The sequence below is a fragment of the Eubalaena glacialis genome, chromosome 4 (genome assembly GCF_028564815.1).
Source record: "Eubalaena glacialis isolate mEubGla1 chromosome 4, mEubGla1.1.hap2.+ XY, whole genome shotgun sequence".
NCBI classification, from domain to species: Eukaryota; Metazoa; Chordata; class Mammalia; order Artiodactyla; family Balaenidae; genus Eubalaena; species Eubalaena glacialis.
The window spans coordinates 125,272,183-125,399,076 of record NC_083719.1 but is presented as its reverse complement, the minus strand read 5'-3'; the positions used below and the strand labels follow the sequence as shown (position 1 = coordinate 125,399,076).

The window sequence follows — 126,894 nt, the reverse complement described above, 5'->3', positions numbered from 1 at the left end:
AGTGTTCAGTAGGTGTTTTGTGAGAATTGGTCCATCTGTAGAAGTATTTTTTGATGTGTTTGTGGGAGGAGGTGAGTTCCACGTCCTTCTACTCTGACATCTTGATTGGAGCCCTGTATTATCACCATTTTAAGAGGTGAGAAATATGTAGCTCATTGAGCATTAGCAACTTGCCTCAAAATCATATTATTGGTATATTATGAGTTGCTCATAGGTCTAGTCAAAGTTACTGATTTAAACGGCAGTGCTTTACTGCCACCTTATGGGTAAATGGGGTTTGTTAAAAGTCCTTCAAGAGTTATTATGGTTAAAGTTGGGCATAGAGTGCCTGTAGCAGATGAAAAACGTATCTTAAGAGTCATACTAAGATGTTTGTATTATAACTCACAAGAAATAGTGCTTTTTAAAGCAGATCATATTTAAATCATTATAGAATGGAGGCAGATTTATGTCTGGGAGAAGGGAATGGAGGCTGAGGTAATAATAAGAATATAAAAATAACCCATGAAATGTGATGAAGACTTGGATTAAATACATGTTTATGGGTTTAATTTATACTTAAGATGAAATAAGGAATATATAGAAATTATATATTGAAATGGAGTTTGAGTGAGAAAGGACTCAGAGTAGAGACATTAACTTTCATTAACTCAAAACACATGGAGGAGCACATTTAGAAAGGAAAAAATAAAATTTATATTGGATAGATTGATTTTAAAAATTCTGAGCCAGTGAAATTAAGATGTTTACTATCTGATACTAAGAAGATGGGTACAGTCTCATGATGTGAAAATGTGAGTTGTAAGTATATATAGGCAATAGAGTAATTATAATTGTTGAGAGGGATTGTCAAGCAGAGGAGGTGGGGATGGGTAAAGAGAAGATGGCAATGACAAAAACCTGGGAGTGATCAACAATTAGGGATTTCAGACAGACAGAGGGATTTCAAAATTCAAAACACCTGCTGCTGGTGTGGGGGGAGAGAGAGAGAGAGAGGGAGGGAGGGAGGGAGGGAGAGAGAGAGAGAGGGAGGGAGGGAGGGAGAGAGAGGGAGAGAGAGAGAGAGAGAGAGAGAGAGCGAGAGCGAGTGAGCACAGGCAGTTGTCAAAGCTAGGAACGCTACAGGGGACGCTCCTTTCATGTTGACAATGGTAGGGTATTTGTGGAATTGATCATCTTTTAGGGGTTGCACTGAAAGGAAGGAAATCTTGCATTTAGGTAAATATGCTCACCTCCTTTCCTTTTTTGAAAATGTCTACTCTCAAATAACAGAAAAAAAATATTATTATGAAAGTTCTTACTCTTGTGTATAGGAAATTTAAGTAAACGTGTTATTATCCTCTGTGCGGGGGCGGGGGGGGGAAATTGTATTATTACAGAGCATGATCTTATCTTTTGGAGTCCTTAGAAAAAGTAAAATAATGACATTGTACTCTAGTCTAGACTTTAGAAGATATCAGAGGAAAACATAAATACAATGACATGATAAAGATAAAGCTGACTTCTACTTTCGGATAATATGGAGTAAGAGAGACGAGCTATGCTTCCTACCTGAAAAGACAAAAAATCAGACAAAACATATGAAACAATGACACTGTCTAGTCAGACAATGAAGAGTGCTGATTCCTGAGAGATGGGAAACAAATATGGTAAGCTCTATGGTTGGCCTTGGTTTCTGCATTGTGAGAAATTCTAGGAATAGGAAAGAGGAACCCCGATAGGGCAAGTGGATTCCCTGAATTGAGGAGACAGAGCTGAGAGGAGAGAGACCAAAGTGGCTATAGTTTGCAGGACCACGGGAGAACTGGAGAGAAAGCTCAGCAGATTACTGATTTGTGCTTATGTGTGAGGAAACTACCCAAGGCTAAGAAAGAACCACCAGAGAGGATTAGAGATAACAGAGCCCATGTCTCATACAGAGCTGGTAATGGTGCTTGTTCCTACTAGCCAGACCAGAAAACCTTATAATCCATGGTGCAATGAGTAGAGTACTCAAAAGGGTCTTGCCTCAGTCATGAGGAGTAATTAGCCCACTTAGTGAATACTGCACTGATCCCATCTAACTCTTACAAGCAAAATTCCAGGGGATCACAATATTTCCAAGTAACTGAGCTATGTGTCAGAACAAAGCTCAGGAATATTTCTAGAAATACAAAAATATTCAGAACCAAACAAGGTAAAATTCATAATGTCTAATATCCTAAAATATAATCTATAATGAGAAGAAAAGCAGCAAACCCAGAATGGACACAGATATTAGAATTAGCAGATAGAGCCATAAAAATAGTTATTGTAACTGTATTCCAGATGTTAAAAAAAGTTAGGAACATGTAAGATATAAATCAAACTTGTAGAGATGAATATTAAAATGTTTGAGATGAAAAAGCTACTGAATGGTGTTAATCGAAGATGGATTACTACTGAAGGAAAAACTTTGTGAACATGAAGTCAAAGCAATAGTGTTGGAAACCAATCCTCCCTGGAGTTCTTGGTGTTCCTGCATGGCCCAGGACTCAGAGCAGTGGAAATTGACACACTCTAAAGACAGAGACTGTCATTTTCCCCAGAGCTATTTGCTTTTCATATTCTAAAGATGATAGACCCAAGATGATTGTTTCCACTGATTTACCGTAAGCTCTGTATGGTAGAGACTGCGTATTCTGCCAATTCAGATGGCATCCTTCCCTTGGCACCTCTGTAACAGATACCCAAAGTGTCAGTGGGAGAAGTCCACTGGCTTCTTTCTAACAAGATGCTGAGATAATTTTAAGAGGACCCTGGAGCCATGTGTCCCCCCATGTAATCAGCATGGTAGTTAAGGTCAAAGAGCCAACAGAACGTATAAACAATCTGACAACAGTCTTATAGGATATTCAGAGTCAAAAGAGATATTCTTTCCCAGGCCAGTAGGGAGCAAGCTGCTGAGGAAAAGAGAACATGTTAGTTTTATGTTAGTCTTCTTTCCATATAAAGTATGTGTGTGTGTGTGTATGTGTGTGTGTGTGTGTATATATATATATATATATATATATATATATATATATATATATATATATAAGAGACAGAGAGAGAGAGAATATAACCCAAAGAAGAACATGTCCCTATATGTTTCAAAGGTTAAAATGTGTCAAGACTGTCAAGAGAACTTAAGAAAAAAACCAATGATCGATGGGACATTCATGAATACCATTAATGTAGACCTCTTCTACGGAGAAAAGGGGGCTGGTGAAAATGTAGGGCCCTGCTGAGCCAAGCCAGACATGCATAAATGCCTCTGCTTCAAGGCTGAGTCTGAAAGTGAGATTGTTTAATGTGGAAAGTAGGAAACAGGAATGGACAGGAAGAGCACAACACTCCGCGTTTCCTATTTTTTTTTTAATTTTTGAATTTTATTTATTTTTTTATACAGCAGGTTCTTATTAGTCATCAGTTTTATACACATCAGTGTATACGTGTCAATCCCAATCGCCCAATTCAGCACACCACCACCACCCCCACCCCCTGGCCGCTTCCTCCCCTTGGTGTCCATACGTTTGTTCTCTACATCTGTGTCTCAATTTCTGCCCTGCAAACCGGTTCATCTGTACCATTTTTCTATGTTCCACATATATGCGTTAATATATGATATTTGTTTTTCTCTTTCTGACTTATTTCACTCTGTATGACAGTCTCTAGATCCATCCACGTCTCCACAAATGACCCAATTTCGTTCCTTTTTATGGCTGAGTAATATTCCATTGTATATATGTACCACAACTTCTTTATCCATTCATCTGTCGATGGGCATTTAGGTTGCTTCCATGACCTGGCTATTGTAAATAGTGCTGCAATGAACATTCGGGTGCATGTGTCTTTTTGAATTATGGTTTTCTCTGGGTATATGCCAGTAGTGAGATTGCTGGATCACATGGTAATTCTATTTTTAGTTTTTTAAGGAACCTCCATACTGTTCTCCATAGTGGCTGTATCAATTTACATTCCCACCAACAGTGCAAGAGGGTTCCCTTTTCTCCACACCCTCTCCAGCATTTGTTGTTTGTAGATTTGCTGATGATGCCCATTCTAACTGGTGTGAGGTGATGCCTCATTGTAGTTTTGATTTGCATTTCTCTAATAATTAGTGATGTTGAGCATCTTTTCATGTGCTTCTTGGCCATCTGTATATCTTCTTTGGAGAAATGTCTATATAGGTCTTCTGCCCATTTTTGGATTGGGTTGTTTGTTTTTTTAATATTGAGCTGCGTGAGCTATTTATATATTTTGGAGATTAATCCTTTGTCCGTTGATTCGTTTGCAAATATTTTCTCCCATTCTGAGGGTTGTCTTTTCATCTTGTTTATGGTTTCCTTTGCTGTGCAAAAGCTTTGAAGTTTCATTAGGTCCCATTTGTTTATTTTTGTTTTTATTTCCATTATTCTAGGAGGTGGATCAAAAAAGATCTTGCTGTGATTTATGTCAAAGAGTGTTCTTCCTATGTTTTCCTCTGAGAGTTTTATAGTGTCCGGTCTTACATTTAGGTCTCGAATCCATTTTGAGTTTATTCTTGTGTATGGTGTTAGGGAGTATTCTAATTTCATTCATTCTAATTTCATTTTACATGTAGCTGTCCAGTTTTCCCAGCACCACTTTGTATATCTTTGCCTCCTTTGTCATAGATTACTTGACCATAGGTGCATGGGTTTATCTCTGGGCTTTCTATCTTGTTCCATTGATCTATGTTTCTGCTTTTGTGCCAGTACCATATTGTCTTGATTACTGCAGCTTTGTAGTATAGTCTGAAGTCAGGGAGCCTGATTCCTCCAGCTCTGTTTTTTTCCCTCAAGATTGCTTTGGCTATTTGGGGTCTTTTGTGTCTCCATACAAATTTTAAGATTTTTTGTTCTAGTTCTGTAAAAAATGCCATTGGTAATTTGATAGGGATTGCATTGAATCTGTAGATTGCTTTGGGTAGTATAGTCATTTTCACAATATTGATTCTTCCAATCCAAGAACATGGTATATCTCTCCATCTGTTGGTATCATCTTTAATTTCTTTCATCAGTGTCTTATAGTTTTCTGCACACAGGTCTTTTGTCTCCCTAGGTAGGTTTATTCCTAGGTATTTTATTCTTTTTGTTGCAGTGGTAAATGGGAGTGTTTCCTTAATTTCTCATTCAGATTTTTCATCATTAGTGTATAGGAATGCAAGAGATTTCTGTGCATTAATTTTGTATCCTGCAACTTAACCAAATTCATTGATTAGCTCTAGTAGTTTTCTGGTGGCACCTTTAGGATTCTCTATGTATAGTATCATGTCATCTGCAAACAGTGACATTTTTACTTCTTCTTTTCCAATTTGGATTTCTTTTTCTTCTCTGATTGCTGTGGCTAGGACTTCCAAAACTATGTTGAATAATAGTGGTGAGAGTGGACATCCTTGTCTTGTTCCTGATCTTAGAGGAAATGCTTTCAGTTTTTCACCATTGAGAATGATGTTTGCTGTGGGTTTGTCATATATGGCCTTTATTATGTTGAGGTAGTTTCCCTCTATGCCCACTTTCTGGAGAGTTTTTATCATAAATAGGTGTTGAATTTTGTCAAAAGCTTTTTCTGCATCTATTGAGATGATCATATGGTTTTTATTCTTCAGTGTGTTAATATGGTGTATCACATTGATTGATTTGCATATATTGAAGAATCCTTGCATCCCTGGGATAAATCCCACTTGATCATGGTGTATGATCCTTTTAATGTGCTGTTGGATTCTGTTTGCTAGTATTTTGTTGAGGATTTTTGCATCTATATTCATCAGTGATATTGGTCTGTAATTTTCTTTTTTTGTAGTATCTTTATCTGGTTTTGGTATCAGGGTGATGGTGGCCTCATAGAATTGGTTTGGGAGTGTTCCTTCCTCTGCAATTTTTTGGAAGAGTTTGAGAAGGAGGGGTGTTAGCTCTTCTCTAAATGTTTGATAGAATTCACCTGTGAAGCCATCTGGTCCTGGACTTTTGTTTGTTGGAAGATTTTTAATCACAGTTTCAATTTCATTATTTGTGATTAGTCTGTTCATATTTTCTGTTTCTTCCTGGTTCAGTGTTGGAAAATTATACCTTTCTAAGAATTTGTCCATTTCTTTCAGGTTGTCCATTTTATTGGCATAGAGTTGCTTGTAGTAGTCTCTTAGGATGCTTTGTATTTCTGCGGTGTCTGTTGTAACTTCTCCTTTTTCATTTCTAATTTTATTGATTTGAGTCCTCTCCCTCTTTTTCTTGATGAATCTGTCTAATGGCTTATCAATTTTGTTTATCTTCTCAAAGAACCAGCTTTTAGTTTTATTGATGTTTGCTATTGTTTTCTTTGTTTCTATTTCATTTATTTCTGCTCTGATCTTTATGATTTCTTTCCTTCTGCTAACTTTGGGTTTTGTTTGTTCTTCTTTCTCTAGTTGCTTTAGGTGTAAGGTTAGATTGTTTACTTGAGATTTTTCTTGTTTCTTTAGGTAGGCTTGTATAGCTATAAACTTCCCTCTTAGAACTGCTTTTGCTGCATCCCGTAGGTTTTGGGTCATCGTTTTTCATTGTCATTTGTCTCTAGGTATTTTTTGATTTCCTCTTTGATTTCTTCAGTGATCTCTTGGTTATTTAGTAACGTATCGTTTAGCCTCCATGTGTTTGTGTTTTTTACGTTTTTTCCCCTGTAATTCATTTCTAATCTCATAGCGTTGTGGTCAGAAAAGATGCTTGATATGATTTCAAGTTTCTTAAATTTACTGAGGCTTGATTTCTGACCCAAGATGTGATCTATCCTGGAGAATGTTCCATGCGCACTTGAGAAGAAAGTGTAATCTGATGTTTTTGGATGGAATGTCCTATAAATGTCAATTAAATCTATCTGGTCTATTGTGTCATTTAAAGCTTCTGTTTCCTTCTTTATTTTCGTTTTGGATGATCTGTCCATTGGTGTAAGTGAGGTGTTAAAGTCCCCCACTATTATTGTGTTACTGTCGATTTCTTCTTTTAGAGCTGTTAGCAGTTGCCTTATGTATTGAGGTGCTCCTATGTTGGGTGCATATATATTTATAATTGTTATATCTTCTTCTTGGATTGATCCCTTGATCATTATGTAGTGTCCCTCCTTGTCTCTTGTAACATTCTTTATTTTAAAGTCTATTTTATCTGATATGAGTATAGCTACTCCAGTTTTCTTTTGATTTCCATTTGCATGGAATATCTTTTTCCATCCCCTCACTTTCAGTCTGTATGTGTCCCTAGGTCTGAAGTGGGTCTCTTGTAGACAGCATATATATGGGTCTTGTTTTTGTATCCATTCAGCAAGCCTGTGTCTTTTCGTTGGAGCATTTAATCCATTCACGTTTAAGGTGATTATTGATATGTATGTTCCTATGCCCGTTTTCTTAATTGTTTTGGGTTTTTTTTTGTAGGTCCTTTTCTTCTCTTGTGTTTTCCACTTAGAGAAGTTCCTTTAGCATTTGTTGTAGAGCTGGTTTTGTGGTGCTGAATTCTCTTAGCTTTTGCTTGTCTGTAAAGCTTTTGATTTCTCCATCGAATCTGAATGAGATCCTTGCCGGGTAGAGTAATCTTGGTTGTAGGTTCTTCCCTTTCATCACTTTAAGTATATCATGCCACTCCCTTCTGGCTTGTAGAGTTTCTGCTGAGAAATCAGCTTTTGACCTTATGGGAGTTCCCTTGTATGTTATTTGTCGTTTTTCCCTTGCTGCTTTCAATAATTCTTCTTTGTCTGTAATTTTTGCCGATTTGATTACTATGTGTCTCGGCATGTTTCTCCTTGGGTTTATCCTGTATGGGACTCTCTGTGTTTCCTGGACTTGGGTGGCTATTTCCTTTCCCATGTTAGGGAAGTTTTCGACTATAATCTCTTCAAATATTTTCTTGGGTCCTTTCTCTCTCTCTTCTCCTTCTGGGACCCCTATAATGTGAATGTTGTTGCGTTTAATGTTGTCCCAGAGGTCTCTTAGGCTGTCTTCATTTCTTTTCATTTTTTTTTTCTTTATTCTTTTCCACAGCAGTGAATTCCACCATTCTGTCTTCCAGGTCACTTATCTGTTCTTCTGCCTCAGTTATTCTGCTATTGATTCCTTCTAGTGTAGTTTTCATTTCAGTTATTGTATTGTTCATCTCTGTTTGCTTGTTCTTTATTTCTTCTAGGTCTTTGTTAAACATTTCTTGCATCTTCTCAATCTTTGCCTCCATTCTTATTCCGAGGTCCTGGATCATCTTCACTATCATTATTCTGAATTCTTTTTCTGGAAGGTTGCCTATCTCCACTTCATTTAGTTGTTTTTCTGGTGTTTTATCTTGTTCCTTCATCTGGTATATAGCCCTCTGCCTTTTCATCTTGTCTATTTTTCTGTGAATGTGGTTTTTGTTCCACAGGCTGCAGGATTATAGTTTTTCTTGCTTCTGCTGTCTGCCCTCTGGTGGTTGAGGCTATCTAAGATGCTTGATGGGAGGCTCTGGTGGTAGGTAGAGCTGGCTGTTGCTGTGGTGGTCAGAGCTCAGTAAAACTTTAATCCACTTGACTGTTGATGGGTGGGGCTGGGTTCCCTCCCTGTTGGTTGTTTTGCCTGAGGCAACCCAACACTGGAGCCTACCTGGGCTGTTTGGTGGGGCTAATGACAGACTCTGGGAGGGCTCACGCCAAGGAGCACTTACCAGAACTTCTGCTGCCAGTGTCCTTGTCCCCACGGTGAAACAGAGCCACCCCCCGCCTCTGCAGGAGACCCTCCAACACTAGCAGGTAGGTCTGGTCCAGTCTCCGCCGGGGTCACTGCTCCTTTCCCTGGGTCCCGATGCACACACTATTTTGTGTGCACCCTCCAAGAGTGGGGTCTCTGTTTCCCCCGTCCTGTCGAAGTCCTGCAGTCAATTTCCACTAGGCTTCAAAGTCTGATTCTCTATGAATTCCTCCTCCCGTTGCCGGACCCCCAGGTTGGGAAGCCTGACATGGGGCTCAGAACCTTCACTCCAGTGGGTGGACTTCTGTGGTGTACGTGTTTGCCAGTCTGTGAGTCACCCACCCACCAGTTATGGGATTTGATTTTACTCTGATTGCGCCCCTCCTACCGTCTCATTGTGGCTTCTCCTTTGTCTTTGGATGTGGGGTATCTTTTTTTGGTGAGTTCCAGTGTCTTCCTGTCGATGATTGTCCAGCAGCTAGTTGTGATTCTGGTGTTCTCGCAACAGGGAGTGAGAGCCCGTCCTTCTACTCCGCCATCTTGTTTCCTCTCCTTTTGCCCATTTTTTGATTGAGTTTTTTTTGATATTGAGTTGTATGAGGTGTTTGTATGTTTTGGAAGTTAATCCCTTGTCGGTTGCATCATTTGCAAATATTTCCTCCCAGTCCGTAGGTTGTCTTTTTGTTTTGTCGATGATTTCCTTTGCTGTGCAAAAGCTTTTAAGTTTGATTAGGTCTCATTTGTTTTTTTTAAATTTTATTTCTTTTCCTTGGAAGCCTAATCTAAGAAAATATTTCTACGATTTATGTCAGAAAATGTTTTGCCTATGTTCTCCTCTAGGAGTTTTATGGTGTCATGTCTTTGTGAGTTTATTTTTGTGTGTGGTGTGAGGGAGTGTTCTAATTTCATTGATTTACATGTAGCTAAAGAGACAGATTCTTAACCATAACTGAGTTACAGCCTACAGGTCAAACTTGGCCCACCACTTATTTTTATAAATACAGTTTTATTGGAACATAGCTATGCATATGAATTTACACAATGTAAATTCATTATATTAACACAACAGCAGCATTGAGTGGTTGTGACAGAGGTTGTGTATCCCGCAAAGTCTATCTGGCTCTTTAGTGAAAAAGTTTTCTGACCTAAAGTCTATACAGGTGCTCTCTGTACTTGTTTCTGAAGCCTTGAGAGAGAGAGGGAGACTTCAGGTGAGTTCCTTACATGAAAAAATAAGGAGTTTGACAGTGGTACTTCTATGAAAACCCACATTCTGAAAATGGAATCTGAAGTATAGTTATAGAGAAATGCATAAGTCTGTGGTAGTGACCAGGAAGAGGTGATAGAAATAGTCTGGCCTTCTTTAGGTCCATCTCAGGATCATTTGTCACTTCCTGGTTTAGAATTTTAGGGCTGGTTTGTGAAACATCAGTAAGATGGGTCTGGTTTTCATTTACCTCCCATTCGGATGTCAAGATATAACTCAGGAAGCAACTCAAAAAACAGTTTACTTGATAGTTAATACAGCTATTTTGTTGTGACCATTTTGACACAGATGACATTTTATATTTGCCTCCAGATTGTGTCTCCAAAATAAACAACTTTCAGTTGTTTTTTTTTTTAATCCCAAGTAATGTGTTCAACACATTCACACTCTTAACCCCGATCCCTGAGCCTCAGTCCATTCCCTGCTTTATTTTCCTTGGTTCTCATTTCATCCCTGACCTCTGTACCCCCACTTCACCCTTGACTTTGACTGGGTCCCTGGACTTTTCTCCATTCCTGTGTCTCATCCCGTTCGAGACCACCCTATCCTTCACCTCACCATATCCCTGAGCCACACTTTCTCCCTGGTGCTCAGAATTATTATCAAGGGTTGCTTAAGTCTTGAGTGTGAGAGAACATAGTCTTTTGTGCATATTACCTGATAATCATAATCAAAATAATAATGATGAAGGCAGTACAGGGGGTTTGTTGTTGTTATCTCAATAAAATATTCAAAATGACATAAAGTGACTACCTCTCAAAAATCGTATGTCTTGGCCAGGAAAATGGTGTTTCTGGATTTTCCAGAAATAACCAGGAAGGAGATACAATCTCAGATGTTATAGTATCTGTAAACCCATTCTGTATGTCCTGGATTACCAAAGAAAACAGCAACATTGTTTTCTCACTTTTTTTTTTTTTTTCCTGAAATGGCTCTGTGTTTCCTGCTTGAAAAATGATTTACAAGTCTTCTTTCTTTTTTCTTAATGATAACATAAAAAGAAAAAAAAAACCACCATAGGGAATGATTTATCTTCACTCAGTTAAAGAGGACAAAGATCATAAAATCCTACTATAATGGGCCTAGTGGCAACTTATCTAAAAGAAAAAGGGCAGAGGAATAAATACAAAATTAACTTCCCAAATCCAAGTAGGCCTGCCATTCCCGGCACAGTTCTAGAGCTGAGAACAACTAGAAGCATGGTGGATTCCCCACAGCTTCCTCCATCTACAGTGTGTTCAGCATTAGCCTGGAATCTGCAAGTGAACAATGTAACTAGATACTGTCACAGGACACCGGTAGCAAGGTCCTGAGCATGAGAGTGTTTCAGCATTGAGGCAGGAGCTTACACGTGTTCCATCCCACCGCTATCTAGTGCTTATATTCTCTGGTGGATTTCTCATGTGTATTAGGTCTTTGTCTAGTTTAGTAGCCTCTAGCTATAATACATGTAGCTCTTGAGCACTTGACATGGGGCTGGTCCAAATTGCGATGTGCTGTAAGTATAAAATACATACCAATATCAAAGACTTAGTAAAAAAAAAAAAGAAAAAGTTTATATTATTATAATGTTATATATCTTTTATATTTTGAAATGATAATAGTTTTGATATATTGGGCTAAATAAAATATATTACTAAAATTAATTTTACCCATTTCTTTTGTAGCTACTAGAAAATTTGAAATTACATATGTAACTAGTATTATATTTCTATCAGACAGAGCTGCTCAGACTTGCACACCTTGGTAACTCTTGTTGCCTTTGTCTTCCCCCAGACTATGTATGGGTCCAAGGCCCTGATATAGGAAATTATGAATTATTGATTCATAGCTGGTTTGGCTTTATATAGCTGTTGGCTGCCTGGGAACCCCTACATCCCCACCTCTCTTCTAGACATTCCTTCCCAACCGTGACAGCAACTTGAATTTGAAGAAAGCATTCTCCGTCCACCGATAGGCTTAGAAAAACAAAAAGGTAGAGTTCATTCAGCTTCTGCAAAAACAAGTTCCTATTATCCAGGCAGTGACAAAGAAATCCCAGAAATGGCGTTCTGCGGGGTTTACTTTTATTGAACAAGCAGTTGGACAGACAGCATTGTGATCAGGAGGTTTCCACAGCACAGACTGGATGAAGATGTCTCTGTGCCCTCAGATCACAGAATCTAGGAGGAAAGAGATGGAAAAGACTGAAAGTCAGTGAGTCCATTCCCCCAACAGTTCTGTATTGTTTTCTATAGTAAATAAGATGAGCTCTGAAGAATTCTTTGTATATACAGATGGTGAAGGTAGGCGATTCAGAATTGGGATACACATTTTCCCTCATGGCTTTCACCAACTCTTTCATCATTTGACCTACAAGAGAAGATGGGTAGGTTAGATGTTAGAAACTCAAAGACATTGTAGAAATGCAGGCTATACATTTATGATGGTAATAACATAGTCAAAGAAATCCATAGATTCCTGCATTCTGCTAAGAATGCACAATTTCAAATCACTTTCACGTTTTATTCAGTTGATTCAGTGAGTATTTATTGAGTATCTAGTATATACTACCTGTTGAGGTAGATACAAAAATGAACTCTGCTCTTGATTACATGAGACCCTCATGGTAATGAAAAAAGGAAGGTGTCATTCACATCTTTTCACAAAGGAATAAATTAAGCTTCAGAGAAGTTCACTGACTTGCCAAGATGTCACATTTGGTCAGGACTTAAGTCTAATTCCTCTAACAATTAATGCTTTACTATTATAGTTTGTTTTAGGCCATGAGATTTTAATCAGCTGTCTTCCTGCCTGACTCATCCATGTAGTTGTATATTCTTGAAATCAACATTTAAAACATTAAATCAACGTTTAAATTTTTTAAAAAGGTAACTGCATCTTGTCTGCTGGTACTACCTGGAACACTAGCAGCATTCTTATTCCAAACTCAAACCTCCATTTTAGTTCTCACATTAACCCCATCAGGCTTCCTTTGATTTGAGTTGGCAAGCTGTGGTCTTGTTGAATCCTTGAAAATCTTTGTCATGGAATTGAGAATAGTCATTTATTCATCTCAGAAAATAGTACTGGTATTTTTCTTAACATAGGCATTTCCTTCCAGTGTAGCTAATCTTTATTTAATTGAGATAATGCCTTTTCTAGAGCCGTTGGTTTTCAGAATCTCCTGACAACTAAAGGATGGTGGCAGAGCACAAGAAATGAAGTCAGGGCTACAGTGGACCCCGAACAAATACTGATTAACTTTGGTAAATTGCAGGATTTCTCCCAGGCTGATTTTCTGTAAAGTGGGAAAGATAATGATCCCTGCCCTAAATACAGATTTACTGTGAGGATGCAGAAGGAAAGAGCAGATAAAACTCTAAAGAGTTACATAAATCTTAGTAGTTACTGTATAATGAAAAGTACCTCTTAGAATAGTAAGTAAAAGTAGGATTTTCAGTCTATTTTTCCAGGAAAGTTGTGACTGGAAGTTGTGCCAGGCCTTTTATTCATTCTTGGGATTCCAGACTCTCTTAGGGAATCTTCTACAGAGGAACAAGGTTTAGGCAATAGTTTCCAGCCTCCAGGATTTACACCCATAATGGTTATCAGAGCAGTGCTGGGCCATGACCCACCCATATCACCTTGGGGTATCCAATATCACATAATTGAATCATACAGCAGGAACTGAACTCATGCCCAGGACACCTCTTGCTCTAATGATTTGTTCCATCAGATAAAACCATAAATAATTCCTGTCATTAATAATGCCTGTTATATAACTCTAGCGGGAAAAAAAACACCCCAAAATGAAAGGAAGGAACTTGCAAAACCTTTTGTTCTTAGCTCTGGCAAGATGCTTCATTATTTGAATAAATACCTCTTATTAGTATTATTCTATGGCAAATTCCTCATAAAGTAGTTTTCATCATGTTGTCTACATGAGATTACAGCAAGGCATGGTCTAAGGTGTGGTCTATAAGACTTGCATAAAGATTATTTTTACCTCCCTGTTTGAGATGTATGTGACCAGGTGTGTTTGTAAGATGGGGAGACAGTATATTCTGGCAATAAAATGAGAAGCAAACCACTAACAGTTTATATCTAATAAGATAAGAAGATAGCCAACACAACATAGGGACTAGAGCAAAAGTTTAAAACCTCTCTTTATATATGTGTAATGCCCAGAGTAGATAAATGACTTTTTTAACCCACATGAGAAAACAGTGAAGGTCTCCTGACTTCATTCCAGTACCCTGCCTCCTACCCTGTGTTCCAGCTGCCAGTGTGAAACCAGAAACACCTAGCTTATAGCTCTTGTTTTTCCACTTTCCCATATCAAGGCTTGCTGAGTTCTTTTGAATATGGTCTCATCTAGTATTGCTTAAGATCCTCAAGTCTGGCGGAATTGTTTTTAATTCCATTATTGCCAAAGCTTTCTGTGGCAGTGCAATAGAGTAAAAACAGTTGTGAATAATAACTAGCTATTAAATCTAAACTTATTAAAATATTGTTTGGGGCTACCCTGGTGGCGCAGTGGTTGAGAATCTGCCTGCTAATGCAGGGGGCACGGGTTCGAGCCCTGGTCTGGGAAGATCCCACATGCCGCGGAGCAACTGGGCCCGTGAGCCACAACTACTGAGCCTGCGCGTCTGGAGCCTGTGCCCCGCAACGGGAGGGGCCGCGATAGTGAAAGGCTGGCGCACCGCGATGAAGAGCGGCCCCCGCTTGCCGCAACTAGAGAAAGCCCTCGCACGAAAACTAAGACCCAACACAGCCATAAATAAATAAATAAAGTAGCTAAAAAAAAAATTGTTTGTTTTATTAAAGATAAGTATATTTTAATACCAAATATAAATTTATTAAAATATAATTTATTAAAATTTTTTAAAAGAAATAAGCATTGTGCTAGGGTCTGTTTCTCTACATTCATACTTTAGACTCCTAGGCCTGATAATAATAATAAATGCCATTGCTTTTTAAACACTGGGCCAAATGCTTAGAAGTATTTATTAAATATTTTCAATAACTCAGTGAGAGCTTTGGTTTACATATTTATGTGATTTGCCAAAGGTCTTGCATATGAAAAACATCAAAAACTCTGAACCCATATTTATCTGGTAACAAAAAATTTTCTCTTATTTGAAAATTCCTAGTTTTTTCCCCAGGTCACATATCATCTTGCCTGAGGAAGAGATTCCTCAAATGCCATCACCAGGGGGAATGTTAAACTCAATACAGTAGTCCTCCTTACCCTCGGGATATATGTTCCAAGATCCCCAGTGGATGCCTGAAACCACAGATAGCACCAAACCCCATATATACTATGTTATTTTTCCTATACATACATACCTCTGATAAAGTTTAATTTATAAATTAGGCACAGTAAGAGATTAATAATAAAATAGAACAATTATAAAGTTATGTGAATGTGGTCCTTCCTTCTCTCTCTCTCTCTCTCTCAAAATATCTTATTGCACTGTACTCACCCCTTCTTCTTGTGGTGATATGAGATAATACAATGCCTGTGTGATGAGATTGAGGTGAATGATATAGGTATTGTGACATAGCATTAGGCTACCATTGACCTTCTGAATAGGTCAGAAGGAGGATCATCTGCTTCAGGTAATCCATCAAACTATGATGATGTGGATGGCTGGATGACAGGAGCAGATAATGTCAATGGTTGGGAATCTTTGATAGCTTAAGGGTTTTTTTGCCAAAAACTTTTGGAAGGACATTGTAATCGGAAGTTGTCGCTCTTTTTTTCTAACTCATCAAAGTGTTGCTGCAAAGGTTGTAATCCTTTGGTGATCATATGGGTGACTTTAATGCTGTGTTCCATCCAAGGATTGTATTCCATAATTTTTTCCTTTAATATCTGTGCAATTTGAACCACTTTGGCAAATTTTGGTAATGTTCACAGTGCTGGTTCTGCTTCAATTTCTTCATCTTCCTCTCCCTCTGTAGATGACTCAATAAGTTCTTCCAATTCCTCGGTCTTTAACACTTCTCAGTGGCCTTCAATATGTTCTTCCACTTCATCAAGCATGTCAGAATATCCTTCTCCATCAACTTGTCTTGCCCTGTGAATGATTTTCCTAACTTCTCCATTGATCCCCAGGAAGGCTTTAAAATCATTCATGACTTCATAAGTTTTTCCAGCAGGCATTTACAGTTTCTAGTTCTAATTTATCCATTGCAGCTTTGAGGAATGTTATTGTGTCAGCAATAGTGAATGATTTCCAGCAGTGCATTTTGTCCAGATTAGGGTCTGCATCAATTGCTGATCAAATGTAATCAAATACCAGGCAGGTGTATGTGACCTTGACAAATTGAATGATGCCCTGGTCAAGGGGCTGAAGTCATGAGGTTATATATGGAAGCAAAAATACAACCTTGAAATTTTCATTTTCACAGCAAATAGATTCAGGATGGCCAGGTGCATTGTCTATTATTAGTAGGACTTTAAATTCCAAGCCTTCCTCTTCCAAGTATTTTTTCACTTCTGGGATGAAGCATTGGTGGTATCATTCCATAAACAAGATGGCTATCACCCATGCTTTCTGATTATGGTATCAAAACATAGGCAGATAATTTTTGTTTTTGAGAGCAAGTGGGTTCTTCACTCTGTACACTATGCCTGGCTTAATCATATGCCCTGTGGTATGTACCAGAGTTAATCTGTCTTTCCATGTTTTATGCCTTGGTGCCTCCTTTGCACTTTTACGAATGCAGGTTCTATTGGGTATCTTCTTTCAGAGGACCCTCATTGTAATTGAAGACTTGTTTTGTATGACATCCTTTCTCTTTTATCAACCTTTTCAACTCTCAGAAATGTGGCAGCAGCTTCTTCACTGGCAGACGCAGCCACTCCAGTAATTTTTATATTTTTCAGTCCAAATCTATTCCTCAATCTGTGTAACCATACTTCACTTGCAGTAAATGGCTTGGTGTCACTAATTTCAGGGGATCCCTTGCTGAAGTCTTGGTAGAGGCTTGATGCTTTCTGGCCCAGCACCTTGCCGCCAGTCAGAACACATTTTCCATTCATGTCTTCCACCCACCAATCTAATGCCTTTTCCATCTTAACTAAGCACTTATCACACAACGTGGCTGTAACTTTTGCAGTTTGAGGTGGAGCAGCAAAACTAACATAAATTTCTTTTTCCTTCTTCACAATTTTGTGGATAGAAGATTCATTCTTACCAAAGATCTGAGCGCCTCAGCACACAATGGTTTTTTTTCCCCTTATTAAGGTGAGAACTTTCACTTTGCACATAGAAGAAGAACTTTTTGGCTTTTCTTTGGCATATACGAATTGTCAGTGTCACTACTCTTGCACTCTGGGGGCATTATTCATTCAAATAAGGGTTATTTGAACAAAAGACTGTGATGTCACGACAGTTGATCTGATAACCTAGATGGCTAGTAAGTGACTAATAAGAGGTGGGATATGCTGGAAAAAGGGAAGATTTACCTCCTGGGTGAGATGGAGCAGGACGGTGCAGGATTTCATCATGCTACTCAGAACAGCACACAATTTAAAACTTGTGAATTGTTTATTTTTGGAATTTTCCAATTAGTATTTTTGGACCTTGGGTAACTAGAACCATGGAAAGCAAAACCTCAGATAAGGTGAAATTACTGTAATGTGTGTCATAACATCCTTGTAGGGATTTAAATGAAAAAGGCAACTTTTCATGTTGGGAAACAGTTTAATGCAAAGTACTGATACGAGGATATAAGGTTTAAGTCCACTTCTGTCAGTATCTGACCACGCTTGGTCTCTGTCTCATCTTTGTAATGCAGATCACAGAAAATAAAACCAACTCTGCAGAAGTGTTACATTATGTACATTGCTCATAAACAGTCTGTCAATGATCCCAGTAAACTGTAAACATTTAAAAATATTAACTACTATATTTTTATTCCCACATATTTCAGTAATTACTTAATTATCTTCACAATGAAGATGTGACCAATTCTGGGGTTATCTGACCTAGTATCATTTCCCTGGCCAGAGAAATGTCGATCACTCAGTTCAAGAGAACAGAAGCAGAACCACCTGGTTCTAACACTGTAATCATGAAGGCTGGTGTACTTACAGATGCTGGCACTCTGAGAGGTGTTGTTTCTGGGTTGCTCTTCTCCTCACACCTTCCTTCACTGCGTATGCGTGTATTAGTTTGGCGTATTCTAAAACAGAAGAGGAAGTTTCAAAGATGGGAAAACTCAAAGTTATAATGAAAAAAAAAAAGACAAAACACAACCAGGGATCAATATGAGTGACATTTGGGCGTCAAACCAGAACTGAAATTAGGGGTAGGGGCCGGGATCTGCATTCAACTATTTTCCAGTAGGCATCATTCAGGTTTATTCTCTCTCTTCTGATTTAGCCCCAGATTTGTGCTCCAGGCCTGGATCTATTTCATCACATTTCATTCTCCTGTACACTATACAGTCATGGAATTGTTGAATGTCGGAAATAAACTTGGAGATCATCTAGAGCAAAAGCCATTATTTTATAGATGGGAAAACTGGATCCCAGAGAGAAGTTTGACTTTATTGGATACCTATAATGTGACTTGGGGATTATAAAATAGAATATATTTTGTAGGGACTTCCCTGGTGGTGCAGCGGTTAAGAATCCGCCTGCCAGTGCAGGGGACACGGGTTCGAGCCCTGGTCCGGGAAGATCCCACATGCCGCGGAGCAACTAAGCCCGTGCGCCACAACTACTGAGCCTGCGCTCTACAGCCCGCGAGCCACAACTACTGAAGCCCGCATGCCACAACTACTGAAGGCCGCGTGCTCTAGAGCCCATGCTCTGCAACAAGAGAAGCCACCGCAAGGAGAAGCCCGTGCACTGCAATGAAGAGTAGCCCCCGCTCGCCGCAACTAGAGAAAGCCTGCATGCAGCAGCAAAGACCCAATGCAGCCAAAAATAAAATAAATAAAATATTAAATTAAAAAAAAAAGAATATATTTTGTAAAATGTATTTTATATAAATATATATAAATTCTATATGTATGTTATAAAATATAACAATATATGATCATAGAGTGTGAATTTTATATCAATAGTTGGAAAGAATCTTAAAAGATGAATTTTAATGCCTTTCTCATAAGAAATATTATATAGCAAACATCTACTTGTTTGCTTTGGTGATAGGAAACTCACCGTCTATCAGGACAGTTCATTTTGTCTTTGAACATTGTGCAAGTTGAAATTGCTTCCCTATAACTTCCTCTAAGACCATGGAAACCAATAATGTTCCATCTTGCCTGGGATAGCCTGAACCTTCTCTTCCTAATGTATACTCCCAGTTCTTTAGCTAAACAATCCATCTTGAGGTATCCTTTATCAATATTTTTATTATGGGCATTTCTGTCATTTCTGAAGCTCCCTTGAGTAAACTTACTGGGGGTTTATACAGTTAATGGAATGCTTGTAGAGCACTGGATGGATAATTTAGGGCCTGACATTTACAAAAAAGAGAAGTTGAAGGATTTCTGGGGTGAAAATAAGACATATATAGCAACAGATTCATGAATGGTTGTACTCATTCCTTAAACATTTAAGACATTTAAGAATTAAGATTCCTTAATTATTAAAACTCTGTAAGATCCATGGATAGACCTCAAGAGATTTATGTGCCCACAGATATTATGCATACAAATTTTTAATGTTTCATCATTTTCTTTTCCTCTGTGGAAAGAGGTGACTTTCTCTATATTATCAAAGGAATCTTTGATCCCCAAATGTTTAAGGAACTCTGAGAGGTGTTGTACACACTAAGGAGGTAGATTTAACCTCCTGGATTTGGCCTTGGATATAACAGTAGTGTAGTGGAGAGAAAAGAAAACTGTGTTTAGACCCAAATCAACAAGATTAAAATCCAGTCTGATCTACTTCCTAGCTTTGTCATTTTAAACAAATTACCTGGACTCTCTGAGCCTCAGATTAACCTTCTGTGCAATGAAGATGATACCACTCTGTAGTGAGCAGTGAGGATTCAGTGAAACTGTGAATATGAAAGTGACTTACTTACAGATATAACACATAAAGCACTCATATTCAGATTTTAGTCTATGTATATGAACTGCAGAATGGCTCTTGCTTTTGTGAGTTGATTTAAAAGGAAATAAATGTAAATTCAGATATTTTCCTGGGATTGAAAAGCAGGATATCAGTCCCATCCTCACATTCTGGGCCTTGCTTATAGTGTTCTAAGAAGGAGAGAATGAACATATATGGACTGCAATGTAAGTCTGAGGTGGGGTGGGGTAGAAAAGTCAAGATTTGCCACCACGCCCTTATTTAAAGCTGGTCAAATGAAGGCTGGGAACAGGTGAAGAATGTGAATGGAGGTGAGAGTAAACAGCATTCGAGCAGAAAAGCAACAAATCTACAACCAATAATTAAAGTATTAAAACAAATTCCTTGTATTTAACTAAAATAAAAATCGCAATTCTTCTCAATAATCCTGTGAAGTCAGCTGGCCCAGAGAACTATCTCAAGTTTTCCAGGGAAGAAAGTGAATCTCAGAATGATGAGATAATATGCCCGCAGATAGATTATAATAAATTGAGAATAGGTCTGCCGTTTGCTCCAGTGTGCTTTCTTCTGCATGATAGCACTTCCTGCTCCAAGAAGGCTTGGAGAGGATGGGAAATCTGCGACTATCAGGTAGTCATAAGGCCATTAGAGATTAGAGGCTGGGCTGACTCTGTATCGCAATGATTTTCAACTTTTTTCTCTTTACACGAAGGGTAGATGATGTTCACGCTCCCATGAGTGCACATGGGCTTAGATTTTCTCTAATTATTGTAACCCCACCACTTTTTCCTTTCTCTTCCACTCAGTAAACTATATGAACAGTTTTATTAAAGGGATAACCTTAAATCCTCTGTATTTTATGCATGAATAAGATCATTCACAACATTTGAATTTTAACTGCTGTGATTAGTAAATTGGTTGCAACACACCTCACATTCATATCAGTACACTGCTGTGGGTCAACACTGTCATCAAGAGCCTCTACACTGGAAGGTGGGCTCATTGGACTTGTATACTTACAGATTTTCATGACAGAGCCTGCAAGGATTGTTGTATGTCTGGCCATCATCACCACAGACAGGCTGTAAATTCTTTGGACAAAGGTAACCCATCCTGGGTAATACTCGGTACTGTCTGCACATCTCAGAGTTCTGAACAAGCAAAACATAAAGCACATTTGCTCAATGGCACTCAAGAGATATGAGCTTGGGGAAAACCTCTTGATTTCCTCAATCATGTATGAATAAATGGTTAGTAAAGGAACTGTAACATAGGTTATACAAACCCACATATTCGTTTCACACCATTGTTAGGTAGATTTAACCTCCTGGATTTGGCTTCTTTTTACTAGGGAAGATAAGTAGCTAAACCAAGATACAAGGAAAAACAAAGCAATAAGAAAGCAGAAATCCTACATGATACTGGGCACAGATAAACTGAGGTATGCCCATAGGAAAAAAACTACCATGCAAGAAATAATGTCCCTTTTTTTTTTCTTAAATGAAGACACTGGTTATATACAATCTAGAAAGGAGAGACTCAGAGGTAAATGCTAGGTAACCACATGGGTTTTTGAGTCCCAGCTCTGCCACTAACTAGAGGAGTGATTTATCTGACTTCTCTGAGCCTTAGTTTCTCATCTGAAAAACATGAAGAATAATAGCTCTTGCCTCATATTGTTGTTTTAGGGAATCAAATCAGATAATGCATTTATATGCATACATAATACAGTGTTTGGCACACACTAAGTGCTCAGTATATGTTAGTTGTCAGTATGTTTCCCAAGGTAAAAAATACATAGATTTTTCGTGTAGAAGAAGGAACATTATTTGTTCTTGGTAGTCTTTTGGAAGTGTGAGTTTAATAATGATGATGATGATAATAATAACAACAACTTTATTAATCTTAAAGTAGGACCAAAGGGAAAAAAACACAGAGAAATTTTAAAAATAGGATTATGAAAGACTTAAATTCAGTGGTGTCAATAATTACATTAATATTAATAGGACCAAGTACTTCAGTTAAAGAACAGAGATTATCAGACTGGAGAAACAAAATGACTCAACTTATAATATTTACAATAAGTATACTTTAACTGTATCTTTTTTTTATAATAACTTTTTTTTTAACATCTTTATTGGAGTATAATTGCTTTACAATGGTGTGTTAGTTTCTGCTGTATAACAAAGTGCATCAGCTATACATATACATACATCCCCATATCTCCTCCCTCTGCATCTCCCTCCCACCCTCCCTATCCCACCCCTCTAGGTGGACACAAAGCACGGAGCTGATCTCCCTGTGCTATGTGGCTGCTTCCCACTAGCTATCTATTTTACATTTGGTAGTGTGTATATGTCCATGTCACTCTCTCACTTCACCCCAGCTTACTCTTCCCCCTCCCCGTGTCCTCAAGTCCATTCTCTACATCTGCGTCTTTATTCCTGTTCTGCCCCTAGGTTCTTCAGAACCTTTTTTTTTTTTTAAGATTCCATATATATGTGTTAGCATACGATATTTGTTTTTCTCTTTCTGACTTACTTCACTCTGTAGACAGTCTCTAGGTCCATCCACCTCACTACAAATAACTCAATTTCTTTTTATGGCTGAGTAATATTCCATTGTATATATGTGCTACATCTTCTTTATCCATTCATCTGGCAATGGATACTTAGGTTGCTTCCATGTCCTGGCTGTTGTAAATAGAGCTGCAATGAACATTGTGGTACATGACTCTTTTTGAATTATGGTTTTCTCGGGGTGTATGCCCAGTAGTGGGATTGCTGGGTCATATGGTAGTCCTATTTTTAGTTTTTTAAGGAACCTCCATACTGTTCTCCATAGTGGCTGTATCAATTTACATTCCCACCAACAGTGCAAGAGGGTTCCCTTTTCTCCACACCCTCTCCCGCATTTATTATTTGTCAATTTTTTATGATGGCCATTCTGATCAGTGTGAGGTGATACCTCATTGTAGTTTTGATTTGCATTTCTCTAATGATTCTTTAACTATATCTTTATATTTCAACCAGTAGGTTACAAGTAAAAGGATGGAAAATATATACATGCAAACACTCGTCATATAAAAGGTGGTATATCTATATTAATATCCCACAAAGTAGAATTTAGGACAAGAAGTAATAGCAGAGATAAAGAAGAGAATTTCTAGTTATAAAATAATAAATTCAGTAATTAACAATCCCAAACATTTATGTACCTAAAGTATAGTTTCAAAATATCTGGGGCAAAAATTGACTGACTGAAGGGAGAAATAGGCAAATTTGCAAACATAAATGGAAATATTAACATACTTCTTTTTATAATTGATACCACAGACAAAAAATATCAACATATAATATTTGAAAAACAAAATTAACCAGCTTGACCTAAATGATATTTATAGACCTCTATATCCGACAGCTGCAGGCTATACATTCCTTTCAAGTGGACATGAAATTGTTGCCAAAATAGACCATATTCTGGGTCATTAAGCCAGTGTTGATAAATTTCAAAATTGAAGTCATAAAATGTAAGTTTTAGGATCGCAGTGGAATAATTATAGTAATAAATATGATAGCTATAAAATTCCTCAGTATTTAGAAATTAAGCAACACACTTCTAAAGAACTCATGACTCTAAAGTAATCATAATGGAATGTAGAAGTGTTTTGAACTGAATGATAATGAAAATACAAAATATCAAAACTCAGTAGCTAACGCAGTGATTTGAAGGAAAGTTTTAAGTAAATACATAAACAGAAAACCTTTTAAAATCAATAAACCTCCATTTCAAGAAACTAGCAAATAATAAGCAAATTAAGCTCAAAGGAAATAGAAGAAAACAAATAATAAAGAAAAGAAATTTATGAAATAGAAAACAGAACAAAGCCAAACATTGGTTGTGTGAAAAGATTAATAAATTGATAAACTATTTACAAAATTGACAAAAATGCAAGAAACACGCATTAGCAATATTAAAAAGTGGTACACTATATAAATATAGATATTAAAAGGATAATGTGGAAATGTTATTAATAACTGTATGCCAATAAATTTGACCACTTAGACGGAATTAACAAATTCCTTGAAAACCACTTTCTGAGAAGAAATAGAAAATTTAATAGTAGTCTGTCTGTTGATAATTATTTCAGAGGTATAAAGAAGTATTTTCTAATTCGTTTTGTTAAATAATTCAAACATCTAAAGGGACTGTTTTAGATTGTGGTGAGTTCCATATCAATAGAGATAATTCAGGGAGAGTTTAGACAAGCACCTTCTAAGAATCACTGGTAAAGGTAGGACTGAACCAGGTATATCCTTAGTACTTTTCAGGTATCTGCTGCCCCAAGGTTGAACTACTAAAATAAAGGATTATAAAGAAGCAACAAGGACAGAATTATGCTTCTCTTTTCTTACATAGCACATCAACTCTGAACAAATTCTCCACCTCCAAAATAGACCTAGGATTCATCCACCTCTCATGACCTCCACCACTACCACCTTGGTATAAACCAGCCTCTGTTGATTACTGCTGTGGCTAACTAGCTGTCTAGATTTTGCTCTTGTCCTCCTGCAGTGTATTTTCAATTCAGCAGGCAGAGTCATTCTTTTAAAACATAAATCACATCACGTCACTGCTCTTTTCAAAACCTTCATTCAGAATAATAGCTAACGCCTTTAAAATGGTCTACAAAATCCTACATAAGATGGCCTCCTGTTACTTTAATGACTTCCTCCTTTATAACTGTCTCTGTGGTCACTCTGTGTCAACTGTACTGGGCTCCTTGCTGTACTGTGATCCCTGCCTCAAGGCTTTGCTGTTCCTCTTCTTGGAATGTTCTCCCCTCACTTACATGTATGGAATTAATCCCTTTAGGAGGTGCAAATGTCACCTTCTCAGAGAGCTCTTTCTTGTACAAGCTACTTGAAATTGTATCCCAGCATTTACTATAGCATTTTTCTACTTTATTTCCCCCTTGCTATTACATTTTATTTATTCACATCATCTATGATCTGTGTTCTTCCAGTATAAACTCCATAAGTGTAGAGAGTTCTATCTGTTTTGTTTATGGCTATTGTTCTCATATGCACAGTCATGTTTGGAAAATAGTAGGTGCTTAATAATTATTTGTAGACTGCATAAATGATAGCTAAATAAATGACAATGAATAATGAATGTTGTTCTCTTCCCCAAGAGAAAGCTCAGCTCAAAACCAGGTTTTTCAGGAGGAAGCATGATCGGGTTTCTGGTCTGCTGGTGATATCTTATTTCTTGATCTGGTGTTAATATCACAGATGTGATCACTTAGTAATAGCTGTACACTTATGATATATACACTTTTTCTATATGACTATTATACTTCAGTAAAATGTTTGGTTTTTTTTAAAATAACACATTTTGGGAGGGATAAATTGGGAGATTGGGATTGACATATACACACTACTATATATAAAATAGATAACTAATAAGAACCTGCTGTATAGCACAGGGAACTCTACTCACTACTCTGTAATGGCCTATATGGGAAAAGAATCTAAAAACAAAGAGTGGATATATGTATATGTATAACTCATTCACTTTGCCGCCCACCTGAAACTAATACAACATTGTAAATCAACTATACTCCAATAAAAATCTGAAAAAAAAACAGATTTTATTATTCACAATAGCCAAGATACACACACACACACACACACACACCCCCACACACACACACACACACACAGACAATGGAATATTATTCAGTCACGAGAAAAGGAAATCCTTCCATTAGTGACAACTTGGATGAATCCTGAGGGCACTATGCTAAGTTAAATAAGTCAGACAAAGAAAGTCAAATACTGTATGACATCACTTATGTGTGGAATCTAAAAAAGCTGAACTCATAGAAACAGAGAATAGAAGGGTCGTTAACCAGGGGATGGTATTGGAGAAAATGGGAGACATTGGTCAAAGGGTACAAGCTTTTAGTTAAAAGATAAGTTCTGGGGCTCTAATATATGGTATGGTGATTATAGCTAATAATACTGTGTTATATACTCAAAGTTGGTGAGTAGATCTTAAATATTCTCACCACAAAAAAGGAATGGTAATTATGTGAGGTGATGGAGGTGTTAGCTAACACTATAATGGTAATCATTTTACAGTCTGTAAGTCTATCAAATCAATGTGTTGTACACAAATTTACATAATGTTATATGTCAACTATAGCTCAATAAAGCTGGGGGCAAAATAGCAGATTTTGTGAATAGCTCTTCTCCATGCTTAGGGATCCCTAGTATAGTGCCTAATTTACTAGAAATATGTAATTAGTATGTTTTTCCCTAGTGTAACTCATCTATTATTCTACTTGATTTGGGAAAATAATTAGATAAAATTCATGTTTGATACCTTTCTTTCTTCTTTTTTGGGTCATCAGATTAGGTGCTAAAGTCTCCCTTCTAGGACCCAATTCAAGATTGCACTTTGTGAATGAATATACTGCATGCTCTTCTTTACTTCTTTCTACTCCTGACCTTGGCAAAGCTCTAAAAAAGCAATCCTATTAGGCTCAATGTAAATATAATAAGTATAAAATTACATATTTATATTTACATAAGTATATAATAAGTATAAATAAGTTCAGCATAGCATTCCAGGCTATTGGGAAAAGGACTTGGTTTGGAGGGGGAGTGGGAGGAAGTTGGGTGAAGAGCCTTTCTGGTCTGCTGAAATTAGAGAATTGAGGCTCCTAACTGCTTATCTGACTGCATGTGCCAGAAGTCACATTCATTATACACCCACTTTTTAAAATTTCAAAAATGTATTAAATTCGCTTGGAGCAGGGCTAATAATCTCAAAGAGCACAGCATAATGCACCAGTGAGTAATCTCAGAACTCTTTACTAAGCATGAACTCTATTTAATCCTTGAAACTACTTGAGGCTGTACTGAATCAGTCCTTCCTAGACCTTTACATGGAATGAGGTTTATGGAGGGCAAATGTCAACAGGCCCCCCCAGAATAAGCAAATTAAGTTAATAAGTAACTTTTTAGAAATAGTAATTCTTACCAGAGAAGAAATGGAGGAATCTGGGCTGTCTTCCTCTTCAGAAGATCTAACGTGGGATGGCTTTTCTTGAATTCTTGTCCTTTCCAAAGCTGCTTTTTGACTAGAGAAGAAGACAAGTATTTTAAATTTACATCCACAAAGACTAGCTCCTATAACTTCCAGTGGGAAGTTAAACATTTCTAATAAAATATGATGGAACCACAGAACATTGAATGAGAGAGTGACCAGGATGACATGTTAAGAAAAGTATACAGCTGGGAGCTGGCTTAACACTCCCATCGCTTAATAGATGTGTGACCTTGGATAAGTTGTTTAAATTCCTTGAACTTAGATTTCCTAGAACATAAAAAGAGGATGGTATTGGTAATTCCTACCTCAAGGAACATACTATGAGGAGCTAAAAAAAATAAATATTATTATTATTGTGTTCATAGTGTTTTTTCACAACCATCATCATCACCATCATTATCATCATCTATCATGTCCATTGGTCCCCAAAGATGGTTGTTCATCAGAATAACCTAGAGACCCTTTCTAAAAAACAAATTCCTTAGCCTTGGAGAGTCTGAATTAATATATTTTGAGGTACAAAAATCTGTGTGTGTGTGTGTGTGTGTGTGTTTAAGACTTCTCTGTTGAGTCTGATCTAGTTGTAGAACAAATATTTGGAATAATTTCTTGTAACTAGGATCCTGAGCATTGAAAAACATTTTTTAAGCTACACAGCTAGTAAATATCATGGTTAGAACTTATGTTGGGATTTCCTGTCTTCAAATCCAGGTGGTCTTTCTCCTGTACCAGGTGTTCTCAACTTAAGAGCCTTGCATCTAAAGACTTGGTTTAAGGGCCACATGGATTCATGAGCACAAGTGTATTTAATCAACAGTCTCTAAAAATGCAGTTCCCCCACTAGCTGAAGGGGGTCACAGGATCCTCTTACTCACAAGATAATTCTGCACATGCCGCACTTGCTTTTATATAACTTTCCATAAGTACCACGCACAGGGTCATTCTCTCGAGTACGCATGAGCTCGTCATTCATCACATACTCCCGAAAGTTACTGCACTCATCCTAGAAAATGAGAAAGGGGAAGTGGGCATGGTTTTTTCCCTTCTTGGATTGGTGGTTTTCTCAAACTTGGTTTTAGGAAGTCCTCTCTTGGCTCTAGTCTCAGACTCACTACACTTATCCCGGCAATGGAGGCCAAGATACGCCCAGACTGTCTAAACTTTCCATCCTCCGAACCTCTCTGCACTGGTCCTGGAAATGTAAGGAAACACAAAACAACACTTGATAGACCCCCTCGTCTCCCTTGCCCTTTCCATCAATCCTTCCTTTCCCCCATTTTCCACATGAGATATACTCTTGACCAAAGGACAATCCCACAGGAATCTAACTCTACAAATGTGATTATCGCTGTTAAAGGATTGATTGAAGATGTCTTCTTTGTGATCTTGAAAAGCAAATAGAAAAGGCAGCATCATGAATACATGCTATTGATTCACTGTTGCTCAGAAAACCATCTGGAGAAAACAGGGAAAAGACAACAAGGAGAGACACTAAAGGGGAGACTTTGAGACTAGTTTATTTGACCTGAATTGTTAAAGTCAATGTCAACAAGCGACATGAAGCCTCATTTCACATTTAAAGTGTCAGACATAAGCACGCGGTTGAGGTGGTAAAGAATTTTACCCACTATCTTTCAATCCACATTTCTCCCAAACAGGAGAGACTAAAGCAATAATTGATACATACTGCAGGCGAATTCTCTATAAAATTGAGAAAAACATTAAACCTCAAAGCCAGAAGATAAATCTTATAACCCAAAGTGACAATATTGATAAAAATCAATTTTCTTTGAAGCAGAAGATTAGCAACTTTATTATCCAAAAAGTGGAGAAGAATCTGAGGATGAAGATGAAAATAGTTATTTTTGTGTTTTTTAAGAAATAACCTTTACATCATTTGAGGGCTTGACACTTGATTTTTCTTCTTTATTCTTTTCTCTTTCACTAGCTTCTTGCTCACTGCAGAATTAAAAAAAAGGATAGGGTAGTTTTTCCAGAGTTATTATTGAATTTTTTAACCAAGTATTTCTCCAATTCTAAACATTAGACTATCTAACACTGTTTTCTCATATCTAAAAAATATCTAAGATAGTTTTTTAACTAATGAGTTCTGATCGTTGGAATTTTCATAATACATTTGTGACAATGCTATCAACTTTTATAAATCCAGTTACTATACCATCATCCAGAATGATATAAATCTAAAAGGCCATTACTTTTCTTCCTTAATAGGATGTATTTATGACTCTCATAGAGTTGCTTCATTTCCCTTTTTTATTTTGTTATTGAATTATAATGAAACTCTCCTGTATTGATTGTTCTTTACATAGTTATCATGCTTTAAAGTTTATAAACATTTAAAAAATATTATCTCCTTGAATCACTACAAAAACTATATTGTGTAGTTATTCTTCTCTTTATGTACAGGAGGAACCGAGGCTCTGCAAAGTGAACTGGCCTGCCTGCCCATGGTACTTATCCGATATACTTCCTCTTTGAAGGTCAATGATGTTGGCATGATACAACAAGGTATTCTCCTATCCCAGATGCCCCAGGTATGATTATGCTCATAATAATCAAAATAAAAATTTCTTATGGAAGTGCTTTGGAAACTTACTGTCCTCTTCTAAAATGAGGAGCTATTATTATATTTTTAATGTGTGATGCTAAGCGCCTTAAGTTTTAAATTAAGAGGAACTATTTTCTGACCGTCACAACATATCAAACTGATCCATAAACCTCTTCACTTACAAGAGGCTCTGACACATAGCACACTTGTTGATGTGCATCTTGCCATATGGATCTTGAACAGGGTCGTTTTTTCTGTTGCAGATAAGCTTTCCGTCTCTCACCATGTTCCAGAATTCACGACACTGATCCTGCCAATGGGAACAACAAAAAAAAAGATGTTATTATGATAGTCGGATCTTTATAACTGAAAACATGATTGATTGGTTATATGTAAACTGGTAACACTTGAGGAGGGAAATAAAAATCTAGAGAAAATAAAATTTTAGAGATGGAAAGTGTTTTAAAGGCACTGTATTCAGTATCTGCGTAAGAAGTTTGAATCCTCTCCATAACAGCCCTCTCAAATAATTGACTGCCCCAGTGGAATTTCACTGCCACCTAAAGCAGCCCATGCCATTTTTATACAGTATGCATTAGGCTAAATCCTAAACCTGTCTCCCTGCACCTCTACTCATTACTCCACACATAAAAAGCCCCGGAATGCACTGAAAGATGCTCTTTTGGCAAGACATATAAACATGTAAAGTTTTAGCTTTGTTCCTCAAGAACAAAAAATTTTTTAAATTGTTTCATCAAATCTGTATTATATTCCAGGCACTTTGTTGTGTGCTCGAATGGATTTCCTTTGGTTGTCATTAAAAAACCTATAAGATAAACACTCATTATGCCCATTTTACAGATAAGAAAAATAAGGCTCAGAGAGATTAAGTAATTAAAATCAGTGTTGGAACTGTGGTCAGAAACCTGCTAACAACCAGGCTATACTTCTTGCCTTCTTTGCCTTTACAGGGCAGAGAATAAGACTCCTAATACATCTATAAGAACGTGGAGCTGCCTTTTTTACTCATTAACAAATAAGAACCTTAAAAAGAAGGCAATGGAATGGGCCCACAGGATTTGACCTCTGCTGAAATTTTTGGACATCCATAGAAGTTTGTCTTAAACTTTTTTTAAGTCCAAGGAGCCATAGTAGAGATATGGGAAGATTACCTTAAAAAATACTGCCAGTAACCTAGATTGAAGTTATTCTTCTTACTTTCAATTGTGGTACCCATGAACAACTCCAGACCTACTTTTATCTGTAGCATTTTAACAATTCTCTGGAATTGAATACCTCATCAACATGAAATGTCTCATAGCCATCATTTTTAAAAGTTAACTAGAATATATTTTCCTCCTTCAGGTACCCAAAATACCACATACATCTATGTTTATGATAGCACCCATCTGCCTGTGTTGCAGCCTTTGCTCTTTGGGTGCAAATCTCTGGCTCTTCTATTTGTTATCTGTGTGTAGTTAACTTCTCGGAGTTTTTCTCAACTGTAAAATTGGAACAGTACCATCTACTGCATAAATTTGGGGCAGGTTTAAATATGATGGTGCATGTGCTTTGCAAAGCTTATTTTACTTTGCATATGTAGATAAGACCATAGTTTTCTTTTTACCACATGCACAAAAAATATCTGGATATTTTCTATACATACATATATACAGAGTATTTCTTCTTTTGAAATTCCTAAAATAGATATTTTAAAACTTGAAAAAAAATGATCAATATTAGAAATAGAATAGATGTCCAGTAGAGATCATTTGAAGTTGTACAATAAAGTCTTTTCTCAAAGCCATTCATCTACCAAAATGCATAATTCCCAACATATTTTTCAAAAATGAACATTACTATTAATGTTTCATTTTGTGTAGTCAGTATAGAACTAATGAAAAGTTGCCTCATTAATGGGAAAACTTTACTGGGGAAATTTCACTATTTCACTTTTCTAATTGAAGTCCATAGATGGATTAGAAGAGATTGTGCTGTGTCATATTCTATGTGCTGCTGTTGTAAAGCACTGAACCTTATTTTTAAAACCCCAAATTGAATACAAGATGGCACTAGAATGCCAAGTCAAGAATTTATCATCTGGAGCTCCAAGCTTTTGATACTTTTTTTTCTTGTTTGTAATTTTGGCATCTATTTGCTTAATTGTTATAAAACTTCAGAAAAACAAATCCACTTGATAATAACAATAATTTGACAATTACCACTGTTCCTGCAAATGTGTGGTAATTGCATCAGAGTTGCTCTTAGGGCATTGAATTCCATGCTGTTTCTTTGAAGTTCTGGCCATGTCTTTCTTGTTTATCATTATATCCACAACGACTGGGACAGAGTAGGCATTCCATAAGTATTTGTTGAATGAATCAGTCTTGCAACCAATCATCCAAATTTAAGTATAAGCACATCTAACATATATTACCTCTTTTCCATTGTTCTTTTCGGCTGTGTTTCTCACGTAGACCTGCTCTTTCGTTTTTCTTTTGGCTGCTTCCCTTTCCCTTGAAGAAAAAAATGAGAAGAAACGTTTCAACTAAAGTGAACAAACACCTCAGGTGTGCTTTAAAAATAATTGTCATTTTCTCAAGCTGATGAGAAATGATTATTTCCTTTAAGACTCACAATTAAAGGCCCATTTTTGAAAAATAACTCACAGTTTTTCCTTACACATAGCACACTTGTTGCTATATGTCTTGCCATCCGGACCCTGGACAGGGTCACTTTCTCGGGTGCAAGTAAGTAGTCCATTTTTCATTTGACTTCTAAACTCATCACATACATCCTGAAAAGAAGGAAAGATTAAATTGGAAATGGCTATTTTCACATAGTATATGACTGAGCTTGAAAATTGGAAGATTTTGACTCAGGAGTTGGGCAGCCACTTAACCTTGCTGTGGGAGGCTCTATAACGGACCACAAAGGTGTCCAAGTTATAATTCCTGGAACCTGAAAATATGTAGCCTCACATGGCAAGCAGGAATTAAAGTTGAAGATGGAATTCAGGTTGCTAACCAGGTGACCTTAGAATGGAGAGATTATCCTGGATTATCTGGGTGGGCCCAGTGTAATCACAAAGATTCCTATGAGTGAAATAGGAAGGCAGGAAAATCAGTGTCAGAATGATGCAGCTTAAAAAAAAAATCAACTGGCTTCTGCTGATTTTAAAGATGGCCACAAGCCAAGGAATGCAGGCACTTCTAGAAATTTTTTAAAAAGGCAAAGAAATAGATCTTCCCCAGAACCTCCAAAAAGGAAAGCAGCCCTACTGACACCTTGGCTGTAACACAGTGAGACCCATTTAGGATTTCTGAACTCCAGAAATGTATGATGATGAATTTGGGTTGCTTTACCACTGTTGGTAGTAATTTGTTACAACAGCCGAACCTCATTTTCCCCATCTATAAAATGAGGTTGAAAAAAACTTAGTTGACCAGGCTATGGAGATACTTAAATAAACTACTATTTGTAAAACTGTTTTATAAAGTGTTAGACCGAAAGATTTCCATTTGCTGTTAAATTTCTACACTGAAAAAGTTATCAGGGATATTCCCATTAAAGATGACTTCTGATGTTCTAAGGGCAATATCTTGACTGGCAACATTGACAACCTCTTTCCACATTTTTGATGATAGTTAAGTAACGACTTACAGAAAGACCATTCTTGCCAAAACCTAGTTAATGATTCACCTTTCCTAATGCTGATGCATTCCCATTTGATCTGTAGCCAGAAGTCTTAATTTTTTCCTCTGCTTCTCTTTGCCTGGAGAAGAAAAGAGTCAGTAGTCATCTTGCAGACACATACTCAGATTTGGAAGGGGCCTTAGAGTTTATGTATACTAAACCACCTCCTTCACAGAGAACCTCTCTGCACCTCTCACAGATGGACGGTGACTTTGGTTATTAAGAAGCTCCCTCATTACAAGGTAGATATTCTAGGCAGATCAAGTCAAGTTAATCTCAGAGTCTCCTTTATTTGTATCCAAATTAATCTGCCTATAGCTTTCATCCTTTAGTCTTACTTCACATTCTCAGGAAAACACAGAGCAAGCCTGCTGAATCCATTACCTCTTCCTGATATTAATCCTTTAGATATCTAAAGGCAAGTTTCAGGTCTCCAAGTCCGGCTTCCTCAGTTCTTTCACCTTTTTATCATAAGTTGTGGTTTTAATTCCTTACCAATTCACCATTCTTACTCCTCCATTTGTAGGTCAATCTATTATAGTACCATTTCAATTCATTATAATATCATTGGAGCCCAAGATAGAAAGAAGACAAGTGATATAGGAAGTACCTTAGGATCATGGTTTTTTGGGGTTTTTTTTTAACCTTTCACCTCTCTGATGAAATATTTATGCCAGTGGTTCCTAAGTTTTCATGTACATTAAGAATCACCTATGAGATTTTAAAAATCAGATTCACTGTCAATCCCAACAATTTTACTGACAAGATCTACACTGGGATTCAGTAACCTGATTTTTAACAAGCAAGCCAGGTGATTCTGATGCAGTTGGCGCAAGATACAAATACTGCAGAAGTCTAGTACACGTATTTCTCCTTCAAAGTTTCATTTGGCTTTATGCTTAAAAGAAACGTGTATGAATGTATATAACATGAATATGTGTGTGTGTGTGTATTTTAGGGAGCTCCCTTTTCATATATAAGAAATAGGGAAGTGGTAGTAAATGTATCCTGAAGATTCAAACAAATATAAAGTCATGAAATTTTAATCAAATACTAGGAAAAAGAGACCACCTATAATGATTCAGTCTGGTGGAATTCAATTTACAATCACAGCTCTGCTCAAAAATCTCCAGTGGCTTCTGATCACACATAGAATAAAATCCAATGTCCTTCTCTTGGCCTAAAAAAGCCTTATATGATCTTTCCAAATTAATTTCTGCAATTTTCCACGCAGTAATCTTGAGACATAATGACCTCCTCTCTCTTTCCTGAGCTTGAGAATTTCATATATATCTTCAGAAACTTGCATTGGCTCCTGCTCTGCCTGAAACTTTCTTCCTTCAGATGGCCAGCTGGCTCATTTCACTCCCTTTTTCAGGTCTCCCTTACCTGTCAGGCTTTCCCCAAACACCATAAAGTAGCACCTCCAATCCCTCTCTGTTGCCTTACTCTGCTTTATTTATCTTATCAACACCTGGTCTTGTTATGTAGCTTTTTACTTCTTTGTTTATAATCTGTCTTTCCTATATTATAGTTCCATACGGCAGGAATTTTGTCTTGTTCACTTGAAGAGCACCTGTCCGTGAAGAGTGCCTATTATATAGTAGGCAGTCCAAAACCATTTATTGTCAGATGAATGGGTTCCAAAGATTGTAAAATTATTCGATTTATGTTGTTAAATACTTTGTTATGTTGTTAAATATTTTGTTACCTGGAGTACCAGGTAAGTATCTTATAACATAGATGACATGGATTGTATCAGCAAAGTTTTAATAATTGTTTGCATCTGAGAATCATCATTTGTTCCTTCACAAAATTACCCACTATTAATATGTGATGCAGAAAGAAACAGTCATATGTGAAGAGCTATCTCAATTACGTACATCATACCTACAAAGTATGAGGTGTGCAAAGGGGCAACATAGGGTAGCGTAAGAGATCATAATAGTCATTATTTTATTGCTATTAATGGTGACACCTGTTATTTGCTGAACACTAATGACAGTGCTAATAGTGACCATTCACATTTTTTGTGCACCTACTTTGTGCTAGGCACTGTGCTAAGAGTTTTACATAGTTTTTCTCATTTAACTTTCAAAAGAAACATCATGTGGCTACTATGATTATGGCTGCCCCACCCCCACTATAAATATGAGCAGATTAAAGCCTAGGGAAGTGAAATAACCTGTCCAAGAACATGGAGCTGAAATAACCATATGATGCTAATACCCTAGCACTGCCCCATTCTGCCACCCTGCTTCTATTAAAGAATTTTATAACATGGAATAAATACTAGGCTGGTATTCAGAAGAACTGGATTCTAGTTTCAGCTCTGAAGTCACTCCCCCATGAGACCTTGTACTTAAAAAAAAAAAAATTCAGTTTTTCTCATCTATAAAATGCAGCATTTGGAATAACTAGATTTTATCACATGGCCTATAGTACCACAATCACAAGATTGTGATTTTTTTTTCAAGGAGAAAAAAAATGTGTGTGGAGAAGCATTAAGTGCTTATTAAATGCATATCAATTAAATACCATAATTAATAGCACTGTGATATATGCATCAAATTTTAGAACTATAAGTACCCATCAAGGTTACCTAGAAAACTACCTCAATATACAGATGGGACCAATAGTGGTTATGTTACTTGCTGCAATAACACAAATCAAGAGTGGCTGAGTTGGATCATTAAGCACTCCAATCAGTACCATTCACCAAAAGAAAATAAATAGAAGGAACAAACCCTGGATTGTGCGATAAATGTGTCCCATACATATGACAAGAAGCAACCCTCTTAAACTATGTTGGTTAACTATTCCAAATGACCATTGCAAACCCTCCTTAGGATTTAGGCATGATGTGTTCTAAAGAGCAATTATCTACCATGATGACACTTACAGTTCACAGAATTATGATAGAAAATAGAGTAGGAATCAGCCACTGATTAGCTGCCCTTACTAGGGCTCATTGTTCCTTAGGGGATGCAAGAGAAAGAGATAATATTTGAGAATTAACAAAAAGGGTAGTTTTCACGAAAGGAGCTATAGGCAAATGAGAAATAACCATTAATTCAGGAGGAATATGTGGCTATCTTTTAGACATGCAGGTTGAGAAAATTACTTACAGTTTCTCTTTACACATGGTACACTTATTGTTGTATGGTTTGCCATTTTCATCGCGTACAGGATCACTCTCCCGAGTACAGCTGAGTGTTCCATCTTTCATTTGTTCCCAATACTCAGCACATTGGTCCTGAAAGGGAAGAAGAGAGCAGGCCTCTTGGATGACTTGGTCTGTTGTATTGTTATTAAGTTTGTTAAATAATTTGAGTAAGAAGTTCTTGTCTATGTCCTCTTATAAGGCATGTAATTTCTAGGATTACTGTCTACAGAAGAGGAGGGGCTGGAATCATCCATATTCTTAAGACATCAGTTGTCATGGGTAATGTTGCTTTTAAGGTTCTACAAAGGGAAATTATAAAGCTGGTTGGGATTTAATCGCACAAATCAAGGGTAAGCAAACTATAGCCTACAGGACTAATCTGTCCTGCTGTCTGTTCTTACATATGAAGTTTTATATATAAAACTTGGAACACACCCTCACTCATTCATTTAAATATTATTTATGGCTGCTTTCCCACAACAGTGGCTATTCAACAGAGTTGAATAGTTGCAACAGAGACCATGTGACCCGCAATGCCTAAAATATTTGCTATCTGGCCTTTTACAGAAAAAAAAAAATTTGCTGACCTCTGATGTAGATAGAAGGGAGAAAGAAGTGCTGGGAGAAAGCACAGAATCATGCAAAATGCCAAGGAAGACAGGCTTGAGCAAATTATGAAGATAGAAAAAGGGTCTTAACAAGTCTATCATTTGAGAGTGAGAACTCAGCTTCCTACAGGAGAAAATACGGAAAAACAGAAAAGCCAAAATTTATCAAAGGCAGATATTGGGCCTGTGTCAGATCTGGAGGCAAAGAGATGGTCTTGATATCCCCAGGTCATAAGAATAGAAATAAGGTGGCTGTGATCTCAGGCAGTTGTGTTCACATGCCTGAGGAGTGGGCTTACATGCAACATTGTCATGCTGACACTTAAAAAAGAAGTCTCAGGAAATGTGCTAAGCACTTGCCTAAATTATTTTATTGTATCCCTATAAGAGTACTGCTAAGTAAGAGAAACTAGAGTTGAGAGAGATGAAGTGATTTATTCAGTGCTTTGCAAGTCCAAGTGGCATGGGTAGGATGATACCTCAAACTACCTGACTCGAAAACCTGTGCTCCTTCACCATATTATCCTGCCTGGGAACAATAGAAAATATACCTCCAAAAAGTGGCTCCATTCAGGGAAAGAGAGAATAATGAAAGGAAATGAAGAGCACATGATGCTGATGTGGAACATCTCCACATTTATACCACTTACTCTCCTAGGATCATTTATCGGTCTGAAAGCTAGATGATATAAAGAGGAGTCAAGAGACTGGGATCTGGTATTCATGTTAATTATTTCCAAGTTTAAAGAAGTCAAAGTGAGCCCTAGAGAAACTAAAAATTGCTCAGATATTACTCTACAGTCTTAAGGGGAAAATCCCCTGTCCTTCCAAGGATGCTTTCCAACTCAGCACTACATACATTTGTAGCCTTTGACCATAGGGTCTGCCGGGGTCCCAGTGCCATTGAGTTGAGCCCGCTCTGGTTATGGAAATTAGAGGCTGCTCTCACCTGAGCTTTCCCTTTTGCGAAATGTTTGGAACCATGCCCTGCAGTGTTTCTCTGATGTTTCTTTTCTTTTCTCTTTCTTTCTTCATCTTCTTTCTGGCTGGAAATTGGAAAGTGGGAGGTAGGGAATAATAGATTACAGAGAGTGGAATGCATTTCTGTGAGTTTCTCATCATATGACCAAATTAGATTTGTATGGAATTCACCAGCATTTATTGAACACCTATTACACTGCAGGCCCTCTTCTTTGAAAATGTCAATAGAAAGAGGAATTATGTCGCATCCTTTTGCCTGGAAGAGCTCTCATTGCAGTAGAAGAAAACCAGCGTTTACATAACCTCAAGCAAGGCTAGGTGAGCAATTGATTAGCATTTTGTAAATGCTCATGTGCACTTCCAGCTGGATTTCTCTCAAATACCTCATGTTCAAAAGGTCCCAAAATAATTATCTTCTCTGCCAAATGTGTTCTTCCTCCTGGATTCTCTTTCACAAAGAACAAAACATTGGAGCCATCCCTAACTGCTCCCTCTCCTTCAGCTCACATAGCTGTTGCCACAGGACACTGGTTTCACTCTCAGTGTCTCCTATGTTGACCCACTCACCTTCTATTCTAGCTCCCTTGCTCTAGTTACCTCTCAGTGGATTACTGTAATCCCCTACTACCACCAGCGGTATTCTGAATTTTAGTCCCTTCCTCTTTTCTCCTTTTTACTGCTGACATATGAATCTTCCGAAAGGAACCGTATTTACGCCACTTACTCTCCTAGCTGGAAAATTTTAGCAGCTTGCCACTGTATGTAGAATTGACTTCAAAATCCATGATCTGGCATTCAAAGTTGGTGAAGTGGGTAAGCTCTAACTAAACTAAAATGACTTGCTCTCTTTATGTACATACTACAGTTTCTTTAATTTTAGATTTTACCTGTGCTGTTGCTTCTTCCTCTCATTCCTTCCCATACTGTTCACAGATGATCCAAATTACCAGATCTAGTTCTATTCTTCCATAAAACTTTCTATTAATGCTCCCTTTCCTAAACTACCAGAACACATTGTATATATCATTTTTCATTTAGCAAGTCCTCCTTTGTGTTATATTAATTTATGCCCACGTCTAAACCTTACTGAACTATATGATTTTTGGTAATACTGTTTCATTCAACTTTGTATAACCAACCGTTATACACATTATACATTGTAGATGTTCAGCAAATGACTGTTAATGACAAATATTTTAGGTGTACTTCCAAACTTTGTGTAAAGCTATTTTTAATTTCCTAAAAGTGAGATTTTTTTTTTCAAAAATGCAGGTAGAGGCGTTAGATTGATAGTAAAATCTGTGTATGTTCTTCCCGATGGGGACTACAAAATAATCCAGAAAAGGGATCCACCTGACAGCAAAGGACTTAGGATTTTATCAAGAAAGATGGTGTGATCATTGTGAGGTGCTACCCCAGAACTAATGGAGAATGTAGTGTAATAACTTAGTCATCTATTGCCTATTTCTAGAATTGTGAATCTTAGCCTCTGTAAAGATTCACCTCAAAATGCTTTACAGATCATCATTTGTCACTTTTACATGTAAGGAAAGGACAAACACAATCTATATTATCTTCCCAGCTCTTTGCCTCCCGGCTCTGCCACCCACAGCATGGGCTTCATCTGTGCACTCACAGGACTGCTTTGCACATGGAGCACTTGTTGCCATGGGTCCTGCCATCTGGGCCACGCACAGGATCATTTTCTCGAGTGCAGAAAAGACTTCCATTTTTCAGAAGGCTCCGAAATTCACTGCATGTATCCTAAAGGGAGGAGAAAAGGCAAGCGCTTGGGTATTTTCTTGGAAATTACTTTGTTGGGTCCCTACTAAGTGCTTCCTGGAAAAAAAAAAAGAAAATGACCTATGAATGTTTCTTTCTGGCAGTTGTTTTGTTCAATTCCTAGTAAGCACACAGGACTTAAAAAGAGGTTTCTGGGCTTCCCCGGGGGCTCAGTGGTTGAGAATCTGCCTGCCAATGCAGGGGACACGGGTTCAAGCCCTGGTCTGGGAAGATCCCACATGCCGCAGAGCAGCTGGGCCCGTGAGCCACAATTACTGAGCCTGCGCGTCTGGAGCCTGTGCTCCGCAACAAGAGAGGCCGCGATAGTGAGAGGCCCGTGCACCGCGATGAAGAGTGGCCCCCACTTGCCACAACTAGAGAAAGCCCTCGCACAGAAACAAAGACCCAACACAGCCATAAATAAATAAATAAATTAATTAATTAATTAATTAATTAAAAAAAAAAAAAAAAGAGGTTTCTGTTTCTTTTTCCTTGAGATGATACAGCCTCCAAATCCAGACTGAACCTGCAGTCACACACAAGCAAGAACCTCTTAATAAACTGGGTTCTCTGCAGACTGGTCACAGTCCTTAGTCAAGATTTTATTGTCCCTCTCTATTATATTATAACGCAATAAAAACACTGTACATGGCATAGAATTTTAAAGAATTAAGGTTTAGGTAGAACTTTGAAGTTCACCTGGTGCAACCATCTGTACTATGTCTCAATCCCCTTTATGTCATGCCTGCCAAGAAGTGGTCTAATTTGCACTGGAACACCTGCAGTGATGAGTTCGTTACCCTCCAGATAGTTCATTCCAAAATTTCTTAGCTCATTCCCACAGATTAGCCATAGTGCTACTTTGGGAGGATCTTGGAAAATATCTCTAATCAATCCTATAGGATCCTTATTCTTAGAGTTTTATTTTTCTAAGATGTCACTGCATAGGATGAATACGTTCTTTCAAACCAGTAAGCAAAGTCAACATATTTTACTTCCCTCAGAAAAACTGAGGATATTTTTCTTCCTGCACACAGAGAGTCCTTCAAATATTTGGAGAAAGCTTTCTTGTCCTTCTCCATAGCTCCCTATGTTCTTTTCCAAGAGCAAAGCATCCCCAGATACTTCAGTCATTCTGTTCCAATCTGTTTCAGTCATTTGCACCATTTTGCATTCTTAATTCTTCCCCTTTCCTAAAGAATTTAACATAATATTCCAGGTATGTCCAGACAAGCCCAATATGTTGACAGCTATATAATATCATTAGTTAGAATTCCAGTCTGTCACCAAGAGACCTTGGATGAAGGGGTGTTGCCTCTCTGTGCCTCAGTTACCTCTTCTATAAAATGGAAATAATGATAGTATCTATTCCACACAGTTAAAATAATAATGGCCAATATGTATTAAGTATTCAATATATGTGCTGAATTGTTATGAGAATAATGTGAAATAATATATATCTACTATATCTACAATGACTGACATCTAGGAAGTACTCAGTAAATTTTAGCTTCAGAGTTATGAGGAATTGAGATAGAATAAGCAAATCACTTAAGATCATATAATTAATTACTGGTGGCAAGTAAGATTGAATTTGTGTTTTTTTCTGTATCTTTTAGTTCAAGTCAAAACTCAGTGAGGACAAGAGTGAGTTTTTTCCTAGCTTTCCTTTAAGGTTCACGGCCTGATTCCCTAACTGGTCATATTTAGCAAAAGAAATATGATATGAGAGGATAGTTTATGGGTAGTAGCTAATGTAAAATCAGAAATTGTCTGATACTGAAGAATATTTTCTTATTGATGTTGAAAAGGGAAGCATATGAGCTACTCATTTATTTTTAAATTCAGGCTCACAATTGTGGGAAAAATAACTGTGAACAAACCAATCATACAGAATTCCAAGTGATACTTCATTAGAGATTATTTTTAATATCAATAGTTTTTGATGGGGGCAAGGAAATATCCACAAACCTGGAAAAATCTACCTGGAGTCAGTCATTTTGAAACCAAGAAAATATTATTGGGGAAAGTTGCTCTTCTATTTTTCTGTCAACTGCTGACACCAGAGATAATTAAAGTTAAAGCAAGGAACACACCTAGTATGACCAAATGTGCTCATCCAAAGCTACATAGTGTGTTAGGAATAATGCTAGATTTGGTGTCAGGAAGTCTAAGTTTGAATTCTGTTGTTCCTGTTTTGCAACTGTGAGAACTTTGAAAAAATATGAAGATTCTGATACCAATAGTCTCACTACCTTTGTAAGCAAGTTCTTCCTCCTTCTGGATTTTAAATCTTCGTTTAAAAATAGGGCATGGAGTAAATCAGAGGTTTGCAAACTTTGGCCCGTGAGCAAAATCTGGCCTACCACCTTTTTTGTGTAAGTAACGTTTCATTGGAACACAGCCGTGCCCATGTATCTGCATATCATCCATGGCTGTTTTAGAGCTACAATAGCAGAGTTGAGTAGTTGTGACAGAGACTGAATGGTCACAACCTAAAATATCTACTGTCTGGCGCTTTAAGAAAATTTTATCAACCCCTGGACTAACTAAACCTTGAGTTCTCTCACATAGGCCTTCAGTGAATCCATGAGTTATTTTTAAAGAGAAACTGAAAAACCGCATTGTGGTATGAAGCTTCCAAGATGACTACCTTTTCAGCTTCTCTCTTAGCTCTTCTGGATTCAGCTTCTTTTTCTTTTGCTTCTTGCTGGCTGTAAGAGAAAGGCAGGGGTAACAATCATTCCTAGTACCCAATACATATTATCCTAAAGGGGAATCTCTCTTGATAGATATATTCCATTACATCTACACCTATACCGACTTAGCTTGGGAGTAGAAAGGTAAATGTACACCTCTCCATATTGTTCTTCTTGTTTTTAGTGTTGCTTAAAGAATAAGACACATATGCCATGGCCAACCAGTAATAAATTTTCACTACTCTGTTTCTTTTGGAAAACAAAGATATCGGCCTTCTCCTCAGAAAGCAACTAGGATACTTAAAAAAAATGACTAAATATTAGCAAATTTTTAATTTGCTAGCACCCAGTGATTACATCTTTGGATTATTCATGACAGTATGTATGCAGAGAACAAAAATTCCAATCCCTATATGCCACTAACTCTGGAGGAGTTTCCTCTTAGCACATGGTCCTCCCTTAATGGCAATTCAGGTACCTTTCAGAACACTGAGAACACTACAAAGAAATGCACCAAGTATATGGCTTTGTAAGAGTAAATCCCCAAACTCAGTGCAAAGATAGCCATCTGCCTCCTAGAAAAAAACCTTCAATATCATCTCTCTCGCCCACCACAGGCCTGTCTTCTCCGACACTCAGCAGGAGCAGTGACTGCAGCTCTACTCACAAGAAGGCCTCACACATGGAGCAGGTGTTGCCATGGATTTTCCCATCTGGGCCCTGGATGGGGTCATTCTCTCTGGTGCAGGGAAGATGTCCGTTCCTCACATAGTTACGGTATTCACTGCACAGCTCCTGCCAAGTGAGGGAGGGTTTAAGAATCAGGTAACTAAGTATTGAAAGCTTCCTCCACATTACCCCTTTGAAAACTATGATATAATGTCCCAAACATAATGGATGCATCAAGAAGATGATGCAGAAGGTCAGTATTAGCCAAGACGCTTTTCAGAGGTCTAGGTCACACATTGTTTGGAATATAAGATTGCTGTCACTTATCTAATTATAAAACCTTCAATTTACTCGAATACTATTCTGGGCTAGGCACTGTGAGAGATACAAAAAAGAATGATTTATTGTCCCTTTTGTAAAGCAATTTGTGGTTGGCAGAATAATAGCTCCTGCCCCCAAATTTGTCCAAGTCCTGATACCCAGGACCTGTGAATATATTGCAGGGCAGAGGGGACTTTGCAGATGTGATTAAGTTAAGGACCTAGAGATAGGGATATTATCCTGGATTATCCTAGTGTGCCCAATGAAATCAAAAGGGTCAGTCCTTAAAACTGGAAGAGTAAGACGGGAGAGAGGGAGATAATGACTACAGAAGAACAATTAGAGATGCAATGTTGTTGGCCTTGAAGACGATGGAAACAGTCCAGGAGCCAAGGAACATGAACGGCCTCTAGAAGCTAGAAAAAGCAGAGACATTCATTGCAGAGTTCCTGGAAAATGAAGAAAATATGTTCTCAGAGTGGTTTCCTACCCTCCCTACACTTTTGTCTATTATGAAGAATAAGTAATGCAGAGTAGGAAGTAAAAAGAAAAGTGATTACATGTAGCAGTAAGTCAGTAAGCATTTAAAAGTCTTCTATCGGGGCTTCCCTGGTGGCGCAGTGGTTAAGAATCCACCTGCCAATGCAGGGGACACAGGTTCGAGCCCTGGACTGGGAAGATGCCACATACCACGGAGCAACTAAGCTCGTGCGCCACAACTACTGAGCCCACATGCCACGACTACTGAAGCCTGCACAACTAGAGCTCATGCTCCGCAACGAGAAGAGAAGCCACTGCAATGAGAAGCCCGCGCACCACAACGAAGAGTAGCCCCCCCACTCGCTGCAACTAGAGAAAGCCCGTGTGCAGCAACGAAGACCCAATGCAGCCCAAAATAAAAAAAAAAAAAAAAAAATTTTAAAAAATAAAAGGCTTCTATCATAGACTCAGAATTGTGATGTCACTATAGTGGATGTGTAAATATTTACCATCAACATTCTTTTGAGGGTGCTTAAATATTGGTGCAGAAGAAGGCTGATAAAATTGGTGGAGACCAATATAAAATATATATGTTTATGATGTGTTGCACATCACAGTCTATAAAGGCTAGGAAAGATCAAGGTGAGGAGATTCAACAGGCCTGGAAGGGGAAGCTTCCTGAAAAAACTGAGAGTATACATACAGGATAAACCCTAGGAAAAACACACCAAGGCACATATTAATCAAACTAACAAAAATTAAATTCAAAGAGAAAATATTAAAAACAGCAAGGGAAAAACAAAAAATAACATACAAAGGAATCCCCAGAAGGTTATCAGCTGATTTTGCAGCATAAACTCTGCAGGACAGAAGGGAGTGGCTGGATATACTTAAAGTGATGAAAGAGAAAAACCTACAACCAAGATTACTCTACCCAGCAAGGATCTCATTCAGATTTGATGGAGAAATCAAAAGCTTTTCAGACAAGCAAAAGCTAAGAGAATTCAGCACCACCAAACCAGCTTTACAACAAATGCTACAGAAACTTCTCTAGGTGGGAAACACAAGAGAAGAAAAAGACCCACAAAAACAAACCCAAAACAATTAAGAATATGGTAATAGGAACATACATATTGATAATAACCTTGAATGTAAATGGCTTAAATGCCCCAACCAAAAGACACAGACTAGCTGAATGGATACAAAAACAAGACCCATATATATGCTGTCTACAAGAGACCACTTCAGACCTAGGGACACATACAGACCGAAAGTGAAGGGATGGAAAAAGATATTCCATGCAAATGGAAATCAAAAGAAAGCTGGAGTAGCAATACTCATATCAGATAAAATAGACTTTAAAATGAAGACTGTTCCAAGAGATAAGGAGGGACACTACATAACGATCAAAGGATCAATCCAAGAAGAAGATATAACAATTACAAATGTTTATGCACCCAACATAGGAGCACCTCAATACATAAGGCAAATGCTAACAACCATGAAAAGAGAAATCGACAGTGACACAATAATAGTAGGGGACTATAACACCCCACTTACACCAATGGACAGATCATCCAAACAGAAAATAAATAAGGAAGCACAAACTTTAAATGACACAATAGACCAGATAGATTTAATTGATATTTATAGAACATTCCACCAAAAGTGGCAGAATACACTTTCTTTTCAAGTGCACACACAACATTCTCCAGGATAGATCACATCTTAGGTCACAAATCAAGCCTCAGAAAATTTAAGAAAATTGAAATCGTATCAAGCATCTTTTCTGACTACAATGTTATGAGATTGGAAATCAATTAAAGGAAAAAAACTGTAAAAACCACAAATACATGGAGGCTAAAAAGTGTGCTACTAAATAACCAAGAGATCACTGAAGAAATCAAAGAAGAAATTAAAAATACATAGAAACAAATGACAAGGAAAACACGACGACCCAAAACCTATGGGACGCAGCAAAATCAGTTCTAAGAGGGAAGTTTATAGCATTCAATCTCACCTCAAGAAACAAGAAAAATCTTAAGTAAACAATCTAAACCTACACTTAAAACAAATAGAGAAAGAAGAACAAAGAAAACCCAAAGTCAGTAGAAGAAAAGAAATCGTAAAGATCAGAGCAGAAATAAATGAAATAGAAATGAAGAAAACAATAGGAAAAATCAATAAAACTAAAAGCTGGTTCTTTGAGAAGATAAGAAAATTGATAAACCCTTAGCCAGACTCATCAAGAAAAAAAGGGAGAGGATGCAAATCAGTAAAATTAGAAATGAAAAAGGAGAAATCACAACTGACACTGCAGAAATACAAAGGATTATAAGAGACTACTACAAACAACTATATGCCAATAAAATGGACAACCACGAAAAAATGGGCAAATTCTTGGTAAGGTACAATTTTCCAAGACTGAACCAGGAAGAATTAGAAAATATAAACAGACCTATCAATATAAACAGTAATGAAATTGAAACTGTAATTAAAAATCTTCCAACAAACAAAAGTCCAGGACCAGAGGGCTTCACAGGTGTATTCTGTCCAACATTTAGAGAAGAGTTAACACCCATCCTTCTCAAACTCTTCCAAAAAATTGCAGTGGGAGAATCACTCCCAAATTCATTCTACAAAGCCACCATCACCCTGATACCAAAACCAGAAAAAGATATCACAAAAAAAGAAAACTATAGACCAATATCACTGATGAACATAGATGCAAAAATCCTCAACAAAATACTAGCAAACAGAATCCAACAGCACATTAAAAGTATCATACACCATGATCCAGTGGGATTTATCCCAGGGATGCAAGGATTCTTCAATATACGCAAATCAATCAGTGTGGTACAGCAACATTAACAAATTAAGGAATAAAACCATATGATCATCTCAATAGGTGCAGAAAAAGCTTTTGACAAAATTCAACACCCATTTATGATAAAAACTCTCCAGAAAACGGGCATAGAGGGAACCTATCTCAACATAATAAAGGCCATATATGACAAACCCACAGCAAGCATCATACTCAATGGTGAAAAACTGAAAACATTTCCACCAAGATCAGGAACAAGACAAGGATGTCCACTCTCACCACTCTTATTCAACATAGTTTTGGAAGTCCTAGTTATGGCAATCAGAGGGAAAAAAAGAACTAAAAGGAATACAAATAAAACTGATACAAGGAATACAAATAAAACTGTCACTGTTTGCAGATGACATGATACTATACATAGAGAATCCTAAAGATGCCACCAGAAAACTATTAGAACTAAGCAATGAATTTGGTAAGGTTGCAGGGTACAAAATTAATGCACAGAAATCTCTGGCATTTCTATACACCAACAATGAAAAATCAGAAAGAGAAATTAAGGAAACACTCCCATTTACCACTGCAACAAAAAGAATAAACTTATCTAGTAATAAACCTGCCTAAGGAGGCAAAAGACTTGTACTCAGAAAACTATAAAACACTAATGAAAAATATCAAAGATGACAAAAACAGATGGAGAAATATACCATGTTCTTGGATTGGAAGAATCAATATTGTGAAAATGACTATACTACCCCAAGCAATCTACAGATTCAGTGCAATCCCTATCAATCAAACTACCAGTGGCACTCTTCACAGAATTAGAACAAAAAATTTTACAATTTGTATGGAAACACAAAAGACCCCGAATAGCCAAAGCAATCTTGAGAAAGAAAAACGGAGTTGGAGGAATCAGGCTCCCTGCCTTCAAACTATACCACAAAGCTACAGTTATCAAGACAGTATGGTACTGGCACAAAAATAGAAATATAGATCAGTGGTACAGGATAGAATGCCCAGAGATAAACCCACGCACATATGGGCACCTAATTTACAACATAAGAGGCAAGAACATACAATGGAGGAAAGACAGCCTCTTCAATAAAGTGGTGCTGGGAAAACTGGACAGCTACATGGAAAAGAATGAAATTAGAACACTACCTAACACTACACAAAAATAAACTCCAAATGGATTAAAGACTTAAATGTAAGACCAGACACTATAAAACTATTAGAGGAAAACATATGAAAAACACTCTATAACATAAACCACAGCAAGATCTTTTTTGACCAACCTCCTAGAGTATTGGAAATAAAAACAAAAATAAATAAATGGGACTTAATTAAACTTAAAAGCATTTACACAGCAAAGGAAACCATAAACAAGACAAAAAGACAACCCTCAGAATGAGAGAAAGTATTTGCAAATGAAACAACAGACAAAGGGTTAATCTCCAAAATATACAAAGAGCTCATGGAGCTCAATATCAAAAAAACAAACAATCCAGTTAAAAAATGGGCGGAAGACATAGACATTTCACCAAGGAAGACATGCAGATGGCCAAGAGGCACATGAAAAGATGCTCAACATTAGTAATTATTAGAGAAATGCAAATCAAAACTACAATGAGGTATCACCTCATGCCAGTCAGAATGGCCATTATCAAAAAATCTAGAAACAATAAATGCTGGAAAGGGTGTGGTAAAAAGGGAACCCTCGTGCACTGTTGGTGGGAATGTAAATTAGTACAACCACTATGGAGAACAGTATGGAGGTATCTTAAAAAGCTAAAAATAGAACTATCATGTGACCCAGCAATCCCACTACTGGGCATATACCCCGAGAAAACCACAATTCAGAAAGAGACATTTACCACAATGTTCATTGCAGCACTATTTACAATAGCCAGGACATGGAAGCAACCTAAGTGTCCATCGACAGATGAATGGATAAAGAAGATGTGGCACATATATACAATGGAATATTACTCAGCCATAAAAATAAACGAAATTGAGTTATTTGTAGTGAGATGGATGGACCTAGAGTCTGTCATACAGAGTGAAGTAAGTCAGAAAGAGAAAAACAAATACTGATGCTAACGCATATATATATGGAATCTAAAAAAAAAAATGGTACTGATGAACTTCGTTGCAGGGCAGGAATAAAGACGTAGACATAGAGAATGGACTTGAGGACACAGGGTGGAAGGGGGAAGCTGGGGCGAAGTGAAAGTAGCATTGACATATATACACTACCAAATGTAAACTAGTTAGCTAGTGTGAAGCAGCGGCATAGCACAGGGAGATCAGCTCTGTGCTTTGTGATAACCTAGAGGGGTGGGATAGGGAGGATGGGAGGGAGGTTCAAGAGGGAGGGGATATGGGGACATATGTATGCATATGGCTGATTCACTTTGTTGTACAACAGAAACTAACACAGTATTGTGAAGCAATTATACTCCAATAAGGATCTATTAAAAAAAAAAAAAAGAAAGACATATCTGAAACAAAGATATGGGGGAGAGAACAAATATGAAAGTATGATGCCTGGAGAAACTGACATCTTTCTGGGAGTTACTTGATAAAGTCCAGGGATGGGGGATGCATATTTGAAACAGAAGAGTAACAATGGGCGTGGAGAGGAGGAGGAATGTGCTAAGACCATTTGAAAAATCTAATAGGATTTAGAGACTGATCAAACATTACGGATAAAACAAATTTTCAATTCTGAATTACTAATAAAAAGATGGTTCCAGGTAACAGAAAGTTACTGAGAAAATGAATCAGTTTAAAGACAACCTTTTAAACTGTGTCAACTTTTCCCCCCAAATTATTAGGCTTATACTTTTGAAGCTGTTGTTAGGAAATAGAATAAATAAAGGTAAACCTTGTGTAAGGCTATGTGAGAGTAATCCTACATCTATGTAAAGACAGAGTTTGCTCTGCTACTTATAAAATTGTAAAATTATAGAAATGTGAAGTAAATTAAAAATAATTAGAAAGTCAAAGGATTTAATTAATAGTCATAATTGAAAGTGAAAATACTAGTATTCCTCCATAGCTGGGTGCTGACAAAGATCAAATATGATAATATATGTGCACTTTGTTTTGTAAATTGAACTAATGTGAATGATAGGGATCTTGTACTCTCTCTTTAAAAGAGCTAAGAGGTAGGAATTATGTAACCTGAAATTAGTGAATTGTAAAAATTGATAGTAATAACCTGTGCCTGACAACAGAAATCTTAAGAAAAGCCAAATATGGGAAATATTCCTTACAAAGTAAGTTAAACTCCACTTTTTATGAAATAAACCTTAAATTTTGAATTATCATGAAATAAAATTGACACTCAGGAAACTTGTACTTAAGACTTTTTTTCCAGGTTAAACGTTATATTTATTTATTTTTTAAATTAATTTTTATTGGAGTATAGTTGATTTACAATGTTTGTTAGTTTCTGCTGTACAGCCAAGTGAATCAGTTATACATATACCTGTATCCACTCTTTTTTAGATTCTATTCCCATATAGGTCATTACAGAGTATTGAGTAGAGTTCCCTGTGCTATATAGTAGGTTCTTAGTAGTTATCTGTTTTACATATAGTACTATGTATATGTCAATTCCAGTCTCCCAATTTATCCACCCCCATTTCCCCTTTGGTAACCATAAGATTGTTTTCTACATCTGTGACTCTATTTCTGTTTCATTTCATCTGTTTCTGTTTCATAGGTTCATTTGTACCATTTTTTAAGATTCCACATGTAAGCGATATCATATATTTGTCTTTCTCTGTCCCATAAAAATTAAACAGGAAAACATTTATGCTAATGAGATATCTAGAATGTTATTGTAGAGAAAAAATGTCAGGGTATAATATAAGAATTTGTGAGAAAATTACCTTTGCAGTTTCTCTTTTAGCCTTTGCTCTTGCTCTTTCTTCTTGTTGACTGTAAGAAACAGGAAAAAAGAGAGACAGAAGAATCTTAATACAGTAGTGTGGATTCTTAACATTCACAAGTTGATCATTCATTGCTTTGATTATTCTCAAGCAACTACAAAGATCCACTCATAGTAGGTGTAATTTTATTGGGTAATAATTAGAATGATTTACCACACCTCAAGAGAATGGTGTTCCAGGGAAAACCCCTTAATTAATGAGTAAACCTATTTAGCTTCCCAGCAAATATCCTGGAATAGGACTTTCTTATTTGCTGATTCTTTTACATCTGCAAAAGGTGCAGAACTCTTTATGAAGTGGTGATATTTAGCTTCTGGGAGGCAGTATAGCATGGTGATTAAGAAGAAAGTTGAGAAGAAAGACTGCAGCCAAATAGAATAAGGAACACAAAAAGTGTCTTAACCTCTCTGTGTTTTCCTCATCTTTAAATGGGGAAATGGAGTGGAGGGATAGAAGAGGTAATAAGAATACTTCTCTCATAGGACTGTTGTGAGCATTAAATAAGTTGATACGTGTAAAGCAATTAGAATTAGTATCCGGTACATAATAAAGTGATTGATAAAAGTGATTGTTATCATCAGCACTGTAAGCATTATTGAAAGTGAACACTCCAAAAACAGGCATATTGGGCTTCCCTGGTGGCGCAGTGGTTAGGAATCCGCCTGCCAATGCAGGGGACACGGGTTCGAGCCCTGGTCCGGAAAGATCCCACATACCGCAGAGCAACTAAGCCCGTGTGCCACAACTACTGAGCCTGCGCTCTAGAGCCCACAAGCCACAACTACTGAGCCCACGTGCCACAACTACTGAAGCCCGTGTGCCTAGAGCCCGTGCTCCGCAACAAGAGGAACCACCGCAATGAGAAGCCCGTTCACCGCTAGGAAGAGTGGCCCCCTGCTCACCACAACTAGAGAAAGCCCGTGTGCAGCAGCAAAGACCCAACACCGCCAAAAATGAATAAATAAATTTTAAAAAAACAACAAAAAAACAGGCATATGATGAAAATGAAATGAGAGTAATAGCTCTTAACCATTTTGGATGAGTAACAGTGTTGCAAATTGAGTTTAATATACTCAGTCTGCAGCATAATTGGATCTATAATGCAGATAATTCAGTCATGTTGTAGAGACAAAAATAATTTGCTAAAATGTTTTCATACATTACAGTCAATGTAAAAACTGCTCATTGATCAAATTAAAACTTTTTAAAAAGTTGAAAACACTATTTGTATATGATATTAAAGTGCTTAAGAAATGACTATGGAGGGAAGTATGGTTCTTAAGAGAGGCAATAGCCTTTGCTAACATATCCGTAAAATATGAGGCAATAAAATTTTAATTGGATAAGGAATTTTTATATTGATGGAAGAAACTAACTAAAATAGCTCCAAAATTGTGGGGTTTCTTATACTTCTTTATATGGAAACTGATCCAAACTTTACTGTGAGTCTAAGTTGACTATAAAATTTAAGAAGCATTTTCTTTTCATAATGGAAACTTGTCAGAGGAAACAGCAGAGATGACCACTAGGTGGCAGACTTACTTCCTCATCTCTGAAAGATTAATGTAAAGAAAAACAGATTGAAATGAGCGTAACAGGCAGATGTTACTACCAGAAGTTGATAATGGTTTTGCTAAATAATTATACCCTGTCTACACCCTACAATGAGAAATCTTATCATTTTCTTCATTTTTCCTGGGCCGAAATTTCCATCATTCTCATCTTCTCTGGGCCTTAATTTTTTTTCATCTATAACTTGGGATAATACAGAACCCATTTCATACGGTTGTTGTGAAGATTAAATGAGATTGGGTAGCAAAACCCAAGTATATGCCGATTATATGCATTCAATAAATGTTGGTTATGATGATTATATGGTCATCGTCATGACTTCCATCTAACAGATTTTTTAATGCTTCCATGGCTCACTTACTTACACTATGGGACAAATCTGCTGGGTTGTATTGCTCTCCACTAGGGAAGACGGAATGACTGAATCCTTTCAGAGATTCTGGGCATATAGAAAATAGAGTATCCCTTGGGACAAAGACTTAAGGAATACAATAGACTCTGGTTTGAGAGGACGTACCATGTTGTCTATTCTAAAGTCATACTTTAGTCCCCTGTAAATGGGGTATTCAACTCCTATACAACAAAATCATCATTCCTGAAGCAGCCTAACTATTGCAGAGTTCATCTTCATGTTGTGCCCAAATATGTCTCCCTATATCTCTCATCAATTTTAATTCTGTTCCTTGAGGTCACACAGAATGAGTAGAAAGAAAAATCATGAACCAAAGCAAAACAAAAATTCCTAAAATTTGCCATGCACCATAATGATATCAATATATTACATGTAATCTCATGCATTTCCTCTTTCACCTGATAATCCTTCAGAAAACTAAAAGCAATTAGTATGGTTGTCATAGAGTATTCTCTTCTCTGAAAAAAGGATTCTGAGTTCTTTCTTAAATGTCCTGAAACTATTCTGCATTTTTTATATCACAGTAGTTATCATCTGAAAGCTCTCCACTTGGTTTTGGAGTTTTCTGTAGGTTTGTTTGTTTTTTAGTTCATTTAAATGTGACACACAAAAGAGTGCTACACTGAAGAGGAAAACGCATTATTCATAATTGTTGGAAAACTTCCCTTAGCAGTTCCCTGTCCCCACTGCCTCAGAAGCCCCGAGCTCTACTCACAAGAGAGCCTCACACATGAAGCAGATGTTGCCATGCATCTTCCCATCTGGGCCCTGGATGGGGTCATTCTCTCTAGTGCAAAAAAGCTGTCCATTCTTCCTGGATTTGCGGTATTCCTTGCACAACTCCTGTGAAATCAAGGAGGGAAGTTTGAGGTGTTGAACACGGGTTGGGTCAGATTGCAAAAACTGCTGAAGTTTAGACTTTTTTCTTAAATGGGGGTCAGCGCTTAGCAAATTTTAGAATAGTTCTTAACTTTGAAGACGTGAATATTTTTAAATGATAAAAGTTACAGACCCTCAACCTAGAAATAGTCACATATGCACATGTGTACATGCACACATATAAACAAATACACAAACCACAAACTGTATCAATGTTTCATACAGTTTAAGGGAATTTATGGGTTCCCTGAATGCCATCTATGGATCCCAGGTCCATATGCCTCTGACTTGTTGAAGAAGGTCCCCTCACCTCAAAGGAAGATGTATTCTCAGATTGCCTTTTATTTTTAGATTCACCTTCCTTCTTTTTCTTTTCTTTTTCTTCTGCTTGGCTGAAAGAGAGTGATTTAAAAAGAGATGAGTAAGAATCATAGAATCTCCAGATTGAAAGTGATCTAAAATACTCAAATATCATTCAGTTATTACAGTTATATATATTATGAACCATGTATGAACTGAGGTACTGTTGGCATATTGATATGTTTGCTAGTGATCTGTCATGTGTTTTCAGATGATTTCATATGCCACTCTGCAAGGGTATGATCCTTGTTTCATGTCATTTACACTTCCAAGGGAACTCAACCAGTGATTGATATGCAGGAATCATTCTTTGACAGTTATGACATTGTGCAAAAATGTGTCACAAAAAAATGCCATTGATAAGAAACAAACGCAATTTAAGAAACAAAATAGAATAAAGCTCCAAAAAAGAGAAATGAAGCAGAAAGGACAAAACCCTCCCTCATTTTCCCAGCAGCAGCTCTACTCACAAGAAAGCCTCACACATGGAGCAGGTGTTGCCATGTATTTTCCCATCTGGGCCCTGGATGGGGTCATTCTCTCTGGTGCAAAAGAGTTTTCCATTTCTCACAAACTTGCGGTATTCACTGCACAGCTTCTGCCAAGATAGAGAAGGTAATTTGGACACACGTTTTATTCCCATTCAAAGCAGAAGTTTGAAGTATCTACATTGGTAGAAACTAATCTTTGAGCCCAGGATTTTAGTTGTGTTTCTCTCAAATATAAAATTCAATTGAACAAAAAAACCCTCATGATTTGCTAAGAGATGGAAACAAATAAGACATAATAGGATGTATAATAAAAGAGGTAGATAAGTAAACTCCACTATAATCTAAATAGAATAAAATAAGTGCAAACATACAGGTACAAGAAAATCTGAGAACTCGGAGGTTGGGACCATGAAATCTGATTGTGGAAATCAGGGAAGATGTCAGGGAACTAGGATACTTTGAGTGAGACTTTGAAGAGTAAATAGGATTTTCCTGGTTAAGAAATGGATTGCACATTTTAGATTTTAGATTGCACATTTTAGATTGCTAAAATAAGCTGAGAAGCACATGTCAGAAACTACATGGCCTATAGCAGAACATGAATTTCTGAATGACGGTAAGGAGCCAAATAAGAGAGTTAAGGAGATTGAAATGCATCCTTTAGTTGATAATGAGTTATTTGTGCATTTTAAGAAGAGCAGTATTATGATCTAGTTAATATTTTGAAACTTTACTCCAGCTGTGTTAGGGAGGATGGTTGGATAAGAAAAAGAATAGAACTTAGAGGGAAGATTAGGAGACTTTCATCATCTAAAGAAGAAGTTAATGGTAACTTATATAAAGCCATGAAAATGAATATTGTAATATTTCAAAGGTAAAAACCATGTTTTCTGTGTGCGTACAATGTATTTTGAACCCAACTCAGATGTGATATTTCAAAAATTCACACATAGAAAATATACACTAAGTGTCTCAGGAAAGTGGTAAGCAAAAGCTAGCGTAGTCTGTAAGTGATGAAACTAGAACTAGAAATCATTTTTTTTCAGACTGCAAATAAGTTCTTTTTACTGTACAGAGTTAGTCTCTGAAGCAGCAAGAATTGATCAACTCCCATATCATTCATCTCAATGTCATCTCCAGATTGAAAGGTTAAGATTTTCTGGGGATTTTTGCAGGGCAATATTCCAGCCTTTAGGCTCTTTGAAGTGTGTTCAAATTACAGTCTACTCACTGCATATGAGCGTGCTTTTCTAGGTTCTCTTTTACTTCTTGCTTTTGCTTCAGCCTTTTTCTTTTCTTCAGCTTCTGCTTGGCTGAATGAGAAAAAACAAAACAAAACAAAACAAAACAAAACAAAAACAGGACAGATCCATAGGACCAAACACAGTCAATGGTTTCTCCACATTTCTGCATTGCTAATCTGTCCTCCCTCCTCAAGAAGGAGCGACTTTGCCCTTTTATCACTACATACTAATGAGAAGCAACAAAACAGCCTCCAGTATGATAAGATACCTTAACATCTTCATAGTTTCTGCATAACACTGAAATAAAGATAGCGTTACTTGTGGATTTGGGAGACTTGCTTTCTGTAAATTACCTTTTTTGGCTGTGGTCAGAAAAGGAACATCATCAGTGTTCATCAAGGAGATATCAAAACTAGTACCGTGGTGACATTACACCTGGAGCCTGAAAGTGGCCTTAATAAAGCACATTGACTAGTCCCCTGTTTCACAGAGACAAGGTGAGGCGGTGAGGGCTTTGCTTATAATCTCAGGATATGACCACAACTAACCCAAATGTCTCCTCTCAAGTCTATGTTCTATCTACCACGTCGTGTATGCCGTAGCTTTATTACTTCAGTTTACATGTATTGCTTACTCATGGCTGTGTTATCTGTAAAAAAATGTAGGATGGGTGGAAAAATATTAATAATTTCCATACATTGATAAACCAAATGAGCCTAAATTTGCTTTGTACAATGGAATTGCATGGTATGTACAGTTAACTGATGGCATTTCAACCATACATGGTTGTCAATCAAATTACAAAAGACCAAAGATTCTAAATGTAGTCAACTACTTAATCTGAACTCAATCAGATAAACTGAGTGCAGTCCCAAATTTTGAAACCAAACTCAGTTATAACTTACTGAGAAATGTCACATTATATAAAGTAACATTTACTGTAATTTAATAAGAGTTCATGGTTGTTTCATGGGCAACTTCAATAATCAATTTCTGCAGTAAGTGTTAACTTTGGGTCTTCGCCCCTCTGGAAGATGAGATGCCTATAAACTTGCACAACAGGTTCACAATATGAAGCTTCAGCAGTAGGGAGAATTTGATATTTGCATAACTCAGGATGTTCCAGTGCTAAGAGAATGAGTGTCGGGGGTAACAGACATCTTGGCATAAATGCTCTAGGTACTTATTCCCAGCTCTATTACTTACATTCTCTGTGTAACTTCTTCAACTCCCTTCCCAGTTCTGAGCCACAGTTTGCCCATCCATGAAACAAGCTAGTTCTATTAGATTACTGTAGGATCCCTTTTCTCTTCGACATTCTAAAACTCTGTACTCACTAGAAGTCTTGACACATGGAACACAAGTTGCCATGCATTTTCCCATCTGGGCCACGAATAGGGTCATTTTCTGTGGTACAGAAAGGTATTCCATTCTTTGCATGATCCTGATATTCACTGCAGAGTTTCTGAATAAAGAAAATGAGACAGTTTAGATATGGTTCTCTATAAACTTTAGATACTCTTTATCAAAGATATTGGAAAAGAGGAATTAAGGATAAAAAAGTAAAACATTTAGGATTTATAATTGTCCAAAAATTTTGTGATATTTCTCTTATAAGATTCATCCATTTAAGTGTTTAACAAATATATTAAGTTAAAAGGATTAAATATGAATGTGATTTAGCGCTTTTATGTCAAGTGAAGAGGATAAGGACTTGCAATATAAAAAGCTAAGGGATATGACACATGTCTAAATTAAGTGTGCACCAGCATATAGGAAAGAATGATCCAAGGAAGTTGAGAGAAGAGCTTATATTTGAGTTGTATCTTTAGAATGTATCTTTAGAATGTGAATGGAGAACAATGTGGCAAAAAAGTCCTCCAGGAGGAATTATGATATGCAAAGACATAGAGGTGTAAAAGAATATGTTATTTTGAGATAATCTATTACAGTCAGGAGTATAGTGGCTAAAGAATTAGCAGGACACAAAGAGGAAGGTTTGGGAACTGGTTAAAAGGAGACCTTGAAGATAAGTCAAAATCAGACTACTAAACTTTGAAAGGACTTTGGACTTTATTCTTAGGAAATGGAAAACAATATTTATAGCAGAGAAGGACCTAATCATATCTTTGTTTTAGAAAGATTATCCAGTCGGATGTGTGGAGGGTTTAAGTGACTAAAGACTGAAGCTAGGGAAACTATAGAAGAGAAGGAAGGAAGGGAGGGAGGGAGAGAGGGAAGGAGGGAGGAGGGGAGGAAGGAAGGAAGGAGGGAAGAAGAAAGGAAGGGAGGAAGGAAGGGAGAAAGGGGGGAGGGAGGGAAGGAGGGAGGGAGGAAGGAAGGGAGAAAAAGAAAAGGAAGAGAGAAAGGAAGGAAGAAATTGAAAGTGAAAGATAAGAGGATAGTTGAAGGACATTTAACAGCTAAAATTAAAAGGACTTTGTAACCTAGGATTGAAGGAAAGAAAGCAGTTAAAACTGAGGCCTTAGCAATTAAGATATCGTTACATGAAGGCAGAAGGTAGACTAAGGGAATGAGGTATCTTATGAAACTGAACTACACTTCGTAGAAGGTGGGATAACTCTAAGAAATAAGTTAAATAGGGTCTCTTTAATGGAGTGAAATGGTCCAAATACACTCTAGAATACCTTTAAACATTAGATTTTCATAATGCCATTGGTTCATGGAAATATTTCCTACTCTGTGAAAACAACATGGAAGAATAATTGAATCTTGAAGATTGAGGAAGATGTTGGCTAGAAGTATAGAGACCAGGCAGGATGCTAATGTATCAATGCAAAAGAAAGCTATTAGGTATCTGAGCTAAGACGGTAGCAGTGGAAAAAAGGCAGATGACTAGTTAAGAGGTGTTTTAAAAGTAGAATGTCGTATGATTTTAAAAGGATCATATTAAAATTCTACATTGCTATTGCTTTCAAAATGAAAACCCCCAAAACAACTGTCACACATTTGAAGAATGTATATCAACTTTGAATTCAGATAAAGCTTGATATATCACCTTCATTCAGGAGTGTGGAACTGTTTTTACTAATGTGCCTTAATTTCCTCCAAATAGAGCTAAAAATTGTAATGTCATAAGTATTCTAAATCTTATAAAATAGTAACTAAAAATTAGTTTCCAGAAACCCATTAGTAGTGGAGGAAAAATAAATAAATATTGAAAATGCATTCTAAAGTACACACACACACACCCTACAAAAGTCGTAACTGAATTGATCAAATTAATCCTCACCTCAGTTTCTCTTTTAACTTTTTCTTTAGCCTTTCTCAGGTGTTCATCTGCTTTATTTTCTTCTTCTGAAAAACGCTGTTTGCTGGAGAAAGAAACAAAAATAAGGAAGTGAATATAGATGTTTTGAATCTTCAAGCTACAAAATAGTCATTTAGATGCAAGTGGAAAGAAACAGCTAAGTGTTCCTGAGTTTTAGAACAAACATTTTCAAATCACACTAAAGCCCCTTATTAAATTGAAATCTTCACCATTTCCCCAAAGAACCCCTTTCATTTTGCCTTTAAGTTTGCCATTTCCTTCCACTGTAACAATCTTTTTTTTTTCTTTTTCTTTTTTGTCATCTTCCCTTCTTTTAAACCTCCCCAGCTTAAATTCTACCTTCTTTTTTTTTTTTAATTTTATTTATTTATTTATTTTTTGGCTGCGTTGGGTTTTCGTTGCTGTGTGCGGGCTTTCTCTAGTTGGGGTGAGCGGGGGCTACTCTTTGTTGCGGTGCGCGGGCTTCTCATTGTCGTGGCTTCTCTTGCTGCAGAGCACGGGCTCTAGGCGCATAGGCTTCAGTAGTTGTGGCACGTGGGCTCAGTAGTTGTGGCTTGCGGGCTCTAGAGCTCAGGCTCAGTAGTTGTGGTGCACGGGCTTAGTTGCTCCATGGCATGTGGGATCTTCCCGGGCCAGGGCTCCAACCTGTGTCCCTTGCTTTGGCAGGCAGATTCTTAACCGCTGCGCCACCAGGGAAGCCCAAATTCTACCTTCTTTAAGAAGACATCCCATACCTCAAAGTGGAAATGAGTTCTACATCTTTCAGTGTGTTTTCATACTTGGATATTCTTCTCTTATAGGATAGTTTTCATTCTGTCTTGCAGTGTGTGTGTGTGTGTGTGTGTGTGTGTGTGTGTGTGTACATCCAAGGATTATTTTTGCTATTAGCCTTAAGCTTCTTGAGAGCAGGGATCTTTGTCCATACATTCATTCATTCACTTATTTATTCAACATTTGGTTAGTAATTATTTTTTGGCAAGCATTGGACAGCACCCTGGGCATATAGTACAGTAGTTTACAGTATAAACACATACCCTATCTTCTTAGAACTTACAGACCAGTAGAGAAGAGTGACAGTCAACAAATAGTACTAGAAATAATTATACAAATACCAACTATGATGATTATTATAAAATAAAATTATTAAGTGTTATAAAGATTGAATTTAATTAGTGATTTTAGGAGATCTCATCCAAGGAAGGATAATCTTGAAATGCAAACCATGGAAGAGACATTAGCTGGCCAAAACAAGAACTGGCAGTTGGAAAGTGTAGGAAAGAGCTCATAGAGTTCAAGGATCTGAAAGAAAATGTGATGAGACCTTTCCTGAGCCATCTTTATAAATGCCATAATTTATATGTTGTGGGATTTGCTCTTCCCCCAGGGTCAGATGTCCAAGATGAAAAGATAGAGTTAATCCAGTTCACGTATGAACATGGATTTTTTTGTGGGCATCCCATCTATTCTGCCACAATGGGGTAATTACTGAAGGAAAAGAATCAAAGTCCTAGTGCCTGCTTTTAACCCTCATTCTGTACTATGACTAGCTCATAAAAAGGCTTACAAAGGTCATGGGAGAAAATGTTAACAAGTATTTTGTAATCCAATCATCCTACTGGAAATTAGAATCCATTTGTATTAAAAAAGAAATATATAGCATTAGAGCCTACTTATTAGGTGGTATTATGATCTGTAGAGGACATAAAACTGCTAAAAAATTCTCAACAACAAATCTTCCCATGAACATTGTTCTTATTCATCATTTTAGTCAATCTCCACTTCACCTTTTGAGTAACTCCAAAGAAACCACATCTATACTTACAAAATTTCAGCACACAGGGCACATTTGTTGCCATGCATCCTGCCATCAGGGCCACGGACTGGCTCTCTCTCCCGTGTACAAGAAAGTTTTCCATTCCTCACTTGGTTTTCATATTCCTTGCAGAAATTCTTTAAAAAGACAAGTAATTACATTTAGCACTTTTCTACTCTTTAATCTAGAAAATGTGCATCATGGATTTATAGTCAAAGAATGTCATATCTAGAAAGTGTTAGTGAACACACACAACGTATTAATGAGAAATAGTAATTACATTGTCAAATTACTCGGTACCTGTATATACTATGTCATGTATTTATTAAAAGGTAAAAGAGCCTAGGAAAGAATAAGGCTGAGCAAATATTTTCTAAAATCAGATAGTTTTTGTTAACTTTCAAATCTATGGGAAAAGATAATAAATAAAAGATCTGTCATGAGGTTCCAACAAAGACATAACAAAACACAGCAGCCAAGACAAAACAAAAGTGTTGCCAATGAGCAGAATATAGAATCTGTCTGTAAGATGAGATACTTAAGAGCTACTTAATATGGAACAAGTCAAGAACAATTTACTTAGTTTGCAAGGAAAAAGGAATAAGATGGTATCCAACAGCATTATGCTTACTCTATTTGTTTTCTCTGTGGATCTGTGGATCATTTTTATATACTCTGCCACCTTTATCAATGTTCATTTCTAACACTGCAGGTGGAAACCTCAGAAGGAGTGAACCTAATTTTCCTTCATTACCCGCTTAGAAATGCAGACCATCAAGACTAATCTTTATTTAGAAAACCTAAAAAGGTTGTGACTTCCTCCCAAAATTCAGAAGAGGTTTATACACACAAATTTCCTGATTGATGCTTGGATTCAGTATTTTCAAGTTTCTCTCTGTGTTTTGAAAATTCTATTTGATAAGGGCCATATATATGTGTGTGTGGGTATGTGTGTATACAAAATAGTTATATTTAATTATATATGATAAATATATATATAAACTTTAAAACACTATACTAAAACACTACTTGATAGCATATATTACTATAATATAATCTATAAAAATGCTTCTCTGTGGCCTTTTTCAACTGTATGACCCTCATCTTCCCATTTCAGCTAAAAAAACACGAGCATAAAGAGTATGGTTTATTCACTGCAGTATTATTTACAGTAGCCAAGACGTGGAACAACCTAAGTGTTCATCAGTAGATGAATGGATAAAGAAGATGTGATATATACATATATACAATGTATATGTATGTATGTATGGAATATTATTCAGTCGTGAATGAAATCTTTCCATTTGTGACAGTATGGATGGGTTGTAGAGGGTATTATGCTAAGTGAAATAAGTCAGACAGAGAATGGTAATTACTGTATGACTTTCCTTATATGTGGAATCTAAAAAAACAAAACAAAGGAACAAATAAAACAGACTTATAGATACAGAGAACAAACTGGTGGTTGCCAGTGGGGAGGGGAGTGGGGCGGGGTGGGGGAAATAGGTGAAGGGGATTAAGAGGTACAGACTTCCCATTATAAAATAAATAAGTCATGGAGATGTAATGTACAGCAAAGGGAATATAGTCAATAATATTATAAGAACTTTGTATGGTGACAAATGGTATCTAGACTTATCATGGTGACCGTTTTGAAATGTGTGTGTGTGTATATATATATATATATATATATATATATATATATATATCAAATCACTATGATGTACACCTGAAACTAATGTGATATTGCATATCAATTATACTTCAATTAAAAAATTTATTTAAAAAAAGAGTGTGGTTTGGAGTCAGAAGGGAAATTAAACTGTGGCTCTAACTCACTGGGAGACCATAGCAAAGTCACATCACCTTTGAGACTTCAGTCTCACTACCAACACAAAGGAGGTTTTCAGAATAGCTGCTCTATAGGACCTTTTCTAGATCTCGTATTCTCTGATTTAAAAAAATATATAACTTAAACTTCATTAGGACACTTTAAAAGATAATCTAATGAGAAGATATTTGTCTTTAGAGGAGTAATGGGTATGTTCCGAACTTCCTGGTTGTAACAATCTGGGAATACAGACGCAGAAGACAGTCACCTGATAATCACAGTGTGGTAATAAAATTAATGCTCAATGGTTCCCATAAAAGAAACAATGATAATTTCAGTTTATAAGTTGTGATTCATCCAAGGAGATTCTAAAGAAATGCTGTGTGATCAACCCACTGACAGGTTAATTATGGGGCAAATATTGAGCCATCACAATAATGCAGTCCTGTTCAACATAATCATGTCCAATGACCCCACCAAAACAATGACCCCAGCCACAGACAAAAAGAAGGAAAAGTAGCTGAGGCATGATGAAAGACAAGGGAAAAGAAACTCCCTGTTTATGAAGTAATAAAATGTTGAATATCACAAGATGACCCGAAGTGTTATACTGAAATTTAACAACCACCACAACAAAATTGCTTTTCAAATCTCAGTGAGTGTTGAACACATTATGGATAATTATGAATGCTCTGTGTTTCTTAATTTAAATTCTGAATGCCCTATTTAGGGTGGGACATTTGTTTCATTGAATGGCATTATGAAGTGGAAGTTCAGCTCTTAACTACCAAAAACTGCACCTGTGTCTCCCCTTAAGAAAACATATGCCCTACAATCCACAAAAATAGTATCTTTTTATTAGCACAAAAGGGTGCAGGACACAGAATCAGAATCCAACAGGAGGGTAAAATTGAGATCATTTACCCAGCCTCCTTATTTTACTAATAATGAAAATTGAGACCTGGACAGAAGAGATGAGTTGCTCAGTTTCACACACCCAGAGCAGGACTAAAACTCAGGTGTTCTGACTTTTCAACAAAAGACTACTCATTACCAAAGTAGCTGCTATCACTTTCATTGAAAGTAGGGTTTAATAACCTTGGTGATTTAAGAAATCCAGGCTGTGTTATCTACAATGCGTATTCAATTAACGAAAAGAGTAATTTTTTATACTAGACTGAAAAACTAAATCATCGAATAATTTGAAAAACCTTAATTTTAAGGTTATTTTAAAAACAACAATATCAATAATTGCTTGAGGTTTTTGTTTAATCAGAAGCATGACCTTTATAAATGCACGCCTCTCTGAACATAATAACCATAATGGAAAAAATGAATAACTAATTTGCATCAGTGGGAATATACATAAAATACACCAGTGGATATACTGTTTAAAAGATTCTGGAATTATTTTCAAGTTATTCCCGTCAAATTTATATTATGTTGCTTTTTTAACTAATTTATTCAAAGCAAAAGTAATTTACACTAAGTCAAAGAGAAATCTGGTGGAAACTAAGCAGAATTTAATTTGCATAAGCTTTGTCTTATATTCTCTTGTTTTTTTTAAGCAAGCAGAGTATTTTGAGCTTTAGGTGGGAAATGCTATTTTAACTTTGAATCTAGTGATTAATATACTTAGGAATATTATACTAGGAATATTGTACTAGGAATTCAACTTGGGGAACTTTAAAATTAAGGAGACAAGTTCAATGTAATAATGAAGAACAATGACATTATTGAATTACCTTAAAGGTTCAAGTAGAAATTGTTAATATTTATGTCCACAAGAACCAAATTGTGTTGATGAGAAATTTACCTTTTCAGCACTTCGTCGAATTCTGGTTTCACCTTCTCGCTTGGCATTTTCTTCAGCTTCTTTTAAGCTGTTAAGAAAAGAAAATAGTTGGTCGGTTTATGACTTTATCATATCTTCAGTGTCCAGTTCTGTGCTAAGCACCTCCATATCCTTTGCTCAACTTGCTCAACCCATCCACTTACATGAGACAAGCTTTGCCCTGTCTTGAATGTTTGAGCCAGAAAATTGCCAATGATAAGGATGGGTGTGAAACTGACTCACTGACAATCAATTAGAAGCCTTGTTCTGTAAAACTGGACAGGTGTGACTCCTTGATTGACAGAAGATTGTCAGGAAAACTTGCTTTAGCAGGCAGAACCAAGAGCTTTAAAACAATGCTGTGACAAGGATGAAACCAAACTAAGCATTTGAAGTACATGTTGTCATCCACACCCTTATGTATAGCTTTTTATACCTTGTAAAGCACTTGTTTGCCTTCATGTAAAAGCACCCTTGTCAATAAAAGCTACATTGAACTGAGCTTCTAAGTCCTTTCAGATCTATTATCTAACTGCAGTTCAACTTGGAGATAGACAAGACTATCTTAGTTCTACAGAGGAAGAAACCAACCAGGAGTCAGGGAGGTCAGATTCTCTTTTTTAGCTAGCACATGAAAAGAAACACAGAATCATAGAATTAGGGCAGGTTTGAGCACTAAAAGTGCATGCCTCCTAGATAAGAAAGTGGAAATGAGGATGATTTCCTGTCTGGAAACCAGTTATAATAACTATTTTTAAACCTGAGAGGACATGCCCTTGAATTCCACACAGCATACTATAATTTTCAAAGACAGATGTGAAGTCCTTTAATCTGTTAAATCTTTCTCTCTCCTGATTTTAAAAATCCAGTGATATAAATAGAGCACTTTAAGGCTTGCTGACAAACGGATTAGAGAATCTGTGCTTTAACAGCCAGAATATGAAAGACTCTTTGCATCTTACTCATATCTGTGTCTCAGTGCTCAGAGCAGTGTCAGGCACTGAGAGAAAGATTAGCCCACCAGTTCTTCCCTTTCATAAAGTCCCACCTTTTATACAACTAATAAATTCAGCCACATGACATTATTTTAAATTAGACTGTCATCTTCAGTAAGAGTATCTATACATGCCTGAATGAAGCAATGCATGTCAAATGACTGACCTAGGTTATTCCACAAGAGAATACCTTTTAAATTTTGAAATATTATGCCTTATAAAACACTGTGCATTTTCAAGTCATTATAATTAAATAAATTAAATAACTAGCATAACCGCTTTATCCACTCCTTTTAAGAAACTTTATCAGATAATATGAATTAAAAAGAGAAGAAGCCACTCTGGGAGCAAGGCCCATTTCACCTTATAAAGACAAAGGATAACATGCTTGAGGAAAAGGACTTTATCTCTCTGTGGAGTGGTTCTTAGGACAGCAACCAAGTGCATTCTCATCAGGTCCACCTGCTGGCCAGCTTGGGGGTGAGGATACTTACAATAGCTCAGCACACATCACACACTTATTGTTGTGTGTCCTTCCATCAGGACCAAGAACTGGTTCATTTTCCTTTGTGCATCCAAGTCTTCCATTCTTCGCATAAGGCCGAAAATCACTACATAGATCCTGAAGAACAGGGAAAGAAACTTGACATTTACCATCTGGATGGTAATGCTTACAACACTATTTTCAGAAATTTTATAGAGCCCAGTGCCCCTCTGCCTAGTGCACAGTAGCTACCTAGAGCAATGCCAGTCATGTAAAAGTAGGTCAGTAAGTATAATTCACATGGTTAACTATAGAACTCGTTTACTTGTTTATTCATTTATTAGTAAACGTGGATAACCTATGATGTGTTAGAACGAAGGTAGAACACAGTCCTTTCCCTCAACTTGCTCACAATCTACTGGGTGATACAAAGAGACATTTAAAATACAACGTGCTACAGAGAACTGTATCCAATATCCTATGACAAACCATAATGGAAAAGAATATTAAAAAAAAGAATGTATATCTATAACTGAATCACTTTGCTGTACCCCAGTAATTAGCACAACATTATAAATCAACTATACTTCAATAAAAGAGTTACAAAAGGTAAAACAATGTTACCTTCTCACTGTTTTTTTTAATTGTGGAAAATGTGGCTTTTTTATATAAATAGGTTATTTATGTTAACATGTAATGGGTTTATTGTAATTTAAAATGAAAAATAACATATTTTTAAAGTTCTCAGTTTTTACTCCTGATACAATAAATATCTATAGATATAACTCACATAAACAAAGCTCCTTGGGGTCCTCAATAATTTTTAAGGGTTTAAATGAGTCCTAAGACAAAAAACATTGAACACCACTATCCTAGAGTAATCCTACTTTCCAGCGATAAATGTATTTGTGATTTTTTAGGTATCTCCCTTTTTTCCCTAAGCATAGAAAAGCAAAAGCATATTTACACACATATACATATATTTATCTTTTTCTCACAAAAATAATGCTATACAGCTAAAAAAAAAAAAAAATGTGCTAATATCCTATGATAAACCATAATGGAAAAGAATATAAAAAAGAATGTGTGTGTGTATATATATATAACTGAATCACTTTGCTGTACAGCAGAAATTAACACAACATTGTAAATCAACTATACTTCAATTAAAAAAGACAAAAAGTATAGTTTAAATAAATCTAAAGAAAAAAATACAATGTGCTAAATGTCTTGATGGGGGTAACCTCACTCACTTCCCCTATTATCACAGGCTCACAGAATTTTAGCATAGAAAGAAGGTGTTAGTCCAATTGTCATTTTTAGATATGGAAACACTGGTAAAGTGTGGTTAAGTAATCTGCCCAAAATCTCCTGGCTGCAAGTGACAGTGCTGGGGTTTCTACTCAGGTTAAGTAACTGAAGTAGTTCCCTTTCTACAACACATGTAGTTTCCTTTCCCTCCCTCCCTCCCTTCCTTCCTTCCTTTGTTTTCATAGAAAGCAGAAATAGAGATGAAAGGTCTAAATACCAAAGTAACCTGCTCCCGTTTTGGGAACTATCAGTTGCTTTTCATCTAAATGAGCAGTATTCCATTTCAGGTGCAGCAAGAATGAATTCTTTCCAAACACCCCCATCAAAGAAGGAAGAGGAGACCATCTTTCTTTTCAAAGTCAGCCCCCCAGTGTTCCCCCCAACTCTGACATTCGTCCTCACCTGCTCTGGATTACTGTTCTTACATTCTCCTTCACTTTTTATGCCAACTTGAGATCTGGTTTGACTGGAATTAAAAGTTAGTAGACACAGCAGTTTAATATCATGGAACTTCTCACCAAATGCAATTTTTCTTCATGTATTGTGATTCTCCTTTGCTTTTGAAAATAGGTGTCACACTGCATTCTTTACTTTTTCTAATGAAAGTCTGTGTTTATAAATTACAGTCAAAGAAATTTGGAGAGCATGTTGGAGAGCTGATAAGATTCAGACCTGTAAATGTTATTTCCAGATTTTTTTTCCTGTTTCCAGAGAGGACCCATATCAGAAGAGTGGGAAAAAGTAAATCTTGTAACTAGATATTAGATGCCACCCAAGGAAGTTTGTTGTTGTTGATGATCATGTTGTTTTAAATAATCGAGTTCAAGTTTATAGTATCCAGCATACTATTACACCATTCTTCATTTGGGTTATGATAACTAATATTTTGTTTTTCATGGAAAGTATGTAAGGCCCTAATTAATATTGTTCAGTCTAATAGAACTTTAAAAGCATATCTGAAAACATAGTAGCATAAATATGATACACTTCTTACTCTCTAAAAAGATCTATAACATCTGTATAACAATAAAAATATAATAAAAACAATAGAAAGAAAAAACCTAAGTAGTTAAAAGTGATAAGAAAAAAAGTTATACCAAAAGAGATCAGCTGAGGAAAAATAGAAAAATTGAATTCCAGTGTTATTGCAGAGTTTCCTAGCAGACAGAACTAAGAAAGAAACACAATGAGCAGGATGATTCTCATTGTATAATAGTAAGTCATATACCAGAAATTAGAGGCTTAAATAAGCTATCACAGGATTCCCCACATAAAACATGGTAAGAACTAGTGTACAGTGTGTTCATAGTAGTGTTACAAATACATTTGTAATAAAAAATTGTTCTTTCTTTACCTATTTTTTGTTTTCTGTTTCTTTATATTGACCCTTGGTGAAAGTGGAAGACATAGTTTTAGAGTGTATTTCTGAAAATGCAGTCATGTCAGGGATCAGAGTGATTTAATTCAGTTGTGGTTTGGTAAAGATACTTAATATAAGGAAGGATAAAGTTTGTAGAACCTTAAGACTGAATATTTATCATTATCTCTTACTAGCCTTCTCAAACACTGGTTGTTACATTTGTAAAAACTGAAGAGCAGCCAATTCAAGACTGAGGTCATAAGCCAGAATCTGCAAAGCAGGTATGCCATTTGTTGGTTGAAGACAGTCAATAACCAGACCTAGCACTGCGGGTGGAGAAAGAACCAAATGAGGACAAAATATAGGGCAGTGAGATGCTTTAGCTACATTTGGTGAATGTTGAATAGATGGGAAGAAGTTCAATATTAAGTCCCAGTTACCCTAATATTATAAATTACTGAGCATTTAATAAATAAATATCATTTGATAATTAAATAATTCTCTATGAAAAAGGATATACTCCTAAATAGGTAGAAAGGAGATAGATAAATAGATAACAGATAAACGTGTATGTATATGTATGTATGAATATATATATGTGTATGTGTGTGTTTGTATACAGACATAGATATATAAGATGTCTTAATTCACAGAAAGTGATAACCATCTGATAAATTGCACACAAGTGTGCTTGTAAAATATAAAGTGTTTATACTACGTATTTTTTCTCTTAAGAATAGTAAAAGAAGTGATTCTAATAATTTATAGATGGCTAACTCCCACAAAATGGATTGTTATCTTAAAGATGTAAGAAAAAAAATGTGTCATATAATTATACAGAGAACATGCTTTAGGGAGAAAGCCTGCTTCAGAGAATACTCACATGTTGTTAGCACATAGTGCACATCTGTTGCTGTATGTTTTCCCATCTGTGCCACAAACAGGTGTATAATCATAGGTACATATAAAATACTCATCCCTTTTTCCTGGCTTGAAATCATTGCAATTCAACTGCAAGAGACATGATCAAGGAACATCAAACTATAAGAGATAAAATATTCCTTAGATGCATAAATAGATTAATATTTTAAGCCCACAACAATATAACTCAGTGGAGAAGGAAAACATAATAAGGAGACTGCAGTGAACGAATAAAATCGTGGTTAATAAAGCATGGTCCAAGAACAGAAACATATAATCAGATTTCAGAAAAAATGATTTCAGTAAGATTTCAGACACCTGCTATCTAGGTGAGGTGGGCCAAGTCACCTCTTTGAAACTTAGCAAACTGTATGTCAATCAAAACCTGCCTGCCTTCTCTATAGAGTACTCATGAGGTCCAGTAGACAATGGATATGAAAGCTCTCTGCAAACTATAAGCTACAATAAAGTTTATAGTATTATAGATTAGAGTAATGATCAAGAGCCAGATTGCTGGGTTCATAATTCTAAATCTGCCACTTATTAGCTGTGTGATTTGGGTTATTTAACCACTCTGTGCTATAGTGTCCTCATTTGCAAAATGCATATATTACCAACTTCTCAGGATTATAAAGAGATTTAAATGTATTAATACATGTATAGTTCTTAGAACAGTACCTAGCATATCCTGACCATTTACTGTTGTTGCTGTTGTTTTTTAAATGTTTTCTTTACTGATAATCAAGCCAATAAAGCTAAACACCTTTTAGGGATGATGAGAGAAATCCCAACATCTCTGCTCTAATAATATGACATATACATAAGAACAAACCCGTTTGGTGAGAAAAACAATTGCACTAGGTAATAACTGATGACTAGTGTTGGAATCTCAGATCTTCCACCCACTCACTTCACCTCTTTGATTCTCACTTTCCTTATCTGAAAAATGGGAATTCACATCCTATCCACATTACAGGCTTGTGGTGAAGAAGAAATAAATAGTTATGAAACATTATTTGGCAACTCATTATTGTGACATAAGCTAGATATTCTGATTCAGAGTTAACTTGAATTTAATTTCTATCTAAAACCAAAGAATATGATATCACATTGCAAAACAAATTTTTTGATGTCATTATTGTCATAACAAAAATGTCTTAATTATAGATTTGGAAAACTTAGGATATGGACCTGTGACTTAGTATGGCACACAATATCAAGAAAAAAGTAGGATAGACACAAATGTAAAATAAATTTTTGAACCAGAAGATTACACTGAGGAACTCTCCTAGAAGACAATTAAAAGGGAAAAAGAATTTAAACTAGAAGAGAAAATCTATGAAACATACCCCACTCTTCATGTCATATATTTAGGAAGAAGTTAAAATAGAGTGAAAACAGGTTAAGTCATGGCCATATGCGCTACCCCATTCACTTGGTTGTTCATTTATTTCTCAAAACCCATTACACATTTACTAGGCTCTAGGCATTCCACTAGACTGTGACCCTGACTCAGCAAAAAAAGAGAAAAGGAATACGTACTCTAAGGGATTTACATTCTGAGGGGAAGAGATAGACAGTAAATACAACAACTTTAAATTATAACAAGTGCTATGAAAAATAAACTGCACGATATGATAGCACCCAGAATAGGGGCTATTTTAAATATAGTGTCAAGAAAGATCTTTCTGCAAAGGTAACATTTGAGGTGAGATGGCATTAATGAGGAGTAGCCGGGCATTAAAGACTTGCGGAAAGAACATTCCAGGCATGGAGAACTGCAATTGCAAAAGATTTGTGATAGGAACTAGATTCTCCTGTTTAAGGGGCAGAAAGAAGAGAAGTGTGGCTGGAGCATAAGGAAAAAGCAGGAGCATAAGGAAAAGCTGCTGATTTTCTCTCAAAAATCATTTCTGGAGAAATTGCAGAAGCATGGGGATAGGGATCCAAGCAATCAACTTGGGGCCATCACTCCTCTCCCGCTTCACCAGTGAAATCAACAGCAGCATACTAGGTCACAGATGTTGGCAGGGTGATGGACAGATCAAAAGCCCAGCTGGGAGGTGATGAGAACAGGTGTAAGCATTTACTACTCCACCTCCTCCTCCTCCAAACCCCAAGGGCTGGTGGGTCACAGCCTACAGAGAACAATTCTTCCTGATGCTGACAATTTCTGAGAGCTTACAGATGGATTCCTGACCTGGTGAAGTGGCAGCAAACTGTAGTTAACACTGGTTCTAGAACCTTCAGCTCTGAGCCTTATCCTTTGTCCTCTCCTGACACTTACCAGGAGAGGCAGAGGCTGAAGCTTGGCTTCAATATTTTCTAACTCACTTTAGCAGAAAAAAATTTACTACAGAAAAATTAAAATTAAAAAGCACACAAATATTATAATAGGATAAGAAAAGATAGAAGGCAAAAGTGAATAAGAAGAGAGCAGATGCAAAAATATTAATACTTAATATATAGAATTCAGTCCCAAATGCATCATAAGTAACAAAGAAGGACATTACATAAACTAAAAGGAAGAAAAGAACAAGAGGGTATAATAATCATGAGCATACATTCAATAATACAGGCTCTAAATATGTCAAACAATAACCAATAGAATTAAATAAATCAATAACTGGTGTTAGAGTTTTTAGCACACACTTCTCAGAAGCTGATATATCAAAGGAAAAAATTAAGGTGCTTAAGTCATTAGATTTTAATAGAAAACTACATCCAAGAAACAGAAAATAAACATTTTTTCAGAAGATATAAAACATTTATAAAAGTAGAATATTTATCAGGCCACAAAGAAAGTCTTAGGAAATTCCAAAGGATCAGTATCATATGGCCCATGTTCTTCGACCACAATTCAATAAAATTAAGTTAATTTAAAGTGGAAAAAAAGTACCACATATTTGTAAATCAAATAATGTATTACTAAATAAATTTGGGAGGGAGGAAAATTAAGAAATATTTGGCAAAGAATGACAAATGAAAACACTTCAAGTACAAATCTGAGATAGATGATCACTGATACCTTCAAATACCCTTGTCATGAAATTTTAAAAGTTAAAATTTAAAGACTAAGTATTGCTCAATTCACTGTAAAATGAGCAGCAGAGCAAACAAACAGGAATGAATGACATAAAGAACAGAAACTACAGAGAAAATTAATAAAAAAGCTAATGTTATAGTTTTCTAGTACAACTGATAAAAAAAGAAAGAAAGAGAAGATGACAATTTAAAAATATATATAATGACATTGGAAATAATTGAACATTGAGAAATAATACAATGAAAGCATATTGTGAGTATCCATACACTAATGCATTTGAAAACCAAAATGGAGACATGGCTACAAAAAAAGTAGAAAATACCTCCGCTGGTGTACTAAGCAGGAGGAAAGTTGAACATATCAATAAGCATATTAACTAACTGATATATTGGTCTGAGATATTCTGTCCCCAAAATGCCCCATTTCTAATAGACTTAAAATACATTTTTCTAAAACTTTGAATTTAAGGAGTATGTACTGGAGACATAGTTGGGTTTTTTTTTTAGCATATAATAGTCTCAGGCTTTTGATTGGGATGTTAAAACCATTTACATTTAATATAATTATTGATAGGATTGTATTTACATATGCTATGTTTCTATTTGTTTTTAATATACTCTTGTTGTTTTTACTTCTCTATTCTTCCACTATTGCCTTCTTTTTGGGTTAAATATTACTAGTGCGTCTTTTTTATTCTCCTGTTGATTTTATGCATTTATTATACATGTCATTTTCTGATCGGTTACTCTAGTGATTACAATAAGCATCCTAATTTATCACAATCTACTACCAATTAATACTTAATTCTAGTAAAATATAGAAACTTTGCCCCAACTGTAGCTCTATTTTCTCTGTCTCCTTTCGTACTGTAACTATCATACATGTTATATTTATACACCCAATAAAACAGCATTATAATCATTGCTATATACAATATTATATCTTTAAAAGAAGCTAGGTGAAAGTAAGGGACATATATTTATAGAGTACTTCATATTAACCCCTATATTTACCATTTCTGGTGCTTTTTATTTCTTTCTCTAATTCCAAGTTACCATCTGGTGGTCATTCCTTTAAACTAAAGAACTTTATTGTTACTTATAAGACAGATCTGTTAGCAACAAATTCTCTCAGATTTCATTGATATGGGAATATCTCCATCTCTTTCCATTGCCTTCTGACCTTCATTATTTTAAATGAGAAGCCAGTCATATATAACATGTCATTTTTCTTTTGCTACTTTTAAAACTTTCTCTTGATCTCAACATTTTGATCATGATGAGCCTAAGTGTAGATCTCTTTGATTTGTCCCATTTAGAGTTTGTTGAAATTCTTGAATATAAAGATTCATTCTTTCATCAAATTTGATACATTTTAGGCCGTTATTACTTCAAGTAATTTTTCTATCCAGTCTCTCTCTTCTATTTCTGGCATTTCTATTTCACACGTACTGGCATTCTTGATGTCTCAAGGACTCTGTGACTCTGTGCATTTTTTGTCAATATTTTTTCCTTCTGTACTTCTTTTGTTAAACTTTATTAATCTTTCTTCAAGTTTACTAATTCTTTTTTTTTTTTATACAATCTCAAAGCTGCTTTTGAGCCTTTCTACTGATCTTTTAAAACTTGAGTTATTGTGCCCTTCATCTCCAGAATTTTCATTTGGTTATATATATACATATATATATATGTATATATATATACATATACATATACAAGTGTATATGAGGGTGTTATATATAACTTTTCACTGAAAATCTCTATTCATTGTTATTACATTTTCCTTTAACTCTTCAAATATTGTTTTCTTTAGTGTTGGACACCTTATAAATAGCTACTTTAAGTCTCTGTCTGTCAAACTAACATCTGGAACCACTCAGACAGTTTCCATTAACATTTTTTCTTGCCAACTATGGTTCATATATTCTATTTACTTTGCCTATTTCATAATTTTTGTTGAAAACTGGACATTATGGATAATATAGTTTAGCAACTCAATTTATGATTTTATTCCAAAGATTCTTTTCGCTGTTTTATTGTTTGCTTCTTTGGTTGAGCTAAATCTCTGATCTCTTGCTCTCCCATAGTGTGCAGCTGTTGATGTGTACACTAAGAAAATGTTTATTCAGTCATACCTTGGTATCCATTGGGGGAGTGGTTCCAAGACCCCCATGGATACCAAAATCCATAGATATTAAAGTCCCTTATGTAAACTATGCACATCCTCCTGTATACTTTAAATTATCTCTAGATTACTTACAATACCTAATACAATTTAAGTGCTATGTAAATAGTTGTAAGTACAATATAAATACTATGTAAAGAGTGGCCAGCATGGGGCAAATTCAAGATTTGCTTTTTGGAACTTTCTGGAGTTTGTTTGTTTTTAATATTTTTGGTCTGTGATTGCTTGAATCCATGAATGTGGAACCCACAGACATGGAGGGATGACTGTGGTTTTTTTTTTTTTTAAGCCTGACTTTTTAGGTTTTTTCTCCCTGGATCTGTGTAACTTAGCAGTAGGCCAATGATTAGACACAGTTTATGCTCAAACGCCTCAAGCCAGTAAGGTGTCCATCCTCCACAGATGGACCTGTGTATGTAGAAGAGGGTACTCAAAATTCAGGCTATTTTTACGTCTACCCTAGCATTTGCTTTCCACTGGGATTTTCTTGTGTCTTCTAAGTGCTTGCACACATCCCTATGATTGTCCAGAACTTTGTGAATTGCTTAGTCCCTTTTTGTCTCTGCTGCCCTGTTATGAAGACATAGCCAGAAATATGCTTACTGCTATAACCTAAGATCATTCTCCTTACTGGAGTAACCAAAAATATCTCTGGATATGTCAGTTGCCAACTACTCAAAATTAAATAAACCCCTTTCAACATTTGCAGTGCAGTTGCTGATCCACATAGCCTGCTCTGCTTTGGTAGACCCTCCATATCAACCAAGCCATGGGAGTGAGATGGGACTATCATTAAGCAAGAACATCACAGAATTCCATTGTTCTTACCCAGAGTTCAGCAGTTTTTCAAGCATAACTGATTGTCAGATTAACATAGGCTGCTGGTCAATTTCCAGAATGCTAAAATGGTTGTTTTACTCAATTTTGTGTAGCCTTATAGTTGTTCTTTGGGGAGGGAATTAGCTGACCTCCTTATTCAGCAATAGTCTGAAGTGCTACCCCTCAGGGTAATTTTATATTGATTCCCAAACCAGATAAGAATAATTAGCAAGGGGAAAGTATAGACTCATTTTACTTACAAAAATAATTTCAAATTTTCTAAATAATAACTATGCAAATTCAACAGTGTATTAAAAAATGCATTATGATTAAGTATGATTTACCCTAAGAAAATAATAATGATTTAACATTTAGCATGGTTATCAAAAAATGTATTACGTTAATAGACTGAAAGAGAAAAATTGTAAAGTTATTTCAATAGTTGCAGAGAAGGCATGTGATAATGATCAAAACATATTCAGAAGAATAAAAACAGAAAGGAACTTCCTAAACTTACTAAAGTTTATAGAAAAAACACCTATGGTAAACATTATACTTAATGGAGAAACTTTAGCTATATTGCATTTAATATAGGCAGAGAAAGGGCAGATTGAAGTTCATTATCATTGCTACTGTTGAACTACTGTATTGAACTCTAGATCCTCACCAATGATATAAGGAAAGAAAAAGAAATAAAGAAGTGACAAGATTGAAAAGGAAGTTATAAAGCTTCTATTATTTGCAGATGATGTGATCAACTTCCAAGAAAAAGACAACAGAATTAACAGATAAATTATAAGGATTAACAAGATATCAGAAAGGTTTTTAACAGAACATAAACCTATAGAAATCAATAATTTGTCTATGCCAACAATAATCAGATTTAAATACCATAAACAACAAAATACCACTCAAAAGAGCAATAAAATTACAAATTTTCTAGGTATTGGCAAAAAATACCTGTGGAGAATATTTTATAGATTTCATAAGATACACAAAAATTATATGAATTAATAAGATATTCTATGCCTTTGACTTGGGCAAGTTACTATCGTAAAAAGTCAATTTTACCCAAATTAATTTATAAATTCTCTGTAGCTGTAACCACATTGAGTTCCCAAACTCAAGTTGGATTTTTTATAAACTTAGTAAATTTTTTATTTCAAATATATATGTGGAAAAATATATATCTGTGCATAGGTAAGTCAACTTTGAAAAAGTGAGCTAAGAAAGGGGACTTGTCTTATTAGTTATTAAAGAAATGAACAATATGAACAAAAAAGGGAACTTAGAAACACATACATGCACACCTATGAATTTAATATCCTACAAAGTTGGCAACTTAATGAGAAACATTGAATGAATGAATTGATCAATTAAAAAACAAAAGTTTCTACATAGGCCAAAGATGTTAGTGATTAGAAATTATGGAGGATTTCAGAAAACTTGGGTGGTAGGAATGGAAATCATGAAAAGGAGTCAAATTGGAATATACGTTGGAGGCAAAACCAAGACTTGTTGATGGATTGGATATCAGAGTCATAAGGTTAAAGAATGACATACATAGTAATGAAGAATAAATTGATGATGCAAGAGAGAGAGGATGTCTATAGGAGGAAACTTCTTGAACAAAGCATCTTATTCTGAGGGTAAGAAGCAGGGTTAATTTTCTTTTTTTTAACATCTTTATTAGAGTATAATTGCTTTACAGTGGTGTGTTAGTTTCTGCTTTACAAAAAAGTGAATCAGCTATACATATACATATATCCCCATATCTCCTCCCTCTTGTGTCTCCCTCCCACCTTCCCTATCCCACCCCTCTAGGTGGTCACAAAGCACCGAGCTGGTCTCCCTGTGCTATGCGGCTGCTTCCCACTAGCTATCTATTTTACATTTGGTAGTATATATAAGTCCATGCCACTCTCTCAGTTCGCCCCAGCTTACCCTTCCCCCTCCCTGTGTCCTCAAGTCCATTCTCTACGTCTGCATCTTTATTCCTGTCCTGCCCCTAGGTTCTTCATAACCATTTTTTTCTTAGATTCCATATATATGTGTTAGCATATGGTATTTGTTTTTCTCTTTCTGACTTACTTCACTCTGTATGACAGACTCTAGGTCCATCCACATCACTACAAATAACTCAATTTCGTTTCTTTTTATGGCGGAGTAATATTCCATTGTATATATGTGCCACATCTTCTTTATCCATTCAGCTGTTGATGGACACTGAGGTTGCTTCCATGTCCTGGCTATTGTAAAGAGAGCTGCAATGAACACTGTGGTACATGACTCTTTTTGAATTATGGTTTTCTCAGGGTATATGCCCAGTAGTGGGATTGCTGGGTTGTATGGTAGTTCTATTTTTAGTTTTTTAAGGAACCTCCATACTGTTCTCCATAGTGGCTGTATCAATTTACATTCCTACCAACAGTGCAAGAGGATACAAGACGAAAAGACAACCCTCAGAATGGGAGAAAATATTTGCAAATGAAGCAATTGACAAAGGATTAATCTCCAAGATTTACAAGCAGTTCACACAGCTCAATATCAAAAAAACAAACAACCCAATCCAAAAATGGGCAGAAGACCAAACAGACATTTCTCCAAAGAAGATATACAGATTGCCAACAAACACATGAAAGAATGCTCAGCATCACTAATCATTAGAGAAATGCAAATCAAAACTACAATGAGGTATCACCTCACACCAGTCAGAATTGCCATCATCAAAAAAATCTACAAACAATAAATGCTGGAGAGGGTGTGGAGAAAAGGGTTAATTTTTGATGGGAAAAATCTATGCAGAGAAAGTAGATTGTTTTCTTTTACAGTTAAGAGGAAAATAACAACAATAAAAACACTATAATTGCATTAATCTATTCACACACAGACAAGTAAACATCTAGACAGAAATTACTTGAAGGCAAACAGCCAAATATTAACTGCCTTAATTTATAAGTAAATAATTTCCTAGGTAGCAAAACATGTAACCGTAGGAACTTTATCTAGAGGTCAAAATTATAATTCAGGCATAAAATGGTAACAGAGAAGTATAATGTCTTAATATTCTATAACTTTATTTCTTAAAAATCCTATTTCACTTAAATTCAGTAAATGTGTGTCTACATATGAAAACACACCACTAGTAATGTTTTAAAATAGTAGGTTTAAGAATGTGTGTGTGTGTGTGTGTGTGTATGTGTGTGTGTGTATTTGGGGGATTTTTGTTTGTCACTCTCTTGTATTTTATATTTTTAAACACCAATGATATATCAGTTTTTCATGAAGAAAAAAGAGGAGGAGGAAGTGAATGGATTTTTTAGAGTAAGCCTCTCTCTAAATGTCACAAAGAAAGGCAGATTTGAAAAGTACCAGTAAAGTTTTCTGACCCTCACAGATTTGGGGGAACATAGAAGCAGCTCCCTTTTGCTCAAAGAGTTTGTAGTTATTGACCAATTGTGTGGTCAACTGAGCTATGTTATTGTTTTAAAAGTGAGACTGGTTGAGCCGGGGCAAAGACTTTGGTTGACTCGTTCTACTGCGGAGGCTGAGCTGCTCAGACAGTCCTGAGTAACACTGACAAGGAGGATGGTAGCTTGGTTAGACCAGGGATATTAATGTAATTTGGGTGTGCCTTCCCTGACTGATCATTTTAGTTATGTGTCAGAGGCAGGAGAGGAGGAAGAGAAAGAAGATATTGGAGAAGAAGCTACATAGGAGACCTGGAATAATATGAGTAGTTGTCAGAATACCTGGCAATAGCCCCAGCTTTGTCAATAACTTATTGTAAGACGTTGTAGACAGAGATTTCACCCAGTCTGGGCCTAGAACTTTTATTTTTTTGTATAAATAAGAATTTTTGTATAATAAATTATTTATAAAGGGAAATGGTTATGTGTTGGGTTGCATCTGTATAGTTTCTTTCATTTTATTTAATTAAAAAAAAAAATTTTACTGCAGAACAGTTTTCTCCAACAAATATTAGCCTGAATCCCAATTTGCAAAATAGATATAAACAAGCAAGTCTACGTGAATTAGAGGAAATCTCCAAGTATTAGAAAATACGTTCAGTCAGAAGAAAAAGAGGAAAAGAGAAAGGAAATAAAATGAGTCAAATGTCTGCTAACACATGTTAAACATTGTAGCTGGCTTTTAAAACTTAGTTTCTCATTTGATCCACATTCCATTTCACAGGTGAAAAAATTGAGACCCAGATATACATAAATTGTCCAAATTCTGAGACTTGAACTTAGTTCTACAGTCCCATGAAGTCTCTTGTTGTGGAACTAAGACAGGACAGTAGAAATGAGAAATGGCCATGGAAGGCAGACATCACACTGGCTTATACCACCTCTTAGCATCTGTCAGTGCCCCAAATGTTTTCAGAGAGTTGGGTCATGGGTTGGGCCTATGGACAAGCTGTACCAGATATTTAGCCTACCCCTGGACTACGCCATGTTCCCTCCCTTCTAAGTAGCTGGCCTCACAACAGGTATGACCTAGTAATTAGGAAATAAAGAGATCTGAATAGAGTCGAACATAATCTCCAAAGCAAATATGACAAGTTGACTCCAAATAGTCTCACCTTTGCTGGGGCAGTAGCCCTGGCGGCTCTTGCTAAATGCCTGGCCCTTCTCTGGGATTTTGCTTCTTTTTCTCTGGAAGATAGCAAAGAATAGAATAGCTCAGACATGCTTGACCAATTTTAGGTCTAACATCATACATGGTAAACTTAATTTTGGCTATTCTTCTCAGCTTAATCTAGCTTGTCAGAAGTGGAGGTATGTCTGGAAATGACCACAGGTACTGTAAATCTCTCCTCAGTGCTGAAATATATCTCAAATGTAGTTCTATTAAAGGCAAGAATCTTTACTGTTAACTGTATAACAGATTACCCACCTTAAATACTTCCATCATCCAGGTTGTCACCAACTGTAAAAGCAATTTATATCATTTTTGGAATGCTCTCCTTGAAAGACCATATTCAGATTGATCCAAAATCTACCCACCTGTCTTGGTCTGAGGTTCCAACCTCTAAGGACCCACAGAGCAAATTCAGCAATTTAAAGATAACTTTAATGCCTCATACAGTCTCCTCCTTTCCAGGTTAAGAAGCCAAGTTTATCCCAACATAATTTACATAAGTAATAAAGATAATAATTGCGTGAGTGACTTCAAAGTGATAAATAACCTGCCTTGTATGTCTAAAGGCATTTAATTCTTATTTTAAATTATTTTTCAATAAATTTATTCTATTTATAGTTTCGGTCTCCTAACAAAACATCCTATGTAACAAGGAGGAAACTCTTTAGTAAATATTACACCTGCTGGTTTACATTCAGCTTTCAAGAGACTAAGAAAGGATTGTTCAACTTGCCCTGGGAGTCCTCCCTCCCTAAATTTTGCCCTGCCTTCCTTCATCTTCCTACAGTGTCTTCATTCGTAGCAGCACATGTGATCAGAGCTTCGTTATCCCAATATTAATGACTATGTCAGATTAAATCCCTTGACACATTACCAACTTGGCATTTTAAAAGCTGATTATAACATAATTATCTTCAGTGGGTAAGTTTTGTATTGGCTTGGTACCAGAGTTGATGTTTTTTGATGGTGGTCAGAAACCGAGAATGAATTCCCTGTTCAAAAACAAATTCGGTCCCTTTGATGTGAGGACTTGCAACTGATAACTCAAGCCTTTACCACCTATGGAGTGTCACTGGAGAGAAGGAAATAGTTAAGAAGCATTGCAAAGATGTCAGTAAACCTCCGGGATATTAATTCTTTCTGAGTTGCGGGGAGTTGGAAGCCACAGTCAATCCTAGAGTCCATCTCATGCTAGCATAATCCTAGGTGTCTGAAGTCACTGGCAGCCCACAGAGTCAGGGTGTATCCTGATTCTCCTGGTTGGCTCTCACAAGAAGAGTCTGGCATCATTCTCAGGGGTACCACAGAGTCAGGTCTTAACAGGCTCAAGAATTCTTTTCTCCCAGGGTCAGAAAACTCAACTTGGAAGTACATCCTCAAAAAACTATTAAGTGCTGCATAAGGTATTGATACCAAGCCCTCTGGGATATTTTGGAATACCATGAGTGATTATTAAAATCTTTCCGAGTGGGTGGCATTTATCCAACTTTACTTGATGCTAGGTATCACAGTGATCTGCTAAGCATTTTTATTTACCCACTTAGATTTAGAAAAATATATTTGACAGAAAATAAAAATAATAACATTTAGTAGTTCAGAGAATAACTGGTAACTGAAAACACTTGAAAGAAAGATTAAGCTTTACTCACAATATCATTTTGCATGTGGCACATTTGTTGATGAACACTATTCCATCAGGGCTTTGAAAAAGGTTTTTATCTTGGGAACAGAACAGTTTTCCATTTTTCATCAGTGCCCTATATTCATTGCATGTTTCCTTAGGAAAATATGAAAAAAGTGTTTACAGAAACCTCATCAAAGCAAGACTTTACCTTCTAAGAACAATATTATTTCATGACCACCACCCCCTTTGTATGGAAGACATTCACTCAGTTGATACAGATAATACAAATAAAAGTAATGAGTCTGGATTGTCTGTTGGAGATTGAAAATTCACCTAAAAGCATTCATCTAAAATCATTAGTGAAATGGAAAGAACAAGGGACTTGGAGTCAAAAGATTTGAGCTTATCTTCCAGGGTTCTCATTTACAAGCCCAACAGCCATAGCAAATGAACTTCTCAAAGGCTCACTTACCCTATCTGTAAAAACAGAGGATATAAGTATAAGTGTTTCATAAGTTTTGTGTGGATTAAATATCATAAGCATGTAAATCCCTCAAAGAGTGCCTGATACCTAGCAGATATTCAATAATTAGATTCTCTACCTCTCCTCTTCCTCCTGCTTTACTATTATAGTTGTTGTTGCTATTGCCATTATTATTATTGGAATATGCTAAGATGATGCATATAAAATACCTAGCACACAGTTCAATAATATTTGCCATTAAAAGGTACATGAAAATGTTGCAATATATTTGATGAAGGCCTGCTGTATGTCACTCACTTTTTTTCTAGGAGCTTAATATTAATGGTGCATTTGCACTACCTAGTAAAGTACTGATTTAAAATGTTATACCACCTATTAGTTTAGGAAATCCACTGGTCCTTTAAAGCCTTTGTAATCTATGTTTTCTTTTTTTTTTTCTTTTGGCTTTTTGTTTTGTTTTGACTTTGAAAAAACAAAGCATAAAGATCCCTGTACCAGAAAAAATAAGTATATCAATCAAGCCTTTGCTCCAACTCTGACATATGCAACCTCTTCCAAAGGACAGATTATAGAATTCTATTCAGCCTCCTATATCTTTATAATAATCATTCAGTTAATCAACCCTTACGAGGATACTATACTTTTCTGGGTGTCACGGATACAGCAATAAATAAGGTAGGAAGGATCCTTGCCTAAATGGTGCTTACCATCTAATGGATAATGATGTAACTAACCTAGCATCCTATAGACGGGAGGCAGTTGGTAGCACTTGCAGAATGAATGATTAATGGTGAAGAAGAATAAATAATTTCAGAGACCAGCCCTAGGAAATTTCGCTAAGGGTGACCTACTATAACATCTCTAAGATTATTATCACCACCCAGTGATCTTATCTGAGTAGCAGAGCAATAATTTCTGGCAACAGACTGACAACTGGGCCTCTTGAGATCCGTGTCTGGTCTCTGATTCTATAGTATCTTACGCCAGTATTGCAAGTTACTGCTTAGCTGGCTGGATATAACTGATTCTATAAAGTCTAGATAAAAACATTGTCATGGAATCAGAGAACAGCCTGGTGTCTCTGTAATAGAAATATATCCCTTGTGAGGTAGGTCTTAAAGAAAGTGCTGAAAACAAAGATTCATAACACTAGAATGAAGCTTTAAATAGTTTTTAGTGGTCAACTGAAAAAGAACATTATCAATCAAGATAATTCCTGAATTGGACTTCTCCTATGTCATAATTAGAAAAATACCTAAATCCTAGAAAGACACACTTATTTTTATATGAATGGACAACTGAGTCCCAGAGAACAGGTTAAGAAATTTGTTCACAGTTTGTAATTAGTAAAGATGGAACTTGATGCTATTTTTCTGAGTTATGAGGTTATCCAGTGTATTCTCTTGGGAAATAGGAAAAGGCCATAAAAATTGAAATCAGCAGTTGTGTTTTTCTCTGGGAAAAATGAAATAGCCTCCCAATGACCATAATAGAGAGGGCTGAAACAGGAACAGGTCTGGACCATAAAGGAATCCTGAGTTGGTGAGATGACTTCTCAGCAACCGATTACTTGCAATCTAACTTCCAGTCTTTGGCTCATTTTTGTTTTGTTTTGTTTGTTATAGTTGCTCTTTGTGTTTTCTCCACTTGTCTCAGAGAAACTGGAGCCCTGTAGGGCCAAGCTCTTTCTGTTTTCCTTCACTGGCTGTGATATCGCCCAGTGTTTTCCATTTTTCCTCCCCAGGCATCATCATAAACCCCTCAGGAGCTGGCATCACCCCTGCTCTGTGTTAGAGCACTAACAAGGTTGCCGTGGCTTCGTAATAACCCTTCTGGGATGACAAATTTAAGCATATGGTAAAAATCCTTGCAGATTACTCCAGTGCTTTTCTGTGCTATTCTGGCTCATGTTTGTAACATTCAACATGTTTTTATGGTACTAGAAAGAACTTGAGCTACTGAACTTGGAAAATAAAATTTCTAGCACTATAAGAAAGACTAAATTAATAGTTTTCATTTCTGACAAAATATCCAAAGACTATGATCAGAAATATTTCCAGATAAATAATTACGTTTTATATTCTTTTTGCTTATGCCAACATGAGAGGTGGCTAAATTTCTGCTTTTAAAATGTTTTTCAGTGAAATAGAGTTCAATAGTATGAGAAATATCAGTGCAAAATTTGAAATATCCACCGAAACTACTACCCATTATCATAGACACTGAAAAAAGAAAATTATGGCTTCATGCTCAGTAAGATTTACACAATACCCTTCTTTTTCCAATATGAAATATCCAAATGAGCATGCTGTTCGATTCTCAAAAATCCAGGCTTTTTTTCTACCCTACCATCCCACTCTACTTCTGCAATAGAAGTTTCTGAACCTCTCTTTAATCAGCAAACTTAAATGAAATAATAGAGACTATAATGGAATTCTCTAGAATATTCCTGTAAGTTTCTTTTCTAAAAAAAAATGTAACAATAAAATACAGCAAGAGTATTTTAACCACATTTATAAGAGTTTTGGTGTAGAAAAGAATCTTTTTACTACTTTATTCTTTCAATGTTTGTGGTCTTTGAGAAACAGCAAATATCTGCTACATAAGTAGAAATATTTTCAATCTGAAATAAAGGCACAGTTGTGTGTGTGTGTGTGTGTGTGTGTGTGTGTGTGTGTAACTGGCTCTTTCAACGTGCCTTTCAAATAGATTAAAAAATGTTTAATTTCTATAGAAAATGATTCCTTCATTTCTCAATCAAAAGATCCCTAAGAGTTGGTACAGACCCTTCCAGTGTCAGGGCCTCTGCCATCACAGGTGCTTCTGCCTGGTCTGCTGTGAGTTACAAGTAACTTCATGATTCACTCCCACCTCACCTTTAGATCCATGTTCTAATGCTATCTTCTCAGAGAGAACTTACCTGACTATCTCTAGAAGAACTGATACCATCTCCATCCCCAGAAATTCCTGTCTTCCATCCTGTTTTATTTTTCTTCTAGCACTAATCATTATTTAATGTAGTATATATTTTACTAATTTACTTATTAACTTGTTTGTTTTCTTCCACTAAAATGTAAGCTCCATGACAGCAGGGTTCTTTTTTGTTTTTATATCCCTGGCATCTCAAACAGGATCTGACATACAATAGATGCTCAGTAAATATGTATTGAATGAAATATATACACTGACTATATACAAGATACAGACGGCCCCTTTTTGCATAATGATCACAAGAAAACTTATTTCAGCTTCCTATGTGTATCATGACTTTTCAGCTGTTAAACTGAACAATAGTAATTCACTAGTGTGTTTGTTTATGGAATTTTAAAGCACTCCTTTAGTGTGGTAGATTGCATCTTGCAGATATCCATTATCATTAATACATTGACTGGTGTGTGTGTGTGATTCATGTCTTGATTCATAAAGACCTGTTTCTGTGTTTTTAACAAAAGCTATTAGTACCCATGAGTATAATATATCTGTATTATAATATGAAGGTGTTGGCCACAGAACATTTTTCTTTAGGGATCTTGGAATGAATTCAATGAAGAGCAAAAGCAGGACTAACCTGATTTTCACCTTCACTGGCAGCATCTGGGACAAAAATACAGAAACCAAAGTTAAGGGAATGTAAAACATTTAATAAGTAAAACAAACAATGTACTGAGTGTAGTATCTTGCTTATTTTAATGGCAGTGTATTTTAAAACCACAAATTGATTTGAACACATTAAAATTTACCATGGCAAATGAAGTGAGGGCACTGCACCAGGCAGTATATACAGTCACAAAGATCTCTCGCTCATAAAGTTCCAATTACTTCGAAAAATAATACTTACTCATATGCTTTCTGACCCCCTCAAAATATCTAATTTCTAAAAGATCCTTTCAGAACAAAGTATTGCAGGCCTCTTTTAAAATTATAACATAGTACACCTATCAAATATATCAATTATAGTTTTAAGGTATAGTGTAGCATACAGTTTATATCATATATATACATAAAATTAAATTTTCTGAATTCTTGTAGCTCTGCCTCCTCATTATAGCCACAAAAATTAGAGATCTGGTAAATATTAAGATTAATTAAAATCACAGACTAATATACTCTCTCATTAACAGACTTTTTTTGTACCTATACACTTTTTTTAGGAAAGTGGGCATCATTTGTGTATAATGGTCTCCTCACTCTCCATCTCTGAGGTTTCCTTTTAAAATATGTAAATGCTTCATAGCAGGTTAAGTCTAGGCAATCTTGTGTTCCCTTCAAATTCAAATAGCAAAAGCAAAAACCTACTTCCTAGCTCCCATAGAAGTCCCTTACCAATTAGATGAAATATTTTCAATCCATTTAGGATTTGAAAACACAAAAATAAAATTTGCTAGAAAGCACTACTGCTTTAAGATAAAAACAGATGACTGAATTTGATTTTTTAATGTTTTATTTACAAATATAGTATGAAAATATACATATTAAGTACATCTAAGTTTTAAATATCTGTTATACACATAATTCATATCAGCATCAATTCATAGGCTTAATATCCTATATATGTATAATATATATAATTCATATTGTTATGAACTTTTATGTTTGGTGAGGGGAATACAGAGAAGAATCTATTAGCTTTTCAGAATTAATGTTGAATTAATGGAAGGATTTCTGATGGATAAAAATTCAGATTATCTCAATCTACTTGTCATTTCTAAAGATAACATAGTTATAAAACCACATATGTAATTCTTCAAAACTCTATGTCTGGCAAGGTATTTCAGGGATATATATATATATATGTGTGTGTACATATATATATATATATATATATATATATATATATATACTGAAGAGGGAGGGAGAGAGACAAGTCCCTGCCCAGAGCTTTGGGATGTGTGGCAAGAGGCTCAGACTACAGGTAAATTGCTCACCTTGTATGAGGCAAAGAGCCAGGGTCAGAAGCATTGGCACTGTAGCTATCTTCATGTTGAAGATGATGTAAGTTGGTTACACGTCTGCTCCTTGCATTGCTCACCAGCTGGTGCTCTAAGACTGAACCCGTGGAGATGCAGCTCACTTTTATAGTATACTGTGGGTGACACCCACAACAACAGCCAAACTGTAAAACCAGTTGTTCAAGGTCATGCTAAACTTAATACACCACATCAATTTAGTTTCCATCTTTTAGGATCCTGTCAAGGTGGCAGATTTGAACAGATACTATTTCTAAAGTATTTCTAATGTGTTTTCTAATTTCTAATTTCTAATACTCCATAATCCTATATCAGAACTGAATTCCTCACCAACACCAGACACATTTCCTCGTAGACAAACATGTTTCTAACTCAGCTCCCTTCATAAGTGGGAGGGGAGGGAAAAAGAAGACAGATGGGTTGTCCTACAAGCCAAGTAAAGATTTAAAGATTTCTACATCTGAAGAAAGCTGCTTATAGCAAGAGCACCTAGGATTCCTTTTGCTTCCATCTGCATCTGTTCTAAAGTGTCTCAATTCAGTGTCACAGACACATATATAAGTTAGAATTGATGGGATCAAAGCCCTTTTAAATATTGTTCCAGAAAACTGATCTAAGGCTATACAACGCTGATATCATGTCAATATTCTGAATCCCATCAAAGCTAGAATATTTCCCTTTCTTTTTTTCATGAATTAATTTCTTTCCTATAAAATATAATCATTGGTCTCAAGGTCTGTGCTATTAGCTTTATTTCTTTCCAGTGGTTTAGTGAAATTAGTGACCATGGAAAACAAGTTCAAATTTCATTACTATCACAGGCTAGAAAATTGACTATCTTAGCTTAATGGAAAAAGAATGGGACAGGGAGTCAGAAAATTTGTCTCTATTCATGTCTTTGCAACTACACAGTGTAATGGAAATGAACCTGGCTTTGGTGCATAATATATCTGGGTTCAAATCTTGACTCACGAGTTACTAGCTATGTTGTCTTGGGCAAGTCACTTATTTGCTTTCAGCCTCAGTTTCCTAATATGTAAAATAGAGATAGTAAAATTATATTGTACAGTTGTTGTAAGAGTTAGAGGTAAATCGTGTGTGTGTGTGTAATGTTTAGAACAATTCCAAGCATATGTGGTAAGTTTTATAGTTAATGATAGCTGGCCTTGCATTTTTATCTCATTATAATGATGTGATTTACTAGGTAATTTCTAAGACTCCAAGAAAAGTCAACATCTCTTAAACGTGGTCCACAATGACAGATTTAGGTTTACTCGGCATAGAAATAACAATCCCAAAACATTCTGAAGTAAAATCAAAAAGTCAGGATATAGGTTCTCTTTTTCATCCTATCATTGTGTTCTAAACCATGACACCTGAAATAGATCAAAGTATTAGCCATCTAAACTTTGCCAAAGCCATTGCTAGGTTTCGGTCGTCACTGATGTCTGTAAAAATCCTCCTCTGCATAATGACATACCAATACTAATTTTTTAATCTTCCATTTGCTCTGTTAGACCATATGAAATGTGTCCCAACCACACACTCTGTTATTGATGGTAGAAAAGTTTAATGCCTTACAATAGAATTGGTGACTGTGTACTATGCTCTGATGAACACCACATCTAGCCCAAATGGACAGTATTCCCAGGAGTGGAAGTAGTGATAGGGTGTAACAAAAGAACCAAAAGATGATTGCATCTCTAAAGTATCCCTGCTATGAGGAAAGGTTGAAGGAGTTGGTTTCTTTCTTACTGGAGAAGAGTTCCTTACTACCACCCAGAACCTTCTGAAATGATGAATAAGAGGATTCAGACTGATAACCTCTTCCAGGAGAATAAGATGGTCAAGAGAAGATTCAGTGAGCACCCCCAATACTGGAAGTATGTGTCAGCTGGCTCTTGTCATCAGACCTACTTCTGCATTTCATTTTAGAAATGTAAATCCAGAGGTGATTAAACATACACTCTGTTAAGCACTCCTTATTTTTGAAAACCATGGACTTTAAATTCAAATGAATGGGACTGAGGTTTTAGAGAACTGGGTTTTGGGTTAATAGAGTACTTTTATATTAGGTTATCAGAGTACTTTCCTGAAATTCTAAATTCTATTTTTTTTTTGCCAGCTCTTTCAATTATTCACCAAATGTGTAAAACCCTTTTTCTTCTCATTAAAAAGGAATGGAGTTAGGTTGTAAAAAGTATAAACTTTACAATTCAAAACATGTATCAAGTGGCCCAGAATCTGAATTCACATCAAGGATATTGACACAGAGTGAAGAGATAAGAAAAATATAAAGTAAACAAGATTTTGTAGATCAGTAATGTTACTAAAGACAAAGGTTATTTCCAAAATCCAAAGTTAGCAGATCATTGTTCAGATCTTCTCTTTTTCTACGCTGAGATATCCTTGATGATCACAATAGTTTAATAAATAATTATAGTCCCTTACAATTAAATCACCTTCCGCATCTTTCCAAACAATCTGTCATCCATTAGCTCTCATGACTTGTTTATGCAATGCAGTGACGCAGCAGAGTAGGTGTTATTGTCCTTTCCTTACCTGCCAAAAATGGTGCCATTAATAAACCTCAGAGTAGGAACTAGCTTGGATGGTAATACCAGCCTTGCCACTTTCTCACCTTTTACACCCTATGTGGCCATCGCATAGCATTTCAGACAGTTCAGAGAGAATCCGGACGTTAACAGCGCTTTAAACTGGGTTCAACATTCTACTGCTAACGTAGTCCTTTCTGTTTATCCCCTGCTCTCACATTCACACACACACAACCATAAACCCCTAATGACAAAAAGAATTATGTTGTGACCATGACTGAAAAAGTATATGTCCTAACAGTTCTTAGAAGATGAATTAATTTCTTTTTTATTTTAATTTTTAATTTCCTTTCCTAAAATTCTCATGTTTTCCCCCATTAATTTAACATGTCTGTATTCTCCTTTTTTGAAAGACACTAACTGGAAAATAGCTTTTACCCCCCTTCTTATCTTGAAATGTCCCATTAACAGGTACCTTTACTCCTTCTCTGGGAGTTCCTTTCTGTTTGTCTAGAAAGGCTGAGAAACTATAAAGATAAGCATATCATTTTATCTAAGAACAGGATGAGATGGGCATTCTTTGATCACTAAGCATACAGACCCTACTATTTATAGATATAATTGTTGCTTATGTTAGATTAGGATTAAGAAAACAGGAATGTTTTAATACCTAATTTTTAACTGTATTAAATTTTATGTATCAGGTTATATTTTGTTCTTAAATACAATATCCAGCTTCTCCCTACAGTTGATGCGACTGGAACTCCTATTCCATGACCCTACACTATCCATCACTTGAAAATTCTGTACATTCTCAAGTCTCCTAGGATTCATTCTGACTGTAGAAAACAAGTTTGTGGAGCTACAGTCCTTTGGAAAAAAAATCACAATGGATTAATTCTGAAGTAGCTAGTATAATGAGTTTTGGCAAAAAAGTAATGCATATTTTACAGTGAAATATTTTTATGTGTGTGTATATACAATAAGAAGAAAACTGTTAGATTTATAAGCAAAATTAGGAAAAGGTGGTATATATATCTTTATTAAATTATTTGTAAAAAAATATAAAATTTTCTATCATTTATGGTGCACTTACTAAGTGACAGGTACAACAATAAAGAGTAAGTATCATTTTTTTCTTTTTTTACAGGTTAAAAAATGGAGGTTTGGTGAGCTTCTATAACTTTTCCAAGGTCATACAGCCTGTAAGCAGTGGTCTTTGCAAATGATAACAGTCAATGAAAATAAAGGCAGTGAAATCCAGAGTCCAAGCTCTAAAATAACACACACTGTAGTGACCATACTATTTGCACCTATAACTAGTTTATCTCAGACACTTCCTGTTATAGACTGAACCGTGTCCCTCCAAGATTCATATTTTTAAGTCTTAAACCCCAGTATTGCAGAATGTGATTGTGTTTGAGGAGAGGGCCTTTAAAAAGGTGATTAAGTTAAAATGAGGCCGTTAGGGTTGAGCCCTAACCCAAACTGACTGGTGCCCTTATAGGAGGAAATTTGGATGTAGAGAGAGACACCAGGGATGCCTGTGCACAGTCACTTACACCAGGCCACATGGTTTGTAAGCAGTCAAGCTGTGGCTCACATCTAGGTTTTAAGACTTAAAAATTTCATTCAAACAAGTAGCAAGTTAAATAGCACCAATCATTGTGTCATACAACAATCTTGATTCACTAGACAGAAAAAAGCAGTAAGGATGAATAATAAATCAGAGAATCCTCAGGTATGGGACCAAATTACCAAAATGTGATTTAACAAGTTAAAAATATAAGTCCAAAGTTAGATGTTATGGTATTCCAATAGATTCTATAATACTCCCCACATGAATACAACAAATATTTACTGAATGCATACAATTATCTGTTATCATGTGGGAGCCCAGCGTTAAGCTTGTGAATAAAATAGATGTGGTCTCTAATCTCTAAGAAAATATAGTCTAGTAGAAGAAGTAGAAAATAATCATACATATCATTGTTCACCTGAATCTGTGAAAATCTTTTAAAAACGATGCCCATAGAGTAAAACTAGCATATAATACAGATATTTGGCCTCTAGAAGGGAATTCCCTGATGATACTCTCAATTCTTAAAAAAATAACCTGGGGTTAAAAAGGTGTATAGCCTTCAATCATCTGAAAAATTCAGTTAATCAAAATGAATCATTCCTTGTAGAAAATAAACTTACAGTTACCGGTGGGTAAAGGAGGGGAAGGGATAAATTGGAAGACTGGGATTGACACATACACACTACTGTTTATAAAATAGATAACTCATAAGGACCTACTGTATAGCACAGGGAACTCTACTCAATACTCTGTAATGGCCTATATGGGAAAAGAATCTAGAAGAGAATGGATATATGTATATGTATAACAGATTCACTTTGCTCTACACCTGAAACTAACACAACATTGTAAATCAAGTATACTCCAATAAAAATTTAAAAATATATATTTTAAATGAATCAGAGAATGAAATTTTGCTGTAGTAATTTATCTGAATTTTAGTTTCCACTATATTACTAGTTAGTTAACTAACACTATTGGGGGGGGCAGGAGTTATTTAAAAGTGAATTTAAAAGTGAATATAGAAATTTAAAAATGAATATAGAAATTATTTTGCATTTAGTGGGTTTTTTGTTTATTTTGAGTGACACCTCCCACATGATATTAACGCATTTCATCACCACGTCCTTACTATAAAACACCTCTATTTAAGAAGGTATTTTTCCAGAAAGTAATTTTAATATTTCTGAGCAAGAAGCTGTAAGTAGTGTACATTTATTTGTTATCTACATACACAACCTTGGAAAATGCAATAACCAGCTTTAGTCTACAGTGTAAGATAGGGATTATTTTTTCTCTCACTTCTAGATAGAAAATACTACTTATGCTTCTGAGAAGTATTGTAAAACTGTATAGGAAATTATTTAAGAACTCTATGCAGTTACTAGCATTAATAAAGGCTATTAATATACTTATTGTACTTATAGAGCAATTGCATATAAAATTTATTTTTATAATAGGATAATATTTATATAATAATAGAGTACAATACTAATTTGTACACAATATGTATATATAAAAATATTTATATACTGTCTATATTTTATATATTTGATCCTCACATTAACTCTTTGAGGTAAGCAGATAATATCTTATTTCCATTTCATGGTCAGTAAAACTGAAAATCAGCATGGTTGAATGATTTTCCTCAAGTCTGTTAGCCATAAGTGGAAGAGCTGTGACAGGAATTCAAGTTTCCTGATATATATATATATATATATATATATATATATATATATATATGTATGTATTTGTTCTGATATTTTTTTTCACACTCTCCCATATTTAACAGAGGTCTAAACACAAATTCAGTGAGATTAGGATAGGAAAGAAGACAACATGGAAAGAGTACAAAAGAGAGGCATGTATTCAGAAAGAAAATAAAGAGAACAGAAGGACACCAAATATTACTGAAAGAGAGAAAAAATCAAGTTTGAACCAATCTTGTCGATGAAGGGCAATATTAACATGTAAAATGCTTTACAAATTACAATTTTTAATACATATTCTCATTTGGGCCTCATGAACAACCTTTTGAGTAGGTTGGACATACATTATTGCTAGCATCCCCATTTTATTAAAATTTAGAGAGATTTTTCCCAAAGATACAAACAATAAGTGGTGAAAGCTGGAATCAGACAGAAGTCTACTCAATCAAGATTCCATTGTCTTTTCCCTATGCCCTTTGGCTTTTTTGTTTTTTTTTTGGAAGATCAAAGTTTATTTACTACCTGCATACAAAAACCAACCATCGAACAACCAAAATCAAAAAAAAAAAAAAAAAAGGAAAAAGGGAAAAAAAGAAAGAAAAAAGGGGGAAAAAAGAAAAGGAAAAGATACTCTACTGAAGACTAATGTGTAGTTTATACAGAATAAACCTTCTGGAACACTGTGAAAGATGCTTGAAGCTTTCATAATTTCATTAGGAAGAAAATGATGAGAAGGCAAATAAGAAAACTAAAATACCTGAGTTATTTTCTGAAAAGAGAAACAAAAAAATATGTATGCTAAGGGATACACCAGGTTTTGTTTTGTTTTGTTTTTAAGGATAAGATTTCCACTTCTGGCCAAGATGCAGTAACAAGGAAAGAATATTTCCTCCCACCTGAAACAATAAAAGAAAAAAATTAGTTTAAAAAAAAAAGCTACATGAAACAATAGTTTTCTGACACTGGACATTAGATAATGCAGGTCATGATCCTTGGGAGTGGGAACAAAACCCAAGTTAGCTCTACATTGCCACAGCTTACTGTCTATAGTTTCCAGTCTGTTGAATAGAGAGAGAAAACACAGGTAGAGCACAGCAGTCTCCCTGAGATGAGGATACAAAGCTGAGAGTTGAGGAGACCAAGGGAGGTAAAATTTACATGGCATGAAACCAAGAAGAGAGAACTTCAAAGAGAGATTTGCAGCAAACTGTCCACCTAGAGTCTTCAACTGAGTGATAGTCAGTAACTGTGTGTGAGAAAACTACTCAAGGCTGTGGAAAAAGGGTGCTAAGAAGTAGAGGGAATAATATCCACAGTTAAACAGGAGAGGAGATGGCTTGTGTTCCCACCAATCAAAGGGAAAAACCTGTCATTCAGTTAGAGATCTGAGAATGGTATTTCCCTAGTAGTGAGAAAAAATTAACCACAAAATGTTGCTCTGGTTCCACCTAACAAAGCTTAAAAGCAAGGCTAGAAAGGATCAAACTATTTTCAAGTAAATTTACTGTGTCCCAGCACAAACCTCAAGGACATTTAGAGGAAAGAAAAATATTCATCGCTGAACAAAGTAAACATAAAATGACTAGCATACAATCCAAAATTACCAGACAAACCAAGAAACAGGAAACAGAATTTATGTTAAGAAGAAAAATCAATCAAAAGAATTGACTGGACTCATGATTCTAGCCAAAAGAAAGTAATAGGAACTGGAGTTACACTGCTGCCTGCAATAAGTAAACAAACAAATAAAAACAAACAGATAAAATATATGAAACAATGGTTTTCAAGATACTGGACAACAGTCTCTTGAAATGCAGACAAGTGATCCATGAGAGACAGTAAACAAACAAGCTGAGACTTAAAATTGCCCCAGCTTACTGTCTTAAGACAATTTCCAAGTCATAGAGAATGAAGGAGAAACTCAGGCACAGCCATGCAGCCTCTGTTAAGGAGACAGCTGAGATTCCAGAGAGATGAAAGCAGCTGGAATTTACCAAAACAGAATACTGGAGATGAGAGAGCTGAACAGAGTGAGTACCCTAGAAATATGAATAACACTTAAGGATTCAGCACAGTATTGATTACCAAAGGCACATGACATAACTATTCAAGACCAAAGAAAGATCCATCTGAAATAATTAGAATAGCACCCTATGTTCATACAGGGTCAGGACTAGTACCTGTTCCTATCAACCACACTGGAAAAATCTCAAAATTCATAAGGCATTGGATAGAGTACTCAAAAGGGCTATGTCTCAGTAGTAGGGGATAATTAGTTCTAGCCTGAATATTTCTCTGGTCCTACGTAACAAATGGTAATAGCAAGATCCAAAAGGATACACACACTTTTCCTAACAGAACTGTGTCCAAGGAAAAAATTTAAAATTATTTATAGAAATACAAAATCATTCACTACTCAATAATATAAAACTAGCAATGTCTGGTATTCAATAAAAAATTACCAAGCATGCTAAAGAAGCAAGAAAATATGAAGAGCAAGAAAATAGTGAGGAGAAAAATTAATCAATTAAAGCTAACTCAAAACTGTTACGGATGTTAGAATACAAGGACATTAAAACAGTTATAAATATGTTCCATATATTCGAAAATATAAAGTAGAAATATGGAAGACATAAAAACAAAATACAAATTGGACTTTGGAGTATGAAATGAAAAATATACTAAATATGATTAATGATAAATTGGATGTCATAGAAAAAAAGATGAATGAATATGAAGACATATGATATAAATTATACAAAATAAAACACAGAGAAAAAAATTTAAAGACAAGAGCATCAGTGAGCTGTGGGACAACTAATATAAGAAGACTGATATAAGTGTAATTGGAGTCCCCAAAGGTAGGCCTGGGAAGGCAGAAAAAATATTTGAAGTAGTAATGGCCCCAAATTTTCCACACTATAAACCAACAGGTCAAGAATCTCAATGAACTCCAAGCACAAGAAATGTGAAGAACCTATACCAAGGCACATCATTATCAAGTTGCTCAAAAACAGTGAGAAAGAGAAAATCTTCAGAGCAGTTGCAGGGGGGTGGGTGAGTGGGGCAGGGAGAGAAGGCTCTGTTATATACAGAATAATAAAATTAGGAAAACGGCAGATTTTCTCTTTGGAAATAACAAGTAAAAACACAGTGAAGCAACATCTTTAAAGTACTGAAAGAAAATTCTGTCAATCTAGAACTCTATGCCCAATAAAAACATCTTTTAAAAATGAAGGTGAAATAAAGACTTTTTTATGTATAAAAGTTAAAAGAATTCATCCCTTACTCCATACATTTACTGGAAGAAATATTAAAGGAAGATTTTCAGGCAAGAGAAAAAAACATACCACATGAAAATATGGATCTACACAAAGGAAAGAAAATCATTAGAAAGGATAACTACATGGGTAAATATATGAGAATTTTTCTTATTATTTAAATCTCTTTTAAAAATAACTGCTTTAATAGTAAGAACTAAAGATCTATAGGTAGTAAATGAACAAAGGAGATGTAATGAAATCATAAAATACTTGATTTATCCAAAAGCAGAAAAAAGGAAAAAGGTAACAAGAAAACAGAAAGGACAAATAGAAAACAAAAAGATGGCAGACTCAACTCTGACCATATCAATAATCTATATTATATTTAAACATATATATTTTATGTAAAATATATATTAAATGTAAATATATTCTATATAAATGTATTAGACACAAACATATGAGTTATATGTCAATATGTAAATTAAAAGACAGATTGTCAAATTAGATAAAAAAGGAAAATCCAACTATTTGCTGCTTTCAAGAAACACACCTTAATAAAAGTAAAAGGACGGGAAAAGATATATGATACTAACATTAATCAAAAGAAAGCTTGATTGGCTATATGAATATCAGACAATGTAGATTTCAGAGCAAAGAATATTACCAGAGATAAGGAGAATCATTTCATGATGACAAAGATACCAATTCACCAAGAGGACATTTTTACCACTCAAAGTGTTTGTACCTAACAAAGGAGAGGTAGTCAAGAGTTACAGAAATTACATGAGAGAATATTTCTTATTGTTTCATTAGATGAAAACCAAGCATTCATATGTTTATAAATCATAGTATCTGTTTATAACTCACCGTAAGCCAGAATTGTTACTCATTGGCATTTTGAATACTTAGGAAAGTCTTGAAATTCTTTATGATCTAGCAGAAAAAAAAACGTTTTACTCCACGTAACCCAAGAAAGTAAAGCTAGAACCTGACTGAAGTTAGTTAGAGGCTGTTATGACTCCATTGAAAGGGGAAGCTCTCTAACAATGAAATCTGTCCAGATATTAAGCACATGGTTGCCTTGGAGAGATTGTCTTTTATGCCTTTGGAGATGGCAGAAAAACCGTAAGTAACACTTAACAGATCACATGCACGGGCTGCTACTATCTGGGCCTAGGGTAGAATAAGTGGATTTTAAACTATAAAATTTGAATGCTATGTAGAAATTAACTAGATGCAATGAAGATAAAGATGGTATAGGATTAAGAAAATGTTCAACACAGAGATTTGAAATTAAGCATTTTTCTCTTGTATATTTATCTATAAGGATATTAATGCCAATCAAAAATTTAGGTCAATATCAATTTGTAGGAGTCATGTTGAATTTCAGTAATTGAAAGCTTGAAAACCATAGGTGCTGGAAGTAAGGAGAAAAAAATTAAAATAAAAAATTTTTCTACGCTAAGGAATCTAGCAACCTGGTAAGGAAGACAATACTTGCCTCAAATAATTCAATAGAATATAAAATATTTTTTTAAATTAATTAATTAATTTATTTATTTTTTGGCTGCGTTGGGTCTTCGTTGCTGCACATGGGCTTTCTCTAGTTGCAGCAAGCAGGGGCTACTCTTCGTTGTGGTGCACGGGCTTCTCATTGCAGTGGCTTCTCTTGTTGCGGAGCACGGGCTCTAGGCATGCGGGCTTCAGTAGTTGTGGCACGTGGGCTCAGTAGTTGTGGCTCCAGGCTCTAGAGCACAGGCTCAGTAGTTGTGGTGCACGGGCTTAGGTGCTCCACAGCATGTGGCATCTTCCTGGAGCAGGGATCAAACCCGTGTCCCCTGCATTGGCAGGCGGATTCTTAACCACTGCGCCACCGGGGAAGTCCCAAACTTAAAATATTAAAGTGTCATAAAATAAGTACAAATGAAGTGTCCAGGAAAGATATAGTATTTCTATCTGGAAGATAGTAATGATTTTTTTTGAAAGATGTGGACTTTGGATTGGGTGGGCCTTGAGGCTTGAGAATATTTGAACATGTGGGGATGGGAATGCAACTGATTTTTTAGCACAATGACATACGCAAAGTTCCAGGAGCAAAATAATGTGGGGTCTCCATGAAAGACTATGTAATACCTTTTGACTGCATCAATATATGAGAAAGTAAAGAGTAGAAAGCAATTTTAGAAGAGTGGGATATCAGAATGTAGCTAAAATAAACGATGGTGACCATCAAATGCTGGCAAGTATTTGGAGAAACCAGATCTCTCATATGTTGCTGGTAAGAATGTAAAATGGTGCAACCACTCTGGAAAATAAGTTGGCAGCTGCTTAAAAAAACTAAACATGTACTAATTTTACTACCCAGCAGTTGCACACCTGGGCATTTATCCCAGAAAGATGAAAACTTATATCCACACAAAAACCTGCACACAATCATTCACAGTAGCTTTATTTGTAATAACCCCAAATTGGAAACAAGCAAAATGTCCCTCAGCAGGTGAATGGTTAAAGAAACTTTAGTACACTGCACCATGGAATCCTATTCAGCAATAAAAAGGAATTAATTATGTATACATGTAACCACTTGGATGGGTCTCAAGGGCATTATGCTAAGTGAAAGAAGGCTATCTCCAAAACGCACATACTGTAATTCAATTTATATAACATTCAAAATTACAGACATGGAAAACAAATTAATATTGGCCAGGGGTTAAGGATGGCTGTTGGATGGGGAGTGGGGGGTGTAGATGAGACTATACTGAGGTAGCATGAGGGAGGTCTTCATGGTGATGGAAAATTGTATATCCTGATTGATGTGTTAATTACACAAAACTACACATTCGATAAAATAATATCGAACCACACACACACACATTTCATCAAAATCAAATTCCTAGTTTTGATTTTGTAGTATAATTATGTAAGATTTAATTATTGGGAGAAATTGGGTAAAGAGTACACAGGACTTCTTTGTACTATCTTTGTACTATCTTTGCAAAATTCCAAACAAAGTTTTTAAAAATGTAGATTACAAAATCCTATGTTCTTTCTATAAAGTTTACCATGTACTTACCATAGGACCCAGAAATCTCACTCTTAAGTATTTACTCAAAAGAAAATTAAAACATATGTTCACACAAAACTTATAAAAGAATATTTATAGCAACTTTGTTCATAATCACTGAGAAACAGACATGATCCAAATGTACATCAATTGGTGAATGGATTAAAAAAAAACTATTGTACATCCTTACAGTGGATTTCTAATCAAGAATAAAAAGAAATGAACCTTCTCCAACATGGGTGAACATCAAGAACATTATTCTAAATTAAAGAAGCCAGATACAAAATTCCATTCATATGAAATGATATTTATTATGAAATAAATATTTATTAATATTCATAATAAATACATAGTTATTTATTTACTTGGCTGCACCAAGTCTTAGTTGCAGCATGCAGGATCTTTAGTTGCAGTTGTGGCATGCGGGATCTAGCTCCCCAACCAGGGATCGAACCCGGGCCCCCTGCATTGGGAGTGCAGAGTCTTACCCACTGGACCACCAGGGAAGTCCCCATATGACATTTTTAAAGTGACAAAATTACAAGGGCAGAAATCAGATCAGAGGGTGCAAGGGGCTATGAATCAAAGGAGAGGATACAGGATTGACCACACAGGTGCACATGAAAATATTTTGAGGTGATGGTAGTTACATAAGTGATTGTCAAAACTTATGTAACTGTACACCCAAAAGTTTAAATTTTGCCTTTATAAATTTCACTTCAATAAACTTGACTTTGGAAAAAAATTGACTTTCAATATCATACTATTTTAAAAACATTTATACATTTAAGTATTAAGGAAGATAGAAATGGATTTATAAGAAAATCCTAACATTTATTATCTCTGGTGGAATTACTTATGATTTTTTATGTTCTCCTCTTTCATTTTCCTTGTCTGATAAGTGTTTTGTACCAAGTAGGTATTATTTTTAAGAATAAAAATGCTATTTCTATAAATTTGTTAGGTATTTTTAGGGCTAGATAGAACATTGAAAGTCATCCAACTCCCCCCTTTAGTTTACAGATGAAAATATGAGGGCTAAGACAAATAGAATGATTTTTCCTAATTATTTCAATTAAAACCACACATCCTCAGTACCTTCATCCCCTAAGCGATATGATCTAACTGCAAATGTCATGATTTACTTTGATGGGTTGGGGGAGATTTTCATCCTTCCAAACTCCCACTTCATAATGCTAAAGCAAAGTGTCTCGGGATTTTCCTGGACCATCTCCTGGAGGTGGATCCCAATAGTGTCTGGACAGAGAAGATTACTTCTCCAATCTGCACCACAGGAGACAAGCAGTTTTTGGAAATGTGTGACTTGCTAGCATTTTGATCTCAGACAAATCATGATAAGAGTATCATTCACTTGACAGAATTGTTGAGCAGACTGACATGATTGTGTAAAAAGGCTAAAGCAACTATTATTATTGGTAGCTGTTCAATTTATACATGCTGAAGTCCTTCTTGAGAGCCAAAGGAGATGTAACTTAGAAGTGTTGGGCTTTGGAGCAATGCTACCTGGGTTTAAAAACTGGCTTTTTTGCTGTGTAACCAGGGACAATTTACCTAAACTCTGTCTCAATTTCTTCACCACTAACCTGCGAAGGGTAACATGATTGCCATGAGGATTACATGAGGTAATTTATGTAAAGCCTTTAGATAGTACCTGGCGTATGGAGAGTGCACAGTATTATCTGTTGTTAGAAAGGTCTTCTTGTTAGCCTGCTGGCTACATTGAATTAGAGATCACAACAGGGAAATCCACTTCCGGGTCTTTTAAAGTATTGAATATTTTGTGGGAAGTGCTAAAAACCAGTGCTAATTTTAGGGGTACAACTAATAGCCTCCAGGGTGAAGGAGTCAATTCCTCATTAGTGCCCCTTCCTTTGGACAATATATTGTACTTCAGGTGGTGCAGCTTTTGTAAGGAATTGGGTCACCCTCAGTGAACAATAGCCACACATGGCTAGATGGACTGACAGGTCATCTGAGCCATCAAGAAGTGACACCTTGGGCTTCCCTGGTGGTGCAGTGGTTGAGAATCTGCCTGCCAATGCAGGGGACACGGGTTCGAGCCCTGGTCTGGGAAGATCCCACATGCCGTGGAGCGACTAGGCCCGTGAGCCACAATTGCTGAGCCTGCGCGTCTGGAGCCTGTGCTCTGCAACAAGAGAGGCCGCGATAGTGAGAGGCCCGCGCACCGCGATGAAGAGTGGCCCCCACTTGCCGCAACTAGAGGAAGCCCTCGCGCAGAAACGAAGACCCAACACAGCCATAAATAAATAAATAAATAAATAAAATTTTAAAAAAAAATGCGTTGATACAACCATGTCTCACTTTAAAAAAAAATTAAAAAAAAAAAAAGAAGTGACACCTTTTCAAATAGTTCAGAAAATCAAATAGCTCATTCTAAGCTCTTAAATTTTCAAACATTTTCCCTCCTTAAAAGAGAGGAAATGTCTTATTATCCAGCAAGGGATGAGACTAGAGGGAATGCGTTTTCTTACCGTTACCCGTCCCTCTTATGCCTTTAGCTCATTTGCAAGTTCATGAATGAAGTCAAAATAGTGTTTGATGTGGAATTAGGAAGTCTGTGTTTTAATTCCAGTCCTCACTTTTAGCTGAAGTGAGACAGATTGCATTCCTAAACTACTAATGATGTGAGGCACATTGGGAAATGAACAAAGAGGATGAAAAGAAGGTAGGCCAGTTAAACTGTACTGATGAAATGTATCAACCAATATAATAAAGATATCTTCACCGAGGATTTTTAAGATAGTGAAACTACTCTGTATAATACTATAATGGTGGAAACATGTCATTATACATTTGTCCAAACCCATAGAATGTACAATATCAAGAGCAAACCCTAATAAAGATATAGTTAAACAGTACTAGTGGAAGGACTCATGAGCTATAAGGTGCTAAGCAGAAGCTAGTTGCTGTTCTTGGTGTAGATTGGTATTATGTGCCTCAAGCTGCCTCAACTCCTATTTTATCAGGAATATCCACTTAAAAGGCTAGTTCATTACATCTCAAAATTTCAAACAATTATGTGGGGTTTGGGGAAGAAGAGAGGGAAGAGCTAACACATTTTTTGGCCCCTAGATTAATGACTATATGCAATTTTTAAATTAAAGTTAGTCCTTAAAAAATACAATTTGTCATCATCTGGGTGTGGTTGCATTATAAGATGCCACTGCTGTGAAGGTGGCTGGCAGTGGCACCAGGCCAAATCCCTTGTGGGTGTGGAGACATCCAGAGTAATAAAGTAGCACTCCACCCTGTTGTCTTGTTGGCTAATTAACTGGTATGCTCTGAAAACAACTCTTGGGAGTCAGAATAATCTCTCATCTTAGAGTTGTGATGCAATGGGAAAATGGCAGCCTACTTAGGGCAGAAATGCAGAACATCCTCTGATGTTGGTTTTCTGGGAAGAGAGGCAAGTGGACAGAAATGGGCTCTGCAATTCCCGTGGAAGTTCACTCTTGATTCCTTGCCCACTTGGCGTATGTTTCTGAGCTCAGCAAAAGGTGCCTGCATAACCCAAACAGCCTAGCCCCAGGCCTCTTCTCCAGAGGTGGAAAAAGTGAATATCATCTTAGGGTCAAATAAATGCCTTTGCCAGAGCACACTTTTTTCCTTCCATTTCTCATGGAAGTAAACAGTGAGAGTAGACATGGGGTGAATCCTGTTGCAAAAGGAAAAAAGAAAGACCGAAAACCTTTCAGGTCAGGCCCTGGCAAGAAAACACACTTAGCTCTCTTGAGTGTCCAGTCTTTGAGAGAGTTCAATACCCAAAGAACCAGGTGTATGTACATTTATGAATAGTCACAAACTTATCATAGTCTTTGAACAGGAATGGGCTGTGGTGTATTCTAGTATATTCAAATATCTTCATTTTATCAGTAAGTCCTGACAAGGGGAAGCCATAGATTCAGGGACAAAAAATTAGAGACTGGCCCAGCTGGAACTCATTTCACTTCTCCTGACTCCTAGCCCCATGTGTTCTTCCCAAACCACAACTTTTTCAATCACTCACTCATGCCTGATTTGGGGATTGACTCTCTTTTTTTATCACCCTGTATTCCAGGGAACAAACTCAGACTCATATATAGTATTTTATGTAATGGGGTTTGACCGCTAGTTTACATTTTTATTAGTTCTAATCTATTTTAAATAAAGGCAATTTTGCCCCTCAGGGGGCACTCAGCAATGTCTGGAGACATTTTTGGTTGTCACATTTAGGGATGTTCTACGGCCCCTAGTGGATAGTGGCCAGGGATGCTGTTAAACATCCTGCGATGCACAGGACAACACTCCCCACCCCAACAAGGAATTAGCCAGTCTAAAATGCCAACAGAGACGTTCAGAGACTCTACTCTAGAATTATTAACCAGAATTAGCTTCAAAGCTTCATTAATTATCTTGGTGATTATACAGCTGATTCTGGAACAAGGGATTCTGCTATGCCCCCAGAGGGTATAATGTACTGATAGAAAAGCCAAGTGATACTTATTTTTTAATGTCTTACAGGATTGGAAAATTTCTTATTTCTGATTTTAAAAATCAAATCCTCGCCTGAGTGTAGAGTACATGAACAAATGTTGAATCCATCAATAACCCGTTTTCACCAGAGAAAGGACCACTTTCAAAAAAAGATGTAGAATACTGGACATTTTACTTTGGCCTTCTTTCTGTTTCCTCCATGTTTTCCAATCATTATTTTGTCATTAGCATCTCCAGAACTGAACTTCTCTTAGATCTAACTTCAAGACCCTTTCCTTCCAAGGATCTTTTTTCAGTGACTTTTCACCTTTGATGAAACTTCACCAAGCTACCTAGGAGTTCACAGTTTATTTCTATTTCTGATTCTCTTCACTGTTAAAACCATGGTCTACCTTAAATTTGCATTCCAGAGAATGCTTTCCTATCTCCCATTCTTCTTGCTTCTTTAGAACTTTCCTAAGTGTCTTCTGTTCTTTCTTTGGAGATTGCAACATTTCTGTCTTTGCAACATGTAATTCAATGTTTAAACAATAAAATTTGTTAAAATAAGATCTTGAATATAACCATAACATACATAATACATAAAAGTGTTTTGTTTTCAAGCAGAGATGGGAGGACAAATATGCCTCACCCAGCCTCCCCTTTTATTACAGGTGCAGAAACCATAAGTTTTAAAATCTTGGAGAGGGGTACCTGCAAAGAAGTATGTACTTATTTTATTGATCAAAATGAAAGAAGAAAAAAGTATAAACAGTTTGAAAATAACAACGATGCGAAGTGTGGACTTTTCACCCTATTTTCCCCCTGCATCTCAATTGCTCGGAGGTATCCTAAATCTTGTATCTGTTGAAAATTCCTCATGTTGTGAAGAATTGTATTATCCTCATTGAATGCATTATTCAGATTTGCTGCCCCTTTTCTTCATTTTTAAAGACCACTTCTCATTTTCCATTAGCTCTATCAAAACTATTCATTCACTGGGCTTGCTTCGGCAGCACGCATAGTCAAACTCATCAATTCGCTGAGTCATTACTGAGCATCAATTTCAAAGTCAGTGGAAGTTACTGAAGATGAATCAGATAAAAGTCTTGCCTTCAAGGGTCTTGTAATATAATAGAGTAGACAAGGCATATGCCCAATATAGCTTTACTTTGAAATAAAAAGTGATAACTGCCAAAAGATAAAGTGGCATGGGAATTTAGAATGAAAAAATTTACTATCAGCTGAAATATTAAGAAAAGGATTATGGGAGACATGAAATTTGAAAAAAAGCCTTGAGAGATGAATGGTCTGAACACATAGATATATGAGTGAGGCTCAGGAGAACTATATTTGGAGGAAAAGTAATATTGCAGAGCTTAATTCAACTGTAACAAAAGGTAACTGAAAATACTGATAGATACAATTATAAAAGGATATTGGGACAAAAATGTAAAGGGCACAATACCTGGATCTTGGGTCTCATTCTGCTTTATCTCATGGCTCTTTCTACATGATTTTTTTAAACATCAAATATTTTATAGGAAGTCTGTATACTGGATTAATGTTCTATTAAAGAAAATCTTGGTTACCTATTCTGCTTTAAATATTTGCTGATATGGACAAATTTTGGCATGTCAAATTGAAGAGTAATCTGATATACCTTCATAAGTTAGAGAATATAATAAGTGGAAACTTATCACCTACATATAATCAATAAGGAAATATTATTTAAAAACTTGGCCAAAGGTAACACAAATGACATTTTAAAATGAAATTGAATAGGCAATTTTACTGGAAATGAGCCAAGCTTTATGTGTAATATTTTGAAAAAAGTAAAATGAAAAATTATCAAATTTGTTTAAAAAGGATACTGCAAGCTCGTGGTTTTAAAATATACTTGTATATCTATATATCTGTATCTATCTTTACCCCTCTCTCTCTCTCTCTGTCTATCTGAACATTCAGTCATGATAACAGTAACTATGACAAATGCAACAACAGATCAGTGCCGCTAAGAAAAATGTTGCCACATGATTTTCCTTAACAATACTGATTATCACACTGAAAATACCTGGCATAGGAGAGACATTGGAACTGGAAATCCAGAGACACAGACTACAAACTTGGTTCCTAATTACAAGTCATCTGGACTTGGACAAGCTACATTGTTCTCCTAGAACAAAGATTACTCATTTATGTCGTATAGAGAATAGACCAAATGTCTTCTAATTTCAAATGCAATAATAATAGTAATTTTGTCTTCCTAGATGCATGACATGTCTATGAGGAAATTTCCCCACCTGATTTATTTGAGGAAAAAGAAGCTCTAGACTATTCTTTGAGTATAGGAAGGCATGGCCACTAATTGGACAAAGGTGGACATATAGTCCAAGGGCAGTCAATCCATAGGCTGCGAATACTTTGCTTAAAGACTTCTGCATAAGAGGGGCAATGGATATTATTTTAGGTAAATAATCCTCTATTTTAGCTAAATTCCCCTGATAGAGTTTGAGTGGTACAATATGGAGAGAATCAAAATACTGACAAACAGAAAAAGAAATAAGACACAAAAAAGTAGGCAAGGCTAGGAGAATAGTGGAGTCAGAAAAACTAATGAAAGGGTTGGCAAGAAAATCTATTGTTCCCAGAGATGAAGGCAGGGGTTCGAAGTATTGCAATTATATTGACACAGTTGTCTACAAAATATGGAATTCAAAATTGTAAAATTACTTATTAGAGAAATGCAAATCAAAACTACAATGAGGCATCACCTCACACAGGTCAGAATGGCCATCATCAGAAAATCTACAAACAATAAATGCTGGAGAGGGTGTGGAGAAAAGGGAAGCCTTCTGCACTGTCGGTGGGAATATAAATTGATACAGCCACTATGGAGAACAGTATGGAGGTTCCTTAAAAAACTAAAAATAGAACTACCATGTGACCCAGCAATCCCACTACTGGGCATAAACCCTGAGAAAACCATAATTCAAAAAGACACATGTACCACAGTGTTAACTGCAGCACTATTTACAATAGCCAGGACATGGAAGCAACCTAAGTGTCCATCGACAGATGAATGGATAAAGATGTGGCACATATATATAATGGAATATTACTTAGTCATAAAAAGAAATGAAATTGGGTCATTTGTAGAGATGTGGATGGACCTAGAGACTGTCATACAGAGTGAAGTAAGTCAGAAAGAGAAAAACAAATATCATATGTTAACGCATATATATGGAATCTAGAAAAATGGTACAGATGAACCTATTTGCAGGGCAGGAATAGAAAGGCAGATGTAGAGAACAGTTGTGTGGACGGTGGGGGAAGGGGAGGGTGGGATGAATTGGGAGATTAGGTTTGACGTAAATACACTACCATGTGTAAAACAGATAGCTAGTAGGAACCTGCTGTATAACACAGGGAGCTCAGCTTGGTGCTTTGTGATGGCCTACTTGGGTGGGATGGTGGCGGGGAGGGAGGTCCAAGAGGGAGGGGATGTGTGTATGTGTATGGCTGATTCACTTCGCTGTGCAGCGAAGCTAACACGACATTGTAAAGCAATTATACTCCAATTAAAAATAATTGTAAAATTACTTAACACCAAAACATGTCTACAGCAGTTCACACACTTGAGTTTTACCTTTATGACTATGCACTGATTGTAACATAATATTAAAACCTTAAAAAATAAAACTCTGGCACCTCAGCTTTGTAGGTCCCTTAAGTACATTGTCAGTTTTCCAATCGGATCATTTATTTGAACTACTTTTGGTCTTCCAAAAGCCTTTTGATGGTTCCCCTAGGATCCTTCTTTCTTCTTTTGTATTCAAATTGGGTAGAAACTACATAACTTGAGATTTACCCTCTTAAAAAAATCTTAAGTGTACTGTACAGTATTAACTATAAGCACAATGTTGTACAGCAGATCTCTTAAGATTTTTTTCATCTTGCTTGATTAAAACATGCATGATTGAACAACTACTCCCCATTTCCCCCTCCCCCTACCCCCTGGCAACCATCATTCTACTTTCTGTTTCTGAGTTTGACTACTGTAAATACCTCATACAAGTGGAATCATATAGGGACTGCCCTGGTGGCACAGTGGATAAGACTCTGCAGTCCCAATGCAGGGGGCCTGGGTTCGATCCTTGGTCAGGGAACTAGATCCCACATGCATGCCACAACTAAGAGTTTGCATGCCACAACTAAGGAGCCTGCGAGCCACAACTAAAGGAGCCCGCCTGCTGCAACTAAGACCTGGTGCAACCAAATAAATAAAATAAATAAATATTTTTAAAAAGTGGAACTGTAGTATTTGTCCGTGTGTGTCTGTCTTGTCTCACTTAGCATAATTTCCTCAAGATTTGTCTATGTTGTAGCATGTGACAGGACTGCTTTCTTTTCTGTGGCTGAATAACATCCCATTGTACGTATATACCACACTTTCTGTCTATCATCCTTCTTTCTTACTGCCACATGTTATCCTCACAATTCATTCCCATTACTAGAGGTAGCTTGGGTAAAACCTCTTCTCCTCAGAGCCTAAAGAACTAACTAATATGTTTTCCACCTGTCATCTGATTTAATGTTCCCCACAGACCTATGTGATATTTTATCTCCATTTTAAAATTAGAAAGTGAGGCTAAGAATCTTAACCTAAGTCACAAAACTAGAGAGTGGCACAGACTGGATTCAAACCTAGAAATGTGTGACCACAGAGGCCATGCTATTGTGCTGCCTTCCAGATTTAAAATGCCAACAGTTGGGAATGTAAATTGGTGTAGCCACTATGGAGAACAGTATGGAGGTTCCTTATAAAACTAAAAATAGAGCTATCATACGACCCAGCAATCCCACTCCTGTGTATATAACCGGAAAAAACTATAATTCGAAAAGATACATGCACTCCAGTGTTCATAGCAGCACTGTTTACAATAGCCAAGACATGGAAACAACCTAAGTGTCCTTCGACAGATGAATGTATAAAGAAGATGTGGTACATATATACAATGGAATATTACTCAGCCATAAAAAAGAATGAAATAATGCCATTTGCGGCAACATGGATGGACCTAGAGATTATCATACTCAGTGAAGTAAGTCAGACAGAGAAAGACAAATATATGATATCACTTATATGTGGAATCTAAAAAAAAGATACAAATCAACTTATTTACAAAACAGAAACAGACTCACAGACATAGAAAACAAACTTATGGTTCCCAAAGGGGAAAGGGGGTGAGAGAGGGACAAATTAGGAGTTTGGGATTAGCAGATACAAACTACTATGTATAAAATAGATAACAAGGTCCTACTGTATAGCACAGGGAACTATTATATTCAATACCCTGTAATAAACAGTAATGGAAAAGAATATGAAAAAGAATATGTTTATACATGTATAACTGAATCACTTTGCTGTATACCAGAAATTAATACAATGTTGTTAATCAGCTATACGTAAATAAAAAAAATTTTTTTAATGCCAGCAGGCTGTGATCTCACACTTCTAACTGAAAATAATAGTGTAATATTTTTCATAATACTTTCATATCTTTAACCCATTGGATAATAAGACTGTTTTACTTGTTCCTATGTGGGAGATAAATGAAAAAGGTAATAACATTCTCATTTACAGATGAGGAACCCTAAGATTCCACCCAATTTGGAGACTGTATAAAGTAAACTACTGCAGAGGAAAAGACACATGCTTTAGAGCCAACCTCCTCCACGTACCAGGTATATGAACTTCTGCACCTCTTTAGTAGAGAAGGAGAAATAATGACATTGATCTCACAGAATAATGTGAGGATTAAAGTTAAATGAAATCTAGCCCGATAATTGGCAAATAAAAGGTGTCAATAAATGACTGTTCTCTTCCTCTTCCATTCCAGATCCCACCCACCAATTCTTTTTAAGAATTAAATCACACTGTCCTTAATAGCCACCAAACTCTTCAAGGTCAAATTATAATATGAAATGCATGAAGTATGATTCATCATATAGGATTTCCTTAGATTTAAAGAATGTCATTTTATCCAGGACTACTCATGTCTATTTATGCTTACTTGCTAATTTATTTCCACCCCACCTTCTTCTAAAAAGTATTTGAGGCAGACAACTCAACTCCTAAATCAAATTTCCTAGATATAAACAGTGACATAAACACGAGAGAGCTCATTCTTTCTGAGATCTTCCAAGGAAACAATTGCCTATAGAAAAGGAAAGACGTGCTAAGGCACAAAGATCTGAAAGCCACATACATTTAGAATTGAGTACTGACTTTATCATCAAAAAAGCTACATTCTAAAAATTTGCCCTCTCTGAGCCCTAATTTCCACATTGGTGAAATGAGAAAGTGGGATTAGTTGGTCCTTCATTTTCTTCCCAATTTTATGATGTAATGTCATTATGGAAGAAGAGCATCAATCATGGAGTCTGCCCACTACCTTAAAATTGAAGTGCAGGAGAGTGCCAGCTGCTACAAAGAGCCTTCCCTGTCCACCTGGCTTCAGGAAACACTCCCTCCTCTAACCTCCTCTAGCATATATATATTGACTTGATCACCCATTTGACACGTTATTTTAAGGATTAAATTATGACTTGCTTTTGTTTTCATAGCTGTATATCTAACAGAACAGAGACAGTACCTTATACATTTTCATAACCACAATACATGATAAAGTATCAAAAGACAGTGACTGCCTGCTGATAAGGGAAACTTCTCATTTTTTGTTTGCCCAAAATTTAAAAATTTAAATTCCTTAATCCATTTACAATTATGAATACTCCCTGGTCCATGCAGAACATTTTCTGTCATTAACATTGGTCTCAGACATTATAAACCACTTTCACCTTAATTATTACATTTGTTGCCTCCAATAACCTCAAATCTTGCACAGTTTTGTCTGATCTATATTTCTACAACATTTTACAAGCAGGGAAGCACGACAAGTAAAGTACAATACAGATTAGGTTATGGGGCCTAAATCCACCATTACCAGCCATGAAAACCAGAAAATTACTTAAAATTTCTGAGACTTGGTTGAGATTAAACTATTCCATAGAATTATTGTGAGGATTAATTAGAAAATATTTGAAAATTCCTAGGATTTAGTAGGTACTTAATAAATGGTAACTATTAGTTCCATAAAAAATTAAGGTATTGGGAAGGAAAACATAAAACTATCTTTGTGCATAGATGACCTGATCATCTATGTAGAAAATCCAAAAGAATCATAAAAAGTCTCCTGGAATTAATAAGCGATTATGGCAAGGTTGCAAGATACAAGGTTAATATACAAAAGTCAATCACTTTTCTATATTCTAGCAATGAAAAATTGAATTTAAAATAAAAAACACAAGGCAGCATGTGCTCTAGAGCATAAGCTCGTGCCTCACCATTCTTCAATCAAAGAATGAAGCTTTCCTTTGTTTCTGAACTGAGCTCAGTCTTGTTCTATTGTCCAGAGAGACACTGGGCAGGAGGACTGTTGTTGGGGACTGACTCCAGAGGGTCATAAAAAAACCAGCCATGTGGCTGACAGGGTCTTGGTGCTCCGGCCGGGTGTCAGGTCTGAGCCTCTCAGGTGGGAGAGCCAAGTTCAGGACATTGGACCATCAGACACCTCCCGGCCCCACGTAATATCAGTTGGTGAGAGCTCTCCCAGAGATCTCCATCTCAACGCTAACACCCAGATCCACTCAAGGACCAGCAAGGTCTAGTGCTGGATACCCCATGCCAAATAACTAGCAAGACAGGAACACGACCACACCCATTACAGGAGAGGTTGCCTAAAATCATACTAAGTTCACAGACACCCCAAAACACACCACCGGACGCGGTCCTGCCCACCAGAAAAAAAGATCCAGCCTCATCCACCAGAACACAGGCACCAGTCCCCTCAAGCAGGAAGCCTACACAACCCACTGAACCAACTTTACCCACTGGGGGCAGATACCAAAAACAAAGGGAACTACAAACCTGCAGACTGAGAAAAGGAGACCCCAAACACAGTAAGTTAAGCAAAATGAGAAGGCAGAAAAATATGCACCAGATGAAGGAACAAGGTAAAAACCCACCAGACCAAACAAATGAAGAGGAAATAGGCAGTCTACCTGAAAAAGAATTCAGAGTAATGATAGTAAAGATGATCCAAAATCTTGGAAATAGAATGGAGAAAATATAAGGTACGTTTAACAAGGACCTAGAACAAGTAAAGAGCAAACAAACAATGATGAACAATACAATAAATGAAATTTAAAATTCTCTAGAAGGAATCAATAGCAGAATAACTGAGACAGAATAACGGATAAGTGACCTGGAAGATAAAATACTGGAAATAACTACAGCACAGCAGAATAAAGAAATAAGAATGAAAAGAATTGAGGACAGTCTCAGAGACTTCTGGGACAACATTAAATGTGCCAACATTCGAATTATAGGGGTCCCAGAAGAAGAAGAGAAAAAGAAAGGGGCTGAGAAAATATTTGAAGAGATTATAGTTGAAAACTTCCCTAATATGGGAAAGGAAGTAGTCAGTCAAGTGCAGGAAGTGCAGAGTCCCATACAGGATAAATCCAAGGAGAAATATGCCAAGACACATATTAAGCAAACTATCAAAAATTAAATACAAAGAAAAAATATTAAAAGCAGTTAAGGGAAAAGCAACATATAACATACATGGGAATCCCCATAAGGTTAACAGCTGATCTTTCAGCAGAAACTGCAAGCCAGAAGGGAGTGACAGGATACATTTAAAGTGATGAAAGGGAAAACCCTACAACCAAGATTACTCTGCCCAGCCAGGATCTCATTCAGATTCGACAGAGAAATTAAAAATTTTACAGAGAAGCAAAAGCTAAGAGAATTCAGCACCAACAAACCAGCTTTACAACAAATGCTAAAGGAACTTCTCTAGGCAGGAAACACAAGAGAAGGGAAAGACCTACAATAACAAACCCAAAACAATTAAGAAAATGGTAATAGGAACATACATATCGATAACTACCTTAAATGTAAATGGATTAAATGCTCCAACCAAAAGACAAAGACTGGCTGAATGGATCCGAAAACAAGACCTGTATATATGTTGTCTACAAGAGACCCACTTCAGACCTAGGGACACATACAGACTGAAAATGAGGGGATAGAAAATGATATTCCATGCAAATGGAAATCAAAATAAAGCTGGAGTAGCAATTCTCATATCAGACAAAATAGACTTTAAAATAAAGACTATTACAAGAGACAAAGAAGGACACTACATAATGATCAAGGGATCAATCCAAGAAGAAGATATAACAATTGTAAATATTTATGCACCCAAACTAGGAGCACCTCAATACCTAGGGCAAATGCTAACAGCAATAAAAGGGGAAATCGACAGTAACACAATAATAGTAGGGGACGTTAACACCCCACTTTCACCAATGGACAGATCATCCAAAATGAAAATACATAAGGAAACACAAGCTTTCAAACACATTAAACAAGATGGACTTAATTGATATTTATAGGACATTCCATCCAAAAACAACAGAATACACTTTCTTCTCAAGTGCTCATGGAACATTCTCCAGGATAGATCATATCTTGGGTCACAAATCAAGCCTTGGTAAATTTAAGAAAATTGAAATCGTATCAAGTATCTTTTCTGACCACAATGCCATGAAACTAGATATCAATTACAGGAAAAAAATCTGTAAAAAATACAAACACCTGGAGGATAAAAAATACACTACTTAATAACCAAGAGGTCACTGAAGAAATCAAAGAGGAAATCAAAAAATACCTAGAAACAAATGACAATGAAAATATGACAACCCAAAACCTATGGGATGCAGCAAAAGCAGTTCTAAGAAGGAAGTATACAGCAATACAATCCTACCTCAAGAAACAAGAAACATCTCAAATAAACAAACTAACCTTACACCTAAATCAGTTAGAGAAAGAAGAACAAAGAAAACCCAAAGTTAGCAGAAGGAAAGACATCATAAATATCAGATCAGAAATAAATGAAAGAAATGAAGGAAACGATAGCAAAGATCAATAAAACTAAAAGCTGGTTCTTTGAGAAGATAAACAAAATTGATAAAGCATTAACCAGACTCATCAAGAAAAAAAGGGAGAAGACTCAAATCAACAGAATTAGAAATGAAAAAGGAAAAGTAACAACTGACACTGCAGAAATACAAAGGATCATGAGGGATTACTACAAGCAACTATATGCCAATAAAATGGACAACCTGGAAGAAATGGACAAATTCTTAGAAAAGCACAACCTTCCGAGACTGAACCAGGAAGAAACAGAAAATATGAACAGACCAATCACAAGCACTGAAATTGAAACTGTGATTAAAAATCTTCCAACAGACAAAAGCCCAAGACCAGATGGCTTCACAGGAGAATTCTAACAAACATTTAGAGAAGAGCTAACACCTATCCTTCTCAAACTCTTCCAAAATATAACAGAGGGAGGAACACTCTCAAACTCATTCTACAAGGCCATCATCACCCTGATACCAAAACCAGACAAAGATGTCACAAAGAAAGAAAACTACAGGCCAATATCACTGATGAACATAGATGCAAAAATCCTCAACAAAATACTAGCAAACAGAATCCAACAGCACATTAAAAGGATCATATACCATGATCAAGTGGGATTTATCCCAGGGATGCAAGGATTCTTCAATATACACAAAGCAATCAATGTGATACACCGTATTAACAAATTGAAGGATAAAAACCGTATGATTATCTTAATAGATGCAGAAAAAGCTTTCAACAAAATTCAACACCTATTTATGATAAAAACCCTCTGGAAAGCAAGCATAGAAGGAACTTACCTCAACATAATAAAGGCTATATATGACAAACCCACAGCCAACATCGTTCTCAATGGTGAAGAACTGAAACCATTTCCACTAAGATCAGGAACAAGACAAGGTTGCCCACTCTCACCACTATTATCCAACATAGTTTTGGAAGTTTTAGCCACAGCAGTCAGAGAAGAAAAAGAAATAAAAGGAATCCAAATCAGAAAAGAAGAAGTAAAGCTGTCACTGTTTGCAGATGACATGATACTATACATAGAGAATCCTAAAGATGCTACCAGAAAACTACTAGAGCTAATCAATGAATTTGGTAAAGTAGCAGGATACAAAATTAACGCACAGAAATCTCTTGCATTCCTATACACTAATGATGAAAAATCTGAAAGAGAAATTAAAGAAACACTCCCATTTACCACTGCAACAAAAAGAATAAAATACCTAGGAATAAACCTACCTAAGGAGACAAAAGACCTCTATGCAGAAAACCATAAGACACTGATGAAAGAAATTAAAGATGATACAAACAGATGGAGAGATATACCATGTTCTTGGATTGGAAGAATCAACGTTGTGAAAATGACTATACTATCCAAAGCAATCTACAGATTCAATGCAATCCGTGTCAAACAACCAGTGGCATTTTTCACAGAGCTAGAACAAAAAATTGCGCAATTTGTATGGAAACACAAAAGACCCCAAATAGCGAAAGCAATCTTGAGAAAGAAAAACAGAGCTGGAGGAATCAGGCTCTCTGACTTCGGACTATACTACAAAGCTACAGTAATCATGACAGTATGGTACTGGCACAAAATCAGAAATATAGATCAATGGAACAGGATAGAAAGCCAAGAGATAAACCCACACACATATGGTCACCTTATCTTTGATAAAGGAGGCAAGAATATACAATGGAGAAAAGACAGCCTCTTCAATAAGTGGTGCTGGGAAAACTGGACAGCTACATGTAAAAGAATGAAATTAGAACACTCCCTAACACCATACCCCAAAATAAACTCAAAATGGACTAAAGACCTAAATGTAAGGCCAGACACTATAAAACTCTTAGAGGAAAACATAGGCTGAACACTCTATGACATAAATCACAGCAAGATCCTTTTTGACCAACCTCTTAGAGAAATGGAAATAAAAACAAAAACAAGGAAATGGGACCTAATGAAACTTAAAAGCTTTTGCACAGCAAAGGAAACCATAAACAAAATGAAAAGACAACCCTCAGAATGGGAGAATATTTGCAAATGAAGCAACTGACAAAGGATTAATCTCCAAAATATGCAAGCAACTCACACAGCTCAATATCAAAAAAACAAATAACCCTATCCAAAATTGGGCAGAAGACCTAAATAGACATTTCTCCAAAGAAGATATACAGATTGCCAACAAACACATGAAAGGATGCTCAACGTCACTAATCATTAGAGAAATGCAAATCAAAACTACAGTGACGTATCACCGTTGGGACGTTGGTGGGAATATAAATTGATACAGCCAATGGAGAACAGTATGGAGGTTCCTTAAAAAACTAAAAATTGAACTACCATATGACCCAGCAATCCTACTACTGAGCTATACCCTGAGAAAACCATAATTCAGAAAGAGTCAGGTACCACAATGTTCATTGCAGCTCTATTTACAATAGCCAGGACATGGTAGCAACCTAAGTGTCCATTGACAGACAAATGGATAAAGAAGGTGTGGCACATATATACAATGGAATATTACTCAGCCATAAAAAGAAATGAAATTGAGTTACTTGTAGCAAGGTGGATGGACCTAGAGTCTGTCATACAGAGTGAAGTAAGTCAGAAAGAGAAAAACAGATACCGTATGGTAACATATATATGGAATCTAAAGGAAAAAAATGGTTCTGAAGAACCTAGAGGCAGGACAGGAATAAAGACTAAAGATGCAGACGTAGAGAATGGACTTGAGGACACAGGGAGGGGGAAGGGTAAGCTGGGACGAAGTGAGAGAGTGGCATGGACTTATATACACTACGAAATGTAAAAGAGATAGTAGTGGGAATCAGCCACATAGCACAGGGAGATCAGCTCGGTGCTTGATGACCACCTAGAGAGGTGGGATAGGGAGGGTGGGAGGGAGATGCAAGAGGGAGGAGATATGGGGATATATGTATACGTATAGCTGATTTACTTTGTTATACAGCAGAAACTAACACAACATTGTAAAGCAATTATACTCCAATAAGGAAGTTATAAAAAATTAAAAACACAATATCATTTACATCAGCACCCATAAAAATGAAATACTTAGGTATAAATATAGCAAAATATGTACAAGATCTATATGAGGAAAACTATAAAACCATGATGAATGAAATTTTTTAAACAACTTAATAAGTGACGTTATATTCCATAGTCATGGATAGGAGGACTCAATATTATCAAGATGTCAGTTTTTCCAAACTTGATCTACAGATTCAATGCAATCCCAATCAAAGTCCCAGCATGATATTTTGTAGATACTGACAAACTGATTCTAAAGTTTGTATGAAGACGCAAAAGACCCAGAATAGTCAATACGATGGTGAAGAAGTAAAACAAAGTTGGAAGAGAGATGCTACCTGACTTTAAGACTTACTATAAAGCTACAGTAATCAAGACAATGTGGGATTAGCAAAAGAAGACACAAAGATCAATGGAACAGAACAGAGAGCCCAGAAATAGACCCACATAAATATAGTCAACTGATCTTTGACAAAGAAGCAAAGGCATACAATGGAACAAAGATAGTCTTTTAAGTATATGATGCTGGAACAAATGAACATCCACAAGCAAAAAATAAATAAATCCAGACATAGACTTTACATCCTTCACAAAGATTAACTCAATAGAAAGATTACCTTAAAATGTAAAATGCAAAACTATAAAACTCCTAGAGGATAATGCAGCAGAAAACCTAGATGACTCTGGGTACAGTGATGACTTTTTAGATACAACACCAAAAGCATGATCCATGAAAGAAATAATTGATAAGCTGTAGATAACCAAAATTGAAAACTTCTGCTCTGCAAAAGACAATGTCAAGACAGTGAGAAGACAAGCCACAGACTAGGTGAAATATTGGCAAAAGATATCTGATAAAGGACTGCTAACCTAAATATACAAAAAACTCTTAAAACAACAATAAGAAAACCTGAGTTAAAAATGGGCTGAAGACCTTAAAAGAGACCTTACCAAAGAATATATACAGATGACAAATAAGCATATTTTTAAAATGCACCACATCATATTTCATCAGGGAAATGCAAATTAAAACAACGGTGAATAAAAACAATGAATAAAAAAAAAATTAAAACCACATACCTATCAGAATGGCCAAAATCCAGAACACTGGAAACACCAACTGTTGGCGAGAATGTGAAGCAACAAGAATTCTCATTCATCGCTGGTGGGAATGCAAAATGGTACAGCCACCTTGGAAGAGAGTTGGGCAGTTTCTTACAATACTAAACATACTTTTACAATACAGTCCAACAATACTGTCCTTGGTATTTACCCAAAGGAGTTTAAAATGTATGTCCACACAAAAACCTCCAATGGATATTTATAGCAGCTTTATTCATAATTGTCCAGACTTGGAAGCAGCCAAGATGTCCTCCAGTAGGTGAATGGATAAGTGCAGTGTAGTACATCCAGAAACAGGAATATTAATCAGTCTAAATAGAAATGAGCTATCAAACCATGAAGATATATAGAGAAACCTTAAATGCATATTACTAAATGAAAGAAGCCAATCTGAAAAGGCTACACACTGTAGGATCCTAACTATTGATATATGACACTCTTGAAAAGGCAAAACTGTAGAGATAGCAAAAAAAGTCAGTGGTTGCCAGGAGTTGGGTGTGGGGTGGTGTTTGGAATGAATAATACAAGCAAAGAGGATATTTAGGGCGGTGAAAATACCTTGTATGATACCATAATGAAGGATACATGTCATTACACATTTGTCCAGACCCATAGGTACATCATAGGATGTACAACACAAAGAGTAAACTATAATATAAACTGTGGACTTCGGGTGATTATGATGTGCCAATGCAGGTTCATCAGTTGTAACAAATGTGCCACTCCCACAGGGGATGGTGATAACGGGGAGGCTACGCATATGGATGTTGCAGGGGGTATATGGGAAATACCTGTATCTTCCCCTCAATTTTGCTGCTATTTTAAAACTGCTCTAAAAAACTGTCCTAATTAAAAAAAAATTTTTAATTAATCTTACCTTGTGACTTCCAGCCTCAAAAGTCTTCCAATGACTCCTCCCAGCTTCAGAATAAAAATCTTCCTACTCATCTCTGCTTTTCAAAGTTCACATAATTTAGCTATGACTTACCTATTGGAATATATGTTGAATCTATGTGAGTTCTTGGACTTTGACAACATCCTGGCTTATGAATATATCTTCTTATTCCTCCACTTGGCACTGTAGAAAGAGTAAGAATTTTAAAGCTAGACACAAACTGAGTTTGAATTCAGGCTCTGCCATTTCATATCCATGGGACCCGACACATTTCACTTAATCTAGCTCCATCTGTGAAAAGGTGATGGTAACATAAGGATTGCTGATAATATCTATAGTGCTTAAAACTCAGGATCTGGCACAGAGTAGGCACTCACTAGTTGGGAGCGGTAGTAATAATGAGGATGATGGGTTTTTGGCCACTGAGCAGAGATGCAGAAAGTGGTAGTCAGTGGGAAAGAAAGAAGGTGATCCGATCAGAAAAGGCACTTTAGTTTTGCATCTTGGGGATTGAGGATCTCCATGTCATGATGAGGCCTAGGGTGTGTCTGCTAAGGTAGAAAAGAACACATAAATGAATAGAGAACAAAATCAGCCTTCTGTTAGGAGAAGCGTGGAACACATGCTGAGTAGAAAACAACACTGGTCACTAGAGGCCAACACATGGGCTTATCTGCAGTGTGGGAACAGGACCCACTTAAAGGAATGTTTCAGTCCCAAGATTAGATGATAGCATTTGCTTCATAAATTCCTTTAAAATCGAAGACCTGACATTTTAGAGTGACAATACAATAAATACATTTCCATGGTTTATTAACTTGAATGACAGAAAATAATCATTTGTAAAGGATGTAAGAATTACAGTAACAGCATGCTATTTTTTATCATTCATTCACAAAGTTCATTACTTTAACAAGCAGTCACTGAGCAAGTGCTGTATGCTGGATAGAGTTCTAGACAGTGAGTATACCAACATAAATTCATCAGTGTGTGTGGTCTGGGGGTGGGGGCAATGGTGACAAACATGTAAGTTATCACAATGCAACATTTTTCTCCCTATTCTATACAAAGTAGAATGGGAAGATGGTTCAATACACTGGGTCAAGTATATACATATATGATGAGTAATAATAAATATAATAAATAAGCATATGCATACTTTCATCTTAGTAGCAGTAGAATGGAGGATCTTTATTGTTGACCCTGTTACATAGACCCTAAGTATTATAGGTATTTATTCTACTTGAAAAATGAAATTGCATAAAGATATAGATAGGTAGCATGGCTAGTTTCCCAAGTGCAGCTCTAACAAGGCCAGCAGGCTGACAGCTAACTAACTACAAGATGTATTTGCTAAAGATATGACAGACAACTCTCTATAAAGAATAATAATTTAAAAGTGGAACTCAAATCTTAGTTAAAAAATAATAATAACAAATATGAGCCCATGCTTTAAGTACTTAGACACAATACAAATACAATCTTATTTAATCATCAGAAAGCCCCTGAGTAGGTATTATTACTGCTACTACCATTATTATTATTATTATTATTATCAGTACCATTTTACTGATGTGGAAACTGAACATCAGAGGAGGTTCAGCAATTTGCTCCAGGTATATAAGTAATGACAGATGAAAGGATGGATCCCAGACTTTTTTGTCTCCAAAGCCTGTACTGTTAATGATTCAACCAGTGTTTTTCAAAACGTGGTCCATGGTCTACCTACATCAAAATCACCTGAGATGCTTGTTAAAAATGCAAACTCTTTAGTTTCACCCACACCCACTGAATCCGTATTGCTGAGATGGAGCCAAGAATTGTGCATTTCCTTGTGTTTTTTTGCCTACTGACTGTTAACACATTGCTAAGCTACTCTGCCTTCTGACATTTAAGACACCATTATGGCAAAAAGATGAAAATCTTACTAATAAGTGCATATGACCAAAGACCTTCTGAAGGTTATCCCATCTAGAAGCCTTCACTGAATAGATAGGAAAACCCAACATCTAGAAAGTATAGGGTCTAAGCTTTGTGTAACAATCCCAAAATTACACTATGAGTGGGAAGGCCTGCTGATACCTGAGAATTCTGGAGCTTTTCCCCTCCTTTCCGACTCCAATTTGCTCTATGACTTTGAAGAGGTCACTTTTTATGCCTGGGCATTGGTTTCTTTGCTGTTAGCTCTGGTGAGCTGACCTATCCTTCACAAGGGTGATCCCAAGATCCACACAGAGAAGGAACTTTCCCAGACTATATAGCTCAATCAAATGCTCCAGGATTTCCAGCGAGGGCAAAGATATGTTCAACAAAGCCAGGTAACAAAATATCACTTTTCACTTCTCGGTTTCAATGTTCTTGAAAACATTTTCCTATTATCATTTCCCACTATCCCTAAATTCTTTCAGGAGTAGAATTGAATATAACATGTAAATAAATGTCTCTCCTAATTTCTTCCATATGGCCACAAAAAGTAGCAAGTTTAATAAAGTTTCCCCCAATTTTTTGTTTTTTTAAATTTTATTTATTTATTTATTTATGGCTGTGTTGGGTCTTCGTTTCTGTGCGAGGGCTTTCTCCAGTTGCGGCAAGCGGGGGCCACTCTTCATCACAGTGTGCGGGCCTCTCACTATCGCGGCCTCTCTTGTTGCGGAGCGCAGACTCCAGAAGCGCAGGCTCAGTAATTGTGGCTCACGGGCCCAGTTGCTCCGCGGCACGTGGGATCGTCCCAGACCAGGGCTCGAACCCGTGTCCCCTGCATTGGCAGGCAGATTCTCAACCACTGCGCCACCAGGGAAGCCCTTCCCCAATTTTTTTAAAGTGATAAAGAAGGGACCTTAAAAATATTTATTTTAACCCTCTTCGGTTTTTATAGGTGATAAAACCAGCCAGTGAATGGACCCAGTGGAATACTCCTGTGTTACTCCACTGCACCTAATGAATGCTTATGCTTCTAGTCTCTGCTTCCTCAAAGCAGTGCTAGTGTTGCTATAGCTGCTGTGTGTTTTTTTATAACAGTAACCTTAGCCTGTGGCCCGCGGGCAGGGCAGTATTTCTCAAAGTTTGGGACCCCCTACTCTGGTCGACTACAAGAAGATTTAGTTGGTTTTAAGTAATGCTGAATCACATAATAGAAAAATAATTCCTCTATCAATTTAAAAAATCTTTTTACTTACTTCAAAGAGAAAGTCTCAGGATGACTCTAATACAGGCTTAGTAGCTCTGTGACTTGGTAATCTCCCTTTTTAAGAAATTCAAAGTAGGCAGTTGATCACCTTTTCTTTATGGCAAGTGATATAAGCTTTCCAAATATGATAATGATGTGAATTTTTCTTTTAAAATCAATCAACTTAAAGAACAGTATTAAGCAAATAATAGTATAAGGGACATGATAAAAATTCATAAAAATTGTATGAGAATGACTAAAATGATGAAATGGTTCAAAATACAGACTCTGGAGTCAAACACACATGGGATTCCAATGCAACTTCTAGATGGATAAGATGTGGAGTAGGTTATATATTCTTTCAGTGATTCACTTTTACTGTTGGCAGAATGAGGACATTTGTAATGCCTATCCATGGTTTGTTGTGAGGATTAATCAAATGATCATTGTCAAGTTCTTACCACAGTGCCTGGCTTATGGTGAGTGGTCAGCAAGTGCCAATTGCTATTTTATCAGCAGTGGCAGCACCAACATTACCTTGGCTGAGAAATGTTGATATATTTTATCTCCTATAATCACAGATTATAAAATCTAGGGAATATAAAGGAAAAAAACCTCTAAAGTTTATCTAATCTAAACTTCCCCAGACCCTACCACCTGAAGGTGTGGAGAAAAGGGAACCCTCCTACACTGTTGGTGGGAATGTAAATTGATACAGCCACTATGGAGAACAGTATGAAGTTTCCTTAAAAGACTAAATATAAAACTACCGTATAATCCAGCAATCCCACTCCTGGGCATATATTCAGAGAAAACCATAATTCGAAAAGATACATGCACCCCAATGTTCACTGCAGCACTATTTACAATAGCCAGGACATGGAAGCAACCTAAATATCCATCAACGGAAGAATGGATAAAGAAAATGTGGTACGTATATACAACAGGATGTTACTCAACTGTAAAAAAGAATGAAATAATGCTATTTGCGGCAACATGGATGGACCTACAGATTATCATACTAAGTGAAGTAAGTCAGACAGAGAAAGACAAATACCGTATGATATCACTTATATGTGGAATCTAATAAAAAATGATACAAATGAACTTATTTACAAAACAGAAACAGACTCACAGATCTCAAAATCAAACTTACGGTTACCAAAGGAGAAACGTGGGGGGAAGTAATAAATTAGGAGATTGAGATTAACATATACACACGACTACATATAAAATAGGTAACTAACAAGGACCTACTGTATAGCACAGGGAACCCTACTAAATATTATTTAATAACCTACATGGGAAAAGAATCTGAAAAAGAATGGATATGTATATATATTGATATATATATGTATAACTGATTCACTTTGCTGTACACTTGAAACTAACAACATTGTAAATCAACTATACTCCAATAAAAACTTTTAAAAAATAAAAATAAAATAAAAGCAACATGTTTTCTAGAACAGCATGTCTCCTTTTAAGCTAACCAATGAATAAGAAAATAATATCTGTTTAAAATAATATCTGTTTAAAAAGTTTTAAAAAACAAACAACCTCTAAAGTTTATCTAATCTAACCTTCCCCAGACCCTACCACCTGAGGCTTAAAGTTCCTCTAAAGGAGTTTTTAACCTTTATGGTTTATGACTTTTAATTTGTTTTAAATATTTTTAATGCTTTTATTAATCTTAAACTAAAATTTAGCATACATTTTAATTATGATATAGGCAGTAGTATATGCAGTACTCTGACTTTGTTACTAATAGAAATCACAGCCATTTTCACATTATATCTCTTGAAATATTTATATTCTTTGCCATTTAGAGATTTATGATCACTATTAGAGCATCTGATTATTAGCATATTAAAAAGAAGCAAATTTATTACTAGATCACAAATTTGTAATACTTCAATAACTGCATTTCAATATAATTGGTTTCCTTGTAATCCTATGTGTTTTATGTTATGCATTTACAAGCATTCTGAGAAGAAAACCACCGGCATTATCACACTGCCTCAGCTGTCCATAGCACACACAAAAAGTTTAAAGATCCCTGCTCTATCACCTCGCCAAGAAACGTCACTGCAGTCCACTTGCACACCTTGGGAGATTCCCCATCTCCAGAGAAAACCAGTTCTTATCTGCCCTGGTGAGCCCTTAACACCATAGACAACAAATTCTCCTTGGTTATAGAAGAAACAGAAACCACTGTGCTAAAGCAAATTTCTGAAAAACAGAAACTAATTCTGATATACACCTTGCAAAAGTATTTGATTTACCAGCCAGGAAAAATATTAACATAAGTGGCTGAATTTCCAAGATTTAAATCACCGAGTGAATCAAAGTAGCAAGATTTCATTCTATTTCATAGCGTACTCTGTCTACAAGTCACTTTCTTATCTACTAACTCAGAACGAATACTGCTTCACTGTTGCTCACACATCACTTGTATTGCTAGCGACAAGAAGAAAGCGGTGTGGGGGGAGCCTCAGCTTTCAATCATCTTAACTAACCCACCTTCTCTGCAAAAGACATGTAGGTAATTAAATCAATTTTGTTTTATTTTTTCAGCAAATGTTTTTCTCTCTTCAAAATTAGGAGGCAGTTACCTAATTCATGACATAACAAAGGACATGAGAGTTAGGTTGGTGGTCGAGCAATGTGCAGATCCAAGGCATTCTTGCTTCCAATCGAATGCTCTCTCTAGCACTCAGGACCAGAGAAGAGGATTTGGGGAATGGGAGGTAGATGGAGGAAGAGAGAGAAAAGGAAGGATAAATTAATAATTTTACATTTAACAAAGTATTTCCATGGAATAGCTTTTCATGCTCCCCTCAAAACCCTGTGTAATATTATCAATACTTTTTTGTTAAAGAAATAGAAGACCAGAAAAGTTAAGTGATCTGTTCAAATTCATGAAGCCAAAAGGAACAGAGTCAAGGTTTGAGCTCAGGAAGGCTAGTTAAGAGGCTGCCTCTGACCTTGTCCTTGCCCTGCCTCAATCCATCCCCTTACAGAACTGGTGGCACAGTCTTTCTAAAGGAAAGATCTGATCATGCCACTTTCAGATTCATTATCTTTCAGAACCTTTGCGAAAAGGTCCAGGGCTTAGAGATCCACCTTGATCTGGCTACTGCTTACATCTGCTGTGCTAGAGCTGGCTCCACTGGCCTTTGAGAAATGATTGTTAAATACTCACAAATTTCCAAGCCAGTTGATAAACTGTTGGTAACTTGAATTTGGCCTTGGTGAGAATATTTACACCACAGAAACTGGCAAAAGTTACAAATGAAGGCTCTCTCTCTCTCTCTTTTTTTTTTTTTTGAGAAGAAATTTACCAACACGCCTCTGCTCCGTAGCACTCATCATTTGAACACACCCCCTCTCTCTCTTATTTTCATCCATGCTGAATTACTTTCTGTTCCCTAATAAGCCATACTATTCCTTTGCCTAGAACACTATTTTCCTTCTTCTCTTTCCCTGACTCTAATCCTATGAATGTTTCAAGTTTTAATTTTTGTATGACTTTCTTCCTGACTTTCATTGCCTTCTAACTTTCATCCCTGCAAGGCTGGGTGAGATATCCCACCCCAACACCCCACCCCCCATAGCACACCAGGCTTTTCCCTCCTGAGGCAGTGCAGTAATTACCCTACTACTGGCCAGATTATGTCACTTGACTACAAACTACTCAGGTGCAGAAACTCATTCTTATTTTTTTATTTTAATACCATTCTCTACCATGTGTCTGACATCTACTGAAGGATCAATATTTGGTAAATAAACATGGTGAATGACAGAGTTAAGAAGGTCCCCAGGGACAAAATCCCTGAAAAACAGGACTTTTAACTTATTTATATTCAGAGGTGTGATACCAGGAATTGGGAAAATCATTCTCAAACCATAAAAGAACCCAAGGGAAGAAAAAGACAAAATGAGGGTCTTAAGAAACAGGGATGTCACTTTATTTCTGGTTCTAGCCCAAGGATGACAAACAGTTATTTAGATGGCACCACTACCTATTACCAAGGGCATGAGATCCCCGTTTGATCTCTGCACCCTTTTCTGCTGGGCCCAGGAGACTCCACCATGCCAGCGCCACTGTCATCAATCAAAGCCAGCATCTAAAGTGAAACTCATTTGCCAACCCAGAGGAGGTCATGTGACACAACGAATACTGCCTTCCTCCTAGAAGCCTTTCTGCCCTACTTTCAAGTATCTCACCAGGTTGCTTGCTCCCTTTTGGAGTCAGGATTGAAACTAAGAGAAGAGAAGAGGCGTAGGAAGAGGAAGTAAGGAAGCTGCGTGGGAGGGGAAACTTCAAAAAGAGGATGTTAGGGAGGGCCCCCTGTAATCTGTTCTCACATTCCTCCTCCCCTTTCCTTTCTTCCCCTGAGTTTCTTCTTTTTTCTTCTTACTAATTCTCTCTGTGATTGTTTTCCCTTCTGCCCATCTCATTCCAGCTTTTGAGTCTTTGTT

The 126,894-nt window shown here is 36.2% G+C and overlaps 1 protein-coding gene across 1 annotated transcript; it reads right to left on the bottom strand.

Annotated features, from left to right (window-relative positions):
• Positions 1-12,278: 12,278 nt before the first annotated feature.
• Positions 12,279-87,457, bottom strand: SPINK5 (serine peptidase inhibitor Kazal type 5). The gene is given in 31 exon segments (XM_061188308.1): positions 12,279-12,314; positions 18,053-18,143; positions 21,028-21,158; positions 27,058-27,157; positions 28,002-28,129; positions 28,239-28,300; positions 28,303-28,318; positions 29,013-29,085; positions 29,878-30,005; positions 32,133-32,211; positions 32,365-32,492; positions 33,398-33,470; positions 36,520-36,647; positions 38,115-38,211; positions 39,783-39,910; positions 42,582-42,642; positions 43,295-43,422; positions 50,818-50,866; positions 53,577-53,704; positions 54,051-54,132; positions 54,571-54,698; positions 55,823-55,904; positions 57,173-57,300; positions 59,089-59,170; positions 60,950-61,077; positions 64,588-64,654; positions 66,095-66,222; positions 80,311-80,383; positions 82,019-82,146; positions 86,046-86,071; positions 87,403-87,457. Coding segments are annotated over 31 exon segments (2,844 nt in total). The 3' UTR covers positions 12,279-12,305.
• Positions 87,458-126,894: the final 39,437 nt, after the last annotated feature.